Below are 121,896 nucleotides of genomic sequence, written 5' to 3' on the forward strand. Positions count from 1 at the left end.
ACACTTGGCAGCCTGAGTCCAGAGACAGAGTTGCTATGCAAGCAGCTGTGGTAGGGGGCGAACTGTCACTCTGTATATTCGAATGTTATTTACCTGTAGAGGAGGAATAGAACCCCGCACTCTTTTTCATCTCTTGGAAGCAAGACAAAAAGATCTAGTTTTTAGTGCGGGGGTAGAGGGTGGAGGTAGGAGGGGTTGGGACATGGGGTGAGGCTGAAGGACCTTAGGTTTCATCAGGCCCGCAGAAGTCGCAGGGTTAGCAGCTGCCCCCAAACTTCCCACACCCTCCTTGTGGTGGGAACCAGACCTCTCCAAAGGCTTATACCTCTCTGACAGCGTATCCGTTACAAAAGATCCGGGAACTGGGAATGTTGTCCTTGATCTTGGACTTCCAGCCTGCAGAACTGTGACAAGTAAGTGTGTATTGTCAAAGCCACCCAGCCTGTGGTAGTTACTGCCTGTGTTTAGAACCTGCTGCCTCTGCTATGAATGAGGGAGATTGTTTCAGAAGTGTTGGTTAAGAGGGGAAAATGTCTTGAAGAAATCTTGAGCCTTTTCTATACTCAGTTTTTCCATTCTCATCAAAAGAAAGGTCAATCTTTGTTAGGTGATTTGACTGTCATATGGAGCCATTCAAGTAGAAAACAGGCTGGATGTGAGAGGGCTGCGTCAGCCGCATCTACAGGAAGGGCTGACCTGCCGCTGCCGTTCCTCTGGCGGGGGCGCTGACCAGGGGGAGATTTTCCTCTCAGCCTGCAGACAGGAAGTGCATTGTGTGCTAGGGAAGCTTGGGTCCTTCCTTCCTTTCTTCCCCGTGCTTGTATAGAAAAGTTTCATAAGCATCATCCCTTCTCTATGAAGGGCTAGGGAGGGGGTTGAATGAGGATGGGAGGATAGTGCCTTATCTTCACCTTTTTTCTTGTCTGTTTCATCAAAAATTTTTTGAAGTATGAAATAGCCCACTGCACCCATCAGAAGTATCTCGGATTATATGATTGTTCACCAAATAGTCCCTCCTTGCCCTGGCCTCCATTAGAGGAGCATATTGTCCTACATCACGGACATTCGATATGTCTGTGTCACCTGCTTTGGCCAAAGGAGTGTGGACAGTGGTCAGAGGATGCTAAATGCTATCCTAGACCTTAAGAGACCTGTGTGCTTCTTTTCACTCTCTTGGGTGTCTGTCACCTTAAAAGAACATGCCGTGTATGGCTGACCATTAAAACAGGACGAGAGACTGGTGGAGCAGGCCCAGGCTGTCTGGCAGCCCAGAGCCAAGGCCAACTGCGCTCAACCTACAACTCTAACTACCCCAAAACCGGTCAGCAGGAAGTAAATTCTTTTTGCCTGCCCACAGCAGGTAGGGGTACCAGAGCCAGGGTTTGGGGGTGGTTTGTTATGGCAATAGCTAACTCATACAATACGTTCACAGCCTGATAAATTGCTCAAACTAAATACACCTTTGTAGCCAGCACATAGATCAATAAACAGAATGTCACCATACCTGAGATGTCCAACCTTCCTCGTTCCTCATTCCAGTTACTACACCCTTCTCTAGGTAAGCACTAACCTGACTTCTAATAGTATAGAAGGATTGTGTCTGCTTCTTGCTTTAAATAAAGGAAACATGCAGAATATACTCAATCACATCTGGCTTCTTTCACTCAACCTCACATTTGTAGGTTTGATCAGTATATTGTTGCACGTGGTTGAAGTTCATATATCCTGACCGTTATTTTGTAAATATGCTATAGTTTATTTTCCCATTCTATTGTCATGAGCATTTGGGTTTTTGGTTTGTTTTTAGCTGTAACAAATAGCGCCACTATGAATATTCTGGTACATGTCTTCTGGCCAACATATATACACATTTCTATTAGATCTATTCTAGGAGTGAAATTATGCATGATGTATGTATATACTTAGCTTTTGTAGATACTGCCAAACAAGTTTCCAAAGTTATTGTATCAGTCAAACTACTGGCAGCTATGAGTGTTTTGGTTGCTCTATATCCTCTCTACTACTTGGTATTTCTACCTTTTAATTTTTTTATTTATTAGAGAGAGAGAAAGGGGAAAAGAGGGAGAGAGATGTGGTTCCACTTATTTATTCATTCATTGGTTGATTCGTATATGTGCCTTGACTGGAAACTGAACCCACAACTTGGTGCAGAGGGGGTTCTAACCAACTGAGCTACCTGGCCAGAGCCTCCTGTCTTTTTAAATTTGGTCATTCTGATCCGTGTGTAGTCAGATTACATACTGATTTTATTTTATTTTTTAATATATTTTATTGATTATGCTATTACAGTTGTCCCATTTTCCCCCTTCACTCCCCCCCACCATGCACACCCCCTCCCCCCACATTCTCCCCTTTAGTTCATGTCCATGTGTCATAAGTTCTTTAGCTTCTACATTTCCCACATTACTCTGGCCCTCCCTCTGTCTATTTTTCTCCCCACCATCTATGCTACTTATTCTCTGTACCTTCTCCCCTCTTCTCCTCCTCCCACTCCCCTGTTGCTAACCCTCCATGTGATCTTCATTTCTATGGTTCTGCTCCTGATCTAGCTGTCCTCTTAGTTCAATTTTGTTTTAGGTGTGGTTGTTAATAACTGTGAGTTTGCTGGCCTTTAACTGTTCATCTTTTTTGTCTTCTTTTTCTTACGTAAGTCCCTTTAACATTTCATATAATAAGAGCTTGGTGATGATGAACTCCTTGAATTTGATCTTATCTGAGAAGCACTTTATCTGCCCTTCCATTCTAAATGAAAGCTTTGCTGGATAGAGCAATCTTGGGTGGAGGTCCTTGCTTTTCATGACTTGGAATACTTCTTTCCAGCCCCTTCTTGCCTGCAAAGTCTCTTTTGAAAAATCAGCTGACAGTGTGATGGGAACTCCTTTGTAGGTGACTGTCCCCTTATCTCTTGCTGCTTCTAGGATTCTCTCCTTCATTTTAATCCTGGCTAATGTAATTATGATGTGCCTTGGTGTATTCCACCTTGGATCCAACTTTTTTGGGACTCTCTGAGCTTCCTGGACTTCCTAGAAGTCTATTTCTATTTCCAGATTGGGGAAGTTCTCCTTTATTATTTGTTTCAATAAGTTTTCTATTTGTTGCTCTTCCTCTTCCTCTTCCTCTTCCCCTTCTGGTACCCCTAAAATTCGGATATTGGAAAGTTTAAAGGTGTCCTGGAGGTTCCTAAGCCTCTCCTCATTTTTTTTGAATAACTGTTTCTTCATTCTTTTCTGTTTGGTTGTTTCTTCCTTCCTTCTGGTCTGCTCACTTGATTTGAGTCCCAATTTCCTTTCCATCACTATTGGTTCCCTGTGCATTTTCCTTCATTTAACTTAGTGTAGCCTTCATTTTTTCATCTAATTTGTGACTAAAATCAACCAGTTCTGTGAGCATCCTGATCACCAGTGTTTTGAACTGTGCATCTGATAGGTTGGCTATCCCTTGGTCACTTAGAAGTATTGGCTCTGGGGCTTTAATTTTTTCTTGTGTTTGAGCCATAATTTTTTGGTCTGGAAGTGCCTGTTATATATGAGTGGCGGAGCCCTAGGTATTCACCAGGGCGGGTTAACCCAGTCTGCTGGGTTGTGACACTGCATGTGGGGGTGTGGTCCGAGAGGGAGCAATGGTGTTTTTCTGCTCTCTCTTGGATTTTGGTCCCCTCTGCCACTTCCCACAAGCAAATTGGGCCCTTCTGGGGCTGGTTTCTGTGTGGGTGGGCTTGTGTATGTTTCAGGACCCTGTGGGTCTCTCCAACAAACTGTCCTGTGAAGCTGGGAGCCTCTCCCGGCACCTCAATTCCCAAAGTTTTTCAATTAGTGCTTTTAGGCTTTATTTCCCATCACTGGGGGCTTGGGTTGTGCAGTCTGTCTCACTGCCCGTTTTTTTTTAAAAGATTTTTATTTATTTATCTTTAGAGGGGAAGAGAAGGAGAGAGGGAGAGAAACATCAATGCATGGTTGCCTCTCGTGCATCCCCTGCTGGGAACTGGCCTGCAACCCAGGCATGTGCCCTGACTGGGAATTGAACCACGATCCTTTGGTTCGCAGGCCTGCACTCAATCCACTGAGCTACACCAGCCAGGGCTGTTTTTTGCCTGGTTTATCTGCACGCGAATGTGTGACCGCGGTCAGCCAAACGTCTCAAGAGCCTCACTGGGTCTGCTTGTTTTCTCACCCCGCCCAGTTCGCCAACCATCACCTCTTCCTACCAGGACCCCTCTCCGCCCGCCACTGACTGCGTCCCTCTTACCAGTCTGAATGAATGGTTTGTTGTTGTTGGACTTTGTTACAGTTCAATTTTCTGTCTGTTTTGGTTGTGTTTTTGTTTCTAAATCTTTGTTGTCCTTAAATTTGGTTTTTTGAGGAGGCGCAATGTTTCCACCTATGCCTCCATCTTGGCCGGAAATCTACATATTGATTTTAATTTGCATTTGCCTGATGCCTAACAACATAAGTCATTTTTCATTTGTTTCCTTGTTATTTGGATATTATTTTTGTGAAATGTCTGCTTGAATCTTCTGCCAATTTTTCTATTTGGTTTTCTGTATTTTTTCTTATTGGTTTTCAGAATATATTCTCAATATTATTTCTACATGTGTTACAAATATCTTCTTCCACTCTGTGGATTGTCTTTTGACTTTCTCAGTAGTGTCTCTTGATGAGCAGAAGTTTTTAATTTTAGTGAAATCCAATTTGCCCATTTGATTATTTATGGTTAGTGACTTTTTGACCTATGTAAGGGATGGTTGTTTACTCCAAGGTCATGAATATGCCATTTAGTTGAAAAGGCCATATTTTCCCTCACTGCACGGCAGTGTCACTATTTTTTTAAATTTGAAAATTGATAAAGGTCATGAGTTAGAGGGCATGCTTTCAGGCTACACAAACCAGATCCACACCCCAGCTTTCACATCCTAGCTGCAGATTTGGGGTAAGTTACTTCTGATCCAAGTCTCCGTTTCCTCTCCTGTATTTGAAAGTGATGAAACTGTTCCTCCCAGAGTCTTCCAGACATCAAATGAGAAAGTACATGAGAAACACTTAGTGTAGTGCCTGGGAATGAGTGTTCCGTAAACATCTGTTGCTACTATTGCCGTATTCCTGATACTAATGGAAATCAGTCAAATGGGAATTTTCTGACCTGGGAAACAAGTTTGTTGTGCTCAGTTCTGTTTCCAAGTCTGTGTGAGACCTGACTGCTCAGGTCTGCTACAGACTGACTGATACAGACCAGTCAACTGCTCACAGTTGATTGTTGTGTTCCTCTGTGTGTTCCCTAGCCACCCGCAGGCACGCGCCACTTTCGCACCCGTACTGTCGCCAGCCTGTGCTTCCTGGGCGCCCTGTGAGATCAACAACCTCCCTGCATTATTTACAACCTTTTCTAATGTACTGCTGCTCTGCCTTTGAAGCCATAGACCCAGCTTCCCTAGTGACCTGGCACCACTGAACATACTTTTCGGTTTGTTTGTGACACCCAGCCAGCTGCTGGCCCGTCCAGCAGAGAGCCAAAAGGCTTTTTTAGGACAACATCCTGTCTTTGTGAAACTGCTTTACAGAAAAACAGCTGCGAAAGAAGCTGCTGGCCCATGTTGTTGGCAATGAAGTTTTCCCTTAATGCAAAGCATAAATAAAATAAACTCCAGACATCTCACACATTGACCTCATTAGTTATGTGCTCTTTCTTATTAAGAATGTGTATTGGGCACTTCCCACTAACAAGTGGAGTTATGGCTCCTGCTGAAGCTGGATTCCCTGAGGTCCGGCTTCTGCCTACAGAAATGTCAACATTTTATTTGTGTTTTAAGACAAATAAAACACAAGGCGGCGAATGTCGCCATTTGTGATTTTCAAGATCAGGGTAAGTGGTTTTTTTAAGAAAAGATGTAACTAAAATTATCTGATCTTCTACAACCTGAATAGGAGGCATTGTTGGAGCCAAGGTCTGTGCCTCCCTGGTAAATTGTTCAGGTATTCATTCAATCACTTGCACCTCCTTGGTGTTTGTTCCTGTGTTCATTCCACCCACCCACACGCAGGAAGTACCACAGAGTGCCAGGCCCCCTGCTAGGGGCTGGGGTGGGGGTGGGGGCGACAAATGTGCTACCTTTCAATTCCTTCACTTAGACTACTACAGCATTTAATTCACAATATTTTATGAAGTAGGTGGATGTTTCCAGAATCAAAGTTGGTATTGTTTTTAAATCATTTTACGTCACGCCCATTCTTATACTCCAACTCACGGAGGCATTTGCCTTGTCCCTTTTGCGGTGACTCTCTCTGGGTGATGATTGTGTAGCTGGTCCCTGCTGAGTTAGGGATTCTCAGTTTCGCTTGATCATTGTTGTTTTTTCCTTTGCTTCCCACCAGGGACCATTTGTTCAGTCCCTGCATTTATTATTTAAACTAAATCAAATACATGCATACATGAGCTGGTGTCTGAAGTTGGCTTGGTCTAGTTACCTGAAATCTGTTTGAAGGCAGCAGTGGTAGAAAATAAAGTTGTTTCTTGCTTGTACCCCCTATCAATATTAGTCTACTTAATAAACTGGCTACATAAGAAAACCTGGCATTTCTCTCTCTTTAAAAAAAATATTCTATTAATTTATTTTTAGAAATGAGAAGAGGAGAGAGAGGGAGAGAAACATCAATGTGTGGTTGCCTTTTGAGAGCCCCCTACTGGGTGCCTGGCCCGCAACCCAGGCATGTGCCCTGACTGGGAATTGAACCAGCAAATTAAGTGCCTTTGGTTCGCAGGTTAGCACTTAATCCACTGAGCCACACCAGACAGGGCTCATTTCTGTCTTTTTATTCAGGTCAAAATACATACAATAGAAGTCCAAATGTTTTCCTTGTGGGGCCAAATAGATCTCATGCAGCCTGAGGTGAGAAGCCACTTTGGAGACCAGCGGCCCTTACCTGCACATTCAGCTGGACCCCAACGTAGCCCTGGTGTACAGACGAGGGCCTCAGGAGGCCAGCAGTCTCCCCAGTTCAGAGTGGTGCTCAGGAAATTCATTGTCGCCCACTTGCACTGACTGCCCACTCACTCCACACATGTTTCCTGTCTGTTCCCAAGTGTCAGGCTCCGTGTGGGCTCTGGAGTGTTGGGTAAAGTGGACAAGACGGCTACCCTTAAGAAGCCTACACTCTAATAATAGAAACACAAAAAACCACATTTACAAGTTGTGGTTAGCATGGAATAATAAAGGCTAGTGTGTGTGGATGTTGGTAGGGACACACCACTGGCAAATCTCAACCTAAGCACTCCGGCAGCTGAAAATTACCAACCTCCGCAATTATCATGCATTAAATAAGGCATTTTAATTTTAGAAGAGTATATTCCTGGAAGGGAAATGAGGGTGAAGAGTGCATGTGTGTATTTACTTAAAAGATCATTTTTTCTAGCAAACATTTGCTGCAAATTTACTTTGAGTAAGGCATGCTAGGCAATACCATGGAGAGAGGTTTACTAGGTAAGCCTGGACCTAAAGTCCATGGTTATTTAGGAATATCTGAGCACCTCTGAGCTATTTGTAAGTGCAGAGCAGTGAGTTGCCCGTGGCCACCTGGCAACGCATCTGGGTGGGGAGCAGACTTGGTGGAGCAGGAAGACAGCGCTTCTAACAATGTCACAGAAATAACTGATTTAGATTTCTCCTTGAAATAAGCAACCACTTGACCTGAAGCTTCAGCTTAAAACCATTGCTTTCTCGGCTATTTTTGATTTCCAACTTGCTCAAAGGCATGCATAATAATATTACAACCCTACTATGTGTGGGGAAACATCCCAGATGAATTTATCCATGATTTAAATTTCACCGGGACCACATGACGTAGGGCATTGCCAGCTTCATTTTGCAGATGAGGAAGCTGGAGTTCAGGCTACCCAAGCCTTCTGCCCACATTTTATGTAGGGCCAGGTTTCTGGTGAACATTTTTCTTGGTGCAATCTCACACTTTTTCCTCCACCCCACAATGCCTCCAACTAGACCCTAGCCTGAGCATTTTGAGGGTGAGACCATGTCTCATTCATTCCTGAACCTACAGAGTGTAGAATTGTAAAGAATGCAGTCAATTATTCATTTATTCCTCAAAAAAACAAAATTACTGAGCAATAATTAAGTGCCAGGACCTGTGGTTATTAAATATATGAGAAATGAAAGAGAGAAAGGAGAGAGGAGAGGGAAAACACATTCATGGGAGGAAGCTGGGTGTGCAGTGGGGCTTGGGAAAGATGGTCTGAGGACCAGGAGCTGTGGGGCGGGTGGGGGGAGAGGCCTCAGCAGAAATCACTCTTGGACTCTGGCACTAATTCACTGCATGTCTTTGCCTCTCTGGGCTTTAGATTTTGCAGAACTTCCAGTGCTTCTCGGGTAATTTTTTTGAATATTTTTAATCCTCACCCGAGGACATACTCATTGATTTTAGAGAGAGGGGGGAGAGGAAGAAAAAGAGGGGGAGAAACATCAATGTGAGGGGGAAACATTGATTGGTTGCCTCTCATACACACCCCAACCTGGGACCAAACCTGAAACCCAGGTATGCACCCTAATCGGGAATCAAACTAGCAACCTTTCAGCTTACCAGAGGATGCTCCAACCCACTGGGCGACACTGCCCAGGGCACTTCTCAGGTAATTTCTTGACAGGTAATTTTGAGAGCTTTGTAAACTGAACAAATTACATGACCTGGTCATTCCTTTCATTTGTGTGACCTTTTCATGATTTGAGTATGTTCTTTTCTTAGGAGCAATGCCTGAAGAGTAATTAATTTTGGAAGATTAATGCATGAAGTTTTATTTATTTTTTAACCTGTGTGGATTTGAGGACTTACCATGTGTAAGGCACTGACACATCAGATGTTGGTGGATTGATTGGCTGGTGTGAGTATTAGAAAGACATCTGAAGTCAACATTGAAAACCCTAGTTTCTAGACCTCACGCAGCAATAATTTGCTGTGTGACTCAGAGCACATACCCTGTTCTCTGGGCATTAGAGATGCTGATAACGAAATCAAATTGGTCAGGGGCTGGAAGGGCGCAAGGGCTGTTGATTTCTTCAAAAAGTTTTCTGGGTGATTCAGATGTGTGGCCAGGGTCAAGAACCGTGTTTCTCTTCCTATATAACTGTTGAAACCAGGCACCCCAAGCCCCAAGGTTCCTAGTGCAAGTGTCTGACCTACAGGAAATATGAGAAATGGATTTTTGTTGCTGTTGTTCTTACTGTTAATGAAAAAACTATAGAGGAAAATAGAAAGTAAATGGGCGAGGTAGAAGTAGGAGAAGCAGCAGTTCATGTTGAATGTTTTGACCTCACAGGATTATTATTATATTCACATAATCTCTCCAGATCTGCTTCCCAGGTATAAAAATGGAAAATAAATAATTCCTGATAAATTGGCTCAATGCATAAATAAATAGAGAAATAACCCTGTTTTGCAGCATTTGCCAGTTTCTCTGGTGTAAATACTCCCACCATGGTCAATTTTCACTTATGAATTGGTTAACACTGGCTCAGAAAATTCCTGGGTATTTAACAATCACCAGTACTAGCCAGCTCCAGCAGAACAAATAGGGGGACGAATGAATGAAACATGCATACCATGCTTGGGATGGTGCCTGCCTCAGTAAATATCAGTTGTTATCGTTATCATCATGGTTATTAACACCATTACTTTTTACTCTTACTTTGCTAATACACAGAAGTTATTTTGCTCTACCAGGACACAGAGTTGCTGGGAGATAGGATTTTTGTCCACATTTTAAGTAGAAACCTGGGAGTTGCTAACTCTTATGCAGCATTCCCATGTAGTCTGCTTTTCAATCCAGAGGTCATTTAATAGAAATAAATGACATTTTCTGAGTTCACAGTCTTGAAGCACTTACATGGCTGTTTCTCCTCTTTTGATACCCATAAGGTAATGAGGTAGGTACGATCCCCTCAGTTTTCAGATGAGTCGAGGTTCAGAGAGACTGTGACCGAGTGAATTACCACCCGTAACACGCAGGTGTCAGTGGTAGAGTTGGCTCCCAAGAAAGCCCAGTGCTCTTGCCCCATCATGGTTGCCTCTTCATTTCCAGGGGGCAGGTATGTGGGATACATGGCTTTTCTGATCAGGGACCCAACCTAACCTGGGGAAGGAGGAGGGGAGGGTGAAGGAAGCGAGAGATCTCGTCTCTGCAAAACAGAAGCCCACACACACTCACAGGAGGGGTGGGGAGCTTAGTATGAATGTGGGAACAGCATGGCATAGACACCTCAGTGAGCACTTTGGGGAAGGCATCTCCAGAGGGCAAGATTACTAATTCATGATCAAGGTAATGTGGACCCATCTCTCGCTTTTAATGTGAGCTTGAGTTACTGTGATAATTAAGTATGGAGGTGTAACAGTGTTAAGCTGTGTAGTGTGAGAAGCCCTGTTATCTGCAAAACAGCAAACACAGTTGAGTGGAACGGGTGCGGTGAGTGCATGTTATGAGAGCAGGCAGGAGAGGACTCTCACATTATAGAGGTTGGTGTCTGCTAAGTTGGGCAGCAGCTGGGGCTCCCCAAATGTGATGCTTGGGCTGAAAGGCTTTCCTTACTGAATAGGTAATGTCTGTGTCTCTAGCGAATAGAATATACTCCATTCTCTCTTTGGGGGATTACCAGGAAGGGGTGGTGTCAGGAGAAGGAGGGCACACGTGATGTTTTAGACGATAATTGTCCTGTGTCTGTTGCGTGCTTACAGTGGGCTCACTGAGATGGCAGCGGGGTGTGGGAGGGATTCTCCTATATTCTCTTCCCAGTCTTTTGGTGACTTGGGTGCTTGGGAGAGGACTTAGAGGGGAAGTTGGCCCTCTGTGGTTGTGACGAGAGCAAAGGACCCACACGCAGAATGTGTGAAGGGCCTCTCAGCCTTGCCAGACCACCCACTGGAAGGTAGCCCTGGATTCTTATGTTTCAGGGGAAAACCCCAAACTACATCAACATACCTGAACTGAATGTTTTTAAAAATAGTTTAAGAGAGGGCCACTCGAGTCAGATGTCGATTTTTTTGTTAATGGAATTTTATTAATATTATTAAGTCAGTAATCACAGATGACTTGCTTCCAGACCTCAGTTATGTGCGTAGCATTGCCCAGAAAAAGCCACGCCAGTGACCATAAGAAAAGTGGGTTCCAGGAAGCCTTTGGTCCCAGGAGCCTTTGGAAGTGGCTGTGAATTCCAAGGCCGTGGAGGCCCCTGTCCCCCAGCTTCAGTGCTGTGGGCTCCAATGCTCTTTAGGCAGCACACCTCCAGGTGATGCTCCTCGGGTAACTGTGCTTTGAGATGCTTCTCAATCTCAGCCTGATGCCCTGATTTGAATATGTTCTGTAAGGGGAAGTCCCTCTTGGGTTTGGAGCCCAGGGGTGAACATTTCTGGAGGCCAACATTTGTTGGAGGCCAACATCTGTGGAGCAGTTACTAAGTGCCAGACCGTGCTAATTGCTTCCTCTACACTACCTCATTTAATGGCTGAGACCACTGCTCTGAGGTACCTACCGTTATCCCCAAGATGCCTGGGGTGGTTGGCCTAGAAAGCAGCAGAGGATAATGGACTAGGACCTGAATCCCCAGGCCTGGTTCCTCAGAGCCCAGTTCTGGGAATAGGACTGGTTCCCTCCTTACCTACTGAAAGAACACTTCTAATGCAGTTCATGGGCAAGTTAATTTTGGCTTATCCCACTGCTGACACATAATGAGGAGGACTAAAATTAAACCCTGTGTGTGCCAAGCCCTCTGTTAGGCCATGTGAAAGGCAGCATAATACAAGGGAAGGATACAGCTTTGGAAAGAGAAAGTCCTGGATTCAAATTTATTAGTTGTACAGTTTTGGTCGAGTTAACCTTTCTGAATCTCAGTTTTCTTATCTATAAAATGGGTATAATAACAGTACAAACTCTTTTTCATAGAGTTGTGAGAATTAAGTGGAATAATGTGAGAACATAGCACGTGTTCAATATATGTTAGGATTATCACACACTCTTCATAAATATTTGCTAAATGCCCAATGCCCATCCCTTCAACAATACAGTCCACAACTTTATCCAAAATGGACTTCAGACTTTCCTATCAATACATTTCATAGCACATCTTCACATTTCTAAAAAATAGGACTGCATTTGTCATTTCTATATATCAGCTCCTTTTCATAATTCTCCCCAAATCATCTCCAGTGAGCTTATTAAGTCGTTCAGTAACGTATAAGTGCATCCCATCCTCACTCCTGGGAAGTAAGAAAAGGTTCTGGGAATGGCAGGAAGGGGAAATCTCTCACTCGTCCCCTTGTCCTATATCATTTAACACATACTCTATATTATACTATGTAGCATCTAGCACCCACTGTGCAAGGTATCTCAGAAGATAGAGAGGTACAAGTCACCACCTCTGTCCCCGAGGAGCACACATTTAGGAAATAAGTAGACAGCAAGACAAGAGAGTGTCACATACCTGAAAATGGTACCTCCTAGGAAACATGACACCAGGGGATGGAAAGATGCCCCTGGGCTTGGGCATCACAGAAGGCATATTTCGCAACTTTGCTAACCTTGGGGCCAAGCTTTAAAGAATGAATGTGGTTTAAGAGGAGACCTTGGTGGAGAAAGGGCAATCAGGGCTTCATGGGGAATATACAGGACATGACAACTCGTCCTGCCTGGTGGGAGCTTACAAGTTACTTAGGAGGGAAAAACAAGAGGTAATTCGGATGGGTGCCAGGGCATTGGAACCTTAAACACTGGGATAAGTTTAACTTCGGTGAGGAACCACTGACATAACATTTTCAACAGAGTTACCTGATTCCATCCTAGAGGTGTTCTATCCATTAGAGGAATGGAGACTGGAGAGAGCAATGCTAATGCAAAAGTCATTGGCCAGGTGAGAGATAAAAAGGTAAGAATTAGAGGGGTGGCAGTGAGCAAGGGAAACAGGAAAGGCTGCAAGAGAGATGTACAAGCCAAAATTTATAGAGGAGCCCTCTGAGTTCCCATCCAGCATCCACTGTACCCTACATGTGGGAGCTGGCTTAACCTCTCTGGTCTCCTCGGACTCCATGCATGAAATTTTTGTCATTGCTCTTCAAGCTGGCTGGCCACCTGTCACTGAACCAGGGAGGACTCTCAAGCAGTGCCCAGTCACATTGTCAACAGCTGGTGATTCTTCTTTTGTAAAGCCTTGCAAAGTCTCCCAACTAATTAGATCAGTTCAGTTTGCTCTGACTTCATCAGCCTTCTGAAACCAAATGATATTAAAACAAAATAAAAATCAATGGAGCAATATAATAGTCAGGAATATACAAAATGTTCCTTTATTACCAAGGTGACATTCCAAATCAGTGAAGGAAGGATTAATTCACTTGGCAAGGCTGGGGCAAATAACCACTCAGGGAAAACAAAGTAATATTCTATTCCTACCTTGCTTTTTGGGCAAATGTGAATTCCAAATGGCTTCAAGAGAAAAATATAAAAAATTACTACAGGAAAAAATAGTGACGGTTCATGTAATCTTGAGATGGGGAAGGCTTTCTTAGCATGACATTGAGGCAGTTACTGTGAAAGAAGAGAATGATATACTTGCCACATAAATATTTGTTAATTATACATCCCAAAGACATCAAAGCCAGTGCCTGTGTTATATTGTCTCTTCTTTGGTGTTTCTGGGAAGGATGGGAAGGTTTATAGCTCTCTCACGCTGCCATGGCAGAAGCCATTCCTGAAGAAAGAAGAGAGAACTAGTTCGGGGGAAACTCCGGGAGGGAAGGAAGGCTGCATCACAGGCTGGAACCGGGCCTCTCAGGGAAGGACACCGAGAGCAGCTGTCAAGAGGACCGTGGGCTCCCGCTCCTGGCCTACGGCCCCTTCCCCTCTGCCCTGGGCCAGAGTGTGAAGGCCCTGCTGGGTTTGTTTTACCCATCCTGAGCCTTAGAACTCATGGCTGTCTGCCTGAAAGGAATGAAGAGATCACCTCCCTCTGGTGTCCTCGGCCCCTCCCAGGAACCACAGGAGCTTGTCTTTCCTGTTCTGTCTTCACTGCCTGGGTATCACCAGAGAGGGATTTGGTGTCACGAGAGCCTTCTCAGCCCGTTGCTGTGTGCCAGGCCGCAAGGCCCACAAGAAACACGATTCCACCTGCACTAGGGGAACAACTGGGCCACAGGCCTCACAGACTCATTAATCAGTGGTTGGGAGGCTCTGGGAATGGAGCACTGCTCCCAAGAGCCAGCAGATCTCTCCCTTGCTGAGTCTCTCTCAGGGAAGCTGAGAAGGAGCCATAGTGCTCCCTATAGAGGGCAAGCTCCCTACGTGGTCTCCTCTCCACCCACAGGCTGCTGACCTCTCCTGAGTGGTGGTCTGGGATGGACATACACTGCCCTCAGCAGCTAATTCATATGTGACAGTGGGTCCCAGCTCAGGAAGGAGAATCCTTAAAGTGACCGCTAGTGTGGAAGTTAACATGGATTATGAAAAAAAAGAATTCAAGTTGTATCCATAGGTGGAGTTTATGCATACCTGGGTTCATCTGGCAAAGAGAGGAGCAGTGGCCCAACGAATGGCTATGGGCAAAGGGAGCTGAGAGGCCCTGGGAAGAGGAGCCCCTGGAGATGGAACCAGGGATGATGGTCTTGAAGGCATAGCAAAGGCTTATTTTTGGAGGAAAGGAACATTTCTGAGCAGTATCTGAGAGTCTGATCTGGCCCCTCACGGGTCCCGTTAGGTTCATGTGTAAGTCGTGTGGAGAGCTAAGCCCTAAGTAAAAACAAACTCTGGACCAGTTCAAGGTCATACACAAGTTTATCAGCCAGAATTCCTCCTTGTAGGCAACCTAAACTGATTCTGGCTGACTGAAGCCAAGAAGGAATGTTGTGAAAGGATATCACACAGCTCACAGCACGGCCAGCCAGAATGACTGGAAAACAAATAGAAACAAAAGATCACTATGCAGCTAGACCCGAGGCACACAACCAGCTTGGAGAGCAGGCTGCTGCCTTCTCCACTGCCAAACCCCACACAGCTAAACAGACACCTATAATGTCACTGGCCTTGCTGTTAACCCTGGATACCACTGCCACTACCCCCACCCCCACAGCCCCTACCCCCATCACCACTGCCCCTACCCCCAACACCGCCATCACCACTAACCCCACTGTCACCATGGCCTTCACCACCACCACCACCACCACCACCACTCACTGCAAGAAAAGAATTTGCCTCTGACCCTGCTTCACCACTGTGGTCCCTGAGTTTTGATTCAGAGTCCAATGTGGGTGAAGCTAATTGGCCCAACCACATGCTCTCCTCAAGACTGGGAAAGTATCCTCTTCAGCTGTTAGGTTTGTACATTAGGGAATTCTCCCAACATACATGGTTGGAGGAGACAGGCAGTCAGACAGTGGCACCCCAGGAGATGGAGGAGGGGAAAAAAAGCAAACACTATAGCTTGAGGCAGATTGAAGAAGCCAGTTATGCTCTCTGAGCTGTGGTTTTCTCTTCCTTAACAAGGGTCCAAACTGTCTGAAGGTCATGGAGGAAGTGAGTATGAGACTTCATTGTCAACTGCAGTGTGAACAAATGGAATCATCATCGCCATTGTCATCACCATGACCATCATCATCTTCAGCATAATCCTCAGGGTGAAACCTGGGTCTCCTGATGCCCAGCCTAGTACACACTGAAGAGACTGACCGAAATCCCTGTCTCTACCATAGGTCTTCTCTTTCCCCCATCCGGATTTCCTCAACCTCAGTCCTACTCACATTTTGAATCAGATAACACTTTGTTGTCTGGTCTGTCCTGTGCATTGTAGGATGTTTGGTAGCAGCCTTGGCATCTACCCAGTAGATGCCAGGAGCACCTCCTCCCCAGGTGTGACAGCCAAAAGTGTCTCTAGACATTTCCAAATGTGCTCTGATAGGCAGAGTTGCCCCTCACTTAGAACCATTGCTCTAATTTTATCCCCCACATTTCCCTATTCCGCTTCCCCCATATTGTCCTAGAAGTGAGTGCTCATAGGCTCAGGTCTACCAGTGCCACCACCCTCCTACTGGCCACACTGAAAAGACTTTCCCTCTCAAGAGAAACTTTCCTCCGGGTTCGTGCCAGGAATACACAGAACACTAGAGTTCCCTCTTTACTCCTGCAGAGGGAGGCTAGGAGGAGGAGAGGGGCAATCCTATGTAGCCTCGTGGTCTTTCCTCACTTACTGTGTTCTACCTCACCCCAACTTCTCTTCACTTACCTAAACCTTACCCTTCCTTCTCTCCCTGAATTGAACAGTATTTCTCCCTTTCCAGAATGCTCAGTGCCTTGATCCAATGCCACATTTTACTCTTGCTCCACTCCAACTATGGAATAGCAGTGGAGATAGAGAAGCAGTAGCCTACATTGAGATATGCCATAAGAAATTGCCCTGTGAGAATTTAGCATCAGAGATGTTATGAGGACATTGCTCACTTCACCACATAGTGCTCTCTTAGTTAAGAACCCCAGGAGAGATGCCTGAATCACTCTTGAATAACTGGTTGGTTTTTATTTTATGAGCACAATGAACTGAGTCACTGAGGCTGGATAGTAAGAAGCTAAGAAAAACTTTGGCAAGTGGAATGGGGAAACAGACAAGTAGCCAAGCAATTCACAGACCAATACAGAAGGTCACCTCCTGAGAGATAATATCTAGGCCTCCATTTTATTTAAGCTCTAGGCCCAGAGAAGCAATGAGACCAGGTGGATGACACCAGGACCACCTGCGATGACTAGTGACTCCCTGCCCTGGCACTGACCAATCAGTGGGGACCACGATCCTGAAAGGGCACACCTGGACAATCTGATGAATATTCTACTGAGATCATCCCCTGAGACCTCCCCTAAACTCCCAGCCCTTAAAAACCCCTTAAAACAAAGGTCCCAGCACATGCTCACCCTCCAGGAATGCATTTGTACCTTTTCTTTCCCCCTCTTCTTCTGCACAAGTATGCATCTCCTAAACCCTAATAGTCCTCAAGAGACTTGCAACAAGGGGAGCAATGGACAGCAGCAGTTCATCCTGGGCTAACCCCCTGATCCTGTCACCAAGGCCCTTTTCTTTGACTTTCTAATAAGCTAAAGTGGCCCCACCTAGGCTCTCCTGTTGCTTCTCCTACCCTAATCCCTTCCTTGTTCCATTGTCCCCAGCTTTAATAAATATATCATCAAAATCACCCGAACTTCTATTGTGTAATCTCTCCCACATGAAGTCAAGAACCCACACACTACCAGCTAGCCCTAGGCAGACTTGCTAAGAGCTGGGTCCCCTTTTCAGTAATATCACTTAACTATGTTTGTCTTTCCCAATAGTTATTTGAAAGCTCACAGCAAATTTTGTGGTCCACAATAGCTTTTAGCTCATCTATAGCATATGTCTTTATCACTCTCCTAATTTAGTCTCATTCCTGGCTCCATTTTATGCTCTTACCCTGTTTTGTCTTTTCCATTTCTTCTTTAAAATATGTTCCTGGGTGTTCCTGGTATCATTAATCTAATCTTATAGTTGAAGGAATGAAGACACAGAGAGATTGAGCTCCTTGCTAAAGGACCCACCACTACTATGCAGCTAGTGTTCAACTTTCTGGCTCCAGATTCCACACAAGTGTGTATCTCAGTCTGGACTATGTAGACAGTACTCACCACCACCATCATCGTCATCATCAACATCATCAACTCCCACCAGCGAATGCTAAAAGCTACAGAAGTAAATATGGATCATCTTCTTGGGGGGAAATTTGTTTGGTGATTTATAATCATTAGTTTTATGTTGAAAACAACATTGACATATTAGGGAAGAGAGAACAGAATTAGCATAATTGTTTAGGGTGAAAAGTCCAAATCCCACAGGTCTCCAGGCTCTTCCAGGTTCTGCCCCAGGCTTGTGACATTGAGGGGTACCAGAATATTCAACTCAAAAGATGCCTTTTTGTACTGAAAAAAACCCACACGCCCAAAATGGCATCACTCATGCTAAAAGCCCATGATGCCAAACCTAGATTTAATCACTGATCTAATTGCATTTTCAGCCTCTCTCAGAAAAATAATCTTAATTAGCCAGTCTGGCATTTTTCTGGTCAAGCACCAATAAGGGATCTTGCCACATAGGCCCTTCTCAGGTCTGAGGAAGAAGAGGCAAATCTGAATGATGAAAACATTTCCTTTTCACTGTCCTCGGGGTGAAGACGGCCAGTCCCCAAATAATCCTTTCTCTGTTTTCATCAATATCTCCCTTGCCCCACCTTTCTTCTTATAAAAAGTTTTCATTTTTTTTACATTACCTTTGTTTTTATTTTTATTTTTTTTAATTTTTAAATTTTTTATTGATTATACTGTTACAGTTGTTCTATTCCCCCCTTCATTCCCCTCCACCCTACCCCCCATCCCCACCATTACCCCCCTTTAGTTTATGACCATGTGTCTCAAGTTCTTTAGATTCTATATTTCCCATGCTATTCTTGCCCCCCATCTATTTTCTATCTACTGTCTATGCTACTTATTTTCTGAACCTTCTCCCCCCTTCTCCTCCTCCCACTCCCCTGTTGCTAACCCTCCTTGAGATCTTCATTTCTATGTTTCCACTCCTGATCTAGCTGTCCTTTTAGTTTGCTATTCGTTTTTGGTGTGGTTGTTAATAACTGTGAGTTTGTTGTCCTTTCACTGTTCATGTTTCTTTAACTTCTTTTTCTTAGATAAGTCCCTTTAACATTTCATATAATAAGGGCTTGGTGATGATGAACTCCTTGAATTTGATCTTATCTGAGAAGCACTTTATCTGTCCTTCCATTCTAAATGAAAGTTTTGCCGGATAGAGCAATCTTGGTTGTAGGTCTTTGGATTTCATGACTTGGAATACCTCTTTCCAGCCCCTTCTTGCCTGTAAGGTCTCTTTTGAGAAATCCAGCTGACAGTCTGATGGGAACTCCTTTGTAGGTGACTGTCCCCTTATCTCTTGCTGCTTCTAGGATTCTCTCCTTCATTTTAATTTTGGCTAATATAATTATGATGTGCCTTGGTGTGTTCCTTCTTGGGTCCAACTTCTTTGGTACTCTCTGAGCTTCCTGGATTTCCTGGAAGTCTATTTCCTTTGCCAGATTGGGGAAATTCTCCTTTATTATTTGTTCAAATAAGTTTTCCACTGGTGGCTGTGCCTTTCCCCCTTCTGGTACCCCTATAATTCGGATGTTGGAGCGTTTAAAGATGTCCTGGAGGTTCCTAAGACTCTCCTCATTTCTTTGAATTCTTGCTTCTTGACTCTTTTCTGTTTGGCCATTATTTGCTTTCTTCTGGTCCGCTCCATTGATTTGAGTCCCAGTTTCCTTTTCATCGCTATTGGTTTCCTGTGCAATTCCATTCATTTCAATTAGTTTCGCCTTCATATATTTGTCTAATTTGTGGCTATAATCAACCAGTTCTGTGAGGATCCTGATCACCAGTGTTTTAAACTGTGCATCTGAGAGTTTTGCTATTTCTTCATTGCTTAGATTTATGGGCTCTGGGGCTTTGAGATCTTCTTGCGCCATTTTTGGTCTGTTCGCGCCCTTTAAGTGTGAGGAACAAGCCTTGGACTCCCAGGTCGCTGGGTTGTGACGCTGTATGTGGGGGCGTGGTCAGAGCGGGGAAACGGGGCACCCTCTGCAGTTTTGCACTGCTGGGTAGGAGCAGAGCCTTAGGTGGTTCACCGGGGCTGGGCCACTCAGAGTCGCTGGGTTATGACGCTGTATGTGGAGGTGGGGTCAGAGCAGGGAAATGGCGGCGCCCTCCCTGCTGCTTGCCGCGGGGGACCGGCTGTGACCCGGTCCAATCACCCACTCCCTTGCTTGTCTATACGTGCACAAATGCGCGACCACAGTCAGCCGCAGCCCTGCTCCCTCGCTGTCTCCCCCCACCCAGTCGCTGGCTTGGTCGCTCGCTCCGCCGCTCACTAGGTCCAACCCTGCACCTGGATTCCGAGCGTCTGGATTCCGCACCTGAGTTCATCTGACCGAGTTTTCCTGTGCAACCCTGCTCCACCAGCTGCTGGTTTCGCCCCTTACAGGTCAGACTGAAGAATTTGTTGTTAACAGACTTCCGAAAAGTTCAATTTTCTGTGTTCTGGCTGTGTTTTCTGTTGCTAATATTTAGTTGTCTCTAAACTTGGTTGTGTGAGAAGGCACGGATATCCACCTATGCCTCCATCTTGGCGGAAGTCCAAAAGTTTTCATTTTGTAGAACCCCTCAGAGCACCATTCTAGTTACTAGATGGGGTGCTGCTTGATTCAGGAATTGCTTAATAACGCCAATTAGATCTTCGGATTAACTCAGTTAAATTTTGTGTTTTTTTTAACATTGGTATATGCATTGTGTTGTGCTAAAATCCATTGAGAACCAGCAGATTCAGAAAAGGCTCTAAAAACAGAGCACATTTTTCCTTTTGAATTTATAAAGGAAATTTCCATCTGTAGAGATTGCTATTTCTTCAGCTACCAGAAAGAGGAGGATTTAATAATTCCTATCAGTGGAGAAAGCACCAACTTAAATCTGCATAACAAACCTTTCTAAACAATCCTTGCTTACCATACTTTTCCTGGTTAACTTCCCAAAACTTGCTTCCGCCACTCAGAAAACCCAGACCCCTTTTCCTTTGTTGAATTTAAACCCAAAGTCTAACCTCCCTTTTTGGGTTACTCATTGCTGGGTGTTTCCGTATTTTGATATACAAGGTCTGTCCAGAAACAGATGAGCCATTGTTAATAAAATGAGAACAATTTGCACAACATCGATGTAACCTGAGCCAAGGAGCATGGACTGGAATGAGCATGTGTGAACAATGATGACTTCGCTGTACAAATCAGTGGGGGCAATAGACGCCATTGAGCAAGCATGTGTACTATGTAGCTGCTGTATTCAAAGTGACTGAGTGAGTAGAGCAAAGAATATGCATCAAATTTTACATTAAACTTGAACATTTCTCTGTGGAAACTATTCAGATGATTCAGAAGGCCACAGCTATAGGCAACTGGTGATTGGCAGCTTTGTAAGGACAATGTACTTGCTGATGCATTGTCTTGTGCAGAGTGTTTTAGCAAAACATCAAATCATGCAGGTGACTCGGCCCTGTTATAGCCCAGATTTGGTGTCCTGTGACTTATGGGTTTTCCCAAAACTAAAATCACCTCTGAAAGGGAAGAGATTTCAGACCATTGATGAGATTCAGAAAAATACAACAGGGCAACTGATGGCAATTAGAACTGTGTGAGGTCCTAAGATGCCTACTTTGAAGGAGACTGAGGCATTATCATTTTATGTTTCTTGTATTTTCTTCAATAATTGTCTCTATTTTTCCTGTTACATGGCTGGATACCTTCTGGACAGACCTTGTGTAAAGTTAACAAATTTCTGTTTGCTCTTTGCATTGGTCTGTTTCATCTATAGTACCCTGGCTGAATAACCTAAGATGAGTATAAAGGATAGCAGAATGTCACCTCAATAGATGCTTCTTTGGCATAAGAATTATTATTTTTTCTTAATATATTTTATTGATTATGCTGTTGCAGTTGTCCCATTTTACCCTCTTCACTCCCCTCCACCCTGCATACCCCCTCCCCCCACATTCTCCCCTTTAGTTCATGTCCATGTGTCATAAGTTCTTTAGCTCCTACATTTCCCACACTATTCTTGCCCTCCCCCTGTCTGTTTTCTACCTACCATCTATGCTACTTATTCTCTGTATCTTTCCCCCTCTCTCCTCCTCCCACTCTCCTGTTGCCAACTCTCCATGTGATCTCCATTTCTGTGGTTCTGTTCCTGTTCTAGTTGTTTGCTTAGTTTTTTTTATGTGTGGTTGTTAATAATTGTGAGTTTGCTGTCATTTTACTGTACATGTTTTTTATCTTCTTTTCCTTAGATAAGTCCCTTTAACATTTCATATAAAAAGAGCTTAGTGATGATGAACTCCTTTAACTTGACCTGATCTGAGAAGCACTTTATCTGCCCTTCCATTCTAAATGAAAGCTTTGCTGGATAGAGCAATCTTGGATGTAGGTCCTTGCCTTTCATGACTTGGAATACTTCTTTCCAGCCCCTTCTTGCCTGTAAGGTCTCTTTTGAGAAATCACCTGACAGTCTGATGGGAACTCCTTTGTAGGTGACTGTCCCCTTATTTCTTGCTGCTTCTAGGATTCGCTCCATTCTAATCTTGGCTAATGTAATGATGATGTACCTTGGTGTGTTCCTCCTTGTGTCCAACTTCTTTGGTACTCTCTGAGCTTCCTGGACTTCCTGGAAATCTATTTCCTTTTTCAGATTGGGGAAGTTCTCCTTTATTATGTTTTCAAATAAGTTTTCCACTTATTGCTCTTCCTCTTCCCCTTCTGGTACCACTATAATTCAGACACTGTAATGTTTAAACATGTCTTGGAGATTCCTAAGCCTCTCCTCATTTTTTTTGGATTCTTGTTTCTTCATTCTCTTCTGTTTGGTCATTTTTTTCTTCCTTCTGGTCCACTCCATTGATTTGAGTCCCATTTTCCTTCCCATCACTATTGGTTCCCTGTGCATTTTCCTTCATTTCACTTAGTGTAGCCTTCATTTTTTCATTTAATTTGTGACCAAAGTCAACCAATTCTGTGAGCATCCTGATCACCAGTGCTTTGAACTGTGCATCTGATAGGTCAGCTATCTCTCCGTTGCTTTGTTGTATTTGTTCTGGTGCTTTGATCTGTTCTTTTGTTTGGGCCTTTTTTTTTTGTCTTGACCCGCCTGTTATATATGAGGGATGGAGCCTTAGGTATTCACCAGGACAGGGCAACTCAGTTGCTGTGTTGTGATGCTGTTTGTGGGGGAGGGGTCTGAGAGGGAACAATGGCACTTGCTCCACTCTCTGCTAAATTTCAGTCTCTTCTGCTCTTTCCCCCAAGCAAACTGGGCCCTTCTGGTACTGATTTCCATGTGGTGGGATTGTGTATGTTCTAGGACCCTGTGGGTCTCTCCAGCAAACTCTCTTGTGAGGCTGGGAGTCTCTCCCAGCACCTCAGCCCCCACAGGTGTTTTCAGTCAGTGTTTTAAGGCTTTATTTCCCCGAGCTGGAGTTCTGGGTTGTGTGGTCTGTCTCACTCCCCAGTTTCACCTGGTTTATCTACATGCAAATGTTGGACTGCCTAGTCTGCCAGTGCCCTCCACAAACCCATCACCTCTCTGGGTCTTCCCACTGCCACCCCATGCCCAGGGTCCACCAACCACCACTTTTTTGCCACAACCACTGGACTGCGCCCCTCCTTTTTGGTCTGCAACCTCTCTGCCCAGCCACTGGACTCCACCTCTCCTACCGGTCTGGATGAATATGTTTATTTTAACTCCCTGGTTGTCTGACTTCCATACAGTTCAATTTTCTGTCAGTACTGGTTGTTTTTTTGTAAATTTTTGTTGTCTTTATTTTGGTTGTGGGAGGAGGCACGGTGTGTCTGCTATGCCTCCATCTTGGCCAGAAGTCCCATAAGAATTATTTTGAGCTGATTATTTTGAAAGACAGCAGACATGGGAGAAGCTCTGAAAACAGAAGTACGAAAAGATAGACTTCACCCTTTTGTAAAAGACATTCATGTTTATAAAGGAAATCTGCATTCGAAGCCTGTCTCCCTCTCTGCCTGGAAGAGAAGGGTGACTGTGTCTCAAGGAACCCTAATCTGTGGGTAAGGCACCAGTTTAAATCTGCAGATTGGACTTTACCTTAGTTTACTCTGCTTTCCTGGTAACCTTCCTCCCTTCATCAACATGTTTGTTTTGTTTTGCTTTGGTCTTCAACTGATAGTATTTAAGCCTGTGGCTGTGAGGGAGAAACAAACTTTCAAGGTTCTTCTGGCTGGTCTAATAATCAAATAGGCAGAAGACAGATTAACAGGAGAAAAATAACAAAATTTATCATACACCTATATATGGGAACCCCGCATACATGAGAGTGTCAGAGTTAGAAGGGAACATGGGTATAAACAACACCCTGAGTTAGGAATGAGGTAAGGCACTTTGGGGGCTTCACTCTAAGATGATAAGCAGACTTGGTAAACAGAAATCTCCCCTGCCCCATAGATAGGTCAAAAGAAGTTATCTCTGATAATCTCTATGGGAAAGATCTCTAAATTAAATACTTCCAGGTAGTTAAGGTTTGGGGACTTCCAGGTAGTTAAGGTTTGGGGCAGAAGTTTCTCTTGAGCTTGAAGCTGAAATTGCCTTTAGCTCGAAACAACCTACATACCAGAGAGACTCAACTTGGGCTGATTCATTCTGTACCCCGCTGCGGCTTCGGCCATCTCAGTGTTCCTATTCAACCTCCATGTGTATGTGAACTGTACTTCTTAATAAAGTATTTTTTCTCCCATTGATTTTTTTTTACTATAGGGGGTTTCAGCCAGGAACCTAGAAGGATAGAGAGAAATTATTTTTCATTCCCACAAGGGAAAATTAGTTTTCCACCCCAAGGTATAGAGGAAGAGATTTTTTTCCTCCCTCACAGGATCTTCTACTATTAGAGACACTTGGTGGAAAATGAGAAGTGCCAGGCTCACGGGAGAAAAAGGTGAGCACATGTGGTGCTGATGGCTGTGGGGTGTCCTGGGGACGGCTTCCAGATAGGGAGCGACTGGAATCTGTCCGAGACGGACTGCTTCGATGCATATAGATAAGCTAGGACAGAGGGAATAAACCTTCATTATCTTTTCTAATCTTGCCTTTCAGTAACTCTGTTAAAGTTTCTACCATCTGTTTCTTAAGAAAATTTTCATAAAGCGTCAGGTTTAGGTATCCAGGGTCCCAAGCTGCACCTTTTCTTGGCTTCAGGGTGGGGGGCAGGGTGCATCTCCCCCTCGAGGTATAGTATGTGGTTAGAGGGTCAGCACGTTTCCTTTCCTCCAGTGGTTATCAGCCACCTTAATCAGCCGGAATCACCTGGAGAGTTTTAACAAAGCCTGATGCCTGGGCTTCATTCCCCAGAAGTTCTGATGTGTTTGGTCAGGGGTACGGCCTCTCACTGAGGGTGTTCAAAGCCACCAAGGTGATCCAGTGTGCGGCAGGGGTGCGTGGACCAAAAAGGACATCGTGGGTAGTCATGACCCAGGCATATAACTCCTATGGTAAAAGGTTTATCTTCCCCTTAAGCAAGCTCTGCCCATTGTTTTTGTACACCTAGGTTAACACACCTTTGAAATGACTCTTTTTCCAGAACCTTCAGAAGCACAGACACCCTCAGGAGAGCACATATGCTTGTTAACTATCCAGAATCCAATCCCTGCCTTGTTTTCTGCCACCTTTATGTAGTCTTCTGTACTGTTCCCTTCTTGTTTCCAAATACACAAAAGAAACTGCAGAACTGTCATTCTGTGAAGCATTTGAAATCTTGCTTCCTGGTAATTGTCATTAATTCAGTTCAAAATAAGCTCTTATTAAAATTCTCTACAGGTTTGTACATTTTTATGGTGGCAGGTGAAAACCACTGTTTCAGGCCAATGAGCAGGATTCCTGGCACCGTGAAGGAGCAACTTTGAGTGGACTGGAACTGCAGCAGTGCCCCCACCTTCCCACTGCTGAGTAAGAACAATCAGAAAAGTCTCTGTGCTGAAATCCCAGGCAGGTGAAAGGGTTCACTTTTAATAGACAAATTTAAAAGAAGGATTTTAGTTGTTTATAAAGTCATACTTAGGTGTGGGGTTTTCCTTCCTTCCTTCCTTCCTTCCTTCCTTCCTTCCTTCCTTCCTTCCTTCCTTCCTTCCTTCCTTCCTTCCTTCCTTCCTCCCTCCCTTCCTCCCTCCTTCCTTCCTTCCTTCCTTCCTCCCTCCCTTCCTTCCCTACCTTCTTTCTTGTCACTATGGGAAAGTTCTAAAGTCAGCTAAAATGCATCGGATTCCATCAACAAAGGTTGGTGAAAGGCAGGTTCTAGGGTAATGTAGTTTAATGGAAACCCAGAGGCCCGGTGCTGGCTTCTCTCTTGAGCAGTTTGTCTTTTTCACAGATATTTCTGAATACTCTCAAATCCACCCACGCTCACTGTTCTCTCCCTGTTAGCACCTTCATCCAGGCCCCACATCTTCCTGCCACCAGCCTTTCCCATCTCCAGCCATTCTACATCATGTCCAAGAGATCTTCCTGGAACACGGATTTGATATTGTCACTTTCCTGCTTAAAAACCCTGCAGTGTCTGCCTCCCTGTTGCATCTGAAATAAAACCCTTAGGTAACTCAAAGTCATCATGATCTAGCTTAACTCTCTGGCTTCACCTCTCAGTTTCTCCATAATCCCCTACCCTTGGTGTACTCTAGGACACAGCCAAACAGAATGACTCATAGTTTCTCAAGCACACTGTTCCTCTCGTGTCCTGATGTTGTTGTTCAGAGGGGTCTGTCTTTCTGGAACATTCTGTGCACCTCCTGCTTCTCTTGGCTAAATCCCATTGGTTTTTCAAGGAGCCTCTTTGAAGCCCAGGCCCAGGTTAAGTGGCCCTCCTCTTTGCTCCCACAGCACCCGAGGCACAGCCCTCAGTCACTGCTCTTATCATACCACATTATGACCACCTGCTTACCTATCTACATTAGACTGTGAGCTCTTCAGCACCATCCTAGCACCCAGCCACGCTCTGACAGATTAGTGCTGCTTATTATGGTTTGCAATAAAAGGAGTCAAAAGAATTCCCCAAATGCATTCATTTGTGCTCACTACCTTCTGGCAGAATGTGTAACTGGGGTAGTTGGTGTGTATGGACACTAAGAAAATAAATCTTATTTCTAAGTGGCAACTAATTTCCCTATATGCTAAAAATCTCATAGGAAAGTGGGAAACTATCAAGTAATTGCTGAATGGCCAGCACTATGGGGAATAAACAAAAAATAAAACATGGCTAACTCTACTCAGGCCAATACCCTTCCTTCCCCTTTGCTTCCACTGTCTCAGATGGTCTGTGGATGAATCCCTCCATTTTCCCCAGAACTGTTTCACCTGAGCATGAATGTGCCTTTCACACCAGCGCAGTCTAAGCAGCCAGAGGGCAAGAATCACAGGTCAGGATCTTTCCGTGACCCAACTGGCCTGAGGCAGGTTGGTCAGGAAATGTCCATTTATGAAATGTGATGAACTAAGGATTACAGGGACATATTCTGAAATTTTGCCATGGGGTCCAAAATTAAAACTTTCACCTTTGAGGATGATTCTTTAAATCTTCTCTGGAGTAAAGCCAGCTATAATATAAATAAATTTATATTATAAATATAAATTTATATATCACTATATATATCACTATATTAAATATATATCACTAATATAAATAAGTTAGTGAGTTATTTACAATAGCCAAGATTGGAAGCAACCTAAGTGTGCATTAATACAGAAATGGATAAAGAAGTGGTTCATACCTACAATAGAATCTACTCAGACTTTAAAAAAATGAAATATTGCCATTTGTGAGCCCATGGATGGACCTAAGAGGGTGTTATGCTCAGTGAAATAGCTCAGTGAACACCACGTTATTTCATTTGTATGTGGAATCTAAATAAATAAATAAACAAAACAGAAACAAACTCACAGATACAGAGAACATTTTGATGGTTGCCAGATGGGAAGGGGGTTTGAGGGGATGAATGAAAAAGGGGGATTAAGATGTGCAAATTGCCCATTACAAAAACAGTCACAGGGATGTAAAGTACAGCACAGGACAGGTAGTCAATAAGACCGTAAAAACCATGTGTGCTGTCAGACGGACACTGGACTTCCCAGGGTGATCACTTCATGAGTTATATAAATGTCTAATCACTGAAACTAATGTACATCTGAAAATAATATAATATAGCCCTGACTGGGGTGGCTCAGTGGGTTGGGTGTCACCCCACAAACCAAAAGGTCACCAGTTTAATTCTGGGTCAAGGCACATGCCTGGGTTGCAGGCCAGGTCCCCATTTGAGGGTGTGAAAGAGGCAACCAATTGATGTTTCTCTCGCATGTTAATGTTTCTCTCCTCTTTTCCCCTCCCTGTCCCTCTCTCTAAAAATTAATAAAGAAAATTTTTAAGAAAAAATATATCAACTGTAATTGACAATTAAAAACTATTTTAAATAATAAATTAAATGCAGGAGAATTAATGTATACATAAAATCAATAAGTGACTTCATAAAATGAATAATATACATATGAATAAGTAAGGCAATGAAAAAACATTTGGTAAAACCCACTCTCTCTCACTTGTTCATTTGCTCACTTATTCACCAAACCACCCTTCCACCCAACCCTCCATCCATCCCCCATTTAACAAATACGGCTGTGCCTGGGCTGCGCCTGGGCTGTGCCTGGGGCTGTGCCCGCGTGATAAACAGGACAAAAGCAGTCTTCACACTCATACACGGGCTTACATTCTGACAGGGAAACAGAAACCTAATAATTCCAAGTGTCACCAAAAGAATAAAGTGGTGGCATGGAAGTGCATCCCAGATGGGCTGGCACTGGTCGAGTCACTCACTCACTTGTTCACCCCCAGTTCCTAGAACAGAAGCTGGGCTGCTAAATGCTTATTGAATGAGTGAAAAAACGAGGGCTGCTTCTGTATCCTGTGCAATGAACAGAGGAGGATTTATCTTCCAGTCATACTTCACAGCCCCAAATTTAAATCTACATATTTTTAGAAGCTTCTGCTTTCGTCTGATCTCTGCAGGAAGAAGGAGCATGAGTGTGTACGATGCCGGAGTTAGGACCCAATGATTGGACAGTCTTGTCACTGCTGCAAAAGTGCACATTTGGCCGGAGATGGGAGTGTTCAATAACACAGTCCCTGGTGTGTAGCCAAAGGCAGTTTAACTTTCAATGGCAAAGGAATGACATTTCTATCACCTGTCTGTCCCCGAGGGAGAAAAAAAATCATGGCCTCATCATTTGAACAGTAAATAGGATCCAGCGTGAACCAAGAATGATCCCTCTTCCCTGCCTGTGGCTCTTTAGTTGCCAGGCCTTGTCCAGTGTAGGCTCTGCTAGCCCTGCAAGTCCCAGGGAGGCCAGCCAGAACCCTCGGCGACAGCTGCCTGTTTGATTTTACAAAAGGATTGGGCATCAACTGTATTTTACAAAAGGATTTGGGCATCTAGCCAAACGTGAGATGGGAAAGACATCAGGGGCAGGCTTTGGGATGTCACTCTGACCTTGGCTGGGGCTCATTCTGCTGCCACAGTGAGTCACCTGGGAGACAGACTGTCAGTCCCTTCTGGGCTGGGTTTTACAATACTTGACATACGTTGAATTCTGTAGCAGGTGTGACGAGCTGTCTCTTCTCATTCCTGCTTCAGTCTGGATCTGTACAAGACTGAGTGGGTCCGGAAAGCTGAGGCTGGTTCTGTGCAATTCTAAGCCTTCCAGCTTAACTGACCCGGGTGCCGAGGAAAGGATCCAGCGCGTGGGTTGGGAGTGCACACTAGTCCCAGAGCTGCCGCACACTCCCTGTGCGACCTTGGACAAGCAACTTCATCCTTCCGGGCTCCACTTTCCACGTCTGCAAAATGGGAGTTGGTCTAGAACAGAAGCTCTGACTTTTAGGTTCCTAGTCTACCAGAAGTCCTCAAAGATAGCCTGTGTCTGTGATTTCAAAAGGTCTGGTGCCAATTTACATTTCCAAGCAAAGGGGCTGATGTGATGAAAGAATTGATCGCTTTTGACCAGCATTGTATCGATGTTTTTGGGTGTTTGTGCTGGTGAGAAACCCCTATCAGCAGTCATAGATTTCTTTAATAAATAGTGGGAAAATAAATTCACTGTAACTTAACACATGTAGTGTGCTTAGTATATAAAATCTTCATTAATGTGAGGCTAAGATGAAGGACATCTTTTGAAAATGGTTTTGGTGGCAAAAGCATTGAGGGCCTGCAGAATCCAGTGATCACTCAGCTCTGAGATTCTAACACAGACTGAGGAGCTCTTCTTCCCGCTCCCTCCCTCCACGGCAAACACCAGCCACCTGGCCCTAGCATCAGGCTGCAAGCTCATTTTACATGAGCGCACAGGCCCATCTGCGTGCTCAGAAAAAGTTCAAGGACTCGGTGCTTTGAGATTCTGATCCCTGCTTACCCAAACTATCAATAACCACTGGCAATTCACTTTTATCATTGCCCCAGTTTCCTTTTCTGCAAATCATGTCTATTTTTGCCTATGCTAGAGAAAACATTTAACTATTGGGTATGGTATGAGGAGAGGCGGGTGGTGGAACAAGCAATTCTGCTCTTGCAGGATAGCCACCATATGTGTGCACATGCACACACACACACACACACACACACACACACACTAAATCATAATCTCCTACAAGCTGTAGCCCTGAGCCACCCAGCTCTCTCTTTGTGTCCTTTCTTTCTGGTTTAAGTAAGAGCAAGCAGTCACAGTGCCAGGAGAAGAATTTACTAAGTTTAGAGCCTGAGACCTGGGAAGATCATCAACCTCCCCCTTCTTCCAGGTGAAACCAGAGGGAGCTTGACCTCAGTGTGGCTACTGATGCTTCACGTCCCTGGTGCTCCAGAGAGGATATCCAGGAGGGGCCCCCCAGACTCAGAGTGGAGAAAAAAGATACTCCCAGACATTCCATCCAAACCCCTCACGTAGCTAAAAATGATCATTCAGAGCTAGGGTGAGAACCCAGAGATCAATGTGATGGGTAACATTAGGCCATTAAAATTAGGACTCCATCTCTTGGTGTGATATTTATAGGAACTGTGCCTAAAAGGCAGCTCAGCCACCACTCCCATCATTGCCGTCAGCATCATTAAACTGAGAGGAGAGCATCTGCTCAACACTCCGGACTGTGCGGAAGCAGCTTTTACATCCACATCCATTATCTTATAGAGCTTCATAATCACCCTGTAAGGTGAGCACTGCGGGGACTACTTCTTGCTCCCACTTTTCTTAAGGAAGAGAAAACAGCAACTCTAGAAGGATAAGTGATGTGCCCCAGGATACCCAGCAGTCCATAGCAGGGATAGGAATAGAAACAAGGCCTCCTGATTCCAGTCCAGTGTTCTGTGTCCTGCAAGCTGTTGCCTTACCCAAAGCACATTGGGGAATGGTGGGGGCTGGGAAGAAGCCCCCCTGGATAGGGTGGGCCCCAGTTCACACTGAGTGCAGGAGAGCAGGGCCCCTGCACCCTTAACAGAGGCCTGCAAACTCTCTGGCTCCTTTGGAGTTACTGACGGTGCTCCTTGCTGCAAGGGAAGTAAGCGGTTTTCTGGTTGGCTTGCTTTGCTGATTGCAATTGAGCTGAATCTTCAAATTGAGTTTGTCAGAAAAGTTGGCACAAATTAAAGGTGAGCCTTCTGCTCTCCATGGCTGGTTGGAGCTTAGAGACTTCAGGAAGGCCCACAGGTGGGGAGTCTCTCCTTGTGAGGTCTAGCCCTCATCTCCTGGTTCCAGAGACTTCTCTCTAATCTGAGGTCTCATCATGAACATCCCCTGCTTTCCTCAGCAAAATCTATCTGTGCATTTTCTCTCTCTGCAGCCTCTCTTTTGTGCTTTTCTAGCTCCTTTAAATCTGTCCAGCCTTGTCTCAGAAACCTGTTAGAAGACCTAGAATTCTAAGTGCAGACATGGAAGCTCCAGCTCCAGGAGGAGGCTGGGCCATCCGCCAACCTGGACACACTGTCCCTACGTTCCCCTCTCTGCTTCTCCAGCCCTCCACCCACAGCCTAAAGAGGCTCTTGCTCTGCAGGTTCTCACTCTCCCATTTGAATCCCTGAGCAGTTCCTTCTCATTACAACTAATCCCACCCTAGGAAGCTCTCAGTCTTACTGGCTTTTAACCATTTCTGCCACATTCCCCACATACCCTTGACTGCAAGTAATCTCTTTACTTGCTAAACAAAATGTTGAATAAGAACTGTGCCAGCTAATTTACTTTGGCCTTTGAGCATAAATTATATTAGCTACTGTATTATTATCATTGGTATTAATTTCTGAATTCCTCAGGGCCCAGAACGGAGACTAATCCAAACAATCGTGTTGGTTGAGCTGAGGACAATCACTCAGGGAATGATGGAGTAAGGCTTTCCAGAGGCTGCCTTCCAAGCAGGGCTTCTCTTAGAAGGGTGGGGCCAGCGTGGCTCTACCAGCTGCGTGGGTACTGCACTTGCAAGGGAGCTGCACCATCAGCATCCTCACAGGCTTCTTGGGATACCGGGCATGACAGCTATTTCAAATTGAGCTTCAGAAGGGTCAGAAAAGACACAGCGTTCAGTGACCCATGCCCCAAGCACCACCCCTCGAAGCACAGGGCCCCAGCTGCTGCTCAACCTGTGGGATGGACCTGTTTCCAACTCCACTTGAAGGGGCAAAAAAGGCCTTTCCAGCCACCAAAGCTCTCAGGAAAAATACTTGGGAAAGAGTGACCACTTTACCTTAAGAAATCTTCCTTGATTCCCCTTCCCCATCTTTTTCTCAGACTCTCAGAGAACAGAATTTATTCTTTTGACATGCAGTGAGTTGTTCACATGAATCATGCCTATCTTAAACCTCAAGCGAGTAGCAAAATCGACTTTCTCCTCCAGGTGATGTAGAAGACTGTAGGGTGAAGCTGGGCAAGGTTCCAGGGCTGTGATGTTTAGCAAGGGGAGAAGACATTGTTTTTTACAAACTAGAAAGTCTTCTAGGATTTGTAAGATCTGAGCATGTGCTCTCATCACCTACCTGTCCCCAGGCTTAGAAACAAGCAAAAATGAATGTGTTACCAACAGTTCATTATTGCCTTTCAAAAGTTATCACTGATTGGATTTAAGAATAATGTAATGAAGACTTTTAAAATTGAAAACAATTTTTGTGTAATCTTTTCATTAAGAAGACAAGAGTTCTTACAATAGATATATCTACATAATATATCACATCAAATACACTTTCAGGAAGGATTTTGTACCAATTTTAAAAATTAATAGATTGAAATAATAGTGGGTGTGTGGGCCTGAAATTAATCTACTGATGTTATATTTAATTTGGTTATAAGTCAAACCTTATTGCTTCAGGTTTATCTTTGGCCCAAACTCTTTATCACGAAAAAGATTTTAGAGTTTAAACACTGGTTACTTATGTGAAGCGATGAGCAATTCAATGCTATTTAAAGCACAGGACCACAAAAACTCAAAGACATTTTGGAATAAGGTGAGGGAAGAAAGAAGGAAGAAAGAAAAAAGGAAGGACAGAAGGAAGGAAGGAAGGAAGGAAGGAAGGAAGGAAGGAAGGAAGGAAGGAAGGAAGGAAGGAAGGAAGGAAAAACTCTAGTGAATTTTTTACAATTTATTTTTAAGATATCTGACCTATTGAACACTTCTAGTGCTCTCTGAACGGAAGACTGTGGGAAACAAGACTGAGACATTCTCCACTAAAACAAAGCCTCTTCAGGAACTTCCCTACCACCAGTCTCACCTTTTGGCTATTGAGATGGTCTGTAACCTGGTTGGTCCACATTCTGGTCCCACAGGTCCTGCTTCAAAGTTCTCAAAGGACAGTTTTCGACTGAGTTATTGGCTCTCAGGCTCCTTACTTTACAGTGATCTATATTTAAAGGAAAAAAATAACAACTGAATTGGGGGCTGACTTTCTGTTTTCTGTTCAAACTTGCACACTCTCCTATTGGCATGATTTGAGCAAGTGTGTGTATGAATTTGACTCTCGCCAATTATTTCTGCACCACTGGAGAGACGTGAAAGTATTTATTCTTGCTGAGATGCAGCAAGGGGTCGGGTCAGGACCAACCTGACTGCTCATTTCTATTTCACCTTGGGGAGAATGTTCTTTCAAGTGCACTTGAAAACAATAGCCTTGGCGGGACAAGTGAAAACAGCATAAGGGCTGAGGCCATTTAGTCTATCGAAGGAAGACTCAAGAGGACAAGAGAGCTGTCCCCAAACATTTGAAGACTTATCTGGGGAAGAGGAATCGGATTGTTCTGTTCAGCCCCCAAGAGTAGAGTTGGGCTCCAAGGGTGGATGTGAATCTAAGGAAAGTGTCCCCCAGACTCAGCCATCCAAGGGGACATGAACTCCCCAGGAGCAGTGCTGCTCGAGCCAAGGCTGGACGTCTGCTCAGCAGGCACACTGTGGAAGGGGACAGCAGTCTAAGATGAGAGCCCACTTTCAGCTCTGCATTTACAGGACTTTTCAATCGTCTTGCCCAACTTGGTCTTCATAAGTACAGGAAGAAACCTCCTCAAGAACAGTATGATGAGCACAAGAATATTGTGCCAGGGCTACAATAAAAGAGGAAACTGGGTTCTGGCCAGCAGCCCCGGAGGGGAGGTCTGGGGCCAGGTAGATACCAGCTTTCTAAACTCTGAGCTTAGAGAATGGCTTCTTGAGAAGTTGGACTGAAATTCTTTTGAGCCAAGTTATACTCCTGGCTATGCTTCCTTTGATCCTAAAACTCAATTTACCCAGCTTTCTTCTTGTCTAGGCCAGGCCCTGGGGGTAGGGGTGGGGGTGGGGCAAAGTAGAACAGAGATGAATCAGATGCACTCCTGCCCCCTCCCCCGGCCCTGCAGTCTAGTCATGAGTAATACAGTAAAGATATTGTGATTGCAATAGCAAAGGGCACAGTGTGGGGAGCTCTCATTACAGGGCACTATGACTGGCTGGGGATCAGACACACTTCACAGGTAGGTGGTGTTTGAAATGTGGGTTGAATGATGGGTAGGATTTTTCAATGCAGGAAAGGAAGTAGGTGTGAATCTCTATTATAATACTCTGGCAAAAACATTTTATCTCTTGAGTGGGTGCATAAGTAGCAATATAAGAATGGTTTTAGTAGGTATTTTTTCCTTTCATGTCTCCAGGAACCCACTCCTCACCTTAAAAGGTATATGTGTCTGTAACTGTCCCCTTAAAGTCTAGAGCAAAAGTCATTCATCAACGGCTCTGGGACAAGGATTACCCAGAGTAACTAATGAAGAGGAAGTCAGGAGGGTCCAAGGGCCACTGGGAGAAAGAAGATTGGAGAGGTCTTTGCAACATTCTAGTTTCATGCTCACAGGGCCTCTGTTATCACTCTCATTATTGGGTGACTCTGGTGGACAGAGGTGCTTCCTAATTTTAGAGAAGACTGAGTCAGCCTTCTGGATTTCCCACCTGCTGTGAGAAATGTATCTGACCTTCAGAAATAGTCAATAAGCAAGTGAGAACCTTACTTCTCAGGAAACACAATCAAGTGGACACTCATGTGATCTCAAGAGGGGAAACATGGCAGCTCATGAACTAGATACAGAGCTATTTGCAAGTGGGTCCCCATTTAATCACATGCTGTCTCAGACTTCTGTGATCTAGTACAATAGAAGCTCCAGCTTCCTAATCTATTAACCACAGATATTGACTTCTGCTAGAGACTGAATGTGCCCTCCTATCCAATTCATATGTTGAAGCCTAACCCTAATGTGATGGTATTAGGAGGTGAGACCTTTGGGAGCTAATTAGGTCATGAAAGTGGAGCCCTCATGAACTGGAATAGTGCCCTTATAAAAGGGACCCCAACGAGATCCTTAACTCCTTCCATAATGAGCAGATGGCCTTCTATGAACCAGGAAGAAAGCCCTCATCAGATATCAAATCTCCTAGTAACTTGATCTTGGACTTCACACCTCTAGAACTGTAAGAAATAAACTTCTACTGTTTAAGTCTCTGGAATTTTGTTACAGCAGCTGAGCTGAGGCAGCTCCTCATTCCTCTTTACACTCATCAGAAGATTGAAGGTGGGCCAGCTCTTTTCTGAGTTCACTGCAACACTCAGTAAAGTCATTTTTGGGCAACACTATAAGATTGCCTTATACTGGTTTGTCCTTCACTTCACTTCACTTCTGTGGGTCACTTCAGGGCTGGTAGAAACCACTTTACTTCTCATATTCTGCCATTCTTACCCACTGTGGGTTTTGGCTTCCTCTTTTCTTCCTTGTTTTCTTTCATTTCCATTCTCCCCTCTTTCTACAGAGCAAGAGTAAATGCTTTCAGTATATCACACATCACAGTTCCAGGGAACTTAGAGCAGTTGGAATTTAGTTATTTATTCTTATTTTTATATGATCATATGCAAATGAAGCTGTTAATATATACATAAAACACGGCAATTTCCATGTACTGTTTCAAATAACAATCTTTAAATTTTCATTTTTGCAATAAGAACAGATTCAGGCAATAGTACCAAATGGTACTTTAAAGAAGTATTTTCTAACTTTCAGTGTTCACACGATTAAAGACCTGCTGTGAGTGTACAAGTCACAGACAACACTGTGTGTAAAGCAGAAAGAAATCAATGCAGGAGGATGAGTGTCACCACCACACTACCCAGGCACCAACTCAGCCTTTAACTCCCTAGCTGAGTGAAGACAAAAACCTAAAGGCAGGAACAAGAGGATTTTGTAACAGTTGTGCTGTGATTTTTTTATAGACACCAGAAGAAAGAGTCATTGATGTCTGAAGATCAGAAAAGCTTTTTGGAGGAAGTGTCATTGCAATTTGGTGAGTAGGCCATTTGGAAAAACTAAAAAATTGTGGCGGGGAAGGGAAGAGAGGCAGGGAAGGAAGGAGGGCGACGACACTCCTGGTGCACAGGCCACCACCCCTTGGCAGTCACCATGCCCATGCAAGCTGGACTCAAATGCTGCAGAGTTAGTACCTCCCACTTCCCCTGCAGAACCCCACCACCAATCACTGATGGGAGTGGTGGATAAAGACCCCAGTCCCCTCTACTCTCAGGTGGGAACAACTCTGAAGAGGGTTCTACACTGTCTCCCAGAGTTCCCAGTAGAATCAAACCTTAGTTGCCCACAGTGGGAACCTACTCAATTATATTCCGTTTATTAATTTCCTACCTTCCTCACTATCCTACTGGTATTTTCTTGGTCATCTTCACTTCCCCCTTGTATTTAATCTTTATCTCAGGGTCTGAGAATACATCAGAAGACCAATGATGTTTCAGTAGCTGAAACAAACACCTATACATGAGATAAGTTGAGCATATTTGGGGGCATGAACAGCTCCAAGGTAGCCAGTGGTTTGAAGATCTAGCACCAAATGAGACTAGAATGATTGGGGTCATGATGTAATGTACCTGAATTCTAGGTGAAACAATGTGACTTTTCTGTAGACAATGGGAAACCAAGGGGTGGAGGGGTCTTTGAAACTTTCTTCCTAGGTCTTGTAGCTATATCTGCTTTATCAAGAAGGAGCTGGTGCTGACCAATAAAAAAGCAAGATGGTCTTGTCATACTGATGGAGGAAAGGCAAAAAGATATCATTAATCCAACTCATGTTTGTGAAATGCTACATTGAGTTGAGTCCTTGGCTGGGGGCTGAGGGTGGGAGTGGGGAGAAGGAACAATAGGAGCCTAAGGAGTTCATGGTCAGGGTCATCAAGAAGGTCTGTATATATCTAACTGAAACTCCAGAAGCAGTCTGACCATAGCCATGGAAAAGTTCATGCTCCTGAGAGAGTATGAGCTCACATTTGGGTTAGAGTAGGGATGCTTTATGGAAATACAAGAAGAGGACATAGCATCTGAGAGGGGCCCTATGGAGAGGGGCCCTACAGGGTGTGTAGGTTTGGGCTTTTTGTGTTGTCTTTAAAAAGGCTTTATTGAGATATAATGCAAATATCATAAAATCCACCCATTTAAAGTATACAATTAAGTGGTTTTTGTTATATTCATAGATAGGTACAGCCTTCACTATAGTCAGTTTTAGGACACTTTTTTTTCACTTACAGTTGACATTCACTATTATTTTATATTAGTTGAAGATGTATAGCATAGTGGTTAGAAATTTATATAATTTATGAAATGATTCCCTCTAATCATTCTAGTACCTGCTTGGCACCATACCTGGCTATTACAATATTATTCACTATATTCCTTGTGTTGTACTTTATATATCCATGACTATTTTGTAACTACAAATTTGTACTTCTTAATCCCTTCACCTTTTTCGCCCAGTTTCTCAATCCCCCTCCCATCTGGCAATCCTGTTCTCTATATTGACAAGTCAGCTTCTGTTTTGCTTGCTTATTTATTTTGCTCTTTAGATTCCACATATAAGTGAAATCATGTGGTGTTTGTCTTACTTATTTCACCTAGCATAATATACTCTAGGTCCCTCCATGTTCTTATAAATGGTAAGATTTCTTTTTTTTTTTATGGCCAAGTCATATTCCATTGTACATATGTACAACTTTTTAAAGTTAATTGTCTGTTGATGGGCATTTAGGTTGCTTCGCATCTTGGGTATTGTAAATACAGTTGCAATGAATATGGAAATGCATATATTGTTTCACATTAGTGCTTTAGATTTCTTCAGATAAATACTCAGAAGTGAAGTCATTGGGTCATAGGATGTTCTATTTTAATTTTTGAGGAACATTTATATTATATTGCTTCCCATAGTGGCAGTACCAATTTGCAATCCACCAAGAGTACCCAAAGGTTCCCTCTATATATTAACCTTTTATCGAATTTATACTTGCTGAATATTTTCTCTCATTCATTAGGTTGTCTTTTCATTTTGATGAAAATACCTTTTCATAGTTGATGATTTCCTTTGCTGTGCAAAACCTTTTTAGTTTGAAGTAGTCCCACTTGTTTTTTCTTTTTGTTTCCCTTGTCTGAGGAGATGTATTAGAAAAAAAATATTACTAAGAGCAATGTCAGAGACTTAACTGCCTATAGTTTCTTCTAAGAGTTTTATAGTTTTGGGTCTCACATTTAAGTCTTTAATCCATCTTGAGTTTTTTCCTGTATATGACATAATATACATTACACATATAATATATGTATAATGTATACATATATATAATATACATATATGGTATAATATATGACAAAGAAGGTAGTCTAGTTTCATTATTTTGATTATATTTATCCAATATTCCCAACACCAATAAAATAGACTGTGTTTACCCCATTGTATATTTTTGCCTTCTTTTTCATACATTAATGACTATATAGGCTTGGGTTTATTTCTGGACTTTCTGTTCTCTTCCATGAATTTATGTGTCTGTTTTATGCCAGTACCATGCCATTTTTATTACCATAGCTTTATAGTATAGTTTGATATTAGCTAGTGTGATATCTCCAAATTTGTTCTTCTTTCTCAAGATTGCTGTGGCAATTTGGGGTCTCTTGTGATTTAACGTAAATTTTAGGATTACTTGTTCTACTGTGAAAAATGACATTGGTATTTTAATAGGAATTGTGTTGAATATATAGATTGCATTGGGTTGTATGAACATTTTAATGATGTTTATTCTTCCAATTCATGAACAGGTTATATGCTTCCATTTCTTTGTATAGTCTTAAATGTCTTATAATTTTCCAAATATGCATATTTTATCTCCTTGGTTAAATTTATTCCTAGGTATATTTTTTGGATGCAATTGTAAATGGAATTTTTTTCTTAATTTCTCTTTCTGACAGTTCATTATTGGTATATAAAAATGCAACCAATTTCTGAATATTAATTTTGTATCTGGCTACTTTTCTAAATTCACTTATTAGTTCTAATAGATTTTTTTTGTGTTTGTATAAAATCTTTTGGGTTCTATATACATAGTATCATGTCATCTGCAAATAATGACAGTTTTACTTTTTCCTTTTCAATTGGGGTGCCTTTTATTTCTTTTTCTTGTCTCATTGCTGTAGGTAGAACTTTCCAATACTATGTTGAACAAAAGTGGTAGAAAGGAGCATCCTTGTCTTGTTCCTGATCTTAAGAAAAAATGCTTTTAGCTTTTTTCATTGCATATGATGTAAGGCTTTGGGTTTGTCATGTATGATATTTATTATGTTGAGAGATGTTCCCTTTATTTTCACTTTACTGAGAGGTTTTATCACAAGTGAGTACTGGATTTTGTCAAATGCTTTGTCTGCATCTATTGATATAATCAAGTGATTTTTATCCTTCATTTTATTTATTTTGTGTATCACATTAATTGATCTGCAGATATCGACTCAGCCTTGCAACCCAGGAATACATCCCATTTGATCATGGTGTCTGATCTTTTTAATATATTGCTGAATTCCATTTGCTAATATTTTGTTGAGGATTTCTGCATCTATGTTCACCATGTTTATTGGCCTATAATTTTCTTTTATTTAAAAGTCTGTTTTGTTTTGAAATCAGGCTAATGATAATCTTGTAAAATCAGCTTGGGAGCCTTTCTTCCTCTTGAATTTTTTGAAATAGTTTCAGAAGAATAAGTGTGAGTTCTTCTTTGAATGCTTTGTAAAATTTACCTGTGAAGACATGTGGCTCAGGACTTTTGTTTGTTGGGAGTTTTTTGGTTACTGATTTGATTTCATTGGTACTAATTTGTTCAGACTTTCTTCTTGATTAAGTCTTAGAGGATTGTATGTTTCTAGGAATTTATCCATTTCTTCCAGATTATCCAATGTGTTGGCATGTAATTGTTCATAGTATTTTTATAATCCCTTTTATTTCTGTGTTGCCAGTTGTTACTTTTTTTATTTCTGATTTTATTTATTTGGGTTTCTCTCTCTCTCTCATCTGGTTAAAGTTTTATGATTTTGTTTATTTTTTCAAAAATCTCTTTGTTTCATCGATATTTTGTATTTTTTAAGACTTCATTTTATTTATTTCTGCTTTGATCTTTAATATTTCCTTCTACTCACTTTGGGTCTTGTTTGCTGTTGTTGTTTTTTTCTAATACCTTTAAGTGTAGAGTTAGGTTATTTCTTTGAGATTTTTCTTGTTTCTTGAGTTAGGCCTGTGATGCTATGAATTTTCTCTGAGAACTGCTTTTGCTGTCTCTCACAGATTTTGGGGTCGTTGTGTTCTCATTTGCATTTGTTGCAAAGTACCTTTTGATTTCTTTCCTGATCTTATTATTAACTCATTCATTGTTTAATAACATGTTATTTAGCCTCCATATCTTTGTGTGTTTTTTCACTTTTTTTTCTTTTGATTGATTTCTCGTTTTATACCATTGTAGCCAGAGAAGATACTTAAATGATTTCAATTTTTTTAAATTTACTGAGCCTTGTTTTTTATCCTAACATGGTCTATCATAGGTATTGTTTCATATGGACCTGAAAAGAATGTATGTTCTGCTTTGGGGTGAAATGCTCTGAAATATTAATTAAATCCATCTGATCTAATGTGTCATTTAAGGCCACTGTTTTCTTGCTGGTTTTCTGTCTGGAAGATCTGTTCATGGATGTCAAATGAGTGTTAAAATTTTCCTGTTATGACTGTACTACTGCTGATCTCTCTGCTCCCTTTATGTCTATCAATATTTGTATTATATATTTAGGTGTCCTCTGTTGGGTGCATAAATTATTACAAGAGTTATGTGCACTTGTTGGACTGGTCTTTTTATTATTTTGCAATGTCCTTTGTCTTTTTGTTTTAATGTCTATTTTATCTGATGGAAATACTGCTACCCCAGCTTTTTAGAAATTTTCATTAGCATAAAATATCTTTTTCCATCCCTTTACTTTCAATCTGAGTGTGTCTTTTGATCTGAAGTGTGTCTTGTGTAGACAGCATATATATGGGTCTTTGTTTTTTTATCCATTCAGCTACCCTATGTCTTTTAACTGGACTATTTAATCCATTTGCATTTAAAGTGATCATTGATAGGTATGTAGTTATTTCCATTTTAATATTCACATTTATATTTCTTTTTCTTCTTCTTAAAGAATGTTTAACATTTCTTGCAGTGCTGGTTTGGTGGTGACAAACTCCTTTAGCTTATTCTTGTCTGGAAAGTTCATTTCTCTTTCAATTTTAAATGACTTCTCTACTCTTGCTGTGTAAAGTAGTCTTGGTTACATGTCCTTGACTTTCATCAGTTTGAATATTTCATGCCCATCCTTTCTGGCCTGCAGAGTTTTTATTAAGAAATCAGCTGAAGTCTTATGGAAGCTCTCTTGTCTTTCTCTTGCTGCTCTTGGGATCTTCTCTGTCTTTACCTTTGCCATTTTAATTATGATGTGTCATGGTTGGGGGTCTCTTTGGGTTCATCTTGTTTGAGACTCTATTTCCTGGACTTGTATATCTTTTTCTTTGACCAAGTTAGGAAAGTTTTCAGTCATTATTTCTTCAAATAAGTTCTTAATCTTTTGCTCTCCTTCTCCTTTTTGTTTCCCAATGATGTGAATATTGTTATCCTTGATTATGTCTCAGAGATCTTTTAAACTACTCTCATTTTTTAAATTCTATTTTCTTCTTTCTATTTTAATTGGATGTTTTCTACTACCTTGTCTTTGGAATTGCTGACTTGATCCTTAGCTTCATCTCATCTGTTATTGATTTCATCCAGTGTATTTTTCATTTCAGTTATTGTGTTCTTCATTTCTGACTGGTTCTTTACGGCTTCTATGTCCTTTTTATGCTTACTATCTCTTTGTTGAGGTTCTCACTAAGTTCCCTGTTAGATTGCTTGCCTCCATTTTGTGTAGTTCTTTTTCTGAAGATTTCTCCTGTTCCTTGTCTCATCATTTTGGCTGTCTCTCTATGTTTGTTTCTATGTGTTAGGTAGATCTGCTACATTTCAGAGTCTTGAAAGTGTGGACTTATGTAGTATCTTGTGGGGTCCAGTGGTGCATCCTTCCTGATCACCTGAGCTGAATGTTCCAGGAATGTTTCTTATGTGGGTTGTGTATGCCCCCCTGTTATAGCTGAGCCTTGATTGCTTTGGCATGTCAGTGTGGAACTGACCCTCAGGCTGACTGGCTGTGAGGGTTAACCATGAGCACAGTATATAAACTGCTATGGGAGAGCTGACCTCCATGGAGTAAGATTCACCCCAGTGGGGTCTGGTGCTTGTTGAAATCTCCCTTGGTTGTGCCACTTGTGGAGCTAATTTGGTGGTGTTCTGTTGTGGTCTGCAACTGGTCATGAGGTGTGTTGGTTCTGGGGCCTTTTAAGAGAGGCTTAGGTGCAGCCCAGTCTCGGGCACTGCCTGTGACCAGGCTGTGGCTACCTCTTAGCAGCCTACAAAGCAATCTGTAGTTAGTAGCTGCCTATGCTGAACCTGGATGCACTGTGAACCAAGGCTGGCTGTCACTAGTAACAGGCAAAAGGCACAAGGCACCTTAAGACTTGTTGCCATCTATAGCTGCTTGTATGACTCAGTTGCTAAAAGTCTTAGATGGCACATAGCTGGTGAGGCAAGATCTCATGGAGTCACCAGGGTAAGGCAAGTAGTGTTCATGCAGATTCAGATTTGGTGCCAGTGCTGACCCTACAGCTACTCGGCAAAAGTCGCAGTGTATACTGAGGCCAGCTGCCACCTGCCTGGGGACTGTGGACCATAGTGGTGGGGCAGGGTCTCAGGAAATCAATGGGGTGGAGCTAGTGGAGTTCACCAGACTAATGCAGATTTATATTTGGCTGTGTGGTGGGAGAGCACAACACAGGAATAATGACACCTGCCCACTGGCCATGCGGGAGTAGGGCTCAACACAGGGACAATGATGGCCCATCCTCCAGCCCTCGCCCTGAAACCACACAACTCCCTGTGTATCTCTGGCACACCCAGAGCTTGAAATGCCTCAAGAGTTTTTAAAGAAAGATTGCAGCTCAAGCTGAGACTAGCTGCCTGCTGCCAAAAGAGCCCCGAGCAGTGTAAGTTGGGTGGGGCAGAGTCTCAAAGAGTCATCGGGATGGAGCTAGTGGATTTCATCAGGCTAGTGCAGATTCAGATTTGGCCATGTAGTGGGAGGGCTCAACATAGTCACAATGGTGGCTGATTCTCCAGCCATTGCCTTAAAGCCACTCAACCCAGGTTCTGGCTCCCTGGAGCCAAGGTCCTCCCACCAATGTCCTTCTGCAGTCGTCCTTCCTCTGAGACCCAGAGGAAGTGCCTGCAAGCAAGAGTCTGTATGTGGGCCTCCTAAGAGGACACCTGTGTTCTCAGCAGCCTTTTGTCTCACCTGGATGGATGGAATCACAGCTAATTTTCGTAGTTAGATGCTTTGTGAGCTCCTCTTCCCAGCACTGATACTTTAGGCTGGGGAGCCTGGCATGCAGTTGAAACCCCTCACCCCTCAGGAGAAGACTCTGCAGCTGAGGTCCCTCTTGATTCTTAATTGCCACACGTGTGTGGGGGGCTTCCCATTTTGCATCTCCTCCCTTCCTACTAGTCTCAAAGTGGTTTCTTCTTTATATCCTTAGTTATAGGATTTCTGTTCAGCTAGTCTTCAGGTTGTTTGTTCTATAATTTAGTAGTAATTTTGATGTAGTCCTGGGAGGAGGTAAGCATAGTGCCATCTTGATTGGAACTCTTAGTTCTGACATATCGATGAGAGGGTTGGTCTCTGGAGGTATTTTATCCTCAAGGACATTATTGGAAGGGCTCAGAAGAGCTACTCTAGGCCTAGGTCCTGGGGTGGGTCCTCTGCTCACTGCTGGCTGGAAGGCAGTGGTGCCAACTTCTACTGGTGGGAGTGCCCCTTCCCTTCTGTCACTTTTAGCACTCAGGCCCAAGAGCAGGAGATGTGTCTCTAGTCCTGGAAAACCTGGCATTTAGGGAGGCTACATAGACATTCTATTTCACCACTTAGAACACAGGGAAGGTGGACTAGTCAAAGAGTATTAGTATTTGAGAAAGAAGGGACCCACAGGTCTGTCTCAAGTCCTTCACGCACCCTAAGGGAGAAGCCCTCCTCGACTGAGCTTCTGGTTTCTGACAGGAGGGAGGATGGCCCATTCCATACAGGTGTTCAGGTGTATGTGTATGTATTAGAAAATGTACTGAAATGGCCCTCTAACATTTTAGAATTTCTTTAGACTGACACTTGCCCAATCATCTTCCCCTCCCACATCTTCCACCCCCAATCTAATCACATACCAGTTTGCCTGTGGCGCACTATGTGCTGGTGCCCAGCCAACTCTCAGGGAATTAGCAAGAAGTCAGGTTCAGCACAGGCTGCCTCAGGAGGAGAGATGCTGGCTCCTGAAAACCCTTCATTTCTGAGGCTGGGAATGTCACTCTTGGTGACAAGAGGCAACATGAGTCTAACGAAGGAATTATTAATGTGCAGACCTTAAGTGTAAATAGACTAAGGCCCCTGTAAGAACTCTCAGAAACTAGCCAGAGGACTGATTCACTGCTGGTTGGGGTGCCTTGCCCCTCTTCTTGCCAGCGCATTCTAATCTGGACTGTTCTCCTAGAGGACTTCTTCCTTGGATGCAGTTGAACACTATCTTTTCATAAATTTGACCTCTAGTCCAAGGTGTATTTTCTGCTAAGCCTAAAGCCCTACCCATCATTCTGTAGGCAGCCAATGCCTACTCTTTTGCACTCCTCTCTGAAGAGTGTTTCTGGGCTCTGTCACAGTGTCTTCTTATGCAGTCTTTGAATCATCAGCACTGACATCCTCATATCAAGAGGACATGTAGTCTGTGCTGGGCACTGTGATGGGGACAAAGAATGAGTCCACACAAGGATCCAGCCCTCTGGTGGCTCACAGCTCAAGAAAGAAGATAATATCCATCTGCAAATAAGTACAGTGCACTAAGTACTTTAAAAGAGGCACAGAGAGGGCTCTAAAATTGTGGGCAGGAATTCAAAGTCATGTCCAGCTTGTTTGTGGGGTGGTGGTAGTTGTGGTGGGGGTGGTGGGGGTGGTGTTGTGTTTGTGTATGTGTTGAGGGAAAGCGATGGAGATGAGAATCAGGAAAGATTTCTGGGAGATGTGGCTTTAAATGGGGTTAAGAAAGATGTAGAGGGTACGGTCTGATAAACATGGGAGATAATCCAGAAAAGAGTGAGGAAGATGAAAAAGCCAAGGCAGGTCCATGAAACTGGGAAGAGCCCAGAAGAAGCCCAGCCCCCATTGTCAACCTGTAGAATTGTGAGCTAAACAAATGGTTGTTCTTCCAAGCTTCTAAGTGTTGTGGCCATCTGTTATGCAAACAAAGCCAACAGCTACAGAAATAAGCCTGGATTGGAGGAATCCAGTTTTGGAGGTCTTGGGATATTGGGGAGCATACTTTGCACGTGGAAGGATGATGAATAATTGTGGCTGGAGCACAGACTATGGCAGGTTACAAAATATAGCCAAGCATTCTTCCTGTCCCCTTAGAAGTAGAATATATTTTTCTTCCCCTTGAATCGGGATGGGCATGTAACTTATTTTGGCCAAAGGTATAGAAGCAAATGCAACATAAGCAGAAGGCTGGGAAGCACTTTTCCTTTGGGGTGTGCCCATCTGCTGTTCTTGGGCCCTTTTTCTACTTTGTACACAAGCCCAGGCTAGCAACCTGGAGGGCAAGAGATTCAAGTCAAGATAGGCTTACTTCTTTTTAACCGTTTCAGACAAGGCTATTTTAAACTTAGTCCTGGCCAAGCCACCAGTTGATTTCAGACACGTGAGTAAGCCTAGCCAGGTACAGATCAGACCAGAGCTACCCAACTGAGCCCAGCTTAAACTACTAATCTATAAAATCAAAGGCTAATTTCATAGTTATTGTATCTCTTATTATTATCATTGATTTTAAAGAGAGCAAGGAATAAGGGGAACATCGATTTGTTGTTCTACTTAGTTATGCATTCATTGGTTGCTTCTTGTATGTGCCCTCACTGGAGATCCAAGCCGCAACCTTGGCACATTGGGATAATTCTCTAACCAACTGAGCTACCCAGCCAGGGCTCACAGTTATTGTCTTAAGGAACTAGTTTTTGGAGTGGATTGTAAAAGTTCCATGATTTGTCCCTCCTACTCTGGACCAGGAGGCTGAATTGGTGAGTTCCCGAGCTCCTTTCCTTCTGTGAGCACGAGGAGATTGAGATGGAAGCACATATCACACTGGTTCTCAGCCTCTGGGCTATGTGGTTTGGCAGTGGCCGATTGACCCTGCCCTACAGCCACAGGTCACTTCCAGGGTTCCACAGTCACTCCCTCCCATGCCCCTTCAGGCAGGGGAGTAGTTACTGCTTCTTGATGTTGCCACCCTGGGGTTCTTCAACCTTCCCTAACCCTGCCCACACCTTTGTCTCTGTCCCATGGCACCATTCATGTGGCTACCTTTTTCCTGAAAGGACCCTTTCTGGCATACCTTGTTCTCTGGACAGGTATGATCTACTGACTGCTTTAGTAAACAAGCACATCCAATTTGGGAAGAGTGGGACAAAACTCCTGCTTTAAGGGCTCCTGTTCTGAACCTCCCACAAAACCTACTTTTGACTTGGACATTTGGAAAGTTAGGCTGGCCAAAGAGACTGCCAAGGCAGTCTTCCTGGGCTGTCTCTCGAGCCATTTGGAGTATTGCTTTGTGCTTTCTGCAGGGAATAGTCATCATCTTTTTCCTGCCAACTCCCCAAGTTAAAGAATGAAAAATGAGCCCTTCCAGTGACCCCTGGCACCATTCCTCCTCTCAAGAGAATTTCTCCTTCAAGTACTTTTCATCAAGCACTAGGCCATAAGAGAATCAAAAAGTCAGCTTGCCCAAGGAAGTTGGTTAGTGGGAACATGGCTTTGCCCCACGTTTTCCTAACAATCACCCATGCTGTCAGGATCCTCCAGGGATATCACTCCCACCGGTCTGAGGCTCTCTGCAAGGCCTTCTACCATTGATAATAGTATAATTGATGGTGATAATGATGATGATGATGATGAAAAAAGCAAGGCAAACACGATTCACCTGCCACCACCATTGTCATTGCCTGTAATGGAGAGGCATTTTGACCTCTGTCAAGTTCATACAGGAAGCTTTGTAATATAAGTCTGAGCATGATGAGGGTGGTGTTAGTAGGGGTAATATGTATTTCTCATCTAGAAGGGTAGAGCTTAGAAGAATATTTATCCTCTCACTGGTAAGAAGAGTTTGAGTTTAAGAACTCCAAGGAAGAACTAACCATGATTTTACTACCCTCATGGTTAAATCGTGGATTTTGCCACCCAATGGTGGCAAGATTTTACCACCATTTTTCTGTCTCTGTTGGCCCTGGCATAGGACCAGAGCTTCCCCTCCCTCTGCAGAAGCTGCCCCGCCTCTCATTCCACACCTGAGGCTGTCAGATCTGCAAGACATACAGTGGGGACTTTGGGAGACTGAGGCTCAATTATTTCTGAAGAGACAAATGACAGAATCTAAGTAAGAAAAAAAAAGGATTTAGTGACATTTGAGAGCATACTGCATTTATCTTCTGGGAAGAATAATTCTTTATTGTATGGGACTCTGCTGTGCCTCATAGGATGGCTGGTCTCCCTGACCCCAGCCCACTAAATGTCAGCAGCACCTCCCAGTCATTGTGCCCATCAAAATGCCCCCTTCCCAGTCCAAACACTCCTGGGATGGAGGTGGAGGGGCAATATGGTACCTGGCTGAGAGAGACGGCAAAGGACAGGGCTGCAGGAAGGGGGAGAGAAGGCAGAGAGTTAAGGAAGAAAGGAGATCCTTGTGGGCAATGTCCAAAAGCCTAGGGTGTTTCTGCATGGGACAACCTTCCCCCCAAATTCTCACTTTCATCTTTGACTCTGTGCATGTGGCATAGTAACAATGATTCCAAAGTAAGAAACAATGAAACCTCCACTGAAGACCAGAGGAGGTGAGTCATTGAGGCCGGTGAAGCAGGGCTTAGAACAGGTAGGGGACATCTCCAGTCTTCCCTGATCGGTGATGGCCAGCAACCTCCATGGCCATGGGTTCATGAAAGTGGGGACCATCTCTCTGAAAGTGAAGGCCTGCCAGACTGAAGATAAGGTCCATCTCCTCAACCTTCCCTTTCTCAGAAGACACCACTTGGGGGGCAGAGGAAAGTACTCGGCCACTGAGTTACGAGCATGATTAACTCAGACATTTCTTCTGGTCTCTGACAAGAGTGATCTCCCCCCTGGTTGTGTATGGCTGGCTTCTTCTCTTAATTCTTGCCTTTGCTAAACTAGATCTGTCCTCTCTACCTCTGCATTCTCTATCCTTTATCCTAGTTTATTTTATTCAAATCACTTGTCAGCATCTTCTGCTGTATTACTTATTCATTTGCTTACATGAGCTTTAGTAAGTGTAGGTGCATTAGAGGCAGTAATTTGGTCTGTCTTATTGACTGCTATATCCCCAGTGCCTGGCATGTAACAGCCGCTCAATATATAGTTGTTGAGTAAACTAATAGAATGTTTAGGTACTGTGCTACATAATTTGCATGCAGTGTTTGATGTAAAGCTCAAAGAATCTTTAAAGTAATACTATATTATCCCCATGTTTTGCAGGGACTAAGACTAGGTGAAGTTAAATACCTGCTTGGAGAAAAAATGATGATAAGATCTTGCAAGCTGGGCTGTGTTGGGGTTAATTTTTCCCTGAAGTACCTAAAATCACACACTCTCATCAATGAGAGGAGAAATGTCCTTCGAAGCCCCGCCCTTCTGGGTGAGAAACACTTATTACCTCAACTACAAGTTCATGTACCCATTTACTAAATGGGGCAGTAGGATCTGATTGACTTCAGGGTCTGTGGTCTTGTAGAGAAACAAACACAGAGACACAACTCGCCATACTGTAGGGAAACAAATGCTAGATGCCCAAGAGCAAGGTGGCTGCATGCAGGACTGTGGGATTTTAGAAGAGCGGCCAATCATTTCCAGTTGGAAGTAGGAATGGGCCAGAGGAGAAGGCTGCATTAGCTGAGCCTGAAGGATGGGCAGTGTTTAAATGTGGGAACACAGAGCAGGGGAAGAGGATGTGAGTCAGAGCCCGGGGGCGTGTAATCAGTTCTCCAGTGATTTTGTGGCTATGGAATGAATGATCCAGGTAAGGGGTGGAGGGAAATGAATGGCCCTGGACAGGAAGTTGGGGGCCAGTGTGTGGAAGGAAGCGAACACCAGACTGAAGGTTTTAGAGTTTGTCTTAAGCAATTGGGGGTCCCTGAGTGACAAGGATGATAGGTAAGACAGCAGGAGCCACTCCCCACCAAAGACCACCAATGCCTCATTTCAGCAGGAAATCTCCAATGTGGACCCAGTGAGAGAGCGGCAAAGCACTGCCAGAACTTGCTGGATAGAGTCCCAGAAAGAAAGGGGCACCCGGGGAAGTCAGGGGACATTTCTTGGACATCTGTGCCTCTATTCCAAACCACTTCCCTCAGAGTAGTTGGCAGCTTCAGTCAGGATCCAGAGAGCTTCCTGGGCTGATTTGTTCAAAAATATGATTTGAGATTCAGTGTAGCCCCAACCACACTTCCAGCCTCAGCTGCACAGCGCACTCCCTGCAGTGTGCCCCAGCTCAGCCGCCTCTGCCTCCCGCCGCTGTCCACTGGGCGACTGGCTGCCCCTGCTGTACACTCCCGCGTGGGCAGCCTCCCTCTCCCACTTTGCTGAGCTCGGAGCCAGCTGGACAGATCCTTGTTAGAGCCCTGGGAGAGCCTGGCACCAGTTCCCTGCTGGTTCCTTATTTCCTGGGGCTCCTGGAAGGCAGGAGCCACGTTTTACCCTCCTGACAACATGGCCTGGGTCCAGCTCAGCATCTGGTGCCAAGAGGGTTGTTCAAGTGAATTAAATTCTTCTCTCTGGGATGCCCTTTAAAAGTTGTTTTTCTTTCTGTAACCAGGGTCAGTGACTGGAATGGCTGGAATGTTGCTTTGATTTTTCCCTGTAGTGTTTTATTCTTCTCAGCGTTCATCAGGCTCACTTGTCATTTCTGGTCCTACAGAACCTCACGTTTTAAATTCTCCCCAGAATGTGATGCTGCCAGGGCTGCTGAACCAACTCCAAGAGCTTCACTCTCCATCCAACCTGACCATCTCCCTCTTCATCACCCTAACACCACAGGGCTGTCAGGTACCAATGAGCAGACTTCTGGTGACTCTTCCAGTAGCCGGTTGGCCAAATATGAGAGAAACAGCAGCCCTTTTTCCTCTGAAGGGAAAAGAAGGAAGATTTTCACCACAGAGCAATTCCCTCCTCAGGGAAGCTAAAATCTCAGCCAGTTTTCCCATGCCAGCCAGGTTTCCCTGACGGGCTGCCTCCCAGGCCCCTCGCAGGGAGGAGGGATCTGAGTCATTTAACTAATTCCTTAGAAAGGGAGAGATTCAGAACAGAGTCTTAACTAAGTAACTTTTTCAAATGATGAGACCTTTTTTTTTGTTTGTTCTCATGCATCTGTGAAGTACTGAATTTAAAACCCCATAACTCATTCACCATGCTCATTTTCAAAATGCCACAGCGGCTTCCTCAGGGGCTACAAGCAAGCTGATGTCACTGTCGGGTAAGGCTGAGCCACCGTAGCTGTGACCTTGATGGTTGCAGAAGTCCCCTTTGGGCCCTGACAGGGTTGTCCTGGGCTGTCTGCTGCAAGGATAGGGGAAACTGAGGAAACCTGCTCAAATCAGGTGAGTCCTGGTCCCCTAGGGCCCTGGCTCCTGACCTCCACTCCGTTACAAGCAGACTTGTGTTCCCCACAGAATGACACTTAGGGTTACCTGCCTCAGGATATTAGCCAGAGCCATAAACAAAAAGTCTTTACGTTTAAGTACCATTTAATTTGTGGTTCTGATAGTTCTGGGCTCCAGCTTCCTAGTGAACACCCCTGCACACACCGCCTTCTCCGGCCTCTGCCAACGCGCCCGAGGAATGGACTGCGTGCCACCTTCCTCCCCCGAGGGGCTGAGGCCCGTGGGTAGCAGGTTATTGTTAGGATGTCCTCTCTGATACCAAACTGAGATCGAGTCCTTGTCACTGACCCCATGTCGGAGCCTGATTTCTACCCTCTGGGATCAGAAAGCAAAGTCATCATCTTCTTTCCCAAGACTTCTTCATAGGCCTTAAAAGACAGCATTCATGTCCATCTGTGTCTTGGCTTTTGCAACCGTTCCAGGTCACTGAGAACCAGGATACCCAAGGCAGACTCAAACTGCTACCTAACCCAGCATCTCACAGATGAGAAACCAAGGCTCTGAGAGGAAACCTGACCAACTCCAAGTCACCCAGCAAGCCAGAGGCAGAGCTTCTTGATAGTGGTAGGCAGATGGTGATAAAGACATGGAAATAGTACAGGCAATAACAGTTACTGATCATTTTTAACTGGAGAGGGATCAAGCATCTTCATGAAGGGAAGTAATATTTGAGCTTGATCTTAAAGTATGACTAGTAGTTAAAAAAAAGAGGGCAAGAAAGAGAGAACACCCATAAATAAATGAAACAATTCAGGCAGAAAGCTGAGCACCTCATAAGACAGCTCATCCTTTGTATGTCTTAGAAAGTTTCTTTCTTAAGCTAAACTGAGGCCTGCCCCCTTGTGCCTCTCATCCATTGGCCCTAACGCTGCCTCCCTGGCCCTTAGAGAATAAGGCAACTGCTTCATCCCCACAGGAGACCTTTGCCAGGGGTCAGGTCTGAGACTTTCCATTTGTCCAGGTTGGATACCCTACTTCTGGTTCCCACAGAAGGTCCTGGTCATTAACCTTGGGCCACGCCTCAAAATGTTAACATTCCTTACAGCTGGTTGCCCAGAACTGAGCATAAGGCTCCAGGGTGGTCTTTCCAGTGACAGTGGAAACTATCTGCACCCACACCCACATGGCTGAAAGTCTACATTATTTATTCTTTCTTCATCAACACAACTTTACCATTCTATAAAACTCTTTCCAAGCAAGATAAACGTTGCAAATTATGTTATTGTTTATTCCAAGAACTTCCTGACTTATCAGCTCTTTAATAGAAAGTATCAAATGGCAGTTTACACCCCAGTACTCTTTAACCCCTTGTCTCAAAGTCCTTGCCTTGCTGTGTCCACCAACCCTGAAGTATCATGTCATGAGCCTTACCCATCCTGATTAAGCACCACCTTCCTGCAGTTGAAAGACTCATTCTAAACCAGACTTCAAAATCCCAATACTAACTTGACTCCCTCCTGGACCCTGCTAAGACTCCACTGAAGTAGCACTGTCCCTTTCTGCAGTAAGAAAAAAACCCCAGGCTTTTCTTCCTAGTGGGCTGCTTTAGTGATGTCTTAGGGAGGCAGCATTTGATACCTGCAAACAATAGAGAAAGAAAGACCCTGTCTCCCTGTCTTACTCTAGTTTACTGGGGAGCATCACCTTCCAGCCCTCTGACCTCCCAAGTCCCCTCACCTGTGGACTCTGAGGAAGTCCCTCCTCTCAGGATTTTCAAAGGGCTCCAGGGACCATCTCTACCCCGCTCTCCCATCTTCCTGCAACTTGGTTTTTCTCCCCGGATGTTGAGAAAGCCATTAAATTGCCTGACCTTCTCCACCAGTCACCCATTCCCCACCTTCCCACCTTTGTCTCGCTCAATCACTTTCTCTGTTCCAATATGCAGACAATCTAGAAATGTCAGGAGACAAGGAGTGTTCTTCAGTCCCACTGACCTCTTTTGCCCTGTTCATATTCTTTCATCATATTCTCACTCAATTTTGAGTTTTAACAAGAATGGTTACTCTCATTTTCTTTATGTATGCCCCTAATTGCCTTTTCTTTTTTCTTGGGGAAATTTCATGCCACACTTTCTGTAGCAGTTCATGAAGCACTGGATTAGCTGTGGAACACTTAGTTTTATAAATGTGTGTGTCTGGGAAATGTATCCCAAAGGCCCCCCATCTAGTGTGTAACCTTGAGCCAAGTGACCTTGGGCAAACCCCTCCCTTTTGTTTCTCTACTTTCCTTCTCTTTTGAGGAAGGGCTTGGGCTGGATGATCTTCAAGGGCCCTACCAAAGGAAAAGCATTTGGAGGAAATTTTTTTCTGTTTTTAATTATGAAAAAAACCATACTTGTAAAACTTAGAACAAGACAAAAGTATGCAAAACCTAAAATGCAGGTGTTCCTTTCTTCTCCCATCAATTCCCCCGGGGAGAGTATTCTGGTGCAGTCCTGGCCAAGGGCGTGCCTGCTTATGATGTTGCCCCAGTGACCCCCAATTCACTGGGATAGCTAAGGGCTGTTCTAAAGAGGAACAGTGTGTGTTCTTATAACTTCTCTTTTCCCTAGAGGAAGATTGCAGGATCTTTTGTGCTGTTTAAGAGTTGTAGAGCTCTGCTGCCTGTGACCTCCCTTATGTGTTTGTCAGAAAATAAAACACAGAATCCTTGGCCTTAGCCCAAGACTCAGATTGGCAGGGACCAAGGCTCAGAAGAGTCGGTGACCAGGGCACTGATGGTCTCATAGCAGTCATGGCCGGAAGTTCAGGTCCAGAGAGAGAGCCTCGGACAGTGACATTGACCCCAGCACTTGAGTCTTCCCACAAATGAGAAAATTACCTTCTTGTGTATGTCTGAAGTTTTAATCAACTGCAGTTGGACCTGTGGCAGACAACTGAGATGGTTCAGATTGCTTGAGAGCAACGTAGAGGTGTATTTTTATTATACACAAAGCACTGGGGAGAGAAGTTTCGAGAACATGGACTACCAAAGTTCTCAGCCATATTCTTAATGGCTGAGTTTATACCCCACACCTGCCTCAAAGAGAGTCGGATCTGAGGGAGGAGGAGGAGTAAATAGAACCCAGTGTAACCTCAGGAGGGAGATCAGGACAAAGCCATACAGATGTGGGTGTGAGGTGTGGCTCAGTGGTGAGGAAGGAGCAGATGCTGGGAAAGAAGTGCAAGGGAGGGGACAACCTGGGTGGGGAGGAGGGCTGGGCTGTAGAACACTCTGGGGGATTAAATAAGGAAACTAGCAGTTGGCTAAACTTGGCCATGGTGGAGTGCAAGCCACGCCACACCACCGGTCTCGGGCCCCAGTCTGTGAGGGGCCTGGAGAAGCTCATTCGGGGTTACGGAAGCAGAAGGTGAAAAGCACAAGATGTTAAGAAACCTGCCATAATCCTGCTAGCTCATTCACTCATCCATTCACTGAGGCTTTTCTATACTCCAGGCACTGTGCCCGGCCGTGGGGATATTGTAGTAATTAAGAGAGATATGGTTCCCACTCTTAGAAAGGCTTCAGTTTAGAGAGAGAGGCAGACATTGAATTAATTTCAAGGTGAATGGCCAGGCGGCAGGGTGGGAGTAGAGTGGCGGGTGGTCCTGGGTGTGGACAGGGTCAGAGAGTGACCAGCAGGACAAGCAAGGGGGCAGAGAGAGCAGTGCTTGCACAAAAGTAAACTGTGTGGGATGGAGTTGAAGAAGGTTGTTGGCATAATCCTGGAGAGAGATGATGGTCCCGGGCGCAGGCCCTAGCTTCTAGAAGAGTCTGGTGGGTACATTTAGCCGAGCTGGTGCTAGATTGGATGCGTGAGAACTGAAGGAAAGGGAGTTGTGGATGACCCCTGAGTTTATGGCCTGGAGAACTGAGAGAGGCCAGGGTAGGAGTGGGGAGCAGTGGCAGAGGAGGTGTCTCACACAGTCTCTTTGGTGCCAAAGCACACAGTCACATGACCTCTGGTTCCTGGTCAGGAGGCTGTCTGGGATGGAAAAGCCTTTTCTCTACAGAGCTGCTGGGAGGGTGCTAGCCTTCTCTGCCCTCTTGAGGATTAATTCATTCTCAATGTTCCCCCTCAACAATGACTTGAAATAACCAAAACTGGGGATTAGATTTCGGAAGAGGAGACTTAGGGGCACTTTCTTAAAAGGAAAGGAGAATAAAGTCAATGGGAGGCCAAGGTTTCAGAAGCAACAGGGAGTGAAGCAGAGCAAAGAATTTTAATAACCCTATGGGGAAATCCATTCTTTCTATGGTCATATCTGGCAGTGGATATTCTCTGTGCTCAGTTTCCTCATCTGTCAGATGGAAGCAGGCATCTCACAGGACTGTGATGAGCAATAAACCAAAGGAGGCATGTTATAGCTACAAGCACTGCCTGAAGTACAGCAAGTATTTGATAAATGACAGCTTCCATTTTTCACCCCTGGCCTCAGCCAGCCCCTGTGGAATGGAGGATATTATGGACTGCCCCTGTGATGCTTACCATGGGGGTCAAGTGAGGCAAGGATGTTGCAACCCTTGACAACCTGCACAGTATTATACAAACAGAGGTATAATTACCATCAAGATGATGGTGAATCATGATAATAACCATAATGAAATGCAACCTGCAGGTCAGTGGGCTTGTTAACGGCAGGGATAGCTGGAAGTCCCCTGGAGCGACTGCTGTCTCTATGCAACAGTGTGAATGGGAATGGCGTGGATGGTAGAGAGGGGTTGGTCTGTGGTCAGAGGACTTGGGATGGAATCTTAACTCTGTCAGTACTAGCTGTGTGACCTTATGAAACTACTTAACCTCTCTGGGTCTTATCTCCTCATCTGAACAATATGGGTAATTCCCTGTAGGTCACGGGGTTGTCACTAGCTAAACCAGTAGAGCTCCAGGTATGCACTGGGCAGAAGAATATAGTGTCGGTTACACATAAAGGAGTACACTAATCACACAGCACCTCAGGCTGTGTGAGACGCACAGCGTCTCTTCATGAAATGTGGATATGAACAGTACCTGATTCCTAGGGTTTGATCATTGAATCGTGGGGTGTGAGAAAAAAGCACGGAACAATGCCTGACCTAGTCAATGTCAATTACTACCAAACAGGCCTCCCCTGACTCTTACTTGTGGCACTCACCTGTGGGAATGAGGCACCTTTAGTACAGGAGGGTCCCAGTTTCTAGAGGGAGTTTTATGCCATCTCACAGTCCCTGTAGGGGGCATCCTGGAAGTCTTTGGGGGGTATGGCTGGACTCAGAGTGGTTTAGTAACCTTGGCTGAGTCTGACTATGAGGCTTTTACACTCTAAGGGCTGTCCTTCTTCTATAGGCAGTAGGGATAGATAGTGCCTGTGTAAGTTAGGGCTCTCCAAAGAAACAACATGACAAAAGAGATGGTAGGTAGATAGATAGATAGATAGATAGATAGATAGATAGATAGATAGATAGATAGATAGATAGATTTTAAGGAATTGGCTTATGTAATCATGGAGGCTTGGTAAATCCAAAATCTGCACAGCAGGCCTGCAGACTGGAGACCCAGGAAAGGATTGCAGGTTGGGTCCAAAGGCAGTCTGCTGGCAGAAATTTTTTTGCACAGGAAGAATAAGTCTTTGGTCTATCAGGCCCTTCAACTGATTAGATGAGGCCCACCCACAGTATGGAGGGCAATCTGCCTTACTCATCTTACTCAAAGTCCATCGATCTTTGCCTTACTCAAAGTCCATCAATTTAAATGTTAATCTCATCCAAAAACACCCTCACAGAAACATCCAGGATTATATTTGACCAGATATCTGGGCATTGTTGCCCAGCCAAGTTGACAGACACATAAAATTAGCCATCTCATCTCCTTTCTTTCATTTTTTTTTCTTTGTTCAATGTTCTGGATTCAAACTAAGGTTTAGGGTTGAAAATGAGATATCTTCTAACATTTCCATGGGTCCAGAACAGACCCAAGGATCCAATAAGCTCACTTACTTTCCTTGAGATGACTTAGTATCGGCCTACACATCAGTGATTCCAACTAGAGATAAAATAGCTGGTCTGGTCCCACTAGGTAACTTGCCACAGGCCACACAATAGAGCCAACCCTGCAGGCCGAGGCTCCCAACAGGCTCCATGTTCTCAGAGTGAGTCCTGACTCCACTCTCCCATCCCCCAAATGCTGAGGAGAGGAGCTCTTTGAAATACACAGAGGCCTCTGGCTGCTTACAGTTTGTCTCTGAAAGATCAACTCTTCTTAAACAGAATCCTTCCAGCCTTTTATTTCCAGTACATTCTTTTCCTTTCAAATTCATCGCCTTCTGCTGAGCTAGACTGGATTGAGCAGATCAATGACACTAATTTGCACCGAGGTGAAGTTAGTGATTTTCCTCCTTCAAATATAATGAGGCTGCCTTGGGCCATGGTCAAATAAGGATCCCAGTATTTTTATCGCCTCTGCAGAAGTTTCCTCAGAAGAGTCACAGGGTCCTGGAACAGGAAGGGGCTTCTAGAAGAGTTTATTTTACGCAATTCCTTCACTTTACAGATGAAGGCACAAAGGACCCAGAGCAGGGAAGTAATGTTTCCCAGATCCAGAAAACTCAGGTCATCAGCTGAGGAGGAGCCTGGGGTTTGGCTGGGGCAGGGGAGCAGTGGAGGGGGAGGCATCATCAGAAGTCACTCTCGTGGTCCAGGTGAGAGGTGTGGTGAGGACCTGGACGTGGCTGTTGCAGGATGGGTGGGAAGGAGGAGGACAAAACATTGCATCCAAAGACAATTCTGAGGGAGAACTGATGGGGCTTGGTGATAGGAGCTGGGGGAGAATGAAGCTCAGGGTCCTGTCTTGGTTGCTGCGTGACTGGAGATTACCAATCAGATGGCCAATGAGCTGCTTTGCACATGGCGGGGGAGGTATCTGTGGCATGGCCAGCGGAGACTGTTTGGTAGGCAGTGGGATGTGCAGGCCTGAAGGTCTGAGCATGGGACTGAGCGTGAGAGGTGGTATTCCACCACCACGTCCTGAAAACTGACCCCATGGGAAGGACGATGGGCCAGGAGAGCTCGTGGCCAGAGCAGCTGCCAGGTGTGTGCTTGTTCCACAGAGCCATTTTCCCCAAGGAGGATGACAGCAGATCACAGGCACCTCCCCAAAGAGGGTTTCTGTCCCACGTTTTGTTCTTTCCTTCTTTGACCAGCATCCCATTTGTAGATAGATCACAGTCCCTCCTTGTTCAAAGAAGCAAATGCCCCCGGGGTTCTCAGGAGTGTTGCCTCTATTTGTTGCTTTCTGGGCTGGGTGAAGAGTTTCCTTGGAGTTGGTGGGAGAGCTCGGTCAAGGAGGGCACAGATGCAAGTGACGCTTCAGCCTCCCCACCACCCAATGTTCTCCGACCGCCCTCTGCCTCAGGCAGAACCAGAGCTACACAGGGGAGACAAAGCCAGCCACAGAGCGGCTAAGTGGCTTTCTTTTTCAGTGCCCTGAGTGCAGCATTAAGAACCAGTGTCAGTAATTTGTCACCTTGAGGTCTCTCCAGCTGCTTGGTAATTCACGTTAAGTCCCAAATGAGTACACACGCTGTTTCCTGGAAAAAACAGAGGTCAAGAGAAAATGAAAGCATTTCTGGGGTTTCTTAGATCAGACGGCTCAGCCGCCCCTTTTTTTAGTTTTAAATAGTTCACTCTCGAGTTAGAAGTTCTGTTCAGAGAGACTTTGGTGTAGCAGCATGAGTTGACAACTCTCCTTCTGAATTATACATTATTCATTCGGTGCCAACAACAAACCAACAGATCACGTGCTGAACTAAACTTCCTGGCACACACACGCAGAGCTCAGACACAACGGGGTGACAGCGGCCTCGTTTCGGGGGGGCCCCTCCCAGCAGGCGCACTAAGGGTATCGGTGGCAAGGCTCTCTCCCTGCTCTGAACGGGGAGGGACGGTCGGCACACACCTGTGTGCCACGTGCTGTGCCCGGAGCTGTCCTCAGGTGCCGGCAATTTCTCCCCACTGCAACCTGAGGTGCGCATCATTGTGTCCGTCTTACAGATAAGCAAATGGGGACTTTGAGGTGGGAATAACTTGCCTACTACCGCCCCAAACCTGTCTCCAATTCAAAATCCAGAGCTCTTTTCAGTACCAAGGTAGAAGAAGCTGATGGCTGTTATGGTGGCTAGTTTTCAAGGTGGCCTCAGCTGTGGAAGCCATCCCAGCTGAAGCAAAGAATATGTGAGTGAAAAACCATCCTGAGTGTTCGCGCCCAGAGGAGGCTTCAGACGCCCCCAGGCTCAGTGGCCCTCCGGCTGCAACACCCGAGTTCAACACCCAGGTAAGAACTGCCCAGTCGAGCCCAGTTAACCCTCAGAATCTGGGAAATAATGATGAATTTTTCTTTTAAATGACTAGATTTTGGAGTGGTTTGTTATACAGTGATAACTGAAACAGGTTTCGGGACTATTTTATCTACAATAGTCATTCTGACCAATATTTATTAACCATTTACTATATATATGTCAGACATCATACTCAGCATTCTACATTTGTTATTATTCTACTTTATTTTCACAAGAACCCTATAAGACAGTGCTTGTTATTATTCATTTACCTGCTTTACATATGAGGAAGGTTCAGAGATAAGGCCAAGGTCACACTGCTATTGAGTGGAAAGGCCAGGATTCAACGCCCAACAATCCAACGCTAAACCTCATACAATTGCACATTTCTCTGCTCTAAATGGAGGTGACTCAGGGCACCAGCCCCCGATGGATGGGCTCAGATATGGGGGACTGGCCTTGGGAAGTGTGACCGTACCCAGAAAGCTGGTTCTGGAGGGTCTGGAGCAGCCGTCTGGCTCACGCTAAGAGTCTTCTGGGGACAAGCAGCCCGTGCTTTGCAAATTCATTCATATGGAGAAACAAATAGTTCTGACCTTTTCTTTTTAAAAGGTTTTCCAGGGGAAGTCAGTGCTACCAGCAAGGTCTAAATTGATGGTATCAGATGCTGGTAAGTAAAGCCTTCACCCTGTGTCATTTCACTTGGTACCGCATGTCAAATCAGCCCGACACAGAGCAGGGTTGGGAAATGACATGTCAACTGCCATTCAGAATGCAGCCTCCCTCCTTTTCTCCCCACTTTTATTGCTTTTCTCTGTGGGAGACTGGGGGATGCTTTAGATTTACTATCCTCAGAGCAAAAGAGATGAGAAAAGGGGAAATCTAGTCACATGAAATGAGAGGGCAGAAATGAGGACAGGAAATGAAGGGTGGAGCTGGAGGACCAAATCGCAGAGTGAAAGCATACGAACTAATGAACTAACACCACTGTAACCTCCAGGTGGACCCTGTGAGGCACCAAGTCAGAGCAACACTGTCCCAGGTTCCCCTTTGGCAGGCAGGAGACAGAACGCTGGGCATGGGTGCTGCTGCTCTGAATTGCTGCGACAGCTCTTGTTCTGGGTGTACGTATTGAAAGGTGCTCGTCTCCAGCATGTGCCGCTGGTTCTTCACTCTCTTTCCTCCAACCTGACCTGCCTGGGGTAACTTCCCCCTCAGTACACAACCCTGACCTCAGAAGGCAGAAGGGTGAGGGAAGTGGATCAGGAACAGCACTGGGACTTGTTGAGAGGCACAAGATCTCCTCAGCTCACAGAGAGAAATGATAGCCTGGTGGAGAAGTCCTCTCCAGACAGCCTCCAGCCTGCTGCCATGCCTCTTGAATCCATCTGGGTCCCACCCTGCTCTCTGGACACCCCCTCCCCCTGCACAGCCTTCATCGTGGTTGGGAAGGCTCTTCTCCACACCTACCGTCATGGCATTTCCCAGCCACCCGTCCTTGAAGTACCATTTTCACTGTACATCCCGTGTCCACACACCACATGTATCATTATTATGTACCAGCTTCCTTCAAAGTGACTTCCTTTATACCCTGATTAATTGGTTTTCAAAGTCAAAATATATGACAGAAAGCTAGAATCACTTGCTATACATGGAAGAAGCCTGAACAAATGAATAAGTAAACATGAAAGTAGCATCAGTAAATTTTAGCTTAAAATTGTTGTCTGCCAAGATCTAGGCTTGCAACATGTCTTGTGCTTGTTAAAAGGAATATCACTCACTGTCTGCTAAGGATGCACTCGTGGAGACTCCCTCCTTCAGGTAAACTACAAAAGCCAAAGAGAATGAAAAAGGAAAGTTTTTCTTGCTGTGCAATTAACCCTCCTCAGTGTTGTGACTGTATCCACCTAAAGCCATTCCTTCCCCATCCGTGGCCTGCATTTCATGCTGTGGCAGTCACCGTCCTGTCCCATCCTGATGTGTCTTTAAGGACCAGCTCAACGGCTTTTCTGTTTCTGTAAAGTCTTTTCTTACCACTTCTGCCTGTATCTTTCCCTTCTTCCTCTAAATATTTGTTGTAACAGATGCCATTTTATAGTACACAGGTACCATTTCTTATGAGGCTTACTGTAGCCTAATAGTCACTTATTGTTCCGGAGCTCCACATTCTATTTTTCTGGGGTATCCCCATCTCAAAGTGCAGTAACCATCAACTCTCTCAGAGGTGTGCGTGTGTGTGTGTTAAGGGAGAGCAGTGGGGATTTCATAGAGCATCTTTCCTGCTGCTGAGCACAAAGGGATGCTTGATTTACCTGCTGAACTAAACAGAATTTCTTGGTAATGCTGTGGTGCCACTCTTAAGTTGATTCTAGATCATACTAACTAATATGTGCAAAGTAAAAAAATTTCCCAGCTCAGTCCATCTATTTCATGCAATGTGCAATGCAGCACAATCCTGGCACAACAAAAGAATTTGCAAAATCATCTCCACTTTGGGCAAAGGCTGTGTTGTCTTCCAGAGTTAGAGTTGTACATGTCAGAGAGAGAAAGCATTTGAGATTTCCCAGCTAATCACTTATTCAGAGACACTTGACAGAGCACCTACCACATAACAAACAGTGGTCAACTCTATAGGAGTAAAGATGGAAAATAAGAGGCCCTCCGGCCAAGGAGGAGGCAAAAGTAGACATACTTGGCCTCCTCCCACAACCAAAATTAAGGACAACAAAAATTTAGAAACAAAAGAAAACAACCAGATCTACCAGAAAATTGAACTGTAGGGAATTCCGACAACCATTCATCCAGACCGGTAAAAGGGGCGGAGTCAGTGGTGGACGAAGAGGGGTTGCAGCAGGAAAAAGTGGTGGCTGGTGGTCCCGGGCACACAGACAGCAGTCCTGGGCATAAAGGCAGTGGCCAGCAGACCCCAGGCACGAGGTGGCAACAGGCAGACCCAGTAAGGTGCTCAAGGCCACTGGCTGACCACAGTCACACATTCACACACAGATAAACCAGGTGAAAACAGGGAGCAAGACAAACCACAAAACCCAGGGCCCCAACTCTAGGAAATAAAGCCTAAAAGCACTGACTGAAAACACCTATGGGGGTTGAGGTGCCAGGAGAGACTCCCAGCCTCACACGAGAGTTCATTGGAAACCCACAGGGTACTAGAATGTACACAAGCCCACCCACCTGGGAACTAGCACCAGAAGGGCCAAACTTGCTTGTGAAAAGCAGCAGAAGGGACTGAAATATGAGAGTGGAGCAAGTGCCATTGTTCCCTCTCTGACCCCACCCCCACATACAGCATCACAACCCAGCAGACTGGGTTTACCTGCCCTGATGAACACCTAAGGCTTTGCCCTTCATACATAACAGGTACGATCAGACCGCCCCCCGCAAAAAATGGCTCAAACGGAAGAATAGATCAAAGCCTCAGAGCCAATACATCTAAGTGACCAAGAGATAGGCAACCTATCAGATGCACAGTTCAAAGCACTGGTGATCAGGATGCTCACAGAATTGGTTGATTTTGGTTGCAAGTTAGATGAAAAAATGAAGGCTACACTGATTGAAATGAAGGAAAATGCACAGAGAACCAATAGTGATGGGAAGGAAACTGGGACTCAAATCAAAGGAGTGGACCAGAGGAAGAAAGAAACAACCAAACAGAAAAGAATAAAGAAACAGGAATTCAAAAAAATGAGGAGAGGCTTAGGAACCTCTAGGACCTCTTTAAACATTCCAACATCAGAATTATAGGGGTACCAGAAAGGGAAGAGGAACAGCCACAAGTGGAAAACTTATTTGAACAAATAATAAAGGAGAACTTCCCCAATCTAGAAAAGGAAATAGATTTCCAGGAAGTCCAGGAAGCTCAGAGAGTCCCAAAGAAGGTGGAGCCAAGGAAGACCACACCAAGGCACATCATAATTACATTACCCAAGATTAAAATGAAGGAGAAAATTCTGGAAGCAGTAAGAGATAAGGGGACAGTCACCTACAAAGGAGTGCCCATAAGACTGTCAGCTGATTTCTCAAAAGAGACCTTACAGGCAAGAAGGGGCTGGAAAGAAGTATTCCAAGTCATGAAAGGCAAGGATCTACACCCAAGATTGCTCTATCCAGCAAAGCTTTCATTTAGAATGGAAGGGCAGATAAAGTACTTCTCAGACAGGGTCAAGTTAAAGGAGTTCATCATCACCAAGCCCTTATTATATGGAATGTTAAAGGGACTTATCTAAGAAAAAGAAGATAAAAATATGAACAGTAAAAAGACAGCAAACTCACAGATATTAACAACCACACCTAAAACAAAAACAAACTAAGCAAACAACTAGAACAGGAACAAAACCACAGAAATGGAGATCACATGGAGGGTTAGCAACAGGGAAGTTGGAGGAGGAGAGAAGAGAAAATGTACAGAGAATAAGTAGCATCAACAGTAGGTAGAAAGTAGACAGGGGGAGGGCAAGAATAGTGTGGGAAATGTAGAAGCTAAAGAATTTATGACACATGGACATGAACTAAATGGGGGGGGAATGTGGGCGAGAGGGGGTATGCAGGGTGGAGGGGAATGAAGGGGGGGAATGGGACAACTGTAATGGCATAATCAATAAAATATATATACTTTCTAAGAAAGATGGAAAATAAGTTGTGCCCCCAATGTGAAGTTCACAGTTTAGAAAGACAGAGGGCATGAGAACCAGTCGTTACAATTCAACACAAACGCAGAAATGCAGGAATGCACAAAGTGCTGGGGGAACCAGGAGAGAGGCTTTGATTCTGACTGGGAGAGCTGGAAAAGAGAACACAAAAGAAGAAGACCTTTGAATTAAGCTTTGAAAATGAGCCAGACTTATCAGAGGAAGGAGCAAGAGCAAAAGCGTAGAGTCTTGCATCTGGGTGTTTTAGAAGTGGTCAGGGACGAGAGGTGATTATAGTGTAGAGTATCTGGAGAGAGAACCAGGAACTAGAACTGGAACGAGACTCAGAGGCCCAATTGTGAAGGGCGCTATGTGCCCGGCAGTGGGGGGTTGCCGAAGATCTGGAAATAGGAATGTATAACAGAGATGGCTCATTACCTACTCCGTTATTTATTCTCTCCTTCCTTCTTTTTTTTACAGAACTCTGCTGTTTAGCTGGGGCTATTAATTTTCAGAACAAATGATTACCTTCCTCAGCTTTCCATGCAGTTAAAGGTAGCCAAATGAATAACTTTTGACCAAACATTACAAGCAGAGTGCCGTGGAACTTGGAGGAAGCCTGCTTAAAGGGAAATGAGTTAGCTAGGTAAGACCCCATTTCCCAGCTGTGTTTCCTCTTCTTTGAACCTGATGGGTAGAATTCCAGCAGCCCTTTTTTAAAAATTTTATTTAGTTATTTTTCAAGTACAGTTTTTTGTCTATTTCTCCCATCCCAGCCCCTGCCCGCCCCGTGCTCCCCACCTCCCTCCCATTTCCACCCCCCTTAGTTCTCGTCCCTGTGTCCTTCCTATTTGTTCCTCCAAATCCCTCCCCTTTTTTCCCCTTAACTTCCCTTCCCTCTCCCCTCTGGTCACTGTCCCCCTGTTCTCTATTTCAGTGTCTTTGTTTTCATTCTTCCAGCAGCCCTTTTAAACTACAAAGTCATCTTGATGATGAAGGCCAGAACTGAAAATAACAGAGTAGAAAGAGGAGCCACCAATTCTGTGAATCATCTTTTCTTTTATGGAAATAAAGAAGCTTTTATGGTGTTTAAATTATTGTTATTTTGGGGTCTTATAATATTTGGCCAAACCTAATCTTAACGAATACAGGGAGTTGTGGTCTCTTTGATTCAAAGCTCATATCTGATAGCTCCAATATCTGGACATCCTCTGGATTCATTAGATCTATTTTTTTTCTCTTGGTTTTCAGTCATTTGATCTTGCCTTCTGATGTCCCTGGTGATTTTTTATTGAAAACCAGACTTTGTATAGAGCGGCACTGCCCAAAACACCAGCTGTGAGCCGCATGTAGCTATTTAAATTAAAATTAAATAAAAAATTCAGTTCCTTAGTAGTATCAGTCACATTTCAAGGCCTCAGTTGCCACATATGGCTAGTAACTGCTGCATCAGTCAGTGCACATTCTAGAGCATTTCCTTCATCATGGAAAATGAACACTGCTGGCATAGATTATTACTCAGTGCTCTGGAGGACACTCTTGTTTCTGACCAGCAGCAGCTAAGGACTCCTTTGTCTTGACGGGGCTTGCACTACCGCTTTGGCCCGTCTGGCCCCATGAGATTGTCAAATGCTCTTCTCAGTTTGTTAGATTATAGAGGGACACTTACAAAAAGGCAAATGCCTCAAGAAGACTTGCATGTCAGGCTCTGTGTATGTCCCTTATTTCCAAGATTTTGATACTTCACATATTTGGTGTTGGTGGCTCTCCAATGACTCCAAAAGGATTTATTTAAAAACAATATATATTATCTGACTTTCTAGTTATTATCGGAAGGAAGGTTGGTCCGCTACAAGCTACTCAGCCATAGCTGAAGCAGAAGTCACACCTCTGTTTTAAGCGTATGGCTCTGGGGGCAATACAGAGAAAGTCCAGCATGATATTCAAGACAAGAGGCAATGAGGATTTCAACTAAGATGTACAAAGAGGGAGGGGACAGGTTTGAGAAATCTGGGCAACTTAGGAAAGTGGACTTAGCTAAAATCAGTCTCAGATTGGATGTGGGATGTGAGAGAGATGGAGAGGAAGAAGAAGAATTCAAGGATGGCTTTTAGGTCATGGCTCTCAGACATCTTGGGCAATAGGGTGGATGTACCCTTCTAAAGTGACCTAAAGAGTGGGACCTGGAGATAACTTTTTCTGGTGGCTTTGCAGGTGGATGCACCAAGTGCCCTGTGCCAATGACATGGGAAATAAACAAGATTTTTAGGTGGTGATGGAGAGAAAGTGGGGACAGGGTGGAGGTTCCAGGTAGACAGAATAAGTAAAGCTAAAGAGGTAGAAAAGTCCATGGAACGTTTAGAAAAGAGTCCAGTGTAATTTGGCTAAAACATATTGCATATGTAGGTGAGAAGGAGACGTGGTAAGCTGGGGATAGCTCTTGACAGACAGTGAGTACTAGATAAGGCATTTTATTGTATAATGTGGGAATACCAAGACACCGAATATGAAATAGAGGGTGGACACATGCAGAGGTAGACTGTAGAACAAGAATTTTTTTTCCTTTCGCCACTGCAACCGAAGCCACAAGGATGACCAAGCTTCAGAAGAGGCTTGCCTCCAGTGTCCTCCACTGTGGCAAAAAGGTCTGTTTGAACCCCGGCAAAACCTATAAAGTCACCATTGCCAACTCCTGTCAGCAAATTCAGAAAATGACCAAATATGCTGACCGTCTGGAAGCTGTGACAGTCTATTCCTGGGCTCAATGGCTGGGAATATAACTTGGCTTGCAGGAAGGGCAGGCACGTGGGCATAGGTAAGGGGCAGAGTACTGCCAGTACTCAAAGGCCCGAGACGGTGACCTGGATGAGGAGGAGGAGTATTCTTCCTAGCTACTCAGAAGATACTGTGAATCAAAGAATATTGATCACCACATGGACCACAGCCTGTTCCTGAAAGTAAAGAGGTAACATGTTCAAAAACAAGCAGATTCTCAGGGAACCCATCCACGAGCTGAAGGTGGATGGGGCTCACAAGTAGCCTCTGGCTGACCAGGCTGAGGCCCGGAGGTCTAAGACCAAAGAAGCTCCCAAGGGCTGTGAAGAGCAGCTCCAGGCCAAAAAGGAAGAAATCAGCACAACTCCATCCAAGGAGAAAGAGACCAAGAAATAAAGCTCCACCTTCTACCTGCACATAATGGCCTCAGCAATTACATGGATCATTCGATAGACTAGCCTTCCTCTTAAAAACATAAATAAAAGATGTTATAGAAGAACCTTAATTCTAGCCCCAGTTCTGCCGTCTTCCCCCTCACCCAGACCCACTCTCCTGAAATAACCGGCCATGTGTATTGGTTCGCACCTTTTTTCTGCCCCCACGAACAAACGTAAACCACATAGCACCCACCCCACACGTGTTTAGAAAACCTAACCTGCGATCAGATCATACACGTCACTCTGCGACTGGCTTTTCTCACCTAACAGCGGCCAGCCAGCATTGTCCAAGTCATGCACGGTTTTTAATGGTTGCATTTTATTTTTATTCTTATTTATTCTATTACAGTTGTCCCAATATTCTCCTCTTTGCTCTTCTCCTCCAGCCTACCTTCTGCTCCCATAGCCCATCCCCACTCTGCATTTTAACCTATGTATGGATCTCCCATAATTTATTCAAGCAATTACCTATTGATGACTCTTCATCTTGTTTCAGGCTTTTGCTATTACAAAAGATAGTGTCATAAATATTCTTAAATTTTACTTATATACCTGGCTTAATAACTTTTTTAGAACACATGTTCAACAGTAGTATTCCTGTGTTAAGGAACTAGTCCATTTAAAATTTTAATAAGTATTTCCAGATTATTTTCAAAATGTGTGTCGCAATTACTTCTCACTACTATGTGTGCTCATTTGGTGGCAAAAATTAAGAAATCTGATCATATCAAATGTGGCAAGTAGTTTAGGGTTATCTTATAAAGGTGCATGTTCACACACCCCGTGACCCAATAATCTCAGTGTCAGGTGTATACATTTGAAAAAAGTACTTTCACTTCGGTTCTAGGACCCTCATACAACACTGTTGCAACAGCACCATTTAAATTAGCAAATAGGATACAATACCCAGAAACAATAAATGCCCTTTGATGGGATATTGGGTATAGAAACTGTGGCACTGCCACACAATGGCAGTAAAAATGAATGAAATAGAACTAACTCTAGGCTGGAATATAGTATGTACATATTATATAGTGTATATACATTATATAAATATTGAGTAAAAAATTAAGACCCAGAGGAATATTGTTTACTATTGTTAGAAACAATAGTACAGAAAATAAAATAAATAAAACCCTATATATAATAAACTGTTTAGAAAGAATATCAAAGTAATAACAGACAAGTAGCTGCCCTGAATGGGGCAGGAAGAGGGACTGGATGGAGAAGCAGTGCATTGGCAGATATGTGTCATTGTCGATGTTCTGGTTCTTTGGAGTGGTTCATCAGTGTTAATTATATCACAAATAGATGGTAATTTATTACCTAACTAACTAATTAAAAGAGGGCCATTCAATAAGAGTGGGTCAGGAACTAATAATAAGAAGACAGAGAAAAGTGGAGCAAATGCCAAGGAATAAAAATGAGACTTCCTCCCGGGGGCCAGGTTTCTGTCCAAGGACCAGTCAGGAGGCCCAGCCTCCTGGGCGTGGATCAGGGCACTTGTGGCAGACGAGACACACCCCTCCCAGAGACCCTGCAGAAATCTGAGCTGCTTGGTAACAACAAACACCGTGGACTCCTAGTCATGGAAGTTCTGTGTGTGTATTAATGTCATCAGGATCTGTCATTCTGAAAGTCTGGCAGTGACTGATATCTTCCTATCTCATGTGTTTCATCCTTCAGGGAAAAACATTGTTTGGAAATTTGTATCCTGCCTCGGAGTGATCCACCCACTAGTGGAGGTGAATCAGCACTAGGCAGACACATACTTTTGGGGATTCAACATGAAGCTGCCCAGAGCTGGGTGAACTGCCCCAGAGGAGAGCCCTGTTCTCTTGCCTTGCAAGATAAATTCATTTCCACATCACCTCCCTGCTGTCCTAGCCAGCTATCAACACGTCCAGGCCCAGGAAGGGTGTGAACGAAAGGGCAGAGTAAACTGGAATGGGGAAGATTGGCATCTGGATGAATTGTCAGGGACCCCTTTCATTTGGGGCCTTGCTGGCCTCACTGCAGGGTCATCTCATCCAACCCTGAAGGTTTGATGCATGAAAACAATCACCTTTCCTCCTGAACTGGTTTCGTTGCCAACCTTCATTGATAAGAAACAGACTAAGTTGCTTCTTGTGACTGAGTCCTGGTTAGGTGGGTCAGGATGGAAGCACAGATTTTTCATCCACTTCTGTATCCTGGGGGTTGGAATGGAGTTAGTTGTCTGGGGCAGCAGCTGTAATTGTCTAATGAGATGAAATACTTGTTCTCTCCAGCAGGATGAGAAGATGGTGAGCGGTTCTTGTTATTATTTCTGATTTACAAAAAGAGCAAGTCATAAAGCCCCAGGGCCACTCAGCTAATGGACGCAGAATTTACGAGGTACTGGGTAATGCTTCGTGTTATGGGTATTACAGCCAGATCTCTGCTCCTCTCCTAGCCTTCGTCTGGCTGAACAGTTGGAGCCCAGACCAACATGATGTGGACTGCCCCTGGACGGTTCAGGAGGCCTGCACTAGGCCTCTAAGCCCCTCCAGGTCTGTTTCACAGCTTGGACCCTCAGAGCTCCTTACACCAGCCAATCTGAATTTGTCAACAATAAGAAAGGGATTATCCACTCAAGAAGACAGACCTCTGTTGCTAGTCATTTCCCTGACCTGTAGTTATTGTAGAAAGCATATATAGGGACTTCTCCTTCCACCCCAACTCTTCTTCCTCTCGATAAATAAGACCCAGCTCCATGGGTTTATTTGGTCTCTAAAGAACCTTTAAGATTTAGCAATATACTCCACCCACAATGGCAAGATTCTCTTTCCCAACTTTCTTAAAGTTCTGCTCCTTCTTCAAGACCCAAGTCAAATGCTGCCTCCTCTTTGGAGTCATCTTTATTTTCCTAGTTGGGATTTACACCCTTCTCTTCTGCACTTGCCCCTCTTGTGGCATCTAAATTACAATGCATGCAGTGTGTCGCGATTGTGTATAGTTCTGCCTTTTCCATTTACATATAAGTCCCTCAAGGTCAGGGAATGAGGTTCTGAGAGACAAGACACAAGAAGTGTTCAGCAGAATTAGAACATGGCAGGCACTCGAGGCAGGTTCGCTCTGCTTTCTCTGCACAGCGCCTTGGAACAAAGTAGCTCTTTAGAGTTTAGTGGGATGTGCATGGAACTGACAAGGCAAAATAGCAAACTAGACAAAGGAGTAAGTCATAGGATAAAAGTTTTGTGGCACTTCTGAATTATTTGTTTTGAGTGAGGAAAGGATAGGAAATAAGTCCAATTTTGTTACAATTCGATTTGGAGGGAGCTGTTCCACATTTAGCTGTACCACGCACAGGAAATGAATCAGATTGTGTCTGATTTAAGTTTCTTGGTTTTGAATATTTGAGATGGGTTCCACCTACTGTCCTCGTCCAGCCTTGGGTGTATCTGAGCTTCGTGTACTGGCATGGGGCTTTGTCTTTAGTCACAGTGTATCCCACACAGGTGAGTTTCCTGTCTGGCCTAAAGTAAGTGAGAGAGTCATCGTTGAGATTGGAAATACTTTGCTGTACAAAAGTTTAATTATCATATGTGTCAAAATGGGAATTGGTCTCCAAATCTAGCTGAGCAATTAGAATTTTTTACTGCAAGGACAATCTGTAGAGATTATTTCTGTTTAGCTTTTTAAATAGTCTCGGTCTTATTGTTTATCTTTACATAGAACAATGTTACGGGAAATAAGCTTGGACCATCTGGAGGAGGATTAACAACAGCTGCTGCCACCACCACCGCCATCCCCATCTGCACCATTTAATGACCACCTATTCTTTGCTACTATCACTAAGCATTCAAGAACTCTGAAAATAGTATTTCCTCCATTTAAGATAAAGAAACTAAAGCCCAAAAAGGATAAGCCATTTCAGCTCAAGGCTGAAGCTAGAATTCAAAACCAGGCCCATCCGCCTTTGAAGCTTGCCTCGTTCCCACCACCTCAAACCCCAAGCCTTCTCTTCCCATGAAGCCAGGCTGACTTTTGTGTGTGAGCACAAGGCAGTGGTGACTGTTGCTAAGCCTCAGAGGGTCACCGCTTGCAGTGCAGGCATCCTGAGATCTTGCCGCAGGGTTTATGGAGGTCTAGGGCTCCTTGTATCTGAAAGACCCTTCTGATCTTTTGATAAGAGAAGAGTTCTCTCTTCCCACTCTGCAAGCCAAGTGTGGGTCCTTAAAAGGAAAGTCTGGATGGCAGATGATGACCCCTAGAGTTTGTGCCCTGGCTTCTTTCTGAGCCCTAAGCAATTGCCCTGAGATGCAGTGAAAAGCTCACACGGGCCATGAACTCAAAGCTGTTCACCTTGAGCAAGTTACTTAGTGTCTCTGGACTTCAGTTTCCTTAAAACAAGTCTCATAAAAAGCCTTCTTCAGGCACTATAATCATAAAATTATTTGTTGAATGGTGGTACCTTAGTATGGAACACGCTAAGCACTCCATAAATGAGTATATTAATTGAGTAAATGGACATAATGATACTCCCTCAGAGGACTGGTGTAAATATTGACTTAGACAAAATGAGGACCAAAGGGCTATGTTAACACGGCACACTAGATGCATACCTGGGATTATTACAGGTGATTTTACAGGTTAGGGGTGCTGAGCCCTGGAGCAAGCAGGCGACTTCTCCTTTTACTCAACAAGAGAGTGAATATGTTGTTTGTCCTCTGTGCCTCTCAGCCCACTCCTCAGGGCCCTGCACGGGGTGGGAAATGCTGGCAGCAGGTGGGAAGGTGGGCCTAAGTGCAGCACCTCCAAAGACAGAGAGGATGAGGAAAAGAAGGTCTTTTCAGGACATGAAAGTCTCCAACGTTCACTCTAGTGGTAAATCCCGAGCAGATTCCTGACTGCAAAGTAAGAGACCATAGCTTATTTAAATAACCCAAATCTTGTATCAAGAGAGACACAAAAGTAGTTAAAACTCAGCAAACACTTGTCAGCCCCAGAAGCACCTCCAGTGTTCACTCAGGCAACTTGCAAGGAGGCTGTTGGGTAAGAATGGTGATTGATGGCTGTAATATGCTGCAGAGGCTCCAGGCTGGGCCTTGATTGCATTAGCTCCTGCTCCTTGAAGAGTGATGCATGGATTCAATTCACTGCACATGGTGCATGGGCCTGCTCTGACATCAGGGCACCTCTCTCCAGACACATCTGAGGGCCAGGGAGGGGATCAGGAGGAAGGATGCAGGGCAGTGCGGGAGGTCAGGGGGTGTGGGGTGGACTGCTGCCACCCGAGCTTACACAGATCACCTGGGCCTGGAGGCCCAAAAGGCAGGTGGACTTTTCTGTAAAGAATAGACCCTCCCTTTGCCTTTTCAGACCCACTTGTCCATTTAAGATGCAATGGGTGAGGTGGTCACGGGATAAGCAGCATCATGGATTTCTGGAATCTGTTCCTTTTTGTATGTTTAAAACTTGTTTTCTTTCATGTTTCTGGCTTGTTTTTTCTTTGGAGTTTTGAAGCTATTAAAATCTCCTCATTTACTGTTTTCAAAAACTTTGGCTCACTCAGAGAAAGGGAGCTTGGATTAGCGGAGAGAACATTTGATTAGGAGCTCAGAGACAAAACTAGCTCAGTGACCTTGGGCACTTTTACTCTCTCACAAACATTTAGGGCCCTCATTATGTGTAGGGGATTCTACCGCCTGCCATGGAAGTCGCCAAGATGTACAGACGAGTCTCCGCCCGAGGGTGCCAGCAGGCCCTCCTGTGTCTCACTTTTTTTATCTGAACATTGAGAGCCATGAGATGGACCCAATGTGTTCCATCAGCCTGCAGTCAGGGTCAAGTGAGAACACGCCGAGCACGTCTGGCACACAGAAGGTGCTGAGCACATCTGGCAATGATATATATGGAAAGTGACCGTACGTTTCCTCTGTCCTCATGCATGGAGGGTCTCGTTAACCAAAGTGTCATCAAGATGTGACTGTTAACTTCCCATTTTTATTTAACAGCAACACATCAATTATACCGCTTTTTGTTTTACCCAAGAATGTGGAATTTAAGAACCAAATAGATAAACTCAACCTCTAAGTAAGTCTGAAGAAGCTGGCAATGAGGGTGGAAAGTGCTGGCTTCTCCCTCAGGCTGCAGGTGCGAGGCCTGCCTGCCAGGATTATCCTGCTTTTATGCCATTGACAATATGTAGTGCCCAAAAGGGAAGAAGAAAAGCAGTCAAATTACCCTAAGGGGGAAAAGTAGGTCGTGGAGAGATCCCTGAGAAAAATCACTACCGACTGCCAACCTCTTCTCATGATCTGGAAAGGAAGGGAAGGGCAGGCCGCCGAGTTTCCTCCGGGACTCGTCCATGTGGAACAGCAGCTCTGGGGTCCTCAGAGCAGGATCACGGCCCGCAGGGATCCAGACACAGCCAGCATGCGGGCCCACCTGGGGATCGGGGTGAAAATGGCTTACAGAGAGGGTTTCACAGCCACGATCGATTGTCTACAGGGTGTGAGTGAAAATCTCAGCGGTGTCCTCCCATGAAGAAGGGGAACTCGCTGGATTCAGAGGCTCCAGCTTGGTTGGCATGATACAAAAGGGCGACACACAGGAAATGGCTGCTCCCCTTGTAAATCCCTGTTATGCCTGCACAGGCTGAGGCCCTCATGATTTCCTTGGTTGACCCCTCCTGCCTGACCACCACAGGTTAATTCAGGAGGAGGCTGAGAGCCACCAAGCACAGCCACCCAAAAGGGAAGCATCAATCTGAACTCAGAGAGTAAGTGGCCCAGGTTGGGTGGGAGCTCAGTGCTGGAGAAGCCAGGAGAAGGAGACGGTGTTTGCTGATATCTGAACTCCCTCTTCAGCTTCACAGAAAGGGCACGGAAGGCCCTTGAACAGCAAGTGAGGCTGAAGTGGCAGTTCAGGGGCATTAACCTACAGAGGGATGAAGATACAGTTAATAGAATGTGGCTCTTGTAGGTCAGGATATGGGTGGCAAGAAGGCTATTAATCAATCCACACAACAAAAAGAAATAGAAGATGAATAATGAGGAGGTTGAGGGCAGCTGCCCCAACAAAAAAAGCCGTGATCCTAGCTTGGAGCCACATTGAACAGATTGTGGAAAAAGTACTCACAGTTACAACCCAGAATACTAATGTGATACCTTGAAAATACAAAAATAAAAGGGCAGTTGACATGGCATGACAGGTGGAAGGGATGGATAGAGGAGGGACGTCCTAGTGCCCTTACCTGACACAGTGAGAAGAGAAGAGATAGTGCCCCAAGTGGTAGAACAAAAACCAGGGGTCAGATATGTTAGTTACATCTATCCAGAGAGGACCAAACCTATCACTATAGATTCATGGGCGTGGGCAGTGGGATGGTGGAAGGAGTAGGTGAGCAAAATCTCCATCTCTCAAAATAATAAACAAAATTTAAATTTAATGACTAAAGAATTGTATAATCTTTTTAATTTTTTGTTGTTTATTCTATTATAGTTGTCCCAGTTTTTTCCCTTTCAACCAGCCCACTCCTCTCTCCCACAGTCAGTCCCCTCTCCATTGTCCATGTCCATGGGACATGCATGCATGTTCTCTGACTAATCCCTTCCCTTTCCTTCCACCGTCCTTCCTCTCCCTTCCTGTAGCTGTCTGTCTGTTCCATGTTTCCAGGCCTCTGGTTCTGTTTTTCTCATTAGTCGATTTTGTTCATTAGATTCCAGTTATAAGTGAGGTCATATGGTATTTGTCTTTCACCAACTGGCTTATTTCACTTAGCAAAAGAGTCTCCAGTTTCATTCATGCTGTCACAAAAGGTAGGAATTCCTTCTTTCTTTCTGCTGTGTAGTATTCCATTGTATAAATGTACCACAGTTTTTTTGATCCACTACTCTACTGACAGGCACTTAGGCTGTTTTCAGCACTTGGCTATTGTACATTGTGCTGTTATGAACATTGGGGTGCATAAGTTCTTTTGAATTGGTGTTTCAGGGTTCTTAGGGTATATTCCCAGCAGTGAAACATTGAGTCATAGGAAGCTCCATTTTTAATTTTTTGAGGAAATGCAATACTGTGTTCCACAGTGGCTGCCCCTGTCTGCATTCCCACCAATAGTGTATAGGGTTCCCTTTTCCCCCAATACTCACCTGGGCTTGTTTGTTGATTTGTTTATGGTGGCCATTCTGACTGATGTGAAGTTGTATCTCATTGTGGTTTTAATTTGCATTTCTCTGATGGTTAATGATGTTGAGCATTTTTTTCATGTCTATGGGTCATCTGTATGTCCTCCTTGGAGAAGTGTCAATTCAGGTCCTTTGCCTATTTTTTTAATTAGGCTGTTTGTTTTCCTGGTGTTGGGTCGTATAAGTTCTTTATATATTTTGGAGAATAAACCCTTGTCTGTTGTTATCTGGCAAATATGTTCTCCCATATGGTCAGTTCCCTTTTCATTTTGATGATGGTGTCTTTATCTGTGCAGAAGCTTTTTAATTTGATGTAGTCCTACTTATTTTTTCCTTTATTTCCCTTGGAGATATATTGGCAAAAATATTGCTATGTGGGATGTCTGAAATTTTACTGCCTATGTTTTCTGCTAGGAATTTCATGGCATCACAATTTATATTTAAGTCCTTTATCCATTCTGAGTTTATTCTGATGTATGGTGTAAGTTGGTGGTCTAGTTTCTTTTTTTTTTTTTTGCATGTACCTGTCCAGTTCTCCCAACACCATTTATTGAAAAAACTGTTTTTACTTCATTGTATGCTTGTGCCCCTTTGTTAAATATTAATTGACCATAGAGGCAGGGTTTATTTCTGGGCTTTCTATTCTCTCCACTGGTCTACGTGTCTGTTCTTATGCCCACACCTGACCGTCCTCATTACAGTGGCCTTGTAGTATAGATATCCGGTATTGTGATCCCTCCAACTTTGTTCTTCTTTCTCAGGATTGCTGAGACTATTAAGGATCTTTTTTGGTTCTGTATAAATTTTTTGATATATTTGTTCTAGATCTGTGAAATTTGCCATTGGTATTTTAATAGGAATTGCATTGAATCTATAGATTGCTTTGGGTAGTATGGACATTTTAATGATGCTAATTTTTCTAATGTATGAACATGGTATATGCTTCCATTTATTTGTATCTTCCTCAATTTGTTTCTTCAGTGTTCTATAGTTTTCCAAGTATAGATCTTTACATCCTTGCTTAAATTTACTCCTAGGTGCTTTCTTTTTCTTGTTGATATAATTGTACAATCTTTTTAGTTAAAGGCATGGATATAACTAGCAGAAAATTCACTGAAAACAGATTCCACCCTCACCCCCGAACCAAATGGGTATAAACAGTTGTCTTTGGATTGTGGAACTGGGTGGAGAGAGAGGGAACAGCTATTTGACTTGTTGTTTTCTTTCATAAGCTCTTATATACTTTTATTTTTAATCAAGTGCATGCACCCTATTGGTGCATTTTTAAATAACAGTAAAAAAGAGAAAAGGTGGAAATTCTCATTTTTCCAAGCCATGAATGCTTAGTCCTAAACAAAAACTAAGTGATCACATAGAATTTGTTAATCGTTAAATAGTCTTCTCTAAGAGTGAATTAGTGTAAAAGGGCTAGAGAGAGAGCTATGAAGCACTGGATTTCAAATTCAAAGAGAAAGGGTGAATTTTGAATTGAAGTGTCATGGCCACCAGAACTATTACCTGTCAGGTGAGCTGCAGATCCGTTGTTAGGGTATAATGCTCAGGAAGCAGTCGTTGGGCTGGAATTGGCCCTTCAGCAAATGGTCCCATATGTGGTGAGTTCACTGGGAATGCCTTGGCATTCACAGAAGACACAGTTTATGTAAAAGAGAGCAGAAGCTGTTCAAGTTTTAGGATCTCCTTTCTCAGCCTCCAGGGAGCATGTTAATGATGAAATGGGAGGCACAGACCCACGTCAAGCAGCCCTGGCGGGTGGGGTCCTCCTTTTTACGGCCCCTTGAAGGTTTTGAGACTGCCCCCCCACCCCCGGGCAGTTACTTAGCCTCAATGAGCTTCACTTTCCCCACCTGTAAAATAAGATTAGTAAAACCTCCTCCCAGAGGAGTTTAAAGAATAATACAACAAATACACAACACATAGCGTCATGCCTGCTGCGGTGTGGAGTGGGAGGAGAGTGTAGAGGGCTGGGGTCTCCCGTCACCCAGCCCAGCAAGGCCTGCAGCTGGTTTTCTGGCCTCTGGGACCCAGAGCTGCACCATGAGTGTCAGGAAGAGAGGCCCTGACCAGCTGGGGGAAGGCAGAGGGATTGAATCTGGTTGGCCAAAGAGCAAAAGCGGCCATCTGACAGCATCTCTGCATCCAGGCAGCGTCTGTCCATCAGCTGGCTGGGATGCCTCGCAATTTTGTAAATAATCAAAGTGCACTGAATCACTGAGAATTACAGAGAATGATTTCTTTGTGCTAATTTTATTTCCCAGAACAGCCTAACTTGGCTCCCTATCTGTTTCCAGCATGACCCTGATTTTCTACCTAATTTCTCAGTTGGATGCTAAAGGCAGAGAGAGGTTAAGTGATTTGCCCATGAGCCCTTGGTGTGGTTACTTTTTATAGGGGTGAAGTCTCGGTGCCTGCATCAAAGATCACTCCTCTGTAGTAATCCTCCGGCAAGGTTTGGAGGAAACTGTGAGGTTTGAAGACAGGCAGACTTGGTGTTATTTCCCCTCTGGATGAGAAGCCCAGCTGCGCATGCTGCAAGCCTCAGTTTCTCCATCTGTCAAACAGCTAGTTTGCCAGACTGTTGGAGGGCATATGGCAAACGTGTGTCAGCTCTTGGCAGTGCCTGGCACACCTCAGGGACACAATATAAGGCACTGTTAATTTTGTTATCACCATATACACCCTTATTGGGAATTGCCATATACGATTCCCAATCTTAGTGGTTTCTCTATAGACTTGATTTCACAGACTAGTAGAGTTTCAAAAACCAAGAGACTAATATAGAGTTGACAACTTTTATTTTGCTGAGTGATACCATTGATGATAAACAGACTAACTATACCATCCATAGCAACATACTTTCATAAAAGAAGAGCTATTTTAACACATACACACAGAGAGAAAAGAAATGACGTATCAGAATAAAGGATAGTCATTTGAAACAAATATACCTGTGAAACAGTCACTATGTAATTATGTTTTCTAATTTCTCCACATTAAATTGGAGAAGTTAGAAAACTTTGGTGAAAACCCCATCATAAAGTGACAGCTCTCTGCAGATATGCACTTGGGGGTGACCACCTCACAACAACAGATGAGAAAGACAGAGAAAGGGTTGCAGCATTATCTCCATTTTACAGATGGGCAAACTGAGTGAAGTAGAGGGGAACTAACTTCTGATGCTCCTTAGAGCTCTAAGTATCTATTCTATTATTACCACAGTGTTCACATCAGAACTCTTAACAGAGTATTGCCTAAGTGCTAGACACCATGCAAAGTACCCCATGAGCATTACCTCATCTTATCCTCACAGCATCCTCATCATGGAGGGTACTATTACCCCATTTTGATAATGAGTCAAGTGTAAGTTAGAAAGGTTGAGCAGCTTGTCCAAGGTCACAGACATAATAAGTGGCAGACCCAGGATTTGAATCCAAGTTTAGACAATCCCAAGGTCAGCATCTGGTAAGAGGAAAATTGGCCTTAGGACTCCTGGCCCACTGCCTTTTCCCAACATGAAAGGCTTGAGGAACCCACTGCAGAAGGAAGGGTCCGCCTCTCCCTACCGCTCCCATCTGTCTAGACACACCATCACTTTGGCTTCATTGCCCTTAATGGTGGGAACCCGGGATGGGGGTCAGAAGCCAGGGGAAGAATGCAGAGGAGCTGCCCCTGACCTTGCCCGCCAGATTTTCATTATCAATGAACTAAGGTCCTTGCTTCTTCTGCCTATGAAACACTCAACCAGGCAAGGCAAAGAAGCTCTTGGCACACTAGCTTTAGTGGATTAAAACTTCAGCAGATCCTGGGAGAGGTGGAGTTCTCCAATACTACTAGATGGAATCTGTCTTGTGACCCAGAATAGGAGTCAACATTGCATCCATGTTTTCTGTCTGGATGGACAGTTCCCATTTTAAAAGTAAAAAATAAAGCAGAAAGAGTACATTGTTTATAATTCCTACTTAACTGAATGTTAGTTAGATGTAGTATCTCCATGGCAGCCAGGCAATGCTAGTCTCTGTCTTCCACTCCATGGTTTAGATGGACCCAATCTGGCCCTCCTACAGCCACAGGTGATAAATCCATGGGCCATGGGCTGTGTCCAGCAGCAGACCACATACCACCCTTTATTTTCCTGGTACAGGTCTCTGCCCAAACAGCCTGGAGACACCTCCATTGCCTGAACTGGCCGCTTACCCAATCTGCAGAGGTTAGAGTGTGGCTCAGACATAAAAAGAGGGGCATCATTTTAAAGTCTCTCTGTGAGTTGAATATCTGTGTTCCTTACCCCACTGCACATAGTCAGGGATTCACACCCCTCCTGTTCCCAGCTTTGCCCCAGTGATGCTAGCAAGAATATGAATATTTATCCTCCAAATAAAGTTAATTGAATGAACTTGGACTTCAGGGTCATTAGGCTCAGTGGAGGGTAGTGAAGAGGGGGTAACACATGGGCTGAAAACAGCAAGATTCAGTGAAATCTATACAATGAACAGTGAGACCCACCGTGATCCCCACCCTGCCACAGAATTACTATGACCTGGCATTTGCCTTGCAAAACTGAGATGGGCTCTTCCTCCCTGGAGAAACTGAACAGATGCCAAGAACAGACCTTGAGAGACGGGCATCTGGGGGTTCTTCAGTGAAGTGGTTGGCTTGTCCTCTGATGTTACAGCAACATCCCAGAGGCAATACGCTAGTGTTGTAATCACTCACCTAAAAATGCCCTGGATTCTTTTTCCCTCTTCCCTCTATTGCACACTCAATTACATACCTCTATGTTGTCTTGCAATCCTTTGAAATGCTTCTGGAAATCTTGTTCTCCACCTCTGCAAGATGACAATCACCCATTTGTCCTTTATTTAATTTTTTTCCATTACCATTTCTCCCCCCATACCCTTTTCCACCTACACTGCCCGCCTCCCCATCCCTCCTCCTACCTGAGGCCCTCTCCCTTCTCCCCCTCTTGTCCACCCTAGGACTCCACTCCTACAATGATCTCCTCACTCAACACATCCCCAACCTCTCTCTGTCTGCTCTGTCATCCCTAGCAACAGTCTTCCATCTTTCAATGCTATCCATTTCCTCTCTCATCCCCGACCAGCTACTGCCCCTTTTATTCCTCTTCAAAATAAGACATTGAAAATGCTGGCCACACTCAATCATGGCCCTTTTCTCACCTCCCATTCACTCTTTTAAACTTACTTATTTCAAGTCTCTTTCAGGTTATTGTCTCAGTTGTTGTGGCCAATGATACTCTGATTTTTCTCATTTTGTTATGAAATTGTTTTGTTTTAACTGTAAGCTCATCTTCATCAAGGGTTGTGGCCTGGAGTGTTCCATGTGCCTTAGGTTATGAAGGTGTATTAACAGCATGGTTCTCCAGGTGCCTGTGCTAGAGCTATTGGGCTTCAGTGGATCTGAACCGGTTTTGATATTAATTTCTTGGTTTGGGTTCCTGCATGTCATGGGCACATGAATGGGCCAAGGGCAAGTCTGGTTTTCCCATTTCTTTCACGTGACCCTTTCCCCACCCAGGACAGTGACTCAGGACTGTGAGTACAGTCCCTTCTAGTTTGTTTCTGAGACAGTAGAGCACTCATTTACCTTGTTCTTCATTCACATCCCAGTAAATGGAGTCAAGGAGAGATGGTTATTCCTTTAAGATTTGATAGTAACAGGACTCATACTTAGAGCACAGGATTTTTTAAAAAATAATTATTTAATTTATGACCACCCTGTTTTTCTCCTTCCCTCCCCCTCTTCTTTCCTACCTTCCCTCCTCTTTTTTCCTTCTCTTCTCTTCTCTTTCGTTTCCTTTGTTCTCTTTCGTTTCTTCTCTTCTCTTCCTTTTCTTGGGGCTTAATACTGTTACAGTAAGCTTTATCTTGATTAATATTCTTTTTATCTGGAAAACCCTCTACTTTTCTAAAAGATTGAGGCTGTATTGGTAACTCAGGCAGATCAGTTTCTTTAATTATTTGGTTTTTTCCTACACATCCTTCTTCCCTTCTCTCTTTTTTTTTACATTTTATTATTTTTTATTGTATTTATTAGGGTGACAGGTTAATAAAATCATACAGGTTTCAGGTATACACCCTTCTCTTTTTAAACACAGAATAACCCCCAAACAAATGAACAACAAGCCAATTTATTTCTGTATTTACTTACTTACTTATTTATTTGGAGGTAAAAAAAAAGTGCCAGTTATGACCTGTGGTCCTCCTATGTCCTTTTCTCCCACCCATTAGCCAGGGGGGGCTTCCCCCCCTGGTTTCCATGACAGCACACAATGGCTACATTTTAGTGCCTCAGGAGATGGAGATGCCCACGTTTTCTGAATTTCCCATAATGCATCATTTTGGACTAAAGCCATCTTTCTTGTTCAGCTTTTGTGTTTCAGACTGCTCTCAGCTGTGCTCTCCCACTGGGGAACAAGGCACACTCGATGGCTGGGTGATCCTCACACCCCCTTCTCCACGTGTGGTGTGCAACAGGTTCCAGCCCCCTGAACCCATTTCATTTTCTTTCTCTTCAGGAAGAGATCCCTGCCTTCCTCTTCATCAATGGGTCATGGCTTTGGCCCTAAGGATGAGGTATAATGAGTCCTCATAAAAGGAGGGAAGAGGCAGAGAACTCTTGACTCTTTTAAAGCCTTTCCTGAAAGATTATGAGAAGGCAGGGCCTCCCTTGGAGAGGCAGACTGTGAAAACTAAGGTGGGAATTTCCTACCCAGCAGTTCGGAGGCTCCCAAGTCCATGTCCCTGGCTGTGTGGGAAGTGGATATTGCCACCGCCCGAGTCACATGCAGAGTGCTACCTTTTCAAACCAAAGGTTGCAGACTCATAAGCCCAACTACCCCGCCTTCTCTTTTTACCCGTGGGAACACTGATGCCTGGGAGGTGACACCAGCGCAGTTAGGCAGTGACTCAACAGCACACTCTCCTGACGTCTCTCACCGTCTGATCTGCATTACTCTGGATTCCTGACCCCAGACATAAGGTCTAAGACCACCCAGAACATTTTGTAGTCCCCTCAAATTTCACAGAATGTTTGGAAACGAAAGGTGTTTTCATTTGCTTGGTTTGGCTGTGCACCTGCATGCCTCCATCCACTCCAGAAAGTATTTTTAGGAAGGGGTGGGAGGACGGATTACAAAATCAAACCAGCAATTATCAGGTATTACAACTCCCCAAAATTTGGTCATCACTAATCTACATGGCTGATGATGAAAGAGAAGGATATAGGAAACCAAAAATTCTATGGGTGTAGATTAAAATCATGTGTCACTAAAAACCATTTTAAGGAATGCATTCAAAAACTTGATTTACAAAAAGATTAAATTATGGGGAGTAATTATTTACATTACTCTCTTACCTAAGAATGCCTTTAAAAATCAGCAGAAGGGTAAATATGGGGAAGAGATTAAGATGACAAATTGCCAGTCATTAAAACAGTCACAGGGATATTAAATACAGCATAGGGAATATAGTCAATAATATTATAATAATTAAGTATGTTGTCAAATGAGTGCTGGGCTTATCAAGGTGATCACTTCATAAGATATATAAATGTTTAATTAGCATGTTGTATATCTGAATTGTATATCAACTACAATTGAAAAATATTTTTTTAGTTAATTTAAAAAATATCAGCACGACCTAGTGGCTAGGAGCCTGGGCCAGGCTTCCACTTACTAGCTAGTTATGTAAATTCTGTAAGCCTTGCATTCTTCATTAGTAAAATAAAGCTGTAAATACCTTTCTCACATGGTCCAAGCCAGGACATCAGTTATAACTCAGCACTGGTTTGGGCTCTGGTTACTTTTAATGGGCTAAAGTCACAGGCTAGACAGGGAGAGGCCTTCCTCACCAAAGGAGGACAGCTTAGGCCCTTATCTCGAGTGTCTTGGATGAGCCCTGTCCAGGCCACACAGAGGAGACAATGAGGAGATAGGAGGCTGCACCAAGCTCCAGCTCTGCAGGAACGATCACAAAGGCCTAATTAACAGTTGTCCCTGTGGGATATCCATGACAAATGGTCTCAAGCAGAGACAAATAGGCTCTGCTTGTATCTCCCCTCCCATGGCAGCCTGTACTGTTGTTCTTGCTTTTGATGACTTGCAACCTGCTACCTTCTCTCCCTCTGATCTCTCAGAAAGTAAGCCTTCCCCTCTTCCACGCATAGAGCAGCCCATTAGATATTTGAAGACAGTTCCTATGTCTCCCCTTAGCCTTCTCTGTTCCAGGATCCCTCCTCCTTCCACTGCTCCTCATGTAAACTTATTTCAAGCATGAACAGTCTAGGAGCTGGGCATTCTCTCATCTGGTGTATGTTGTGAATCTGCCATTATTAATCTTGAGTGAGTGATGATAAAGCCTCTTCATTGAAGAACTGGCTTCTGTTGATGCTGCAGTCAAATCTGCAGCTATAGTAGCCACTGTCAAGATCTCCCGTGTCAAGGTCTGTGTTCTGACAGATTATCCCTAGCACATTCCAGATTGGAAGTGAAGTACTAGAAAGATCTTGTGTTTCTACTTCTTCATTCCTTCTTGCCTTCCTTCCTCCCTCCCTTCCACACTGTAGTCACTCTGACCTCCTCCAGCTCCCTGCTGAGGCCTAGTCACACTCCCAGTTCTTCTTTCCTCATATAAGCCCTGGGCCTTCGACTTGTTCTCTTCTCCTCTGGATCACCACCACTGCCACTTTATCCCTGGGATTCTGTTCCCATTCCAACCCTGGCTCCTACCCCACCATTTTTGACCACCCACCTCCATGCAAAAGCATAGGCTCTGAGGCCTGCAGGTCTTAACTGCTCAGCACCTTGGAAAACCATCAGCATGGAAGAATGATGGCAGAGGGTAGACACAGGAAGATCTCACAATTCTAGAAACATCTGTCCCCAGGTGCCCTTCTGAGACAGAAAATGGTAACTCCATTGGGCTTCCATCTTTTTATTCTGAGAGGAGGAATTCTCCCCATTTACTAAAGCGATCAGGGTTAGAAGAGTTATTGAGACAGGGAAATGGTAGTCTGGGAGCTTGAGTACCTTCCATAGTGCAGGGTGGTGAGGCAGTATCAGGGGTCCTATCTGAGGCCAACCAAAGAGGGGCTGGAATGGTGTGGGGAACTCAGATGACTGTTGTAGGACCAATGCCTCTCACATCATTGGCTGTAACTCTAAGAAATTCAGCCCCATGTTGACCTGGCTCAAGTTAACACATTTTATACATCACCATACAGTGTGTGTGTGGACTTGATTCTCAAAGGCATGGTAATATAGACACAGCTCCTTCTCGCTGGCCCTCACACAGGAGGAGCAGTGCCTTTTTTTTCCACCCAAGTCTTTACACAAGGTTTTTTTTTTAAAAAAAACATAATCTCCTGATAGCTTATCATCCATGTGTTTATTATTTTTATCTAGAATGAAGATGCTTTTTGGCTTAAAGAGAGCCATTTGTGTTTTAGAAAATTTGTGAATGTATGTAAATAAAATATACTAAATTTGGATTTAAAAACATTTTTTGGTAAATATGCCCTAACATTTTCTAGGAAAGACAAGAATTATTATTGGAAGTTAGAATATATTAGTGCTTGTTTTGCTGGACATTCTTTTATGGTTCTTATAAACTAGGAAATAAACTTGCAAGTTGAAACTATGGCAGCCTACTGCCATATGTTTCTTGAGCAAAGACGCCTCTTTCTGCCATCTTCCTAGAAGCCGTTTACTGTTAAACCAGAAAACGAGCCTCGTGAGCAAAAGTTCCATAATGGATGGCAGATTTCCCTCCCTTTAACCATATGTCAGAATTGCTCACACTCCGGAATTTGAAGGTGACCAGTAATATTTCCTAAACTAGAGCAAATGTGTCCAGGAAACGTGGATGGGCTGGGCCCTCTATTCACAGAAGGCTTCTTTCCAGGATGTGGGAGCATGTCCCAGAGAGTGACAAACAGCAGGGAGATCTTGGTGAGCACCCATGTGCCCAGAGCAGGCACACGTGTCTCCCCTGTGGTGAGAATGCACAATTAGGCATATAAATAGGCATATAAATATAATTAGGCATATAAATAGATAAAGGTATCTCCATCGATGCTTTATGTTTATGCACGTGTAGGCATGTATTTACACAACAAATGTTTATTCAGAACCTACAGGATGTTAGTACCAAGTACCTCAAGGGAATTTTGAGTCCTTGCTTTTTGAGGAATCCACAGCCTACTTAACAGTTAGTAAAAAAGCATTCTGAGGTGGGGAGTGGGCAGAGGAGGTAGGAGTCACCTGCATCAAGGTAGCGCTGGGTGTCTCCAACTAGAAGAGTGCAAAGAGGACATGGGAGGAGAGAGTGCACAGGAAAAGCAGGAGGTGGGCCTGTGGTGAGGACAAAGCAGCAAGGCTGGCCTGCCCATCAGTACACTTTCCGGAGCAGGTACAGATTCGGGGCTCTACGGAAGCAGGCAACACAGTGCCGGGTCCTTGCGACCTCAGATGCAGGAGCATCTTTTTCCTGGGGCTGGGCTTTTCATTGGGCTCTGCACTCTAGCCCCTTCATTAATTTAACTTTCCCCTATCATTCAGGGCAATGTCAACTGGTCCTCCTTGCCATCGTGTGCATGGGACAGACTACCTTAAATCTGATCATGCCTCTAGCTGTTTTTCCTGCTTCCATATAGCCAAGTTTCTTAACAGAGTTGTCTGCCTGCGGTGGTCTTCCCTTCACCCCTTGCACTCTCCCTGAGTCTGGTCTGCCCAGGTCAGCCCCTAGATGCGCTCCTGCCTTCACACTGCCTGGCCCTTCCTGGGCATCTGTGCACTGGGCCTACTTAGTACCTACCTTCCTTTGCCTGGTGAGATGATGCTCTCCTGGTGACATCCTTTTCACAGTCCTGTGATTTCAAGCTCTCTGTCCTCCCTGACCTTCCAGGTTGCCATGCAGCATGGGTCCATCTGCCATCTGTCTGGGCCATCTCCTCTCCATCATCACATCTCCATGGCCATGTTTCCCAGCCCTGGCTACTCATCAGAAGGAGTACCTGGGAACTTTTTAAATACACTGATCCAGGGCTCATTATGTACTAATGAAATCAGAGTTTGTGGGGATGGGTCCAAGATACCAGTATCTTTTTTTAAGCTGCCTGGTTGATTTTGTTGGAAGTGAGGGTTGGGACCCACAGGCTTCATAGACTTCCACCCCCTCTCATATAATTGTGTTAGAGGCTCATTTCTCCTCTGAGCCCCTAACTGTGTGTCTGACTTCCTGCTTATTATGGCTACCGGGACAGCACACTGGCTCCTCACCATGACATATTCGAAACAAGCCTGCCCTTCTCCTTCCTCCACCTGTTCCTCCTTCGTGTTCACAAATGGCACCAACCTGCTCCAGGTCATCCAGGGCTAAACCTCACACACAGATACTCCTTTTCTCCCATTCCTGCACCTGCAACTGGTCTTTAAGTCCCGTGACTAGTTTTCTACATTTCTGTTACTTTTAAGTACTTCTAGAACTGGACCCTCCTTTTCCAACCTCTCTGACTCTGCCTACCTCAGTCCGAGTCCCCATCCTGTCTCACCCGAACTAGTGTAACGACCTCCATTGTGGCCTCCTTCCCCCCAGGCTCACTCCCTGCGTCCTCCAGTCCTCCACACAGCCTCACAGCAATGCGTCTAACACCTATGTGTGATCTTGTTCTCTGCTGAAAACCTCCAGCCACACCCCATGCCTTTCAGGCAGCCTCTGGGCCTTCTGCTCTGACCCTACTAACAATCCAGCCTCTCAGTCCCTGCCTTCTCTCAGTGCCCATGTGCTCCCTGCTTTCTCACATCTCCTGCCCGGCCAGGTTGCTCCCCTAGTCTGGGAGCTCCTCTTTTATTTCCTGCTCAGCCTCCAGACCCCCAAAGGGTGGCCCCTTTCTGAGGCCTTTCATACCCTCTCCCTCCCACCACCCTGTGCCCACCATGCGTTGTGAACTTGTATCCTCTCACTGTTATTTCCCAGGGCCAGAATGACATCATTTACCACTGAGCCTAGCACAGTGATGTCCTAGCCCAGAGTGGGTGCTCAGGAAATGTTTGTCAAATTAGTAAATGAATGAACGAATGAACGAACGAACGAACAAAGATGAGCAGCCTGACTACAGTGGTGGGTGTGCATAGCCACCGCATAGGAGGCTGAAAAGATGCTGAGCCCACGGCAGGATATCTGAGTTCATCCCACCTTCACACTTGCAGAGGAGTTTGCATTCTATTGCCTAATGGGGTGTTGTAAAAGCACAAATGTTCCTTTCTATGAAATGGAGATAGTAATACCCATTTAGCAGGAGTGCCGTGAAGATCAGAGAAGGTAATCAGTGTGAATATGCTTTGAAAATTATAAATGACTACTCAAACATGAGAAACAAGTATGCCATGTTCTCACTTGGCAGAATCTGTACCAGCGGAGTGGAGGATACCCAGTGCAGAAAGGTTGCACCCAGCTGGCATAATGGCTCGCACCCAGCTGGCATACAGGTGGGCCTCTGTGCCTGGCAGGGCCTTTGCCCAGTGGTCAGCAATCCCCGTGAGCCACTGCCCAGTGAGCAATCTCTGTGGTCAGAAGGAGGATGTGAGGGTTTAGAAGTCCACCCTTAACTGGCCCACCTAGGAATCAACCTGGTGTCTTTTGAGTGTCCACAGTGAGGCGTTCCACTGACTTAGCCTGTGGTGAGCACCCTGCAGGGCCCTAAAAATAGCCCTGGGAAGATATTTTTAGTTCAGTATCCTGAGGTGTGGCTGGAGCCCGTGGCCTCCTGCGACACATGAAAATTGTTTTGGCTCTGTTTGCAAGTGATTCACACAGCTGGTTTTCAAACTTAGGGGTGTAAAAATAAAAATAAGGTGGGGGAAGCTGGGTGTCTGCCACAGGGCATCCCCCACCCCCACAACATCTGAATAATTACTCAAGAGAAAATCTGAGTGTTAGTTCTCTGGAGAGAACACACACCACAGTTCCTCCTGGAGGTTTGCAGGCTGGCAGTGGGACAAGGAGTAGGGTGACCCCATTCTACAGGTCAGAAAGTGGAGCTGCAAGAGGTTGCCCAGCTCTCCTGAAGTCTCACAGTCACTATGTGGCAGGCCACATTCAGATCTATGTCTCGCTCCAAGCCCCTGCCATCTCGCCAATTCCCCAAATACAAGACCAATTTAAAGTCTACAACGTGCTTCTATAAATATCACGACACTTAATCTTCATGAGGCAGCATTATGATTCCAATTTTACAGGTGAAGAAAGCAAAGTGACAGACTACCCACCATCCCCCACTTAGTGAGCCCTCAGGTCACACCAGGGCCTTCAGACTCCAAATTCTTAGCACCTGGTCAGGGTAAGGACCCACAGGAGTCTAAGGTGACCAACAAGTGGCCTTGTGGGGACACAAGATCTGCAGCACCTGGCAGGTTAGGACCACCTGCCCACCCTCATGAGCTCCTCCCAAGGAAGCAGAGGCAGAGAGCAAGAACATGGCCTCTTTGGGACAGGCAGGCAGAACAGACTATGGGCTCATGCACTGGCTGCATGTCCTGCTGCTCCTGGTAAACCTGGAGGGCAGCACTCACGGAAGCTGTGAGCACTGTGACCTGAGCCATGCTGTGGTGGCCTGGTCACTTCGGCTCCTACCACAGCTCTCCACAGTCAGTATCCTTCATGACCAAAAGAACAGAGAGTGTTCAGTCAACTTTGGACATGATAAGAAGAATGACTAATAAAAACCACTGCCCTATGGTGATGCCTCATCGTCTCTGGGACCAGCAGTGCACGGGGATCCAGAGGACATGTGGTCTGCAGCACGTAGTGCATAGTGAGAACAGTACAGAGTGGGAAAGTGAAAACCACCTGAAAGCCTGCTGGGCAGAGCTACTTAATATTTGGTGACTATCACTCACCCCGGGCATCTCTCTGCATTTGTGAGAGTGTACAGTTTTATATTTAAACACTTTATACCCTGTTCTTTGACTTGCTTTAAATAGTCCACTGTAATGTTACTAGCACCCCAGAGTTCTTCTTTCTTTTCTATACACTATTGAAGTTTTACCGTTAAAAAAAAAAATCACCATAGCCCTGGCTGGTGTAGCTCAGCGGATTGAGTGCAGGCCTGAGAACCAAAGGTTTGCCGATTTGATTCCCAGTCTGGGCACATGCCTGGGCTGTTGGCCAGGTCCCCAGTTAGGGGGCATGCGAGGGGCAACCACACATTGTTGTTTCTCTCCCTCCCTTCCCCTCTCTCAAAAAAATAACTAAATAAATAATCACCATAAAAAACAAATAAATAAATAATAGTCAACTATATATCAATACATTTAAACCTGTATCATTTAACAACTATACTCAATTTCACTGTATGAATGTACCTTTTTTAAAAATTTTATTGATTAAGCTATTATAGTTGTCCTGATTTCCCCCCTTTGCTCCCCTCCACTCAGCACCCCCACTCCCTCAGGCAGTCCCCCCACCCTTGTTTATGTCCATGGGTCATGCGCGTAAGCTCTTTGGCTACTCCATTTCCTATGCAGTACTGTACAACCCCATGGCTGTTCTGTAACTGCCTATTTGTTCTTCTAAATCCCCTCACCTCTTCACCCATTCTCCCACACAACCCCTCCCATCTCTTTATCTTTAACCTTTGGCATTTTAATTATAATATGTCCTGGAATGGGCCTCTTTCCATCTGTCTTGTTTGGGACTCTGCTCCCTGGACTTGCATGTCTATTTCCTTCATCATATTAGAAAAGTTTTCTTTCATTATTTTTTCAAATAGATTTCCAATTTCTTGCTCTTTCTCTTCTACTTCTGTCACCCTTAGATGCAAATGTTGGCTTGCTTAAAATTGTTGCACAGGCTGCTTATACTATCCTAGTTTTTTTTTATTCTTTTCTTCTTCTTGTTCTGGTTAGTTATTTATTTATTTGTTTGCTTGCTTATTTATTTATTTACTTATTTTGCTTCCTGATGTTCCAAGTCATTGATTTGATTCTCTGCTTCATCTGCTCTACTGTTGTTTCTCTGTGAATTGTTCTTTATTTCAATTAGTATCCTTCATTTCTGACTGAGTCTTTTTTAATGTTCTTAAGGTCCTCACTAAGGTCCCTGAGCATCCTTATAACCAGTGTTTTGAACGCTGTATCTGATAGATTGCTTCTCTCCAGTTTGTTTAGCTCTTTTTCTGGGGTTCTGATCTATTCTTTCATTTGGGTCATATTTCTTTGTCTCCTCATTTTGGCAGCCTCCCTGTTTTCATTTCTATGTATTACTAGAGCTGCTATGACTCTGTGTCTTGGTACTGTGGGCTAATGTAGCAGGTGTCCTGTAGGGTCCAGTGGCACAACCTCCCCTGTCACCCAAGCTGGGTACTTAAGTTGTGCCCTTAGTGTGAGCTGAGTACACACTCCTCTTGTAGTTGAGCCTTGATTATTGTTGACAGATCAATGTGAGGAATTTACCCAGGCAAGTCAGCTGCAAGGATTGGTTGTGACCACTGACTGCCAACCTCCACCTTTCATGAAAGATTAGCTGTTCAGGGGCAGGGTGGTGTTACTTCAGCATGGTCTGTAGCCATCCACTGGATGTGCTGAACGTGGAGTTTTCCATGTGGTGAAGGTCAAAATCAACCCCCACCTGTGATTTGCCAGAGGCACCCTGCCTGAGCTATAAAGCAATCTGAGATGGCTCCTACTTGTGCTGGGCTTGGAGATTTCTAAGAGGAGCCAAGCTGTGAATCTAGGCTGCTAGTTCCAGGCCTAGAGCTCACTGAGGCCAGCTGTAGCTTGCTTGAGAGGACTTAGGAACTTATGCAGCATGAGCCAAGACCAGCCATTCACACGGAAAAGCAGCTTACATGGGCTGTAAGTTGGGTAGGGCCGAGTCTCTGGGGATCTCCAAGGCAGCTCCTACAGTGTTAGCCAGGTTGATGGAATCTTAGATACAGCACTGCAGGTTCAGTCTGGATGGATGTGGTTTCTTTAATTCCATAGTTTTCAGACTTCCATTCAGCTCGATCTCTGTTGGCTTTGAGTGATGGCTGTTCTTTATTTTAGTTGTAATTTTCTTGTGGTTGTGTGAAGAGGTGAGCCATGTCTGCCTACACTGCCATCTGGACTGGAAGTCTCAAATGTCCACTTTTTAAAATCAGTATTATTGTGATTGCACTTTGTATTGTGTTTCATTTCTCAGCCATCTTTTATGATACCTAAACCTTGCACCTCCATTGAAATGCACAAAAATGCACACTTTAAATTAGTTAACAGAGATTACGCTTCATTTTGCCCCTACCATTATATTTCTATTCAATGGCAGAAAAAGGGGAAACAATAGAGATACAAAAGGAGAGCCTTAGCCTGCCATTTCTCAGGCAGCTTCTCCAGCTCTTTTATTTTTTTAAAAGCAAGAAGCTCCTTACTGTTTTTATAATTCTTACAGTAACTAAGCCAACTTAAAGAAATGCCATTCTTATTTTGGGGCCTTTTCTTATCTAGATGTCACACATCTGAGACATTCCAGCTATGAGAGCAAGAGAGGAGAGACAATATTCTGCAAATTGCTGCAATCTTTTAACGTGAAGCTGAAGACCATTTGTTTGCAGGCCCTCCACGCCCCCTTTACAGGCAGCCTCATGGCCTCTGAGTTTGTTGTCCTCATAAGATCATTTTAAGGTCAAATGCAATGATGTATGTGAAAGCAACCCTTTTTTTTTAATCCTTACCTAAGGACGTTGTTTCACTGCTTTTAGAGAGAAAGGAAGGGGGAGAGAGAAGGAGGAGAAGAGGGAGAGAGAGAAAGAGTGAGAGGGAAATATCGATGTAAAAGAGAAACGTGAATTGGTTGCCTCCCTTATGTGCCCCCACAGGGAATTGAACATACAACCTGGGCATACAACCTGATGGAGAATTGAACCAGTGAACTTTCAATCTACAGGATGATGCTCCAACCAACTGGCCATGCCTGCCATGTGCAATTCTTTTTTTTTATGTTACAAAAGGCTATCATAAAGCACACAAATATTGTTTTATTAATTATCCTGATTAGTCACCTAATGTTTTCAAATGTAAGTCTGTCTTTTTAAAGTAAAAAGATTTCTCTGAATCCCAACAAGTATCTTTTAAGCCCCTAGTACATTAGCACATGCCCAGCCTTGAACAAGGTGCTGGGAGCACAACAAGACAGATATGGACTCATCTTTCTCAGAACCAGCAGTCTTGTACCCAGGGTTCATTGTGGTATTCCTTGCAGTATCCACTGACCAAGGAAAGCATGTGACACATAGTATGAATTTAGAGCTACTTTTAAAGGAATGTTTATTTCATTAGTCACAATGGCAGCTCTGTTTTACATTTAAAAACTATGTGTATTTGCAAGACATTGTACTCATTTAGTCAGAGGCAATGTTTGATTCATAAATGGGCTTGTGGAGCCCTTGCAGTAATTTTGGGCCTTCTACCCGCTGCCCTCCACTCCAGCCAAGGATACTATGGTCCCAGGCCTTGGGCTCTGGAGGGTCATACTAAATTTCTAGACACTATCTTGATTCATAGAATGTGACACCTCTTCTACCTCTTCACCTGATTCTGAGCCATTCTTTCATCCCCAGTCTTTGGAATTCAGCTAAGTTATCAGCTCTGCAGGGAAAAGATGGTGTGATTCTTCCTAGAGAAGCCTTAGCATGCAAATTAGGATGAAATTAAAGCAGGCACTCCTAGATTCCAGGAAGAAATTAGCAAGAAGCCCAATTAACAATTGGGTTTCAAGGCCTAAGTCCCTTGTTTCTAATTTTGTCCTTAATACTATTTATGGATTTTAAGAGGGTTCTTCTGGACATGATGGTCTTCTGAATCACCCCTTAGAGTCAACTCAGAGTAATTCTTAAAGAAAACAAGTATGATTCAGCACCATGGACCACAAGTGGTTGAAAAGGACTTCTGAGATTTGGATTCCAGGATTTTATACATGGGAAAACTGAAGTTTTGTACAGAGAAGACAAGTGACTTGCCCAAATTTACAAGGAACTCAGAACTCATCACATCCTGCCTAGGGTTTTTCTTACTGTGTCACCTCCTTTATGAAAATCATCCATGACATCAAGACCTGGGATTTATCTATCCTAGCAAATCTATTCATGAATGAATAAATGCAACACTTACTCATTTCATCCCCACTCTACACTGGGAACTAGGCTAGTTACTGGGGATACAATAAAGAATTGGAGAGAATACGGGTCTCAAGGGTCTTACATTCCCAGGTAAGGGGAACAGACAACTAAGCAGGATACTAGTGTATACAATGGCAATGAGCCAACAGAGGGGACCTGGAGATGCTGGGAACAACTTCAAGGCCTCCTAGTCCAGCTATTGGGAAGGGGGTATGTGGCATTGAGTGTTCTACCCTAGTACCTTTAGGTGCTATCTGAACAGGGTCCTCAAGATTGACTAGGAAATAGGGAGGGGAAGAGAGTGAGCTCTAGGCAGAAGTGCAGCATGTTCCTGGAAACAGGAACAAGCACAGGATGTGAGTAGTTAGAACACTAGTCCAAGGGAGCCAGTGCTGAGGAATGAGGATATAGCTAGAGGTCAACAGCAGTCAAGTTGGGAGGATTCTGTGGATAAGGTTAAAGAAATTTAAATTTCATCCTGAGGTCTGGGGAAGCCTTGGAAATGACCCAGTCAGATCTGTGGTTTAAAAGATGGCTCTCAAAGCTGTGTGAATAACAAATCAGAAGGGAAGGAGAGGGGAGTTAGGAAAGCTGGTTGCAGAATCATGCAGCATCCACAGCAAGTGATGGTGGCAGAGAGTGGAGAGAAGTGAATATAACCAATATATGTTTAGGAGGAAGAGCTAAAAGGTTTTAGTGGGTTATTAGAAATCCATGTTCATGACAGAAGTCCCATAATTCCTCAGTTAGTAAGACAGTCTGGATAATTCATCTAGAAACCTAACACGGAAAAATGGGCATCTCATTGCTATGGCTCTGGTCATACCTGTCAGCCTGTTCCCACTCCATCCAGGCCTGGACCCTCAGGATTCTGCATGCCTGAACCTCTACATAATCAATTCAGCTCCCAGAGCACTCATCAGGAGGTCTTTTTTGGAGATAACCTGTTATGAGGTTGCAATGGATCCATCCATACATGTATATGCGAGGAGGAGGGTGAGAGAAAGAAAAAGAGAGAGAAATCTGTATATAAATGCTCCTTTTCACAGGATAACTCCTATAAAATCAATTCCTAATAGTTGTTCCATCCTCAGTAACTGGGGTGGCCTGTAGGACAAGCCTGGGGCTAATTTCGAATTTCAACCCTTCGTCGGATGGTGAGTGCAGAGACAGAAAAGGAGGGGCCTGACAGTTGAACAAATAATGTAGCAAGATATCTATAAATCAGGGCAGGGTGTTTCTGAGATAAATGAGCATATTGTAAACAAAGGATAAGAACATGGAGAGCCAGGTGAGGATCCCTAAGGGCAGCCTCCTGATATGCTATTAAGAATGAAAGGCTGATCTTAGAAACAGGAAATTTCTGGGCAGCACAGAACATGAGCAGTACTCTGAGAGCCGAGACCATCCTGCTGACCTCTGAACTCCCAGCATATCGCCTGCCTGGTACATAAGTGGCATTAAATGTACGTGAATAAATAATTACTCATACAGTAAATACTCCATGTTAACAAGTTCAATAAAGTCAATGCTGACTTTGACCTTATGGAACCCATGGAAGGGACCTTGGAGGGGCAGGTATAGGTACATGTCCTTCAGGCCCTTGTTATTGAAGAGATTCCTTCATAAGCTACCGGGTTCTCTTCTAAGCTTCTGGAGGGCTGGAATTCTGGACAACCAACCCAAGAAGAGCTAAAGGAATCCCAGGCTCCCTGAATTCCTGGGTCCTTTGAGGAAGATCTCCTGCCATGGGCCTCCTGGGGCCTCCATCAGGCCCCTGGAGGAACACCAAGGAAAGTGTGCTGCATGCCTCCCCCGGGAAGAGACACTTGTATCCGATGGTGGCTGCCAGTGTGTGTGTGTGTGTGTGTGTGTGTGTGTGTGTGTGTGTGTGTACACGCGCACGTGCAAGGTTGGGACTGTGATTAAGGAATGTGTTAAAAAATAAGAATTTAATGTCTCTGAGATTTGATTTAAATTTCCTTTCTTGAGATCTGTTGGTAGCCATCATTCAATGTAGTTCACCAGCACACTTTCCCACCAAGAAAAGAAATACATCTGATTAACTGTAAGTTTGGAAAGCAGATCTTCAAGCATTTATAAGTTCAGAAAAATATAAAATGTTGGTCTGAATGAGAACCCTAAATGCTGGAATATTGTGGTATGGGGATTATTGCAGAGAAACCTCCCCAGATTACTCATAGTTTCTGCAGGGCTCTCTGAGTATTTCATGTCTTGCTCCAGCTATGGAGGTGTCCACTTGGTTGCTTTCTGCTCCTACAGTCTGCCCTTCTGACACCACGTGCCATAAGAGGATGAAAATAAAGTCTGGCCATTCCCTACAAGGTGCAGCCCAGTGTGAGCTCAAATAGCCTTTATTGACTCAAATGAAAAGATCCCGAAGGATCTAGCCCTATGCACCCCTTGTGGTGGAAGGGCAAAAGTCTACCCAGGACAGTGAAAAGACTGGTTGCCACAGTTCTTTTTAAAGTCTACAATGCAAGAATCAACAGCATTCATTTCCAGGCAGCATCACAAAAAGCTCCATGGCCAACTGGCTGGTTTTTCCAGACTCAGAGCACAGGAAAACAGAAAGGCTGAATAGGAATGAATGCCATGCCCACTTACAAAAACACTTGCTGTTTTTAAAGAATTAACCTGATACTTTTGTATCTGCGACATCTTAGGCCAGGTTAGAGGGCTGCTGTCTGCTGACCTCCGACCTTTAACCCCCGCACCCCCATACAACTTGCTCTCAGAGCCTTCTCCAGGCCAACTGCAAATGTGAAAGACTGATCAAAGCTACTAGGACTCACTCTCCAGGGTGTTCTCTCTAACAGTGGAGATCAAAGTCTTAAGTTCCCTAAAGGAAATTCTTCCATGGGATAAGGAGCTGCTGAAATTAGGCCACTGGTTTGTAGACAGTCAGTCAGAGACTATATCAGCCTTAATAATAGAGGTTAACAGTTAGCCTTCATTAGTTACATTGACCTTGATAATTCAGAGACCCCCTTGCAATGACAGCACTGTGAAGAATTTGTTCATTTAACAAATACTTATTGTACAGATTGCTGTCCTGGGCAGCAACGACCACCAAGCTGGGAAAGGCCAGGTCCCTGACCTCCCACTCATAGCTCATTAGAGACATGGAGATGGGTCTCCATAGTTGTAAACGAGGCAGAACGAGGTGAGTGAGACCAGAGAGATACCAACTGGGTTGACTAGGAAGATTTCATGGAGGAGATGGCATTTATGACAGGACCCAAGAAATAGGTCCCATTTCTGTAGGACTGGAAGAGAGAGGAGGACATTCTAAGCCAAGGGAATGTCTAAGCAAACATGGTGCTTTAGAGAAGTTCAAGGTATGTGCAGGGAACCATGAGAGGTGGTGAGGTGTGTGATGTAAGGTGCCTAAAGAATGGAGTTGTGAAATAAGTCATAGACAGAACGATGTCTGCAGTCAGGGCAGAGTGCTATGAGCCTCACGGAAGGAGGTTAGTAGGTAATGGGGCTGCTGAAGATTTTTAGAGAACAGGAACATGCGCAGAGCTGAAGTGTTGGGAGACTGATCTGGAAATTACATGGGGCCAGAGCAAATCACCAAGTGCGAGAGAGAGAGCGAGGACCTGAACCGATGGGACAGCAGGGCAGTTGGAGGTATAATAGGACAGAATTGAAATTTGCTTCTCTTTTAAATTGTGAATTAAGGCTGGCAGAAAACAAAGCCGTGAGGATACTGCAAATAAGAAGTCCTCAGTCTGCTTTGTGTTCAGACATCTGCTTTCCTGTGTCAATGTCTTGGGTATGAGACCCGCATTAATGACTGTGAGATCAACCCAAATAGTAGGAAGACCGGGAAAAGGAATCGTGGGACCGCACTTGGAGCCGAAATCAGAAGTCGGAGGTTGTAGTCCAGGCTGGTAGCTGTGTGACTGGTGAACTGCTTTTCCTCACAGGACCTCAATGTCTCTGATTGTAAACTTGAACTATCCACAACCCCTTTCAACACTTACACATGACGATCCTGTGAAAGGATTATGCAGAGGCCTGTAAATGCACCATTCACCATCCCAGCTGCTTTTATGTACCTTTAAAGGCATTTGTTTCTTGTGACAATGCTAGGAAGTAGGTACTTGCTATGGTCTGAATGTGTTCCTCCCATCTTTCTATGTTGAAATCCTAACTCCCAGAGTAACGAAATTAGGAAATGGGGCCTTTGGGAGGTGATTAAATCATTAGAGTGGAGTCCTCATGAATGAGACTAGAGCTCTTACAAAACAGACCCCAGAGAGTTCTCACATGAGGACACAGTGAGAAGACAGCTGTCCATGAGCCAGAAAGTAGATCCTCACCAGATGAGCCTGCCAGCACCATGATCTTAGACTTCCTAGCCACTGGAACTGGGAAAAGAAAATTAGTATTGTTTAGAAGCCAGTCAGTCTGCGGTACCCTGTTAGAGGGGCCCAAACAGAATTAGACAGTACTATGAACATCCCTATTTTGAGAGTAGAAAAATGGGAGGCACAAAGAGGGAGCCAAATAGAAGGGCAGGATTTCAGGTCAACCAGTCTGGCTTCAGAGCTTATGCTCCTAATTGTGGACTATGTGGTTTCTCCATATGACACTGTGACATGACACTGCCCTGGGGAAGTCAGGGCCCGGAAGCCACTAAAATGCTTCTTCACAGATGCATGAAAACCATGCTTGAATGCCAGGGCCTTGGTTTCCTCCCTCACAGGGCCCAGACCACTCGGGCAGGAAGGATAGGGCACAGAGTGCTGCTTGAACAGTGGTCAGGGTATCACAACATGGTCTGCTAGAAACCCACAGACAAGCAGCGTGGGGCCTCGTACCTGCTCACACTGGAGAAGTCACACCTGCACCCACTCCCATCCCACCAGAGCTGCCCAAGAGTGAGCTGGCCTGGCATGGCTCAGTGTCCACTCTCCACCCATTACCAGACCTGCTTTCGGCCACTGGGGTCTCTTGGCTCACATTTTCCAAACATCTGGGATTCATCTGGGTGTAGTTAGAGGAGGCCATGCCCGACCAAAGGGTCTGCACTGTCCTGATTTCGTCTGATATTACAGGCGTGATTAAGTATGTGGGGATGTGACCCCACCTTTTAAGTAAGAGTTTCACAGTATACAAGGCATCTTCATAGAAGCTCGAAAACACCCAGTGAGCCAGCTTAGGGCAGATAATACCTGTTCCGCTCATTTCATAGACGAGGAAACTGAAGCTGAGAGAGATCAAATGGCTCGACAGAAAGCCGGTCAGCTATGGACCGCTGGGGGAACTGAAGTGCTGCTCTTTAGTCTGCAAATCTAGCCCTCTTCCCTCTACGGCACAGCATCGAGTGGGAAACGACTAGTCAGTGGCATCCATGGCTTTTAAAAACACGTGATGAACATCCAGACAGGGAAGTTCTGCCGCTGCCATTGCATCCCAGTCCTGGAGCAACTCCCAGTGTGTTGGTGTTATGGCGTGTTTATAAGGAAATCACGCCAGAGTGGCCAAGGAAGCCGAGAGAGGCATATCGTGTGTGTGTTACTGAGATGTAATGCATTGCCTTTGGGACTGCAGCAACCGCCCACACCTGTGAGTGCCATAACCCGACCAGCAGCACTGAGGAGAAGGAACTCGGGCTCTTGGATAGAGCCTGAGATGGTAAGCCTGGAAACCTGAGTTCAAGTCCCCACTCTGCTACTTACTAATGTGATCTTGACAAGTCACGTCCCTTCTCTGGAATTCATCATTTTCTTATGTAAAATGGGGGTAAAACCCTGTGCCTCACCTGCCTCCCAGGGCTGTTGTCTGGGTCACATGAGATCAGAGACACTAAAGGAGCCTTTTGTCCTCGTAGAAAGATAGATGTGTGTGAGGAGTCACACCACAGACATTTACAATCTTTCCCCATTAAAGGGCATGTGCTGGCCCTAGGAAAGTGACCCGTAATTTTCAAGAACCTAATTTGGTACCTCTCCTGGCTGCTGAGACCAGCCACCAGATCAGCCCTCCTTAGTACTCTAGCACTTGGAGTCTTCCTGCCAGTCTAGCTGAAAACATTGTCACTAGACCAAGGACACATTGAGTAGCTGGCTTTCTGTTCGGGAGGCTGTCCCACTAAAAGATGCTAGAAAGGGGCCTGGAGTCACCTCATGTGGCAAGACAGAGACTGACTTGGCTGCCCAGTGGACTCATGGGCCGTAGCAGGTGTGCTGGAATCCTGAGTCATCCTCCCACTCCCACCGACTCATCTGACTGACCTCTAACTCTCTTCCAGCCCTAAGTCTCTGAATCTATGGAGCTGGTTCACTCCACAAGTGTTGCCGATTCACTTTACCACTCTCCATGCCATTTCCCCATCTGCAAAAACCAAATCACACTTCCCTCCCACCAGCTGCAGGGTGCTGCTGTGCAGTTTAATTAGACAGTCGCTCTCAACCCGATAATCTCCTTGGAGGATGCCTGCCTCATTCAATCACTCAGTTGTAATGAGATCATCACTGGAACTGGCAGCTTGCATAGCGTTGGAATTCAAGCAAAGCTCACCAGGATTTCCACAAAAGCGCCTTAAGCCTCGGGTGCCCTAGGGTAGCTGCTGCCCAGCTGATGTCAACCTTCCCACCAGCAGCCTCCCAGAGCTGCGTCAATCACAATGAGGCTTGCTGGCAACTTGTAAAACTCCTCAGAGACAGCTCTCTTGGGCTTGCTGCTGCTCTTCTTCAGAAATCATATCTTTGTGGGCAGAGCCTGCAGAAGAATGGGAGGAAGATTGAAGGGCATGAAATGCTACCTCCACTGTGACCAGTCTCTAGCCTATAGGAAGCGGGAACTGGAGAGTTTATTAATTAATACAGCAGTTCTCGAAGAGTTCACTATGGGTCCCTGGAGTTACCAAGGCCCTTTCAGGGGTTCCATGAAGTCAAAACTATTTTCATAATGGTACAAAGACATTATATACCTTTTCTCTCTCATCTGTGGTAATGGTGAAAAAGCAACAGTGAATAAAACTGCTGGTCCCTTAGCTCAAATCAAGACAGTGACACCACACTGTCCTGGTAATCATTGTATCATTCACTATCGTGCGCTCATGGTAAAAAATATTACTTAAATGCCAGTTGCACTTAAGATGAGCCCTGATGAAACAGTGAAGTTAACTTGATTAAATCTCAGCCTTCAAGTGACACATTGCTTTAGCATTTCCCTGTGGTGTGAGGACACACAGACACTTCAGCTATGAAAGTACAGTAGTTGCCTCAAGGAAAAAATCGCTTGTGCAACTGTTTGAGCAGTGAGCTGCCCTAGTCACTTTTTCAGAAAACATGTTTTTACTTGAAAGAAACAACTGACAGGCAAACTATGGTTATTCAGGCTTGGGTTTTGGCAGCTATTTTCTCAGAAATGAATCTCTTAAGGCTGTCACTTTAAGGAAAACAACAGACAGTGTTTGTTGCCAGTGACAAAAATATAAGCTTTCAATTAAGAATTAGAATTTTAGGAAAATTGTGTCTGCCACTGTAAGCTTAACACCTTTCTAATATTTAATGACTTTTCCAATCATATGCCAGTTGATGATACTAATGAGTGTGATTTTTAAATATTGAATGATAAAATACATTAACTTTTAGAAAATGTATATAACTGTGAACCAGTATGTTTCAAGATATCAATGCATGGTGTTCGAAAAAGATACATTCAAGAGCAAGATAAAAGAATAGACTTTACGGTTAACAAAGTAAAAAAGTTCATTGATATGATTTCCACAATGTAATTCACCTTAAGAAACTACTTCTGCTTGAGTCTGTGTGTAGTATCAAAAAAAATGCTTAATCATCTGAGACGACTATTCAAACACTCCTCTCTTTTTCAACTACATGTGCATGTAAGGCCAGATTCTTCTCACATACTTCGACCAAACAACCGAGCACAAGCGAGTGAGAGCAGCGACAGCTATGAGACACCAGCTTAGACTATTAAGCCAAGCATTAAAGCAACATGCAGAACTATGAAATGATGTCACTCTTCTCAGTATTTTTGTTTTGGGAAATAGAATTACTTTTTATTAAAAAATGTTACTTATATTGACATGTTTATATTACTATTTTTATTTTTAAAGATTTTATTTATTTATATTTAGAGGGGATGGGAAGGAGACAGGGAGAAAGATACCAATGTATGGTTGCCTCTTGTGTGTCCCTTGCTGGGAACTGGCCTGCAACCCAGGCATGTGCCCTGACTCAGAATCAAACTGCGATCCTTTGGTTCGCAGGCCCGCGCTCAATCCACTGAGTTACACCAGCCAGGGCTATATTACTATTTTTAAATGAATCAGTAAATAAATATTTTTAATCCCTCTGTTTTAATTTCTAATGCAGTAAATATTGACAGATACAACTTACATAAGCAAAATCTCTTTGGGGTCCTCAGTGATTTTTAACAGTGGAGGAGGGTCTTGAGACCCAGTGGTTTGAGAACCCCTAAATCGTGACATTCTATTGTTTTAGGATTTGCAGACTTGCAGCAGTGAGACTGCGTCAAGGACCTAAGACTCAACTGCTTGCTGGGAGAGCTGAGGAAGGCCGGGACTAAGGCAGAGGCAGTGGGGCCGGCCGGAGGAGCCATGTACTTCACTGTGAAAACCGGGGTCTCTGTCACATTTTGGTCTGATTGCAATCCTGAAGTCTACAAGACCACGACCTCCTTTAAAGGGTGTGGTAATTTCCACCACAAGTTATTTGAGAAAGAGATGGGTGCCCTGACAAGAAGCAGAATTAGAGCATGTAAATAGGAGGAGACCCTCACTCCAGCTTTCTTAGTGGAGACGTGAAGAGTCAAGGGAACTGAGTACGTACTCTGCTTGGCAGGTGCCGAGGTAATGCCCACCCTAGGGATCCAGAAGGGGAGCCAGGGCGGGGCAGGATCTGTAGGCTTCAAAGGCAAGGTCCACTCTGAATACCAGGCTATTTTGCATCCCATGATGCCCCATGCTCTCTTCCTTTTGGTTAGCACTGAGTCACTTGTGGAACAAATCTTGTCGAAGAGTCGTGCTTTGCCTCTGCTGGAGAAAAGTAAAGGCAGAGGCACATATTCCCACAGGGAAAATAACAGGCCCTTACCAGGTCACTGTGTGATTGAAGTGATGGTTAGAGAGAAGTTCTTAAGAAGGGGAAGCCTGTGAATCAAAGAAGTGCCCTCTCCATCCAGCCAGCTAGACTTCGATTACAAAAGGCAAGTTATTTCTTACAGGGGATGATAGACTTGACATACATTTTGGGAGAGAGAACGAATGAAGTGAGTTCGATGCAGCTGGTGAAGCAACTCCACGGCCTCTTCTGTCAACTTGAGAGTCATCAACCTACGTGGTCATCAGTTCTTGGGCTCGGAGCCATTGAGAGTCACCCATGGAGGACTGCAGAAAGGAAAATGCCTGGCCCAGACCAACCGCATCAGAATCCCCAGGGGTAACTCTAACGTGCATCGGAAGAGGTTCATGAAGGTGGAAGAGACACAGAGATACACCATGAAAAGGAGAAAGTAAGAGCTGAAAATGCAGCCCCAAACCCCAAAGCATCTTGCCACTGAACATTAGAGGTCTGCACTTCCTGTCAGTAAAAAACGTACTTAATTAAACTCTAATGAGCTTTCAACTGCTGACACACGCCAGCATGTGAAATACATGAATCACTCCATTCTTAGGCAGTACGAGTCTTCTGTTCATGTCTGAAGCCTTAAATGTAGCCACTTAAGCCTCTCATATGTCAGACATAACTGGGGACCCCAGAAGCTGCGCACGGGCCTGGACGTAAAGCAGTCGGGGGGAGAGCCGGAGGGCAATGGGTGACAGCCCCCAGGCCGCCACAGCTGCAGCTGCACAAGTGGACACTCTCTGAGAAACCATCTCTTTTCCCTGCAGACTGAGACTGAATGAAAGGAACATTTCTGAATCACGTCCAGGGAACAGGCTGTTCTCTGGGAGGCTGCAAGCTCTCTGTCTCTTCTAGTGAAGAAGGAGAACAGGTAAGTGAAATATTTCTCATTTTTTTAACACGTTTCTCATGGCCACATACAAGGGGCTGGATATCCAGATCAGGGTTTCAAACTTCTTCTTTCAACGGTCATTATTTTGTCCCCCCTTAGGGAGCATATGTTTTGAACACTGTTGCCTGCTTGGATGCATTAGTTCAGTAATAACTTGCTTGTCCCTGTACTAATGAACCAACGACATGGAAACTGCAGGTCAGCGCTGCCCAGCACACCATGAGTGCACTCAAAAATATTCGCTGCTGTGAATTCCACCTAATGGCACCATGCTGAGTGATCTATTTTCTACCAAAAGGAAAGAAAATGGATATGTGGGTTAGTTCCACAGCCTTTCTAAATTGAGGAGGTTTTGGAAAGAGTTCAAAGATTCATTTGCAGGACCGTGGAGCACTACAGCTCCCGCGAACCCATATCAGGGAGGACTAATGTAGACTTTGGTCCCTCCAAACTGAGCACCGACGAGGTTTAAACTGCTTCTGGCAGGGACTTACAGAAATGCTCTGTTAGGCTTCTTAGTTGTACCTTGAAGAGAGAGGGGAAAGCCTGCTTAGTGTGGGGGATGGAGATGCCTCCGTTGGGCTGCTGGACCAGAGATAAGACGGCATTGGTCCAAGGGCCTATTCTGGAGCCTGAGTACTTACGTTTGGCTGCAGGCAAGTTCATGGACCACTGCATCAGAATCACCTGGGGAACTTGTTAAAATGCTGATTCATAGGTACCACCCCAGAATTTTAATAGAATCTCAGGGAAGGAGTCTGTCATATGCATTTTAAATAAGTTCCCAGGGGACTCTGAGGCATCTGCCCTTGAGAGCCCCGGTCAAGTACTCTGCCCCGCCAGGCATGGAGGGGAGGGCTGGTTTGTGAATGAAGACAGCCCATCCTCAGCAAACAGCTGCTGGCTGCCAGCAGCGCCCCCTTACATCATGCGCTGCCTTAGTGTTCACCACGTGCCTCACAGCCGGAGTCTCATTCTGCCCTCCTTAGCTCAGGGGGGCATCCGAAGGTGGCAGAGGTGGGGGGAGGGGGCCTCAGAACTTCCACAGACTGACCATCCTCTTCTTTTTAGGCCTCCTCCCCACATGCCCTCGTCATCCACACTCCACCCAAATGCACCACATGACACATTTTGCCTTATCTCTTCCCCACTCTTGCCAGGGGGTGCCTTCCCACCCTCACCACACTGGGGTGTTTCACCCTCGGAGGCACAGATGGCATCGACAGCCATTGCCCACATGTTGGAGGGGCTCTGACAGGGGCATGGGAGAATGTAGACTTTATCCACGAACAGTAAAAAAGAGGAGGGGTGGCACTAATCCAAAACAGTGCCCCCTGCAGCTGGACTGGCTGAGATGCCCAGGCACCACTCAAGCATGTGTTCAAAGCCCCGGGCTCACTCCCCTTCCCCGGCTCTGGAGGGAGAGACACACTCTTCTCCAACACCTGGACCCTCAGCACTTGCTGAAGGAGACCCCATGAGCCCAGCTTACCTGCCCGCCATCCTCCTGCCGGCCTCCATGGAAGCCCTACAGCCTCTGACCTTCGAGCTGAGCTCTCCTAACTCAGAACCACCAACCCTGCGTTCCTCTCTTGAGCTGCTCCTGTTCCAGAAAAGAATGGGATGAGCAGGATGTGGACACAAGGCACCTGGAAATACCACAGTTTTCGTGGACTTTCTGCTCCTGTTGGCACCACAACCCCCAACAAAGAGGCAGCCGAGACTAGGGTGGCTGCTACTATCTTCTAGACTGGGGTTGCTCAGTGCTGCAGATGTGGGATGACAACCACACCCCTGCTCCCCGCCTCACCCCGCCCTCCCAGTTGAGGCCGCTCAGCTCCTTCCTATGAGCTCGTGAACTCAGCCCTGTTTTAAGAAGACCCAGGTCAAGGGGTCCAGGCACCGGGCAATATCTCTGTAGGTGCTCCCACATCCACTCTTCCTCTGCCTCAGCCGGAGGAAAATGGGGTCTAGAACCCCAGGTCCCCCCTCTGCCTGCAGTGGGAACTGCTGTATCCCACTGAGATACGTCTCAAGGTGCCTAACAATTTGCCCTGCTCCACCCTTGGACAGTCTTACTCTTAGGCTTTGAGGGTCCGGGCACATTGACAGCCAGAGCTCTGCCACTGAAGCTAGGGGTCCGGTTCCCCTGCTGGCCCCTCCTTTCACAAGTGGGAACAGTCCCTTCGCCTCCCTTGCCTCAGTTCTCTCATCTGTTAAGTAGACTCGAAGTCTGTACCTAGTTTGGGGGCTGTTGTGAGATCTGATAATAGATGTTGAAGAAAATGCTTCAAAGACTATATAAAGCTAACTAGCTTTTTAAATATTTCTTTTCCTGCTTGTACAAGGCATATATATATATACATATACATACATAGTAAAAATTTTGGAAAGTACAGAAAAGAGTAAGGGAAAAATCATCTATAATCCCGCCACCTGAGCAACTCTGATCATTTCTGGTTCATTTCCTTCTTCATTTTTAAACAATTTTTTTCATAGTTGAGATCATTCTCTTTTTGTGGTTTTGAATGGTCTTTTGAGATCTTGCTTTCTTTTTTAACTCAGCGTAGCATAAGCACATTCCTATGTTGTCAAAAAGTCTTCCTAAGCATAATGTACTTACATGATGCGGGCAATGAACATCTTGGGGCATAAAGCTTTTTATGCATTTTTAATTACTTCCACAGGATAACTGCCCAGAAGTCAGATCACTGGGTAAAGGTATGAGTAGCTGAAGACTCTTCATGCACATTGTAGCTATTGTTACCTGAGTTGGAAACTGAAGCTCATAATTGAAATAATTTGTCCTGGTCCACACAGCTAATCTTCAGGAAGTGCCGGGCAAAACAAAGGGTGAGACATTCATGTTCTGTGGTCTGTGCTTAACAACACAGCCGAACACACACACAGGCTGCTACCTTCCTGCCGAGCGTCTGGTCATTTGCACTGCTGAGGACCAACAGCCCTGTGGGCAATCAAGCTCGGAACACAGGCTGGTGCACAGAAAGATTAGCCTGGAGTTTGGGACACTCGGGTTCTAATGGGGGTTCCTCCGCTGTCGCCCTGAGGGTGTCCCTTTGGCCTCAGCATCAGCCCTCTAACTTGTGGAGCTTGGACTACTCATCTGCCCAGGTACATCACTACCAAAGCAAAAACAGAAATATTTTTGTTTCTGTTTTTGTACAAAAAGACCAAAGATAATTCATTTGCCCCAGTTCAATGTAATGTTGCGTTTTTGGCCATAAAACTGATCCTGCTGGCTCCCAAAGCCAACAGGTTGGGGTTAATGAGACAGCCAGCTGCAGAAAACATGCCCCAAGCTGAATCTGCTAGCGTGTGGCAAGAGAATGCAGTCCTTTCAAGATCAAGTCAGATGGTCAGAAACACAGCTCAGTGCTGTGTCTTGGCACCAGGCTCCACTGTCAGCACTGTAAACAGATCCCATCGGCTGGCCCTGGGGCACCAGCACCTGCAACCCAGGGCACCAGGCTACTGCCTGTCCCTGTGTGCACACAAGTACACTTATGGGCAGCTGCCAGGGTCCTCGGGGCACAGAGAATGGTGCTCTGGTTGTCTTCCCAAGTGACCACGAGCTTGAGATGCCACATCAGTGGTAGTGGAACCACGGTCAACTAGACATGGTGGGTGGAGCAGCTGTTTTTCGGAAGCAGACCACCGCTTCCCAGGCATCAGAGACCAGTTCCCCTGTTCTGGCGTGGGGTCAAGTCCTGGGAAACAGGTGCTCCTGCACCAGCATCTCAGTCCGACTGTCAGTCCAGGGCTAATGCATGAGGCAATACAGATTCCACAACATCTCTGAGCATTTGCCCCACTGGTGGGAGATCTGTCTCCTCTCTTCCCACGGGGGGAATGTGAGTTCAGGGAAGACACGCAGGGCTGGCGGATCTGTGAGACCACGTGCACGTGGAGGGCCAGGGAGCCAAGTCACTGACACGGTACAAGCCAAGTAACATGTCATTTACATAAGTGAAAGCAGAGGTACACAGAACAACACACTTTTTGCAAGTCCATATTCCAATGAACAGGCAAACATAAACACATCAGGATGGTGATCTGTGGGTAAAGAAAGGGAATGGTTGGGGGACGTGGGGGTGATCGCCTGCTGTCTATGAAAAAGAGGGGTCTGGAGGGGATCAGTTATGAGATGTGCCATGAACTGAGAAGCAGCATTAATTCAGCCCTCTAGACTTCAGGTCCACATTTTTTTAAAGAAAAGGAAGAAAAAGAGACCGAAGCAAACCAAAACCAGGAGACAGCTCCTAAGAATGGCTTTGGAAGGGCCCCGACTTTGTTTTTATAAGGGGAGGAGGTAATTTGAATCCACATGGGACAGAGAGGTGCAGCTACCTTTAGTTCTCAGCCCTGGAGGCACATTTGAGCCACCAGGGGAGCTTTTAGAGAGACACCGGATACCTGCTTAGTTGGCTTGGGGTGAGCCCAGGCTTTGATATTGAAAAAGAACCCAGCGGGGCTGAGGAGAGCCTGAGTTGAGAGGACTGATCTACAGTATCTCTGATGTGCCTTTGGGCTCTGGCATTTGGGATACTCCTGGGGGTGGGGCTTGGGGCATGGGGAGGAGCTTGCCTGGAGCTGGAGGAAGAAAACATTTTTTTTTTGAGAGGAAGGGTCATTTGGCACCAGAGAAGAAGAGTGACTCACAATGAGGCCCTGTTTTGGAAAAGGCAATAGAGGTGAAACTGGAGTGGGGGGAGGGTATTCTGTGGAAGCCTGGGAGGGGCAGGGGAGAGAGTAATGGCAGGAGCAGAGGCAGTGGGAGGAGTGGGGGCCAGGGTGACCACAGTGCTGAGCCCCTCACGTTCTCATGAGATGACAACACTGAGACTCAGAGAACATAACTTCAGAGATGAGTCTGCAGCCAGGACCTCCAACTCCAGAGCCCTTTCCACTACCCCACAGAGCTCCCCGTTGCAGCTGAGTCTCCCGCATCCTGCACCTGTCTGCCCAGTGCCCCTCACAGAGGCAGGGAGAAGCCACCCCAGAGGGAGCTGACAAGCGATTTGAGCTTCTTCAGAAAACATAAATTGAAAAAGGTGTTTAGAGAGGAATCTGACTAGTCACTATTGTTTATTCCTTTCCCTTTCTCAAGTAAATGTTTTCCCTCATTGCAGTCTCTATTGCCCTCTGAATTCAGTTCTTTTCTTCTTTATCCCTGAATTCTGGAAGCTCACTTGCTTTTAGTTCTTCCAATGTTGCCAGCCAGGATTGTGGATTGTCCTAACAATTCTTGACTTCCTGAAGCTCTGAGGGTCTGTTTGCCGGCCCCACTGAGAAAGGGAAGTCTGCGGAATGGGGTGTCTGCGGCAGAACACTCAGTTTCCCCCAGAACACACGGAGTGTCATGTGCTTACCTCGCTAAATGTTTTCCCATCTGCTCAATTTTGACATACAGAACAAGTAAGCAAAAGCAGTTAAACAAATTCCCAAGTTATATACCAGCTCCTATAGGGGGATGGGGTAGCACCCTTGTGTGTCCTGTGTGGTGCTCAGGCCACACATGGTAGATCTCATCAAATGCTCACAAAGGGAGTAGCCCAGCTGAGACCTACCCAGGTCTCCTGACTTCCAGCCCAGTGTTAGAACCATGGGTGCAGGCCAGACCCGCCTCTGCGGCTGTCCTGTGTGTGCCTGAACCTGGTCAGGCCTGCTTACAGCCCCGAACTAGCACGGTGCTGGGTACATAGCTGGTGCTCTGTCAACATTCACTAGACAGCCCTTATGGCTCTGTTCCTGTCTGCCTGAGCCCTTAATCATCAAGCTTCTACTAGGATATGTTGGCAGAGAGCCTAATACCATGGGAAGCTATGTAAAGAATTCCAGAAAGAAAACTAGACCCTCGGGGCTGGGAGGAAAATTAAAAGGTCATCTAGTTTTAATGTCCACTTTCCTCACTCCCTCCTCACCGCCACATACATGCACATACCCTGCTTCTCTCTCTCTTCAGACACATATAATTTTCTCATTGATTGTTGGGTTTGCAGGTATATTTCTAGTTCACTAGTGTTTATTCATTATTGCTGATGGGAAGAGACTACATAGAGAAGGCATATGCAGGTGTTCTAGCAACAGTCCAGCTAAAGATTCAGTTGACAGCATTAATCATTAGACATGAAAGTGAAGATACCTCCATATAATATACTATCATTGAGTTATAAGGAGTATTACTGGAGCTCAAGGAGAGAGCCATTAATTATCAATGCTGGGACATCCGAGAGTGCTTGATTGAGGAGCTGACAAGTAGGATGGGCCTTAAAGAATGGCTAGGCTCTGGGCTTGCCTGTGGGTGTAATGAGTTAGTCTAGAGCAGCTGTGGCATGACCATAGTCACAGCGGACCTAGGACACTGGGCTAACTTCAGTCAACAAGAGAAGTTCATGCCCCTGGGTGCCCAGCAGGGTCGGGGAGCAGGATGAATTCTTGGCCACTGGATATTCTTCGCTTATTCCAAGGACTTTGAACAAGGCATCAAGATTCTCTAGCCAGTTTCTTCATCTATGAGGGAAGGGCAGAGAGACAGGGAGAGGGCTGAGGAAGTGCAACAGGAGGGATTAGATGGTGTAGTGCTGGGTGTTAGGGATGTTTACTAGATCTACTGCCATTTACACTTCGTAGGACCTTGGGCTAGCTAGTCTTACTGAGTCTCATTGAGTATCAATTTCCTCATCTGTAAGGAGGGGCAGCAACCTCTGCACCCCGTGCCTCATGTTTATCCATGAAAAACACCAGACGTGAGGAACAAAGGTGAGTGATGTGATGATCAGTGAGACCAGCTGCTCAGCATGCCCTGGCATTGAGCTGAGCGTATTTCTTTCTGCTTCCACCCTGCAATGGCTTTCCATGGAAGTACACATTTGTTCCAGTTACTCTTGCTGCTTAACAAACCCACTCTAGGAGCCCATCATTTGGGGAGTGGCATAAAACAACCATTATCTTGCAGATGCTGAGAGTTAGGAATTTAAACAAGGCTCATCCCATCACATCTACAGCCTTGTCTGGTAAGAAACAAAGAGTGGGGGTGATTCAGCAGCTTGGGGCTGGAAGTGTCTGGAGTTATCTTCACCTGTATGTGCAGTGATAGATGCCAACCATTAGCGGGGCTATTGCCAGAGCACCTACACATGGCCTTTCGCTGTGATCGCTCACCCTAGGCTATCTTGGGCCTCTTCAGAGGTTGGTGACTGGTATACTTCTAAGAGAAAGTATACCAAAAGAGAGAAAAGGAAGTGCATGGCATTGTATGACCTAGCCTCAGAATTCACATGAGGCACTTCCTTTATACTCTAGTGATTGAGGCAGTTACAAAGCTCTGTCTGGGTTCAAAGGGTGGGGATAAAGACCCTACCACTCAACTGGAGGGGTACTGACATTACATTTTAAGGAGAGCATGTAGAATAGACCTGTTGTTGTAACAACCTTTGAAAACCAATCTATCACAACATTCCTTACCTTGGCACTCAACACCTCCACCAAATGCTCCTAATGACATCTCCTGCTACCTTTCAGCACAAACCCCCACTCCAGGCCGGCAAGCCTCCTCACTGTGCCTGCAGTCATCTTCATCCCAGCCTGGGAGGCTTGGACCTCACTCTCCTCTTTCTGATTATTTAAGTCCTATTTCCCAAAGGATTCCTAATGTGTGTGAGTAACAGTTAAGACAAGAAAGGAAGCCTCTTAGTAAACACAGTTCTTGGGCCCTTCTTTATTGTTTCTTTCTTAAAATTAATAAAATTTCTATAATGCTGAGAATTATTGCATCTGAAAAATACCTACCAAGCACGGGCATGTCTGCTTCAACTCTGATCATTGCATGCATACTTATGGAATTCAGGTTCTTTATCTCTTCCAGACAGAAATAATGACTGCAATAAATTAAAGTCAGCTTGCTTTAAAAACAAATGGTATGGCTGACAATAGATGTGTAAATATGTTTATACTTAATGAGTTTTTCCAGCTTTGTTCCATTTCAGCTCATTAAACTTATGACTAATAAAGACCTTGGCCCACATTGCTCACTAATTGCTCTCCAAATAAATCAGGGGCCAGGCCCCTGCCTCTTACATGGATCCCGGTCCCTAGGCGTTCTGAGCATCTAATAGTGTTCAGGAAACACTCAGTGGTTGCTTGATGGGAAAACCAAAACACCCAGGCAGCCAAACTGTGCAGATCCTTTCCACTCCAGCTGGAGATGCCAGTCTCCTTTGATCACAGCAGAAGCAGCTAACAGTGGGCAGAGCTTTATGCTTCACAAGCAGCCTTTGCATCCATTCCTCACTCACAAACCAGCGAGGCACAGAGTAAAGGTGTTCTTGTCCCCATTTTGTGGCTGAGGAAACTGAGGCTCAGAGAAATTCAGAGGCTTTGGCAGGATCGGTGGTTCCCATGTTGAGAGTAAGAACTTTGTGATGTTTTTCATTCCCCAGTCCCGATTCTTTTCTACTGCAGTGCCTCCAGGTCAGCTGGTTCATTCACCCATTCAGTTGTTCATTCATTGGTTGATCTGACAAATGCTTGTAAGCACATATTTCATACACAACACGGCAAAGGCAGGGGGGAAACAATGGAGAACCAGGCAAAGTCCCACTCTCATTGAATGTGTGGGCCAAAGGGGGAAATTACAAGAAATACTTAAACAATTATATAAATAAGAGAACTTGACATAATGGCAAATGCTACAAAGAAAATAGAACAGAGTAACAGGATAGAGAATGGCTAGGGTGGTTGGGGCAGGGTGATAAAGAGAAGCTCTTTTAACCTAGGATGGCCAAGGAAGGCTTCCTGAGAAGGTAACGCTAGAGCTGATGACCAAGAATAAATTTTAAATCTCCAGTAAAGGGTAGGATTGATTTAAAAACAAAGGCCACCTCTCAGTCTCTGCTAAATGCAAGGTGACCTTTCAGCAGCTGCCCTGGTTGTCCTGTTTACTTTGGGTCAAGCAATTTGCCTCTCTGAACTTTAGATTCCTTTTCTGCTCAGTGGAGATTCACTTGAAAGGACTATAATGGAAATTAAGTAACATGACACATATGGAGCACCCAAAACAATGCCCAGCTCAGACTAGATGCTCAAAATCATTAACCCTAAGCAGCCTCAAGGCCCCCACCAGGGCTGGGCATCCAGTGGCTATTCCTTCAAGAAGTGTTTACTAGCTTCTAAAGAAGATTCTAGCCATCAGATCTACTCATAAATTAAGTGTGCCCTGTCTAAGCATCATATCAAATAATTTTCCAGGATCTTCTAATAATGAACTTGGGAAAATCCCTTCTATTCTCTTAACCTCATTTTTCCTAAAGATAAATCAGATGTTTTCTCTGGTTCCTATCATTTAATTTCAGTTATCATCACAGTTTTATTGAATTTACATCTGTCTAGTCTATGCCAGGTGCTATACTGGATGCTGTGGCACAGCAGTGAACAACACAGCCATGGACCCACTCTCCCCTGAATGGTCAGCCCCCAGTCCCGTGGATCTCTATCTGTGATGTCACTGTCATCCTTGCCCTCCAAATCAAGGAAACAGCGAACCACTCTAATCTTATTTCTGACGGGGTTGCCTGAGCAATGTGGCACATGTGAAAAGAATTAAGTGCAGAGAATGTGGGATTCCTAGGTTCTCTGTTGGATTCAATCTAAAACTCAGCCAGTCCTCCCAGTGTTTGCTTTTAAATACTGGCATTGGAGGAGCTTCCTGGAATTTGTCGACTCCCTGCTAACCTCTGATGTCAGAGCCACACTGGCCAGCCTCAAAGAGGAATGTCAAAACAGAGACTTCTGCCAAGATGGAGGCATAGGTGGAAGCACTGTACCTTCTCCCACAACCAAGTTTAAAAACAACAAAGTTTTAGCAACAAAAATGCAGCCAAACCACAGAAAATTGAACTACACGGAAGTATGACAACAATGAACCCTTCAGCCAAACCCGTGAGAGGGGCAAAGCCAGCAGCAGAGCGGGGTCGGGCAGGAAAAATCCACCGGACTGACCCGGGCGTGAGACCCAGGTGTGCCAGCAGATCCACCGTGGGTGGATCCCAGGTGTGGAGAAGCAGGTGGACCCACTGAGGGCGCAAGGCGGTGGACCCACTGGGGGCTAATCGCAGTCACACATTCGAGCGCAGACAGACCGGTGAAGGAACTGGCAGAGAGGTGGACCGCTCAGGCCCCAGCGTCGGGAGGCGGCAGAGGGTGCTGCCATTGTCCCTCTCTGACCCCGCCCCACGTAGAGTGTCACAAACCAGCGACCTGAGTGGCCCCGCCCTGGTGAACACCTAAGGCTCTGCTCCTCATACATAACAGGCACGAACAAATCAAAACATGGCTCAAGAACAACTCGGAGCCCCAGAGCTGATAAATCTAAGTGATGAAGAAATAACCAAACTTTCAGATGCACAGTTCAAAATACTGATGATCAGGATCCTCATAGAACTGGTTGATTTTAGTCACAAATTAGAGGAGCATATGAAGGCTAAACTAATTGAAATGAATGGAAATGCACAGGAAACCAATAGTAATGGAAAGGAAACTGGGACTCAAATCAAAGGAGTGGACCAGAAAGAGAAAAAAAAATGACCAAACAGAAAAGGATGAAGAAACAAGAATTCAAAAAAATGAGGAGAGGCTTAGAAACCTTCAGGACATCTTTAAATGTTCCAACATCCGAATTATAGGGGTGCCAGAGGGGAAGAGGAACAGCCATGAGTAGAAAACTTATTGAACAAATAATAAAGGAGAACCTCCCCAATCTGGAAAAGGAAATAGACTTCCAGGAAATCCAGGAAGCTCAAAGAGTCCCAAAGAATTTGGACCCAAGAAGGAACACACCAAGGCACATCATAATTATATTAGCCAAGATTAAAATGAAGGAGAGAATTCTAGAAGCAGCAAGAGATAAGGGGACAGTCACCTACAGAGGAGTTCCCATCAGACTGTCAACTGATTTCTCAAAAGAGACCTTACAGGCAAGAAGGGGCTGGAAAGAGGTATTCCAAGTCATGAAAGGCAAGGGCCTACATACAAGACTGCTTTATCCAGCAAAGTTTTCATTTAGAATGGAAAGGCAGATAAAGTCGTTCTTGGATAATGTCAGGTTCAAGGAGTTCATCATCACCAAGCCCTTATTATATGAAATGTTAAAGGAACTTAGCTAAGAAAAAGAAGATAAAAAAGATGAACAGTGAAAGGACAGAAAACTCACAGTTACTAAGAACCACACCTAAAACAAAAGCAAACTAAGAGGAGAGCTAGATCAGGAGCAGAACCATAGAAATGAAGATCACATAGAGGGTTAACAACAGGGGAGTGGGAGAAGGAGAAGTGGGAAGAAGGTACAGAAAATAAGTAGCATAGATGGTAGGTAGAAAATAGATAGGGGCAGGGCAAGAATAGTATGGGAAATATAGAATCTAAAGAACCTGAGACACATGGTCATAAACTAAAGGAGGGGGGAATGGTAGGGGAGAGGGTGTGCAGGGTGGAGGGGAATGAAGGGGGGAAATAGAACAACTGTAATGGCATAATCAATAAAATATATTTAAAAAATAAAAAGAATTTTAAAAATAAATAAATTTTAAAAAAGAAGCAAAACAACATCCCTGGATGCCTAAGTCACTGCACCATCCTCTTGATCCATTCAGATGGACAGACATGCTGACAAGGGAGTAGACCTGCTAGACTCTTTATGAAGTGAGTTTCCCCCAATCAAAAACAAATTTTCCTAAAATGCAAGAAGCACATACAGTAGCCAACTCCTTAAATTAAAAAGAACAGCTTACTTTGCATGCTCTTTAGTTAAAAGCTTTAAATGGGATTCAGCAACAGGTTATCTCCAAGTCATGACTGGCAAGGGTAGATGGAAAAGATGATAGTCTTTCATAACCATGTCCTTACCTCCTCCATCCTCCATTCTGGCCTAGTCACCCTTACACACACACACACACACACACACACACACACACACTTCCAGTTTCATTCCATTCTGTCTTGGTAGCTATAGGTATGTGTTGCCCCTCCCCCATCCCTGTCATTGCAACAAAACAAACCAAAGATCATGTTTATTCATAGGCTGACCTTCAGGGAAAACAGACATCCTGAATATGCTTCCTAAACTTCCTATTACACATAAAGAACACATTGTCCTTTCAAAACCAGGGCCGAGACCTAATATTTGTCCCATGCATCGCCACATTACACAGTTACCAAGAATGTGGATTGCCTGTAAGCAGCCTTGCAGGTTCCTCAAGAATATGAAGTCACAGCCACTTCTGCTCAGGCTAAATACAGCCAAACTGAACTTACAAGTATCTTGTTAACTGATGAGCATGTGTCAACCCTGTGGGGAGATAGTCAGAGATAGCTCTCAACATGGCATTCCTATGCTAAGGAATCACTTGTGGGCAACATAATCGTCCACCCCAGGAGATGGGTAGACCATAGGTGGTAGAACACTTCATGAAGTACCATACAGCAGTTAGAAGTCGTTGTCTAGTTATGCACAGAGCAGTATGAATGGATCTTAAAACCATAGTTCCAAATCAGACATCAGAAGCAGAACGAGATAGAGAAAACCCAAAATTATTGATATACATTAAAACAGCACTTATCTTCAACAACTAGAAAAAATAATGCACCTTCTCCAAGAATAGAGTACAAACAAAAAGAGAGTTGCCAAACATACTAGACTGTGTTGCCTACAGATGGGGAAGTGGCAATGAATAAATAAAACAAGAGAGGGAATTTGTAGGAACCAATGATGACAATGTGTCATGAACTAAAGAGTTTGATTAACTCAACCTTCTCCACTGGAAGTCAAAAAAATAAAAAGGAAGGATGCAGAAATATCTAAGCTGGCCCAGGTTTCAATTCCCAACCCCAGCTCCCACTTTCCACTCAAGTCAAACAGGATGACCTGCACTGCACACAACACCGCTGACTCCCAGCCTTTGATTACTCTGCCCTTTTCATAGCCAGGCCCATCCCACATTTCAAGGTCCAGCCCCTATGCCACATCCTCCCAAAGTTCCTGCCACCTCTCTCAGCAGCCATGCACTTCCTGTGCCCCACACTGCAGGTGTGATCAGTGTGCCTGGAAGCATGTGCTTATTAGTAGGCAGATGTGGTCCCAGTAGAGCCTCAAGGGTAGAGTTGGCTCTTGTCAGGAAGTTACTGCTGCAGTGGTACTTGGTGCCTTTGGCCACCAGCACTCCTGAATTGCAAATCATGCTTTCTAAAGACTCCCTTCAAAAGATTTACCCAAAAGGAGCCTTGTCTCTCACAGAGATGCAACACTTTTCCAGGAAACTCATCACAAAGAAGAGGCACACAGATATTTGCTGAATGGCTAAATAACAGAATTGCTTCCATAAGACCTTGGCGCTCTTCCCATGCCCAAGAGAACTCTCTGAGGTCCCCTGTCCTTCCTTCCTGCAAGCCTCAAGGTGTGGCCAGCTTGCCTCTCCCCTGTAAAACCACCCCAGCCCCTCTATCCTCTGGGTTTCCTCTAAAATTTCACCTGCATGTGGAAGCCATTAACCTGTTACTCCTGACACACACTACCATTCCCCATGCTCCAGACACCAGGCCACGAGTTCTACAAACATGATTCTGTAGTTGGAAACTTGGGGAAACAGTGAAAGCTCACTTCCCCAGCTTCAGTATGTGTGCCATCTGTGAACCATATTTTTCAGAACCTATTATATGATCAGTACTCCTTTTAGCTCTAGACAAAGATCCTCTCATTGACTTCCTTGTTCATCTCAGCATCGTCCAATTTTAGCAAGAAGCCTGCTAAGTCATTTTAGCCATAATCCCCCCTCCTCTACATCTGATCACTCTTGATATATAAACAGGTTCCTCACTCTCCACCCATCCCCAAGTGGTGTCTGATCACCCTGGTCTGCCTTCTGGAAGGATCCTGTTAAGTCAGTTTAGACAGAATTCCCCCTTAACTCTAATGTCTTCTCAGTAATTTTCCATCTATTGACAGCCCCCCGCTCTGCTCCTTGGCTATAAATTCCTGCTTGTTTATGCCATATTCGAAGTTAGCCTAGTTTCTTTCCCCTACTACAGTGGTCCCTACACCTATCTCAATGGTCCCGATGAACAAAGTCTTCCTCATTATTCTTTAGCAGGTGGGAATGAATAATTTTTTTCTTTAATAGGACGTGATGGCTAGTAAAAGCAGGCTAGGCCTGCCCTTAAGGGGCTGATGAATAATCTACTACTTCCCACACAAGGGGCCACCCCCACCCATTCTCCAAATAAGCAAAAGTGAATTTTTCCAAATTCCATTTCCATTTTCCTGGGGCCTATGCAATGTTGGCAGCAAAGGAGTGACTGGCTGGAGACCAGCTGCTGAGGAGGCCCTGCCAGGACTGGTGCAGAAGGGCCAGCGTTTCTATTCCCAGGGCTTGGCTCCCAACCAGGATGGCATCTGCTCAGAGTTCGGAGCCCAGCATACACTAATTGTCCCGTGGCTTCATGGCACTTTCAGCCTATCAACTGAGTTTTCCTTTTTTTTTTTTTTAAATTGAGCTTTTCTTAAAAAGCAATTCCTGTGTTTATTGGTTTTCTGCCCTGACTTGGCTCACTAGAATTTTTCTTAAGGATGGATGAGCTCAGAAAACTGTGTCAAGACCTGAGAGGGAAGGGTTGGTGACACAGGAAAATCTGGCCCAGGGCTCACCCCTATCACTCAATGCCCCACTGCTTTTTGGAGTGGCACTGGCCATTTCTGGACCCCTAGAGAAGATGCTGGGGGCCTTCACCCCAGTCAGATGTCACTACCTTGCTGTGTGACCAGGGCCAAATCCCTTCCCTCTCTGGGCTGATATTCTCGCTGAATGTTTTTCGAACAGGTAAAATTAAGAGTTGCAAAAGAACATTTTTAAGCTCTGTAAAAATACAAACCCCTATGGGAGCTCTTTGTGCTTCTTACTCAGTTTTGCTGAGAATCTAAAACTTATCTAAAAAACAAACAAACATATTAAGCCCTACAGGAAACCCTGGGCAGGTAGCCCTAGTTCTAATAAAAGCTCTGCTTCTCTTTCTGTGTGGTTTTGGGATTAGAGAAGCTTCACTGAGTCTCACGTCCTCTGTTCCACCCACTGTGGCTACTATGAGACTCAAACAAATAGGTTTTTTAATACTGTTTGTATTAGAGCACTGTTCCTCTGGGAGGGCTTCTTGTTAACAGTATTTGTCATTTATTAAAGACACTGTACTGAATGTGGATTGGCCAGTCCCAAGTTGGCAGAAATTTTGCAGCTCCTAGGAAAGCCCTAGAGAAAGTATGGGGGGATGTCTTACAGGCACAGCACATTCAAAACTGAGGAGATAGAGCGAGAAGAGAAGGAGCAGAGAGGAGAAGAAGAGAAAAATGAAAGGAGCAGAAAAATCAGAAGCAGAAGCAAAAGAGAAGAGGAAAAAGAAAGAAGAGGAGCAATAGAAGCGGAAGGAGAAGCAGCAATAACAATGGGGGGAGGCAGAAGAAGCAGCAGCTGCCAAAGCAGAGGTGGAAAACAGAAGCGGAAGTAACAGAATCTGAGGATGAGGAAGAAGACCAGGAAGGAGGAAAAGGAGGAGGAAAGAAGGGGAAGACAGAGTAGTTTCAGAAGGAGATATGGCAGGAGGGGAAAAGCAGAATCGGAAGAAGTAGAAGCAGCAGATGTTAAATCAGCAGGAAAACAGAAGCAGAAGAGCAAGAAGAGGAAATGAAAAAGGGAGAGGTGGAAGATGCAGAAGCAGGAGCGCAAAGAAGCAGAAGTTGAAGCAACCGGGAAGAAGTAGAAGCACAGAGAAGAAGCAGAGACAGAACTGAGAGAGGCAGAGAACAAGAAAGATGAAGAAGGAGGAGGAAAAAGAAGAAGAAGAAGTGAGGAAGGAGGAGGAAGAACCAGGGAAGAAAAGGAGGGAGAGAAGAGTGGAAGTGGTGGTAGAGGAAAGAAGAGAAGCAGCAACAGGGAAAAAAGTAGCTGAGAGAAAAAGCAGAAGCAGAAAGGGCAGAAATAGAAGTAACAGAAGCTAAAACATCAGCAGGAGACAAGCCCCAGGCAGAGGCAGGGTGTCCACAGGGAAGAGGGACCACAGGGCTGGCTGGGCTGCCTCTGTGCTCTATGCTCTCTGAACCCCACTTCCTACCTGGAGACAAAGAGGCACATGAAATGGTGAAATATTCTTGCCATCCCAATAGTTTGGGCCATGAAAATGAGGTTGGGGGCCCAAGCAAAAAAAATGTTCCCTAGACAAAATTCAAAAATGAAGGAATGAACTTGGATCACATACCTTCTGTGGACGCAACAGAGGCAGGGCCAACTCAGTCCCACTTTCCCTGAGCACACAGTCTGGGGCAGGGCAGTAGTCCTGGTCAGAAGAGGGGCAGAGGTGGCTCAGGCCCAGAATTTGGGAAATGAGGAAACGTCAGAGAGGCTTTAGAAAGAGGCTGGGTTCGGGTCAGAGTTAGCAGGTGGAGATGGAATTTAATAAGTGAAATTGGGGTGGGGATGAGGGGCTCCCCTACCAGGAAAGCTGTGTGCTCAGCTTCAACCAAGCTAGTGGCCTGGATCACTCACTCAGGTGCAGAGCTGAGGAGAGCAAGCATTGGAGTGGGCGATTCTGACAAGCCCTGGCCAGTGAAATAATTCTCTCCCAGGCAAGATGTCCATGACATGGAGGTCGGGCCCGTCATGAAACAATCTTCCTACTGGAGGAGAATGGCCACTGGACTGTGTCTCACCTCACTGACTGACCGTGCCTGTGAGGTGACCAGAGGGACCTCAGAGTGCTGAAGAGCAGACACCTCCAGGCCCAGGAGAATGAGCTGAGAGGAGGAGAGAGAGCAAGGCTGGCCAGTAATGCTCTGGTGTCTCCAGTTCTCTGCAGGGCTTGCTCCTTACAGGAGCCAGCTGGGCTTCAGAGAGACCTCCAGATCTAGTGAGGGTATCAGTCTGTCCCCGCAGCAGACACCTCTTCGATTCCTTTCAGGGGCCAGATTTCCCAGAGCTGCTTTTCAAATGAAGAGTGGCCCAGAGTAAATGAGAATCAGGCCTCAAACAGGGAATCCCGGGCTCTGTAGAAATCCAGAAGAGAGTAGGGGCCCCTCAGGCCTCTTGCATTTACCCCAAGGACCCCAGCACTCATTTCCTGCCCCAACCAGAGCCTATGAAGATGCCCCTTCCTGAAAACCCATGGCAGCAAGGCAAGGAAGCCAACATAACATAGCCATCATCTAAAGGCGCAGCCACAAACCCCACCCATCAGGTGAGTTGGGAGGAAGGGTCTTTCACCCGCACCTGTGTGTGCGTGAGACTGAGAGAGAGCTGGGATGGGCAAAGTTGGGGAGCTGCAAGCAGTGATGGGGTCTGTCACTGAGGAAATTCCAAGTGATGACAAACGTTGGGGTAAAATGGGAACATCTGAGATGATAAAAAAAAAAAAGGACAGGTAGAAAATTTCTCAGCCTTGCCAATGCAAGAAAGCTTACTAAGTCTGGTGAATATTAATTGGAAAATGCTTGATGATACATTTCTCTCCACAGCGTCCAGCAAATGCTGGGCACAGAGAGAAGGTATTCGCAGGCAGCCCGCTGCGGGGCTTGGAGCCCTTGGCTTAGCAACAAGATGTCCTCTCAATGTCAGTCCCATCGTCTGTGAGATGGTCCCTCCCTCCCATCACAGTTACTATTCACAGATGTCTTAGAGCAGCACCTGGCAGGTAGTAAATGCTCAGTGACTGGTAGTTATTATATTATTAAAGGAAGCACATAATGAATGCATACTATTTGCTTAGAAAAAATACGTTAAAACCTGAATGAGCATCAAAACTTCATATTCTGAGCAGGTCAGAGGTGGAGGTGTTTCAGGGATGAGCAGGCTATTCTCCTTCAGCACGATTCAGTAAGAGGGATGAGAACCACTTTCTCACACCAGCCC

The 121,896-nt window shown here is 44.8% G+C and overlaps 1 long non-coding RNA gene and 1 pseudogene across 1 annotated transcript; both read left to right on the forward strand.

Moving 5' to 3' along the window:
- Positions 1–66,935: 66,935 nt before the first annotated feature.
- LOC119055257 (60S ribosomal protein L19-like) lies at positions 66,936–67,515 on the forward strand (annotated as a pseudogene).
- A 1,726-nt stretch (positions 67,516–69,241) lies between these two features.
- LOC128627755 (uncharacterized) lies at positions 69,242–101,849 on the forward strand. The gene is made up of 3 exons (XR_008392052.1): positions 69,242–69,301; positions 69,827–69,841; positions 101,789–101,849. It is a non-coding gene; the product is annotated as an uncharacterized LOC128627755 (long non-coding RNA).
- Positions 101,850–121,896: the final 20,047 nt, after the last annotated feature.

This window comes from Artibeus jamaicensis, unplaced genomic scaffold, assembly GCF_021234435.1.
Source record: "Artibeus jamaicensis isolate MK-2021 breed Jamaican fruit bat unplaced genomic scaffold, CSHL_Jam_final contig_466, whole genome shotgun sequence".
Classification (NCBI taxonomy): Eukaryota; Metazoa; Chordata; class Mammalia; order Chiroptera; family Phyllostomidae; genus Artibeus; species Artibeus jamaicensis.